This window comes from Nesoenas mayeri, assembly GCF_963082525.1.
Source record: "Nesoenas mayeri genome assembly, chromosome: 11".
Classification (NCBI taxonomy): domain Eukaryota; kingdom Metazoa; phylum Chordata; class Aves; order Columbiformes; family Columbidae; genus Nesoenas; species Nesoenas mayeri.
In genome coordinates, this window is record NC_137563.1 from 12884043 (window position 1) to 13024912 (window position 140870).

The window sequence follows — 140870 nt, forward strand, 5'->3', positions numbered from 1 at the left end:
TCTTCACAAGTATGTTCCTGGATTAGTTTCTTTTTCAGGCTGGATTAAATTGCAGGAGCCCTCCAGTACGGGTTCCAGTGGCTCGGATCTTGCTGTTTGTGCTGAAAATGAGCTCCCAGGTGTCAGTGCCCGGTGATCTGCTGGGGGAAGCACTGCTGACAGTTTCCTCACCACTGCAAGGTTTTCATTCTGACCATTCCAATGTGTTGACTTTCAGTGTCTGTGTGCCAAGTTTCACCTTGGGACCTGTAATTTGGGCAAAACATTCAAATTACTGGTAGCAGTTCTGAGATATACTGATTAATCTTTCAGTATACTTTAGATTTATGCGTGATTTCAAAGCAAAGGTCAATTGTTCCATGGTGCTTTGTAGGAGTGCTTTTTTTGATGTGCAAAAAGATTTATTTTTAGAATTAGTCAACTCATTGCTCATCAGTTTTCTATGGAGAAGAAAGAAGACCATTCCCCCTTGCACCAAGTCCTATCCTGTTGCATTAAACCAAGATCCAGCATCTATTAAAACAAGATTGGAAAATGCTTTGACTTTTAGTTGTTTGGGTTTTTTTGCAAGTTGACTTGCTTTTGACATACTTTAATATTTTTCAGAAGTTAACACTATTGAAGTTTGCTTTTATAAATATTTACCCCAAAGACAGTGGAGGAATAGGACAGAATAGGCACAGGCTCCTGAGATGCCCACAAAGTGGTATGGAGTGTGTCATACTGCAAAATGTTATGATTTCTCAGTGGGGACTTTTACATACAATTCATTATATCTGTGGCGTAGTCATGTTCATCTAACAAGCTAATCATGACCTTCACATTCCACCCACGGGATAGCTAAAGCTTTGTAGTTACAAAGATTTACGAGGATACCCAGCCATGACCCACAGGGGCTGCTGGAATTGGTTTTTTTTGCCTTCTTGGCCATTTTGTCCTGGTTCTAGGGTGACAGGAGGCACTTGGAGAGGGCTCTGTCCATCCAGCACATTCCCCCTGAAGAGGATCAATGTGCAAAGATGCTGGACGTGTCCCTTGGCTCCAGCCGGGAGGTCAGAGCATCAAATACCACCTGAGCCGTGGCTCCGAGCCACTGTCCATGTTTCCTTCAGCAGCACTGAATCGTGTCCCTCTGTCTAGACTGTTTCATGTCCTTTCAGTGTCTTTTTTATGCCTGGAAGTTTTTGGCAGCAGCCAGGGAGCATAACACCCTTTCCATGGGGAGACAGCCTTGAGACAAAGAGATATGTGAGCATTATTTACACCTGTGTTCAGTGTTACACCCAGACAGAGCAACTCTTGCCCTTCTGCAAGGCTGTATTGTCTCATACATGGTTTATGTAAATATTCTGAAAGCAGTTTTGTATCTGGCTGCTAGGGAACCTACTGGAGGTAGATCCACTCACTTGCCTTCTACATCCCATGGAACACAGAAGAGTTAAGTTCTTTGTCTGGTAGAGGACATGCTAGAAACTGCTGGTTCAAAAAGATTAGGCACAGTAATTAAAACATAATTGCTATTAATAGTTGTCTTCCTAATCAGACTTTTCTCTCTATTGCTCCTTACCTCAGAGGATTTTTTTCTTCTTTGTGTTTTTCTGGAAATGTATTTGTTACGGATAAAACTGAAGCCAAACCATGCTCATAAACATGTTTGGTAAATGTTCTTAATTAAATGGGTCCAGCACACACTGAAGTGGGCTCTGCGGGGACGGATCTGTTTTCCTCTCCTGTCTGTACTGTTGGGCAGCACCTCCCAGTAACGGTGCCATTAGGATGATACACTGAAAGCAGGGTGGTAGTTCTTTATAAATAAAGATGTAAGCTGCTCTGATCATGAGTGTACTCACAAGCAGATGCCTCTGCTCTCTCTGCCGCGGTGTTTGACCTGTACAAGCCACTGCAGCACCGACCTAAAGCGACACGAGATACCACAAACCATTGGCCTGCAGCTCTTCAGCTTTTGCTCCTGTCCCACCTCCTCACTTGCCGCTTGCCTGTGTGGGGCTTCCTCTTGAGTTTGCAAGATATGTATCTCCTGACAATAATATTTATACTGCTTATATATTCTGTTACACACATGAGGTATCATACTGCATCTGGAGGTGGTTGTGATTGTGGTGTCTCCCATCAAACAGACAGGGTTGAAGTCCCCAGGGGCTCCCACAAATCAAACTGGAAGGCAGCTTGTGATCTGCAAATTCCAGCCCTCGACACAGCATTTGTGGAGACTTTAAACTTACAGTCCAGTACAATTCAATCTCATGCCAACCACACTTCTCTCTGAACATCTGTGTTAGTGCAATGCCAGATGTGCTCCCTTCATTCCTGACTTTCTCTGTGTTTCTTTAAGCAAAGAGAACAGATTTTTCTTGTGTCCTGGTTTGATCTTTCCTGCAGACTCTCTCCATCACGCTCCTCTGTTCTTCCTCATTTTCTGCTGTTCCCCTGTTTCTACTGTCTTCCTCTTCCTTTTTTTGTCTTTTCCGATATTCACATTGCTCCCAAGTGCAGCTGTGCAACTACAGTAGAAATCCCTAATCAATCTGGCAGCCCTTTGAAGAATGGTTGTATTCTTCCATGTCGGCTTAATTACTGCATCCCGGTGAGGATGCGAATGCCTTTTGGGAGGGGAGAGAAGCAGCAGCTCTGAATGCAGCACCTGGGGATCGCAGTTCTCTGTTTGTGTGTCCCTGACATCTGATCTCTTGACACCCCGTATGTGCCTTCAGCATCTTATTGTGCTGCATTTATTAGGGGTTGGATTCTCGCAGCCCTGTCCTTCAGGTGCTGAGCTCTTCGCTGTGCTCTAGAAAAGTGCTTAATGGTGCGCTCAGAATCAAGCACCTGATTTAGTAGTTGGCTGAATTGGGTCAGAATTTGCCATGTGTTGCAGGAACAAGCCTGCACTGCACAAACCACACAGGCTAAATCAAATCTAACAGTGTAATTAGGAACAATTCCTACCTGGTTTATCTCCCATGGGATTGACCTGTTGGCTTCTCTACATACATTTGTAGATTCTGGCTTTCCCACACTCCGAGTCTCTTGCACTTACCTGCCCATTGCCAATATTGATGAACAGAACTTCTCAGCACATGAGCTTTGCAGGAAAATCTATGTTACTTTGCATGTCTGAACACCTGTATTGTCTGTAAACTTTTCCTTGAAACAGCAAAAAGTTGTGATTAATGGGTCTGATGCTGTGAGGAGCTGAGCTCGCTTCATGCCGAATAGCTTCCTTGGCAAATGAATATATTCCATAGCCTGCTGACATGGCTGCCCTTGTTAGCAGGACTTGCTCTAGTGCTCCATGAGCCAGTGAGTGAACACACGGCCTTCTGGAGGGAGGCAGTGGGAGTGGTACCAGGGGTTTGGCCAAAGTTCCTTTACTTCACTGATCGGGCTAAACCAGAGTTATGATACTGCCTCCCCTGCCCCATCTGTAACCAGAGCCAGGAGCCCTTCTAGTGCCCAAATAGGAAACCGGCAGCTATGATAACATTTAATGTGAAATCTGAGTTGCTCTTTAAAGAATTTATTTCAAGATGGACTGCAGAATGCTGTATGCATCAAACCAGTGTGTTTCTCGAGTAGACAGGGTCACGTCATCTCTGTGCTTTTTACAGAAATAGCTTCCAGATGTAACCATTGTGTCACGGTACATTTATGACATTTGACAGTACTGCATGATGTGTGGGGTTTGGGTGTGCGATGGCAAAACCGTGCACCAGTCTTATCTCTGACCTGCTGACGAGGTTTGTCCCAGTCTGCTGGGCTTTGTGTACTTTCGTATTTTGGGACCACAATAAACAGCCCTGGGTGGTGGTGAGACAAAGCCAGGACTAAAACACCAGGCATGAATTTTCCTCTGATGGCATAGACAGACATGGAAATGAAGTCAAGGCATTTGAAGGCTCTCAAAGACACGAACAAGGGAATTTAGCAGCCAGCATCTCCTCAGACAGCCAGTTGGAAGTCCACGGAATGGAGGCAAAGCTTCTGTCCTGTATGGTACAGCCACCTCAGCAGCCAGTGGGCCACTCGGGTGGCTGGTCACTGCAGCTGCGTCTTCTCCAGGATTTCACCAGTGCTGAAGAATGAAAGGCAGTTGAACTCTGAAGATTAAAAATGGTCAAAAATCTAAATTTGTGCTTTGTTGTTCAGCATAAGATGATGTTGAAAACACTCAGCAGTGTGAGGTGCCATGTGGGACCCCTTTGTGTGTCCTGCAGAGCCCAGGGCCTGGGTGCTGCGTTCACACCTCACAGGGTGTGCTGAGGAACAGGGGAGGCTGCCCCGCTCAGAACCCCCGCAATGTCAGCCCCACTTCTTGTCTTGCTTTTGGAGTAACAGATGTAACCTATTTGTTGGGTGCCTGAAGGCCATTTGGAAAAGGTCAGTGGTTAGAATACAGATGACATACTTTAAAAGCGCATGAAAATAGCACAATTCATTAAACTATGAGGAGCAGAAGGTTTGGAGTTAAGGGTGGGGTTGCTTTTATAGCCCCCTTTGAGCTTCGTGGCCGAGCTTCGTGGCCAACTTTGTGTAGAGGAATTTGAGATACAGGTAGTTTTGCATGCCTTTTTTTTGCCGTGTTATAAAATATTCATATGGTCATTCGCGGGAGCTGAAGTTAGGACTTCTGGGTCCGTTTCTGCAACTGACATGACGTCCTGTGCACTGTCTGCATTCCTCTTCTTTCCAGTAAGTGGGCTCGGGGTAACCCCATTTGCAATCCCTGCCTGACCATCCCACTCGAGCTTTGCCAGCAGTGACAGGACAGCCTGATGCTGCCGGTGGGTCTCTGAACATCTACCACTGGGTGGGTGCAGCCTCAGCGCTCCCCGGGGCCAGCGCACGTGTGGGACTGTGCAATTTATAAGAGAGTGAAACCCTTCCCTGGGAGACCATATTGATGCTGAAAATGCATTAGTGGTCTGTCACAGAATTACACATAGAAATCATCACAAAACATCTCAACAGACTTATTTTCTAAGCTACCAAAAGCAAATAGACTGCACTGGAACCTGAATTCTTTCCCTTTTTTCGGTCATTTTGAATTCTACAAGTTCAAAAAAAATTAATCTGGAGATGACAAACCCATTCTCCCGGGATCTTTTTTTTTTTAAATCAGTATTTTAACAGGGCTGCTTTCAGGCCCTTGCATGTTTTCACAGACCTGTGGAGAGCCCCATCAGGAGCTGTGCACCAGAACAAGTGAAAAGTGTGGGGTACCAACCCCAGCCCTGCTTGGACCCATGGAGTCTGGAGTGTCAGCCACTCTTGGGGCAGCAGAAAAGGTGCTTGAGATGCATATGCTGGCAGCGCGGCTGGGTGGTGTCCTTACTGTCAGCACGTGGCTTTAAGCAGAAGCAATTGCTGGATCCTGTGAGTCCCCAGCAGAATGAGCCGTGCGCTCAGCGGGCTCTGTTTGTCGTTCCATCACTTGTGTATGTTATTCTGTGTGAGGGGGAAGATGAGCTGTTACAGTTATGACTTATTCTAACAGTTCCCTTTTATGTTCAGAAGAGTTTGGCCAAGAGCAAAACCCTCATGTTACAAATGAGTTGTGTTTTGTTTTCAGATGTCGCTCGGTGCTTCAGCTTGGGTGAGGGGCAGAAATAGGGCTGAAGCTGCCCAAGGAGCCTCGTCTTTGTGGTCAAAAACTTGAGCCGAGTATTGCCAGGCATGAGAGTTCAAGGACAGGTTGTATGGAGATTTTTGTAACCTTTTTTTTTTTTCTTATTTTTGCTTATTCCCTTTTGACAAGCTTTCTGTCCTGTGCAGAGACAGCACAATGTCTTTAAATCTTTTTTAGCAGCTACTGAGGTGGAAACAGCCTGAGACAGGTAGCTGGAGACAAAAGGTGGCTCCCAAGGAAAGGAATCAGTTTAATGGCGACTCAAGTTCAGAAGGCAAGGAGAGGTGGAAGAGACCTCCCCTGAGGTGGGATGTTCTCTGCAGGATGTGAACCAGCCTGAGTGCTGTGTCCCAAACCTCATTGCCATGCAGGGACACCACCCTGATCCTGAGCCCAGAGCCTCATTTGCTTGGTCCTGTTTGTATCTGCTGCAGTGAACCGACCTCTCAGCTGGAAGGACTCTGCTCATTTTCGCTGTGTTCATGTTGCTGCAGCAGCGTATTCTGGGTGTGAGACCATGTGTGAGACCATATTGTTTTTCTGAGGGCTGGCGCTGCCATTTTAAGCTTAATGCAGCTACTGATGCAGCCTCATGAATACAGACAAGCTGCCTCTTTCCTTCCCCCAGTGCCTGGGGAGGTGACACCAAGGGCTGCACTCCCACTGGCTGCAAAAGTGATCTGAAATGGGGAGAGTCAAGACGTCAGGCTGAGTTCACACCTAAATTCAGATGGAGGAACCATGAGCTGTCCTCACAGAGTCCTGTGAGGCTCCTCCAGGGTTGTCTCAGGACAGCCCAGATCAGCATTTGGCTCAGAACAAAAAGCTGTTACAACACTACTGTCCCCTACTACAGATTCCTGTGTCTTCAGTCCCCAGACAAGCAATTGTGGAGCAAGCGCTGTCAATGACAAGCAGTCTGTCAGCAGGTTTTCATCGTCCTGCCGTTGGAAAGCTGTCCTTGGTAAGAGCAGATTGTCTCCAACACGTCCCCATCCCGATGGAGGAGTGGATTCGCTTCTCTGACTCCAGATTGGAAACTCTGCCCCTGAGCCATGAAAGCAACAGCACAAAACAGCTCCCTGTATTCCTCTGGAAATAAAACAGGATTATAGCCTAAGCCAATCAAATGAAGAAGACCACTTTGTAGTTAACGAGAGTGGTCCAGTGAAGCAGGTGACCCGGGGTAGACATTGGATCAATCTCATCCAGCCTCTCCAGCGCGAGCAAAGCAAACAGCAAGTCCACATCAGCCGTTTCCTTTGGCCACCCTGAGGACGGGTGCTCCAGGCAGCTGCCTGCCCTGCCTGCACCCAGAGCAACCTGAGGAGCAGTGTGGGTAATTAGGGAGGACACACAAGAATTACAGCATGTCTAATGGTCTCCTGCCTCTGAAATGGGTGGGAGTGGGATGGAAACTACCTCACCTGGTAGTACCTGACATCAGGACTGCCGTGAATTCTTCCTGAAGGCAACAAGAAGTTGCTTCGTGGGGATGGGCTGATCAGTGGTTGCTCTGGGGAGCTGAGGAGGCCGTGATGTGGCCCTGCCTCTACCAGTGGCTGATAGTTCTGTGTGGAGCCCCATGGCCATGGCCAGCTGGATGAATGTCACCTCAAAATGCACAGGGCAAGGGGTGCCTGAGAGCGGGTGCTGCCAGCAGTGGACTTAGAGTGGGCAGGAGGGGCTTTACCCTTCCTTACCCTTCTTTATTTTGTTGAAAACCCTGAAATACTGCAGTGCAACATTGCCTGTCCTGCTCCCTTCCTTAGGGTTCTCCTGGCTGCGTGGTCCTTGGTGAGAGCAGTGAGTCAGTGTCCCTAAGGGATGCTGCCCGGTCCGTGAACCCCTGTGCCTGACTCAGCACCATGCTGGGGCAAGTGCTGCAGAGAAAACTGGTGTCCAGCCGTGTGCGCCTCAGCTGGGAAACCCTTCGTTTGGTCCCTCCTGGGGCAGAGAGTGCTGCGCTGAAGGTGCTTTTTAGGGTGGCTGTGGAGATCTTGGTCAGCACGTGTCTGCCAAGCCGTGGGGCCAATCGTGGAGTTCATCGCTGCCGGGGGGAGTAGAGATGCCTCTGCCCCCCAGAGCCATCCTGCCACACGGGGAGGTGGGCATGGTAGGCAGAGGGTGTCCCCGCCCGGCCCCAGGGCTTATTTTAGGAGTAGCTTTGCACAGCATCAATAAACCTGCTGCTGTCATTTGGCAGTCACGAAGCGAGACGGAGTGGGGAAAGCAGGCTATGGGAGGAGGGTGGGAGCGAGGCATGAGCTGCTTTAGAAAATAGGCTCTGCAGCATTCGGAGCGTATGTGCACAGAGCTGCGGTTCTCTCCTTTGAGCTGAATAATGCGCAGTTATTTTAAGTGGCCCTGTTATAATTCGAGGTGTACTGACCTGCGTGACAGCAGCCAGTTGTCAAATGCCACCCACAGGCTAGTGAGCAGGAAGAGTAATTTGCATCCACACTGTCTCTCCAGCTTCCGTACGGGTGCTGGTGGCTGGAGAGGGTTCCGGCTGTCCCCCGAGCCCCACTGCCGAGGAGGAGGAGGAGGAGGAAGGGCCCCACTCTCACCTGGTTACTGTTGCTTGGGAAACCACTCCCGCTGCATCCACTTCTTTGGTACAGTGGTTCTGCCTTCCAAAATGGCAATAGCATGATGGGGCATCTTAAAATCTGGCACAGGTGCAAGAAAAAGCACAGAAGAGGGGTGGAAGAATTTCTGAACGTTTTGTGAGAACACGTACCTAAAAATATTTGTGTTTTCACATGCAACATCAGAGAAGCAAGCTTGCAATTATGTGGATGTGTGCACCAGGCTGTAAGTCTGCTGGGTTCTGGAGATGAAATTTTGGCCGCGCAGAAATAAGTGATGAAATTCCACTGATCCCCCAGGGCCAGAATTTGCCTGGGGACCAGGAGAAGCTCAGCCCATCACCTTCCTTCTGCTCCAGCATGGGCCTCCCAGGCACATTTGCACCAGGGAGATTTTCACTGGTGTGTTGATGAGGACAGACACCTCCAGGGCCTCTGGTCAGGGTGAGAAGTCAAAGCCATGTGCTGAGGGATGTGAAAAAGCTGGGACACAGGGTGAGGAGAGCTGTTCTGCAGGGCTATGTGAGGAACACACATGCGGGGTGAGGAACACGTGCAGCCAGGTGTGGAACACACATGGAGCTGGGTGAGGAACACGTGTGCAGCCAGGTGTGGAACACACATGGAGCTGGGTGAGGAACACGTGTGCAGCCAGGTGTGGAACACACATGGAGCTGGGTGAGGAACATGTGTGCAGCCAAGTGTGGAACACACGTGGAGCTGGGTGAGGAACACGTGTGCAGCCAGGTGTGGAACACACATGGAGCTGGGTGAGGAACATGTGTGCAGCCAAGTGTGGAACACACGTGGAGCTGGGTGAGGAACACGTGCGCAGCCAGGTGTGGAACACACATGGAGCTGGGTGAGGGACGTGTGCCCCTGGGCAGCAGGATGGTGGAGCAGCATTCCCCCATGGAACTCCCAAGCAGAGCTCTCTGCTGCTGTAGCAGAGCTGGGCAGCCTATGGGACTCTGCTCTTGATTAGAGAAACCTGCTCTACCGGGAGAGAAGTTCAAGAATTTCCTTAAAACTTCATGATTTCCTCTTAATAAAAATGTAAGAAGTTTGAAGGCGCCTCTCAATGGACTTGGTGGAATGGTCTGTGCATGGTTCATCTGAGCTTCCCTCAGTAGCTCTCCTCGAGTGATGTGTTTCTTCTCGCTGCCAATATGAGAAACACAAACATTCTGAAGGAGCTCATCATGCAGTGGTTTAATGTTGGGGCTGCTGGTGGGCGCCTGGCCATCTGTATGCTGCTGGAAGCTCTGCTGAGCCCCCCAGGCCCTGCGGTTGGATCCCATGCTGGAGGGGATGCAGGGGTGCAGGAGCTGCTGCCCCCAGCTCACAGCATTTGGCCAGGAGCTCGGGGGGTCTGGGGGGGCCATGGTGTGCACAGGACCCGGTGTGGCTGGGGTACCACATGGGAGGTGTCCTGAGCCCACTGGGCTGGGCACAGGCGACCTGTACTGGGCTGCACCAGCAGCCCTGGTGCTCCAAGGGCAGAAGCTCCAGCTCGCTTGTAGGGTTTGGGTGTTTATTTTCCAGTAAACCCGTGATTTTATCCATTCTTTTATCCACATGAGCTTGAGGATGCTCTTGGCTTTCTGTCTCCAGAGAAGAGGCAGTGTCTTTGCTTTAACTGTGCTGTGAGTCCTAAAGAAAAAAATCATTCAGTTTAGTCGATTTTTCTTTGCCTTTTACCGGGAGATCCCCTTCTGGTCACCGGGGAATCAGACGCAGCTTTTCTCAGTGTTCAGATCTTCAAATGGGGAAAGTGGTTGTCCTTTGTGGGAGCCTTTGGGCCCTGCAGGTCACCCTGCCAGGTACAGCAGCACGACCGTCCCTCTGAAACTGGGCCTTGATTGCAGGAACTGGCACTTTTGCATATTCCTAAATGTTGACATTCATCATCTGCTATTTTTATTCACTCTGTCAGAAACATTTGGTAATTCTTTTTTGTTTCTCCTTCCTTCCTCAGGCTGCTTTCCAGGCACTCTCAACCCCCCCTCTTCTTGGCTGGATGTGTCCTTTCTGCCTTACTCTACTCCTTGCTGGGGTTATGGATTTGAAGCTAAAAACAAACTTCATCAACTTATTTTCTTCACTTTGCAAAAGATGTTACTGGTTTTTAAATGGTGAAGCTGTTAGGATTGCAGCACCTCTTCCAGCCCAGCAGGACCAGCTGCTTCTGGGCAGGACTGTGCCCGTTTGCTGGAGAAACGGGTGTCCAACGTCAGCATCTCCGTTGAGTCACCATCCGCTTCAAATGTCACTTTGATCTGACAGAAAGAGAAAAATCTCTCTCAGCTGAAGATCTTCCCATCTGAAACTCTAGGACACTCAATTACTGTGCAGCAAGTACATTTTATATTGCCATTACAAATAATTTAGCTACAACAATATGGCAGTTTAATTTGCCTTATTTATCTCAATCATTTTGCATGAGGAAGATAAATGCCTCAGCATAATTTCATGTAGACGCGTCTCCTTTAGTGTGGTTACAGGTGAAGACTGCATGATACATCCCTGCATAAAAATCAATCTTGCAGGCAGTTGGCCTGAATTAAAACACCCAAACCAGATACACGGGAACTTTGTTTGCATGGAGGGTGCATGCTGTACCAGTGCCCTAATGTGAATTAATTTAAAAGTATCTTACCTTCAAGCATAGAAGAGGGAAAAAGACAATATACCCACACATCCATGTCCACATAGTCCTGCTGAGAGCATACTTTGCTGCTTCTTTCCTTTTTTAGTTTAGACGTCTCAGCACTTTCTGTTCCCATGGGAACCCTGCCTTTTCCCTTGGCGCTCCCTTGCATTTCAAGGCGCTGGAGCTGGCGGGGCTGTGGTCCTGCTGGCAGCATATGGATGTGGCAGCCCTGTCCCTGCCCAGTGTCCCTGTCTTTGCCCAGTGTCTCAGTCCCTGCCCGGCGTCCCTGTCCCTGCCTGGTGTCCCACTCAGAGCGTACAAGAGAGTACAGGACCTTCCTATTGCGGAGGGAAGCATGACGGACATCAGCACTGTGGTAAAATGCGTTTCTGATGATGAAACTCACATTCATAGAGTAAAAACCTGATTTTCCTATTGTTACATGTCTCCCCCGCTTGCCTGGAACCAATTTAAGAAGATTCATCTGCTACTGAAGTCATCCATAATGTGATAATATCAGTAAGAGACTCTATGAGGTTCAGCTGGTCAGTACTTCTAGAGGTTTGTATTCTAGAATATGTTGAGTTAATACAATTCACCAAACATACACTGAGTTCACTGGGTTTATGGGTGCCAAGGTGGATTGGCAAGATTGTTATCTTCACTGCTCAGTTTTAAAATGCTGCTGCTTAAAAAAGATCCTTTCAGAGCAGTAGGATGTGTGAAACAATGCTGCAAACTGCTGACAGGTACCATGGCAATGGGCTCTGCCAGAGATGTGACGCTCTTTGGAGCTGCTTCTCCTATTGACTGAACTATTTTTCACTCCATATTCATGAGTATTTCCACTCCCGATGGATGCGGACAGCTCTTCCAAACATTGTTCATCTCTGGGGCGGGGGGTGTGCAGCCTGTCCCCCTGTTTCTGCTGGGCAGAGGGGGTCTGGCTGCAGGTCTGGCTGCTCCCAGCAGGTTGTGGACGGTGGCAGCAGGTGACACGCTGTGCTGAGGTGCCAGCCTGAGAAGTGACACTGAGCTCAGGGTCCCAGCACCGATGTGCTGTGATGGCCCCTGCATCCCACCAGTTCCAGCTGATTCCATGGCCCTCCCTGTGAGCTGCCCTGGCTCACGGCACCTGTGGGGAATGTTCACCTTTTTCTGTTTGTCTCGCTTGGTCTCTCAGCTCCCTTTGTTTTGCACAAGACATTTCTGATGGCCAAGCTGTGCCGCCTCACTCCCGCTCAGAGGTCCCGCGCCAGGCCCTGTGTCGTTACTCTCTAGTGGGGTGTATTTTTGCTAAATGCTTGGGATGTGCAAAAACACGATTGCAGCTTGTCAGAACTGCCCACGTGTCAGAGCTGGGAGCAAGAGACCGCCTCGGTCATCATTCCTGGTGCTGAAGGGCAGAGCTGGCAAGGCTGTGAGCCCCGGTGCTTGTGGCCATGCCTGCCTGTGCCAGGCTGGCTGTGCTGAGCCCGCTGTGCCAAGACCCCGTGTTACCATCCCACGCCCCTGGCTCCTTCTGACCTTGTGGCCACCGGTCTCAGCTCTCAGATCCTGCCATTGCTTGTGGATGTGGCCACTGGTGGTTTCTGCTCTGCCCCAGCATTCCCTACTGGATGCATCCTACATGTTGTACAGGGTTTCTTCAGGAGCACAGGAATGCATTCGTTGTGCAAGGGCATCACACAGCTGACTAAGAAAATGCAGCACTGCATGATGCAATCTTCTTGCTCTGGGAGATGTACACGGACATTCCATCCCTGGACATGGTGGTTCAGCCCCCTGAAGAGATGCTACAGCAGGGATGGGAGCAGGAGGCCTCACATGTGCTGTCAGGCAGGAGAAACCAGCCCTGTCTGCGCTGGGGTCCTACCCGTGAGGGGGTCCTGCCTGCAACGGGGTCCTGCCTGTCCTCAGTGCCACCGTGGCTCTGGAGGTGACATCCCTCCCTGCAGTGCCCACAGCCGCAGCAGCACTGGCACACAAGCCGAGCGGTGTGGCCGTGGTGCTCAGCCGGCACCACATGCCCCGCTCCGGTGTGATGTGGCTGAGCTCTGGGAAGCCAGAGCTTCAGAACAGGAAGGTTAATTGCTATTTGCTTTCAAAGCTTTTATCTCATTTTTTAACTCCTCTCTCTTTCATCTTCCCTGTCTGCTTTTTGAAGAACAGCACTTAGAAATCTGTTTTTCAGGGTGCAAACCAGTCGCAAGTTCAGGACCAGGGAGAACAAAGGGAGGAGACCCATCTCAGGGCTGCGGTGGTCCCACATGTGGGAACATGCATTCCAGTAAGACAGACTGTAGAAATGGGTTTTAAGGATGTGGAGAGTCATGGACCCAGCTCCTGAGAGTGGCTGTGCCTCCCTGGGAACCCTGTGTGCTTTGTCTCAGCTTCTCTGCTTTGGCTGCCAGGCGTCAGCACCATCTCTACCTTCCTGTGTTAGATAGAAGAACCTTTCACCATCATGTGTTTTCTTTGCCATAAAGATATTTATATACCTTAATAAAGTCAACTCTTGGTATTCTCTGTAAGCTACACAGATGGAGCTCGCAGGGTATTTTTGCCAGGCTCTCAGTGATTTTACCCATTCTCTTCTGTGCTCTCTGTGTATCTGTTAAGATCTTGAACACCAAACCTGAATGGGGGTTTCCAGTGTTGGTCTAAACACTAGGTAATTGAATTCCCCATGGGCAAATTTGCCGCCCTGCTCTCCCCCAGCTGTCTTTGCTTGCCAGGAGTGCTCCGGACACTCGTCTGTGTTGCTTTGCCCCCCACGCTCCCCAGCACGTCCTGGGAGTGCTCCTACCATCCTCACCATGCTTTGCTGCCTGGGATGGCCCCTGGCCCGTGCGCTCACGTGTCCAATTTTATTCTCAGCCACACTAAAACACTCTCCGTTCAGACGAGGGAGCATTTCAGAGCCCCATGTGCCTCGGCTGCTCTTCCTTGTCAGACTGTCCTGCCAGGCTGGTAATCATCCGTATGTTTTACCAGCAGTGATCTTGCATTTGCTAACAATTTGCTGATGGAAGAAAATGCCTCCCAGTGCCTGGCGCAGCCTGGGGAAGCCGTGCCGTGCTGGTGCTGTGCCGGTGCCGTGCCGCAGTTGTGCCGCAGACCAGCCATCTGGCCAGGGCCTCCTCAGCATGGGCCTCGAGAGTATGCTCATCCTTACCAGCCTCATATGATAGCACATCTGCACAGCTTCCCTTGATTGTAACCTTATCAAGGAAGGAAAACATATTTATTTCACCAAATCTACTGTCTATAAAACTGTATTGGCAATAATTATCTTTTTGTCTCTTAATTCTGACTCAATTTTTCCATTAGCTTTCCTGGCTAGAAACCTGCCATTCTGCTTGGATATCCATGCAGCATCAGCACTTTTCTTTCTTTCGGATTTTCCACGGTATTCAAAAGTGTATTTGAAATCAACAGCAATGGGTCAACTGACTCTTTTCAGATTTGGGTGTTCCTGATTGTGGGTGTTTTACATCTTCCCTGGATGCCAATAGATAGAAATGTGTTTGTTGTTGTTCTGTTGTATACAGCAGACAACACTTGCTGCCCCATCTGCTCTCTGGGCACAAACCCCAACTGTCCCACTGCTCTGGGGACGCTGTGGTCCCAAACGTTGGTATCCACTTGCTCACGATACACACACAGGTCTTCTGGTTATTTCTGATTCTTCCCATCCAATGGCTTTTTTTATCTCCATCAATTTTGTACATTTAGTGACTTTAATTGACCAGCTCGTGTCTTCCTGCTCATTTCTCATTTGCCAGGTATCAGGTTTTAATTTCTAAGTGCAGACTCACATCAAGAATTCATTTTTACTCAGAAATACTTTGGTTTTGGTGGCAGAGTGGCAGTTATAGACTGCGCAGTGAGCTCCTCTCAGAGTGTTGGCTTTCAGGCATGTTTTTCTGTCTGTTTTCTTCTCAGTCTCTTTGTTCCAAGTTCAACTCATTGGAAGTACCAAGTAATAAAATACTACTACAGTTAACGAATGTGCTCATTGGATGAAAGTGTAGTAGGTGTGTTTCATACCATATTAAATACAACTGTATGAATGTAATGCACGTCCATTTTTTGAAAGATTTGGCTCAGTACAGAATGACATTCTTGATACAGTTATTCATAAAGTAACTTCTTTAAAGCATTATGTATGTCCATCAATACATCCATATATTTGTTCTTGTGAACCCTAAAAGGGGGCCAATGTTGTGATAATAGCCCAGATTAATGTGCTTCTTGCATTTTGGAAACCAGCTGATATATATGCCAATTGCTTTCTTAAATGCACTTCCACTAGGGTATTTTTTCTTACGGGAGCTCCTTGCGGTTCCAAGGCACATTACAGACTTTTAAATTTATTTTCTGGAGCTTGGTACAATCTCTGTCTCCCCGACAGCATTCAGAAATCCGCAGGGATGGGAGAATTTCATATTGACTCTAAATAAAAGGGTAACTTTACACAAAGAAAAAAAAATCCAAACAAAGCAGAAGCAAAAACCCCAGGGTTTCCTGAAGTGGAAAGGAACGTTTAATTTCTTACCCAGCGCTGCTGCTGCAGCACCACGAGACCGCGAGAGCTTTTATCCCCCCCTCCTCTCCTCAGAGCAAAATCCTTTGAAAGGCATCTTTTTCCTTATGATTCATTAGCCTGTAAAACAGATCCGTTTTGTGGAGAAAAGGCCGTTTACTGAATTATAAGTGGACATCATCACTACATTGATTTTCCAGGGTCTTGTCAATAGAAACAGCATTAAGTAACTCGGGCAGGCTGGAGGCTGTGGACTAACACACTGGATCTACCTTGTTAGGCTCTAACAAACGCCAACTCCAAGGGCACCATGTGTTCTGAGGACAGAGTGAAAGAAACGGGGACACTGGAGGGCTGGCTGGTGCATCGCCTGCAGGCTGCGCCCTCGGGAAGGGCCAGATACCTCCATGCCATCCAACGCCAGAGCGTTCAAACATCATCTGTCGGTGCAGCAGCATTCTGGGGTGTTCGCTGCCCTTCCAGTTGGGCCCTTAGCAGCTGTCACAGCTCTCGGCATCTCTTTCCACCCCAAACATGCAGTAAATGTGAGAGGCTCAGCAATGCAACGGATGGTCCCCTCCCTGCTGACAGCCTGATGATGTGTCTGCAAGTGCACAAATTATCTTTGCGGTTCTCTTGCAGCTACATTTGCCAAAAAATCTGTATATAAAGTGAAGATAATAACAAGTAAACATTCAACCCAGGCTGTTGAATTTCTAGATGTGGAAGCACCCCGGGAGCCCATTTTCTTCAGACAACAGGGTTCTACTAGAAATATTTTTAAGAGAGTAGCTTTAAATACATTTAAGGGGAAAATAAAAGCAAGTTAGGAAAAGCAATGCCCATTGCGTGAAACACTCAAGATGCAAATGCATTTTCTTTACACAGTGCCCAGGCCTGGTGGTTTTGGGAAGGTGTCTGAGGCTGAACAGCTCCCTTCCCTTTCTTCTGTTGACAAACGTGGTTTTAAAGTCTCTCAGATCTGTACAATGTGATGTTTCAATTACAAAGCTTCACCTGTTCCTCCTTCCTTTGGAAAAACACTAACTGAGCGTTTGATTCTACTGCAGGCCAGTGGGACATCGCTGTCCCCACAGAGGGGACAGGGCTTCAGCAGAGTGGAACAGATTTAGGGTGCCCAAATCTTGTTGGATTATGTACCCAAATCCATCAAGCATCCCTGAAAAGTACATATTTACTTGCACTTAAATTCTTGCCTACACATCAGGGACAGCATTAGCAAATCCAAGAGCTCATGCCTGAAAATCGGGAGCCAGGAGTGGAAAGCCTGAGCAACAAAGAACCCCAGGGCTGCTTCTCCTGCTGTCTTATTTCTGAGCCCTGCTGAGCACCCTCTGGTACATATGCCTCACATTTTCAAGCCTTCTTTTGCAATCAGGAGGAATAAATGATCATTTTTTTGACAGAGACTGTGATTACATCTTAGTCACAGAGAGCAAGAAGAGGGACCTTTAGAAAAACACCACTAAATATCAAAAGAATCATAAAAGAAATCAGAAGCACTGGCCATGACACACAGTGGTGGGTCACGGCAAAACTTCACTGGGTGTGTTGGTGGGGACATATCACCCTGGTGATGCATTTGTACAGACCCTCACAGTCCACAGAGACACGCTTTTCTCCGCCTGTTAAAACATTTACAGAAACAGTCTGTAAACAGAATTATAGGAATGTTTTAAATGGATTTCTGGGGTGGATTCAGAACTATTCCCTATTTTTATTCTCTAAATATAAACCAGAGCGCATCTTGCTAGCAAAAAAATGCCAAGAGCGTTCCTCAGTGTTATCTCAGTGAGCACCCAGGGAGACTGAAAGTTGTATTTGCACTTTCAAGGCTGGGTGATGTGAGTGTCTGCCAAAGCAGTGACTCAGGAGGAGGAACAAGCCCTGCGTGCCCTGTCTCGCCAGGCACAAACTCAGGGCTCCAATCTCTGCCGCCAGTGCAGAGCAAAGCTTTTTCTGACATACTTATGATTAGCTCTGCAAGCAGGGAAAGAAGTCACAGCGATTGTGTGCTGTGAATTGCCCACTGGAATGTCACATTTTATGCTGTCTGTCTTGTCCACAAGCACATTCCTCCACGAGGGGAGACGTGGTGCTGCCATGGGCAGCGAGCTCCGCGCCATGAGGGGCTCGGCCATAGAGAGCTCCCTAAGGAAAAGTGAAGAAATCCAGGGATGAAGACCCTTAAAAGGATCTTTTGGACCAAAAAAAGGCTGGTGCCTTTGATCCTCTGGGGAACCTGTAGAAGATAAAGGCTCTGCCTTATGGAGGAAACAATTTCCCAAGAAGACCCGAGCCCCGCTGGATGCAGCCAGAGGTGAAGGTGAGAGAGATGTCAGGCACTGTCCACAGCTCCAGCACAGCAGAACCGCCCGGGGAGCTCAGGGGTCCCATGATGAGGTGCCAGCCACAGCAATGCCGTCTGAGGGGAACAAACGAGATGCTCGGGAGTGACCCAGTGGCATGGTCTGCATCTGCTGCTCCATCCCTGGCAGGTGTCCTCCAGCTGGCAGGAACGCCCAAGCAGAAATTCACCCGTGTCCTGTTGCCTGCTGGGGAGTGTGGCAGCAAACACCCTCTGGAGAGATGCTGCTTCTCGGGGTGACAGACTGTGCTGGAGAAGCAGCATGTTATAGGGTGTGAGATCAGATGGAGAGTTTCAAGCGCTGCTGGCATGCAGATGACATTGCTGCACACCAGGTTGCTGATGGAGGATTATTGCTGGTCCTGCTGGGCAGATCATGCTGCTCGGAACTGAGGCTGAGCAAGGGTTTCCCCAGACTGCACCCGGAGCAGTGGTCCCTGAGCACAAGACCCCTCCTCCCCTTCGTTCTTCATTGTCATTGCCGCAGGCGATGGATGCTGCAGAGGGGTCTGAGCTTCACCTCCGCATCTTGCCGGGCTCTTCCCAGCACCTTCCCCACCTGAGAGCTGCTCTGCACCCCACAGCTCCAGGAGGAGTGAGAAGGTGTATGAGGCCGACAGCACAGGCTCTGTAATTACCCCCTGAAATACCTGCCTCCAGCCAAAAATTGTGTGCTGGAGCTGAAGGAGACCTCTGCCTAATGAGCCGGTCCCTGTATGTCAGCAGTAATTAATGTGCATTGCCCTGCAGGTTCCCACCTCCTCCTAACAGGCTGAAATTTTATCCTCTGGTTATAATTGAAAACTAGGGTTAAAATTTTAAATGCCTGTGAGCTGGGAAGCTGGATGCTACAGCCTGTTCCCCATGGGTACATGTGGGGCAGTTGCTGGGGTGGTTCCAGCCGCCGCTTTCACTCCTGGCTCTTACTGTTGACTTCCATCCTCACCACCTTGTTCTCCTCCCTCATTCCCTTTGCTTCTCTTACTCTGTCATTTTGATTCTCCTCCTTTCCTCACCTTTCTTTGTTTCCTTTTCTCTTCATCTCAGCATGAAACTCCCTCCAGGAGTGTGGTGTCATCCCTAGTGGCACAAGCCACCTCTGTGCCAGCAGCCCCTTCCCATCAGATGGTGCTGATGGAAATAATACCAGGATATAGAGAAATCAAAGACATACATGGATATGCATGTGAGGCACGGCATGCTGCTTCCTGCTGTACTGGGAGAAATCATGGGAGAAACAGGATTTGGGGATTTCTTGTTGGTACAGCTTGTCTCTTCCCCAGCTAGACCTGCCACCACTGCTGCATGAGCTGTGCCAGGGACACTGTCTAAGCCTAAATAACTAGAACTTCCTGACCTCATTTTGCTGGAGGAGGTAACTCAGTTGCTGGTCCAAATGTTCCCCATGGCCATTAGTGTTCAGCTGAGGATGAAGGATGTACAAACACTCGCTGAAGGGCAGAGCACTCTCTGTCTGCATCCCCTGGAAAAATCTCCCATTGGTGCCCAGCATGCACTTCTGAAATACTGGCCTAAAGCCAGTGATGGGTCCCTCGTTGGTTGCCATAGTGTTTATAATTATTTGTTATTGTAGAAAAATACTGTCTGAAGAATATACAAGTGTTTATTCCAGTTCAGAGCATGTAAATGTAAGGGAGCTCAGACACATGGTGGGCTGGTTGCAACAGCTGGTGAGCCTTTTTCTAGAAGAGGTGAAAGTCTTTTTTCCAAAACTTTTCACTAACAAAAAAGTAATTAAGGAATAGCAGAGAATTTGGCCTTTGGTTTCTGTCTCAGTGTATAGAAAAGTGAGAGCAGGCGTGAACTGGTGAATCAATGCCTGCTTCATGCTGCAGACAGCCTGGGAGAGCAGAGCACGGCTGGGAATCCAGCTGATTTGGTAGTATAATGACAACACTGACAGTACTGGTGACCATTTAAATTATGAGCAAACCCGGTGAGCTGGGCCATGTTTTGACATCTCATGTGGATGGTGCTGGGCTTGTGTTGGAGCTCAGATGATAAGAACCATTGTTTTTCTATAATTTCAGATTCAGGTACCTGCTGAAAAGCAAAGCAAAGCTGACAGCCTCATTTGCTGGCTCTGGATGAAGAAAATGCAGAAAGTATCTAAACAGAACAGGCTGCAGTGAAACAAGAAATGCCGGTTAAAGCAGAAGTCCATGTTTTGGTCATCTTGAGCACAAGTAGTTATCACTTCCAAACATTAGCATAATTTAAAGAGGAACAGTCACCCTTTAGGGCTGTGCCAAGACAGAGGGCGGCTGCTGGTGAACCAGAGATGTCCATCTGAATACTGGGGACAGGGACATCCCCAGCAGGATGGGGACATCCCTTGGCAGGATGGAGACATCCCCTGGCAGGTTGGTCCCTTCTGTCCTCCAGGGCTTTAAGATGCAATCTCTTAGTGAAATTTAACCTACTGGAAAACAAATTCACCTAGGAATTAATTTTAAAAATACATTTGGAAAGCTGCATTTTGGATTTTTGAGCTCAAATCCGCAAGTAATGGAGAATTCAAATATGGAGTATTTGTAGGATTTGCTGTGTTAATTATTAAAAAGAAAAAAATACATTACTCATCAAAACTGCATTCTTGTCAGTCAAAGCTGGGGAATAGAGTATTTTTATAAGGGCATTTTTCAGCCTTTGATACACTCGTTGGAAACCTTTTCAGGTAGTTTGAGAGATAAGCACCGAGCTGCCCTCAGGTGTCTGGCTGCAGCCATGGCCCTGTTCTGAGGACGAGCCTGAGGCAGCAGAGGGGGATGAGCTTGGCTCCTGCATTGCCTCGGTGAGGGTCTTTAAAAAAGATACATTTTGCTGTCAAAAACTGGAACCTCAGCAAAACCGTTCCCTTGGTGGAGGAACGAAGTTAACAGGCGAGCGCAGCATGGGTGAGAGGCTCCTGACAAAACGGGGCTGCTATGGCATGAATGCTCTCTTCATTAAGCCGCTCAGCTGGCTCAGAAGCTTCTGTTCTTGATGAAAGCAGCACCTGCTAATGCTGAGGATCCCATTCTTCATTAACAGTTCAGCTGGTTCAGAAGGGGAGCTCTGAGGCAGATGAACAATTTATGCAGAGTGGGATACATGACAAAGTAGCAGATACTTTAGTGAATACAAGCATCTTTGTAAAAGTGCCCAGATGGTTCAGGAGCGAGTCCCATTCTTTGTGAAAAGCGCCGTTGTTGTTCCGGGCTCTGCATCACGCCTCCTGACAACGTGCTGGGCACAACCCATGTTCCTGGGGAGCTGCAGGATTCAGTGTCCTGACAGACACCCTACATAGACCAAGGCTCTGGGTTTGCCTTCATTTTTTTCCAGCAGAATAATGTCCTCTCCGAGATGGTGCTCTCTGTCTCACTGCTGCAGCATCACTGCCTACAACATTGCATTGCCTCTCTGTCATTTGCATTAATTGGACGTTTAGATTAATTGCCTATTGGACACTAAGATAACCAAGCCTGGTTCCCTTCTGTGGTCCCTCCATGAGCACAACCGTGGTGGGTAGAGCTGGCACAGCCAGCCTGGCTGGGGAGAGGGAGGTGGGGGCTCAGAAAGACCCATCTCTTGTCACCTCTCATGGGGACAACCCCTGAATTGTCTGGCCCCGAAGAAAAGTGCTGGGGTCCGAGTCCCATCTGACAGAGTGTGGACTGGCCACAGCAAGGATGGGGTGTTGGGGACACAAGAACCTGGAGAGCCCCCGGCACCTTGGAGTGCACATTCTCCTGGCTGTTGGGGCTGGGCAGGGGCTTGCAGTGTCTTGGTGCAGGAGGAGGTGCTGCCCAGCAGCGAGAGAGAGCTGAAGGGCTGGGATCAGGGAGCCTGTGCTGCCTGGGGAAAGGCGAGGAACATGGCTGTGTAAACCGTCTTTCTAGCTGGAAAGGCAGGGAGTGAGCAAAGTTGGAGCAGAGATAACACAGGGACCTGTTAAACAGCTGCGCATTTGGAGTCTAAGGCTGGCGCTGAGGAAGGGAGGCCGGGAGCTGCAGTGCAGCCTGTGTCTGCAGCTGGAGGGGATGCAGATGACTCCCCCGGCAAGGACGAGCTGAGTCAGGAAGGTGCAGCAGGGACAGGGCCTGTGCTGCAGGGGCATAGACCAGAGACAGCTTAGCAGGACCCTCACTGGGGTCTGTTTGCTTCAAGCATTTGTCAGCACGTGTGGAGCCAGGGTGGCGGAGGGAGCAACGCTGAACCCCTCGGGGGCCCTTGCTCTGCGCAGGTATGGCCATGGACAGTGTGACATCCACCCAGGAAATGTCCAGGGCTGGAGGCAGAGATCCTCAGTACTGCCGGCCAGGCTCCCAGCCCTGGTCACTGCTGACACTGCCACCAGGTATTTCACTTCTCCAAAGCAGCACCGACTGCATCTGAGCAGCACTGAGCACTTTTAGAGTCCATTTTGTCTAATAACCAAGGATATTAAAGTTTCCTTTCATAGTGAATGAACACTAAGAGAGAGGCTCATGCCTTGGAAACTGTTTCAGCAGTGGGGCTGGCCCAGCGTCCTGCCCCCAGGGCCGCGGGAGCCAACCCCTCCGTGCAACACCAGCCTACTGACCCCAATCTGCGAGAGCCGGGAGAGGGCTGGTGCTGCGGTAGGGACCTGCAGGCCCCAGGGTCGGGCTTGTTCACCTGCGGTCCCCAGGGACGCAACCTCCTCGTCCCCAGGACGGGAACGGCCGCTCGCACCCCAAGTGCCCGCACAGCCCGGGCTGCCCCACTCCCTGCTCCGCTGCCCCCGGGCCGGGAGTCCTTCGGTGGGCGCCAGGCTGCGGGGAGTGGGGCCAGAGTGCCCGGTGTCCCGGGGAGCCCCCCGGACCCCCCACCGGCGGGGGCAGCGCCGCGCACGCACCGCCCCCCCAACCCCTTCGCGCCCGCGGAGCCCCCTCCCGTGCGGGGCTGCCCGCGGAGGCGGCGGGGCCGCCCCCCCCTGCCGCATTGGTTTGCGGCGGAGCCCGTCACCGCCGCGGCGCCGAGATTGGCCCCCGCAGCCGGCGCCGGGCGCCCCCCCGGCCCTGCCTCCACCCGCCCGCCGAGCGCCGCGGCCCGGGCACGGGCACTGCGCTCCGCTCCGCGCCGCTCGGCCCGCAGCGGGGACAGGGCCGGGCCGGGCGAGGGGCGCGCCCGCCGCACCGCACCGCGCCGGCAGCGGGATGTGAGCGGAGGCTCCGCCAGCAGCGCCCGCCGCTCCGCGCCTCTCCGCCTCGGGAAGATGCTGAGCAGGTGGATGAGTGGCAGCAGCAGGAACCTGGACCGCGAGTACAACTGCACCGTGCGGCTGCTGGACGACAGCGAGTACACCTGCACCATCCAGGTCAGTGTCCCGCGGGGGTGGCACAGCCCCGCGCGGGGGTCGCGCTGCCCCCAGAGCCGCCGCGCTGCCGCCCGGAGCCGGCAGACAAAAGGAGCGGAGCGGCGGGGGCGTCTCGGTCCTGCACTGCCGCCGCGAACAAAGGCAGACCCCCCCGCCCCGTTCCCGCCGCCCGCGGCTTCTCGGCTCTCGGGAGGCGTCCGGAGCGTCGCCGCGGGAAACGGGCCGCGGCTGTCGGCGGTGCGGAGCCTCGGGGCAGAGCCCCCCGCCTGCGAACCCCTCCCCTGCCGCCGAGAGCCCGCAGCCCCCGGAGCGCAGCCGGAGCCGGGCAGGGACAGCCGGGCACGGCCGCCCCGGCGCCGGGGAGAGCCGCGGCCGTGCCCCGCGGAGCCAGGCGGTGCCTCCTCTTTTGGCTGCGGGGCCTCCGGGCATCGCAGGGGGGATTTGGGTACGACGTGAAGTACGGGAGGTGCTGCTGGGCAGGGTGCGCGGGAGATGCTGCCGGGTAGGACTGGGCTCTCCCCAGCCGCCGCCGCCGCATCCCGGGGTGCCCGGTCCGCCTCCCTCGTTAGCGCCCAGCTTTGCCCTAATGAGCGGTTGTTTGGGTTCGCCACAGTCCGGAGCGGCGGGACCGGGTGCGCATCTGCCACTGCCCAGCCCGGCTGCCGGCGGGACCGGGATCTGCAGCCGCCGGTTGCTGCCGGGTCTGCGCGGGGCCGCGGCTCAGCCCGCAGGGACCGCGGGATGTCGTATTGCTAAAAACTAGAAAAAGGCGTTCTCTGGCTCTGCTGCCACTAGTCAGGTACCGGGACCTTGGGACTGGAGGGCTGAGATGAGCATCCCTGGCTCCGACTGCTTTTACTCTTCGTTCGTGTCATCATCATTTCTGCAAGAGAGCTCGCCACGAACTCGTACGCGGTAGCACCGGCGACTCTTCCTGCGGGTATCGCCTGGCTTCAGCCCAGCCCGTGGGCAATGGAAAATTCAGTGCAGAGTTTGGAGTAAAGGTGACTCAACATGTAAATAGCAACAACTCCCACCCTCCAGCCTTCGCTGGGTCTCACCAGTCCTCTCCAGCTCCGAGGAGGAGGGAGCATCTTCTCCTTTACAGGGAGAAACATGCTTTAAATAGTGATGTTAAAGAATGGTTACCTAGGAATGCTGCAGGGTATGGGAGGCACCATCGGTTTTGTTTAAATCGCTTAAAATAGGTAAATACGGTGTTTTGTGCAACAAACGGCTGGAGAATGCTAATGCTGCTCATTCTTTCCTCACCTCCCCCACCTGGATTGTAAAGTGTGACCCAGTAAACAACTATACAGGCAACCTAGTTTGTTTTGCATAAGCAAAACTAATTAGTCTCTCAGAAGTTGTTTTTAATACAAATTCAATGGAAAACTGTAGTTTGGGAGAGAAAGTATGGGGAATGCAGTTTAGAAAAATCTGGATTTTCTGTCCTTAAGATAATTTAACAAGATGTTGTCATTTTGCATGTCTGCCTGTTTAAATTTTTTTTTAAGACAAAATACTACTTGATCATGTATTTCAATGGCTTATTTTATGTACAGCATAGTAACTACTGAACCCTGGTATTTAGTATGCATGACCTAGGGTATAAAGAATTAGCTCATATTACCCTCACAATCAAGGTTACCCCATCTAGATATTTGGTTTTTATTGCTTTCATGCTGCCTTATAAGCCAAGTATTTATAGTCTGTGCAGAATTAAAGCGTGCATAGTAGGAATGCATAATGTCTCGCAAGTGAGAAAAACCGTCACCACACAGGCTGGAAGCGGTGAATGAGTTTTGAAGGTCATTCCCTCACAAGTGCAGATATTTCACGACTTGCCGAGATCCATCGTGTTTACTCACCCAGGCTGTTTCTGCGCCTGTTGTTTCTAATTTATGTACTTCTATTTTTACTTAAATACGGAGAAAGTGTCCAAAGCATAAGTCATAGTTTTCATACGCAGTGCTGTTAATCACAGCGCGCATCTGGAGAGTGAAGCTGCTTGCTGGAAGTTTGTAACATGGATTTTTGCTGCTGTGCCCATGTGTTTACTGCTCCCACGCAGCGTATGGGGACGTGGTGAGTTTTGTGCCCTCCCTAAAGCATGGCCTGTCTGACAGGTCATCTGGCCTCTCCATTGCTGGGGAAAAGACAGAAGCACTTGGAGGCAGAGCTGATTTTAGGAGGTCTTATTTGTGTTTCAGATAATAGCACTGGTTAAATCTGTCAATAAAATTAACCTCTGGCTGTGCCTGATAACAGGTGTTTGAGTAGGGGTACTGCTAGAGAATAACTGAATATTTTGTTTATAAATAAAGCCCTTTTTATTTGATTATCCAAAGTTTACTTTGATAATATTCCCATGTTGAATGAACAGTTAGTTGTCTGAGCTTGGGTAAATCCTTTCTCTCTTTTGTCCTAATTGTCACTGCAAACAGCCCGTCCGAGCAGGCAGAGGAGCCTGGAGAGCTGGTCCGTGGGTTCCCCAAGGGTAGGGGACTTTGGGGACAGAGCTGCTGCAGGCAGGGGCAGCATCAGCAGTGGGTCAGGCAGCTGGGTCGGCACCTCTGTCAGGGGTTTTGGTGCTGGGTTTTTTTTCCTGTATTCCAGTAGTTTGCTGGTGTGGAGAGGACATTGGCCCAGTGTTCATCTCCGCTGGGCTCTGGGGCAGGGTCTGTGTCTGCTGGCGAGCAGAGCAGGGCAGAGCTGTCAGTCTCAGCGCTTGCCAGGGCTCAGGGACTCCCAGCAGCTGCCTCAACGTGAGGATGTTAGGCTTTCTGACTCAGAAAAGCTTGTATTTTAATCATATTACTTATCACAGAGGCACCTTTTAAAGGGGCGTAGGTGGCAGTTTGCAGTGTGGGAACCAGCAAAGGTGAGAACACAGCAATGCCTGTTCCCACTCCGGCCCTTGGCGTTGCGCTGATGCCGGCCCCGGGTCCCAGTGGTGTCCCTGCCCCTGGACGTGTCCCCAAGGAGCTGGTGGAGAGGAGCAGCCATTCCCAAAGGCTTTTTGTTCATCTCTGTGGCCAGGGGCTGGTGTAGCATTTGGTTTAATTTCTACTTCCCACCTTGCGCTCCATGTCTCGCAGAGCCGTGTGCCAGCCTGGCAGCCACGCTCAGAATAAAGCGAGCTTTGAAAACCCAAGCGATGCTCTCACGCTGCGGCTTTGCTGTGACTGAGCTGCTTGTCTGAGGAAATGTTTTAAGTTCTTCACTGTAGTGTCAGTGGTGGTATAAGAGGCTTGAAATAATTAATGATTTGCCATTGCTCGATGCATCAAGCATTTTCCTGAAGAGACAGTGGTGTTTTGTTTCAAACCTCAGTAGTACTATGAGAACGTGGAGACGTGAGAAAATAAATATAAAAATGGGGTTTCTTAGGTTCAGAATGTAAGAAGTTTCTTGTGTGAGACTGGAAATAAATAAAAATGAGATCTTGACTGTATTCTTGGACAAACCCCACGTTTTCCACGTGAAGCACAAAGTTCATTAAGAGACCCGACAGGATCATTAATAACAGGCAGTCAACACGAAGGGGAGCCTCGAGTTTTTGCAGCGCTGGCTACTGTGAAGGTTATTTGTTCGTTATCTTTTTATCTTCTGAGAGTTTCCAATTGCTCTTGCTGGGAAATAGGTTAGCAGAGCGGTGCTGGCGCAGCGGGGCTCTCGGCCGCAGTCCGGGCACAGGTGATGTGTTCTATCTGGAGGATGCTCCCACTGCCGGAGCGCCGGACCTGCCAGGCTCCGTGCTGGGGAGCGGGGGTTGGCTCTGCAGCCCATCCTGCTGCAGCCAGGACAAGCCCATCGGCAAAGCCTCTGGACTGCAGGACCACAGCCCCCCCAGCCCTGCGTTTGGCAGTGCCGAACGCAACACCCGCAGGATTCTGTGGCTGGTTTGCTGCTGACTCCATTCAAAGTAACATTTTTATTTCTAGCATTTAAACGGTATTTGCAACAGAAGCCTCTCGTTGTTGAGCTGTGTCTCAGCAGAGCCGCTCGCTGGCAGGGCAGCATCCTCCGGTCCCTGCGCCAGCATTTACATACCCCCCGGGTCATGGGCTTGGAAACAAAACTGCCCAAAACGCACAGCAAGTTTGAAGTCAAAGCTGAGAGTTTCTTGGGCTTCATCTCCCTTTCCCTTTTATGTTAATTTCCAAAGATATAATTCTAAATACAAAACATCTACTAAACATCCTCTGAAAAACTAGTGACATATTTACTCTTGTTTTAATGAGAGGCAGACACACAAGTTGTTGTGGAGACCCATTGAAAATATTTCTAGTGCTGCTGTTCTTCACCAGCTGAAATGTCAATTTTCTGTTAACTTTCCATACCTGTCTTACAATGTTACCTGCTGTGAAACTGCCAACTATCCCCCTCTTAGGAGCCAGTTTCCTGAAAGAACCGTTTTGGTTATCGCTTTCCTGTGTAAGATGTTGAAGACAAATATAGATATATATGTATACAGACACAGAGTATTACCAATGTAGAAGGATATGTACAACAGCAGCACGAAATAAGACATTTTCTGCCTCTGCCATGTAAAAAGTTAGGTAATGCACAGTAGGAGGTTTTTTTAAGGTGTCTGGAGAATACTGAAAGTGCTTTGAGCAGCCCACTTGTTTTTAATTTTTGACTGACTCTTCAGGAGCTCCAAAGGATGGTGTTTATGGGGAGGATGCCGGTGGCCACATTCAAGCAAAGCCATCTCCTTCTGTGGGAGCTCACCTGATGCTGCGCTTTGCCCTGGATGAGACCAGGAGCACCGACAGCATCTGCGATCCCTCTCGTTGGTTCACCTGTTGGGTCTGTGTTGTAGCTGAAACCTTGCAGGTTGGCTTCTCCTGGAAGCCCTGTCTGAAGATGAGCAAAGACCGTGCGGTGAGCCAGACCCTCGCTGAGTTGCAGCAGTGGGGGGGAAGGTCCTGATGGAGGTGCCACCAGCCCGTGGAAGCTCCTCCACAGCTCACGAGGGGTGGGTGTCCTCTCGGGGTGGGTGTTGCACCATGTGTGAAGGTGGGTTCCTGAGCATGGCTGGGGGCACAGAGAACGGCCACTGCCTGCAAACGTTGGGGGAATTTGGGTGTCAATGACAAGTGGAATCCTTGTTGACTTGGGCAGCAGCCCTTGGCCCCACGTGTTCGAGGATGATGTGTGCTCATCTTCATCTCGCGCTACATGAGGTGGGAGTTGCTAGTGGGAAAAACCAAACCATGTGGTTCCCTCAACACTTTGGCCCTCTGGGGGCCTTGCAGGAATGTCATGTATGCCGTGGCGAGCACAGGTTGTGCAGGAGGATGGTGATCTCACCACGCAGAGCACACCGATGCTCCCACTGCCACGGAGCCGTCCCTCTGTCCTGCACGGGATACTGTCCCTCAGGTGGGGGTGGTTTAGAGATCAAACCCTCTGAAATCACTGCACTCCTGGTTTCCAAGCAGCAGAGGACGCGTGGCACTGCTGTCACTTGTTAGAAATGACAGTGTGGTACTGGAGAAGGCTGGGAACGAGCAGGGATTTCCTATGGGAGGACAAGGGCAGTATTTTATTTGCTATCAATTTTATCAAGAATAGACAACACCCTCTTAGCACAGGGATCAGATGTTGGTGCTGCTGCAGAGAGAACTGGACAGCGCTTCTGTCATCAGCCGCTTGTTTGTGGTCAAAACCACCAAATATTGTTTGGTTACAGAAAGCTTTGGAGTTGCTTCTGCAAATAAGAAGGTTTCAGGTCAAATTCTTTTATTTGACATTTTTCCAGAGTAAATTATCACAGCGGTATGAGAGCAATTTCATATTGATGATCTGGAACTGCCTGCAAAGCTGATGAGTCCACAGCGAGTGTCTGCAGGGCCGGCGGCTCTTGCTCAGCAGGAGGGAGCCGGGAGCAGGTTCTGGTGCAGCCCCAGCACAGCTACCGTGCGCGTGGGACGGGGTTTGTCCTGCCAGCGCTGGGGCGATGATTTGGAAGGATGGAGCTAAATCCATGGCAGGATTTGTGGTTAGTTATTTTTGGTTGTTTTTCCTACCAGCCTCTTACAAGCTTCAGAATACAGGAAAATGTATCCTAATTTGTTTCTTCGTCAGCCACCTCTTGTGGGTTACCCCCCTGTGTTCACAACGGAGTTCTGGCTGCTGTGGCCGTAACAAACACACGGGGGTTTGTGTGCGCGTGAAATCGCTGCCCATAAACATCCCCAGGCAGGTGCCTACCTGACCATCTCAAATCAAAAGGTATTTTTAAGCTTCAAATTCTGCCTGTCTCCCCCTGCTGTCACCACCTGCCTCCTATTCAAACAAGCCTGTCTTTTGTTTGTTATATTCTGGGACATCGGCACAAGGAGTTCTTGCAGCTGAAAGTAGCTATTAACTATCCATGATGGTGTTTTCATCCCATGACAGATCAGTGACTGCTGCCCGTTGCATTCCGAAACAGGGGGAAGGGTGTGGGGTCTGAAGCTGCTGCAGCCCCGTCCCCCGGGCACACGGCTGGTGCTGGGGACAGGACAGTCACATCCAGTCTCTCTGTCCGCTCTCTCTGTGGCACAGATTTTGACGATCTGGTTTTCCAGGAATTTACTGGGTGAGATGTACTGGGATATGACTGTTCCTAAGGGACCTGTGGGATTTGGGGTTGAACAGGCAGTTTTCCTACGTGTGGTGCAGATGTTGTCACGTCTGTTGTGTAATTATGGCCAAGACTGAGCTTCGTATCTGCAAAAAATTCCTGGTGCTCAGAGTCTGATTCTTTTCTGCAAAGGGCCAGTGCAGAGGGAAGTTGTTTGAACCGGGCTTCCGACTGCCAGTGGGGAAGCTCTTTTTTCTAATCAAAAATAGGAATTTTGTGACTGCCAGTGGACCAAACTGGCATGGCCCTGGAGAGCAGCTGGGCGCTTTGTTCCTCCTGCATCGTCATTTTTAAAGATGCAGACTGTTCTTTGCCCTTAATTACACTTTGGCAATTACTGCCCATGTAGATTAGCTTCACTGGTCACCATTGTCTTCATTTGCAAAAGTGACTTGGCAGCTGAAATGTCACGAGGAAAGCAGTTTATTCTGCACACACACAAAATGCGAGATGCCATCGTGCCTCCTTTGGCTGCAGGGGACAGCAAGGGGAAAATACAGGAAAATCTTATTTTCCTCACTAAAGTCAGCAGCTGTCTCTCCAGATACACTTCAGGAGCTGCATTCTGAGCAAGATGGTGCCATTTTTACATAAGCAGTTTGTGGAGCAGAGTGGTGGTTTAAGCCATGGGATCTTCTAGCTGCTCCAAGGATCAACTTTGTCCTTTCATTAGTGACTGTCCCCAGTTTTCCTTGTGGAAACTGGGGGATCTGTTCTCAAATTGTTCAGTCTTTGGTCCTGATCAGGAAAGGTGACATAAAAGGAAAGGGCTCTTCTGTAGACAAGGGAACAGACTGGAGAACCTGTCCGGGTTAGTAGAACTCACCTCACATTGTGCAAATGCCAAGGCTGGGGAATCCCTCCCAAAGAGGTGTGAGTATTGCGGGGCTCAGAGCCAGGGGACAGCTGTGACCTAATAATCTTAGCATAATAATTTTAACATGTTTTCTTCAGATTTTTGAGCGGGGAGCATCGCTCCGCCCCTGGCCAGGCTGTGGTCCCACCGGAGCTGGGCGCACACTGAGACCCATTTTCTTTCCCCAGGAGAGTCAGTTTTCTGCCTTGAGCATCTCAGTGGAAATTCAAGGTTTGCACATATTTTAATCTTTCCTATCTGGCAGTAAAGAATATAAGCACTGGACTCCTGAGCATGGAGAAAAATCTTAGGCTGGTTTGGGATGCTGCGGGGAGGAGTGAAATAAGGTGGGTCACGACTTGCCAGGTACTGCCAGACAGACAAGGCATTTTTGTTAATGATAATTAACAAAAGCTTTGGGATATTGTGCTTTGTGAGGCCAGAGAGACCTCAGTGAGTTAATGCTGGATGTCAAATTTTGATCAATGCTGTAGCTGGAAATAGAATATTTTGGCTGCACAATGTCTGTTACCAAAGACTTAAATTATAGTAGCATATCTGTCGTATTGATGAGGTTTTTCTGTTTTTTAGAGGGTTTAGAGCAGGGCTGTTTCAGGTTGTATTGGCTTTTAGCTTGGCACATAAGCTGGAATCCCAAAGGAAAAATCCATTTAGCTGCCAATAGGAAATTTTTGTTTAATAAAAAAATTACAAAAATGGATTAAACCATTCTGGAGCCAGAGTCTTTAGGAATATATAGATGAGGTAGTTTATAGCCATTGTAACTATATGTTATCTATATACTGAACTTATAGAATGGACAGTATATTGGAACTGCAAAAAACCTAGCCAGAATCCAATATAGTTATGTTTGAAAAATAGATAAGAAACATGCTGAGCAGGTACTTTTCATGAATCGATTTAATTCTCATTAGCGTTGCACTATATAGCATGCTGACTAATATTTCTGGCTGGCGAACAAGAACGGTTTTCCAAAGGAAATGTGAAATGAGAACAGAATGTCTTTGGGGTCTGGGCCCCGGGAGCTCTGGGCAATTGGAGGGGGAGAAGCTGTGAGGGTGGGGGGAAGGCAGGGGAGAAGGCTGGGTTGGAGGTCATGGTGACAGGGTGTGGGCAGTGGGGCTGTGACAGATGGTGGGATGTCCCCGCCATGTGCTCCGTGTCCCCTGTGCCACTGGCTCTGCCAGTTGAGCCGACGGCTCCTGCCCTGCGCTGGCACCATCCCACATCCCTCTGGAGGGGACTCTTGGACCGCGGTCCTGCCAGAATCTCCGTGTTCCTGGGCTGCTCCTCAATATTAAGGTTCATCTCCTGATGCAGAATGGACTCTTCTGTCTTCTGGTCCAGCTCTGTGTTACTTCTGTCCATCCTTTCTTCCACTTGCATTATTACATGTGTGTTTACAGTTTTGCATCATTCTCATTTGCATGTTGATATAAAAATCCCAAACCTGCAGGGAATGATTACCCAGCCTGTCACCCCTTCTTGGGGTGGCAACTCCTTAAGCCAATGGTGGGTCTTTAACCAGTTGTGAGTTCTGCTTTCTCATGAGGGGTTTCTCCATCTGGGGCTGTGGGATACAGCGCTGGGTCGTGGAGCAGTGGCCGTGGGGCGGATGAGCGGTGCGGCAGCTGCCGTTCTGCCTTGCTCATATGGCCCCTTCGCAGGGCTCTGATTTAGTTGGGTACCGTGTCCCTCAGCTTAACATCTGGTCTAGACATAAATAAGGTGCTAATATAAAATAATTCCCAACACAGCGTGCTTTGAGCAATGATGACAGTGACTTCTCTCTGCCCTTATGGGATGCTTCCCACTGTCAGCGCTGCTACATCGGCCCCTTGGCAAAGTCCCCGAGAATTAAATGAAGATGCAGCCAACGGCTTGGAGGAAAGAAATGAGGTTGAGGCTTTTCTTAGTAACCCCTGTGCCACTGAGGGGAGAGCATGCTTGTTTCTGTAGGGCTTTTTAATTAACATGTGGCATTTTGTTACAAGGATGTCATAGAGTGTAATGGGGAATGATGTCTGAGGCATTTTAGGCTGGTTTGGTTTTTAGTTTCTGTGGGTGGTGTGTAATTCTCAGTCAGCTCTGCTGGGCTTTTCTGAAGCGACGTGGCTTTTGGACGTGGTTAATCTTCATGTCCGTGAGCCGATGATGATGATCCGTGTCATGTTCTGCCAGTGTCCTGGGGCTGCCAAAGGGAAAAATGTGCTGGGGGAGCAGCTGTGCAACCCCTGCCCCCTGGGTGCCCCATGGGTGCTGCTCTGGGACACCCACAGCTCCTCCCTGCACCATGACCTCACTTGGTTGCAAAACTGGGCTAACAGCTCATCCTTATTCCACCAGAGTTTCTGTGAGGACACGTTCGTGAGAGACGGGTACGAGGAGAGCACGAGGAGGGACATGAGGTTTGCCTGGAATGATGCTTGGGTTCCTGGACTGACCAGGGCTGGTGCCATGGGCAGCAAGGAGAATTTCACTGCTCAGGGTTGACGTTGCTTTTGCAGTGAGAATAATTTCACTGTACAGGGTTGGTACTGCTTTGCACTGAGGGTAATTTCACTGTACAGAGTTGGTACTGCTTTGCACTGAGGGTAATTTCACTACTCAGGGCTGATGTGGCTGTTACAGTGAGGATGATTTCACTGCTCAGGGCTGATGTGATGTTGCTTCGCAGTGCAGGGTTGCAAGTGAAGGAGAAGCAGAGCAGCCTGTAGCAGAGCTCTTTCTGCTTCTCGCAGCACAGAGCACATCCCAACCCTTCGTGTCTGGCACTGGGTGAGGATGCTGAAGGCGTCGGTGCCCGTCACGCCCACCCGCTGCCCCCCAGCCCTGTGCAGGGTGCAGGACCTGGGTGCAGCTCCAGCAGCCGGGACTGAGCAGCGAGTGCCAGTGCTGGGTCGCAGCTCCTCCACAACCAACCTGAGACCTGCAGCCGCCAGAAACATGGTTCTGAGCCTGAAACATAACTGCTGTGTTTGTGAGGAGGAGACGATCCATTCTTGGGTAGAAAGAAGTACAAAGCCCAGCAGCAGTGAGCAGGTCCCTGTAGAGGGTTGCTGCGAAGGGGACGGCAGTGCCAAAGCAGTGCTGGCATCCGTGACAGCGCAGGGATGAGCGGAGGGACGGCTGTGACCTGGAGCAGGGCTTGTCCCCAGGGAACCTCACCGTGAGAAGGCTCGTCACGGCTGAGCTGCAACTCAATTATGGTTCCTGTGTCGCAGGATGTGAGTTTTGCCAGGGGAGTGCATTAGTAACGGAGAGCGTGAGCAATTAAACCTCCTGCACTCAGGACAGAAATTTCCAAATCCTTCTGGCTCTCCCTTCACCCCCTGGAAGCGAGCAGGGGGAAGATGTATTCTCTGAGACTAATCGGCCGTGTTAGGGTTTCCTGAGGTGTGGGAGGGCTTGGTGCCCCACGCTTGGGGCCAGCTGCCCGCATCCTGCACCCCAGCAGACCCGGTGCCCGTCCCAGGCACAGGTGACTGGGAGAAGCAATGCTGGGAGCTGGCAGCTCCAGGATGGATGTGAATGTTGTACCCAGGTCTAGAAAATGGGCAGATCTTCCCAGTGCTTGGGTGCAGCAGGCAAAAAGCTTCCCCAAGTGTCGGGTGCTGGTGTTTGCTTCCCAGACCCAGCACCAGTGCTGGACCTTCACTGGAAAGATGGGCTGTTCTTCCAACCAACCCTCTGAACTCAAGATTCCCCATTCCCTCTATTTGTCTGTCTGCTCATCCCTCCGCCCTGGGGACAAGTGCCATCTCCAGCAGGCATGGAGCTGGGCTGCAGTCTTACACTTTTGTGCGGTTCCCATGAGACAAGGATAAGAGTAAAAAGCAGCTCGGAACGGCATCCCTGTTGGCTTCTGCATGGAACTTGGGAAACTGTAAATCAGCCTGAAAGGAGTGACTGCTCCGTGACCCCCACACACACTGCCCAATTGTTGTACTTTCCTTTGTTCCATGGGTCTCTGTGGAGAGAGAAAAAGTCAACATGGGGCTGGGAATTGCCATGGGAACATCACCTGGGAGATGCCCTTGTCCCCACTGCCCCGCTGCTGGACATCACGATGGAACTTCACGTCCAGCGCCTGGAAGTGACAATGAGGAACCGTAACCTGGTGTCAATCCAGATCCAGCCCTGTCCCAGCTGCTGGGCGGTGGGAGCCCCTCCATGGGGCTCCCCGGATCTGTGACAACGTGGCCCTCGGCATCGAGTGGATCTTCGGCACCATGGGTGGAGGGAGGAGGGCGCTGAGCTCCTCCATGGACCCCACCCAGATGGATGCCCTGGGATGCCCACATCTAATACAGGGGATTAGGACCACTGGTGGATACGTTCTCATCTCTCCTCCTTATTCCCTGTTTATTTCATGTGCAAAACCTACAGATTCACCTGAGTGAGACACTTAGTTCATGGAAACCAAAGTGTGGAGCTGCTGCCTGTGTCTGGGCAGCATCCCTGCCTGTGGCCAGGGGCTCCCAGGGGCCAAGGGCTCTGCTACTCTGGGAGTTGGGTGCTGCCTGTTGTAGGAAAGCACTGAAGTTACACACAGACTCTGATGAACCTTGTCCCATGAGCTTCTGGAAAACGTCACCTGGGTTTAAAGCACCATTTAGGCAAATAAGATGTGCTGAAATTGCATTTCTTTAATTAATGCAGTCAGAATAACCGGTGCCACAGATACACCTCTCCTGACATTAGTTGTCACTTGAAACTTCCCTGTCCTGCCATGTCTGGCTTTTTAAAATGCTGTCAGCAGTTCTGTGAGTCTGTGAACCCTGCGGTGCTGGAGGCTGCGCTGTCTGTCCCAGGGCTGGGGGCTGAAAGACTCGCAGGGGGATGGGAGAGTCACCCTGGGGGGCATCTGGCTGTGCTCAGCTTGTCCCTTGCAGGATGGGTCACAGGGAGCAGCAGGAGCACATCTGGTGTTGATGCACAGGGTGAGCATCTCAGGGCAGCACCACAGTGCCGTTGTTGAGGAGACGGATCCAGCTTGTGTTACAATAACAAATGAAGCAGGCAGAAGTAAACATAGGAGGAAGTTAATAGATAAGCCCCTTTCCACTTACTTTTGGAATCACCTAACAGCTCTAAGCTGATGACTGTCTTGGTGCTGGGGGCAGCTTCATGATGTGACGCTTTGCTCCGCCATCTCGCCAAGCTGGACTGTGCTGGTGGTGGGCACAGGGCTGATGGGCAGGGGAACACATCAGGTATCACCTGTGTACTGCACCGTGAGCCGTTCTGAAGGACCCGGGGCACCTATTTGGAATTACGGCCACCTGTCAGTTATTATTAGTTGTTTTTATGAAGTTTTTCATGCCTGCCTTGCTGAAACGGTCTCCTGCTCCATCTTGCGCGCTGCGGTTCTGCAGGCAGCAGAAGCAGCTGCCAGTGCTGCTTCTTCCTTTTCTTTATGGTTTTATAACAGTATCCACACTTGGATGTTTTGTGTGCTGCAATAATAAAATGCATATTTGAATGGTTCTCTTGGATCTGTTAAATTAGGGAGGGGGAAGGGCAGTTCATGACTGCCCTGGTGCATCCAAGGGCTGAAGGGGAGTGGCGCTGTTTGCGATGTTCCCTTGTTTTGCAGTGCTGCACGTAACGATTGCATCTTTCTTACTACCTCCCAGCTGGCTCCCCACGTGCCCAAGCAGGTACCCCTGTGCCAGCCAAGGTCATTCTTTGCTTGGAGGCACCAAGGTGCTTTTCTCTGGGTGCGCAGATCCTGGTGACGCTGCCAGATATTGTGGGGAGGCGGCTGCACATGTGTTATCCAAGGACTGATGAGTTCAATGCTGCCTGATTTCTGTTCAGAGTTTGCTGGGCACTGGCTCTGGTGGCATTCTAGGTGTTGGTGTTGTTGGCTGGTTTACATACCAGCGGCTACAATCTTTATTTTGTTTTTTAGCATTCTGGAGAGGGTCCAGTTCTCTTTGGGCAGTCTGTTATGCACACAGACCTCAGCAGGACGGGCTGTGCCAGCTGTGCTGCATGGCAAGGCTTGTTTTGCCAAAACCAGATGTCCCTCTAGTCATACCTGGGTCAAAGCTGCTGGGCAGGGGTGAGTGAACGTACGTTCCTTAACCTGGCAGCAGGGTGGGACCAAACTGCCACCTCTGCAGGACCTGAGTGAGGGGGCCACAGGGACTGAGGCTCTGTGCTTGTCGGAATATGGGATTTGCAAAGAATTTCTCTTCAACGTGATCCAGAATCAACTCAAATTGTTCCTGGTGGCCATAAGAGCTTCTCTGCAAATGGTAGGATGATTTGAGATCTGTGACAGCTTCCTGGGCAAATGTGTGCTGCCGCAGCCTGGGCTATGCTGTCAATGCTGCTGGCGGAGCTGGACACTTCCCTTTCCCAGTGTTTTCTCCATGGCCAGGCAAAGGAAATATGGTGCCATTTTGCTGTTGTATTCTTCCAAGTGAGCGAGCTGGCACGAAATAACACATACAGAGCAAGCATGAAAAGGGTGGGTGCTTATGGCTTGCCATCTTTTAGGTGTGTTTGGGAAAACAAAATAATTTGATGCACTACAGAAGCCCAAAGAGACTGTTTTGAATGCACTTGATTCTTCTGTAAGTGCTACAATTATCCTGGCTTTTATTTAAAGTGTCAGTTAGACATGGTGGTAGAACTGGGTTGAAAATACAATTCTTTTGCCTGGATGGCATTGGCTGCCGAGGGGAGGGCTGAGAGGGCCAGCGGAGCAACAGATTCTCTCAAGCCCGTAAATTATTTATGGTGGTGTAATCTGTACACATTTTAAGCATATCTGACATCATCCTACGCTTCTCTTGTATCTGTCATTGCTTATGGAGAGACTCCAGAGAGCATCACTGCACAGCTGGTAGGAGGTAGCTGCAGGTAGCCATGCACTGCATGGATATTTTTATAGCTGAGATTTAGAACGGAGCCATAAAGTCTGTTCCTAGAGAGCTCTTTATAGTGCAAGGAGGGGCTTTGCACAGCACTGGCAAAGGTGGCTGCTCGTGCAGTGGATGGGGTTGGGATGTGGGAACGTGCCAGTGCTGCTTGGTAAGGAGGGGTTTGGCTGGGGGCTCATCCCCTCCATGCACGCCCAGCTGCCCGGGGGATGTGAAGCAGCTTAGGAAGATGTGTCAGACATTTCATCAATGACTCAGAGTCACCCCGTTGTTCGCTGCATTCCCAAAGCACCATCCCCTGCGCAGGGGTGCTGGGGGACCTGTCACTGCTTAGCACGGGGGCTGGCAGCGTTTGGGGAGGCTGGGCAGCTGTTCACATGCACTGGGGCGAACAACAGGGAATTCTCACTGAGGTCTGGGGTGGTTGGCTGCTCCCAGCCAGGGACGCCACTGTTCACATGCGTGTTGACCTTTTCTTTTATCTTTTCTCCCTTGGAGGCTGAAATTTCCCAGTGTGTCACCTCCTGAGCTTTCTGTTGACCCAGCAATGTCTCAGCCCACCAGTGGTTGTCCGTGGTGAGTGGGTGCTGCTGCCTGTGGGGCTGAGGGCATAGCGAGGGGCTTCTGTGCTCCTGATGGTCTCCATAGGAATGGGGCACTGGGGTCTCTGCTTTTTTGGGGAAAACTATTCCCATGGCTCCTGCCCAGGCAACCTCATCCACCCCATTGAGGGCTGCGGTGGGGTGGCCACCATGACTTCATGTTGAGCTCCTGTGTGCATCACCGAGCTGCAGGGTGACATCTTGGCACTCATCATCAGGACGACGTCTGTAAAGGGCAATAAAGGGCATGATATTCCAAAGGGTCTCAGACACCAGGTGGCAATTCCAGACACCTGAGCAGCGTCTTTGGGATATTTGTCGTTTTGAGTGTTGAGTCAAGCATCTTCCTTTCCTTGGGACCCTGCCCCAGGGCTGCTGGTGGTGCCACCTGCTCTGGAGGGACAGGAGCTTATTTTCCAGCCAAAGGAAGAGTCTGTTTAAAGAAGCCAGTTGTCTTACTGCTTGAGGGATAATTCTTGTCAATCTGCCACTTTTTACTCTGATGTGCTAAAAATAGCGCATTATTTCCAGGCAGTAATTGCACATCCTGTAGTTGTAATGAGCTCTTAAGGTAATTACCTTTTGGTGGGGAAGAGCTGAAGAGAGGGTGTGCTTGGCTGACAAAGAGGCTTTGCGATGAGCCTGGCGGGTTCTGAGCTCATGTTCAAGGGCAGATGTCCCACTATGGGGGTGATGCATCTGCGGAGCAACAGGGACATCGGCACATCGGCCCGTCCCAAATTTCTCCATGGGTTTGGGGGAACAAGACTTCTGGCACATACCACCCACCCTGTGCCACTTTTTGGGGAGATCCTGGAATGAGCAGGAGCGTCGTTGCCATGCTTGTCATCAGGGATACAGGAAAGATGAATGTCACCTGGGGAGGTGGCAGGAATCTGCTTCCCATCTAGAAAATAATGTTTTAACGTATTTGATATCTTCAAACCAGTATTTAAATGTGCTTCTCCATAGCTAGGGGTTATCTGAACAGGAATTAGGATATAGATTGGTAAAGTGCGACATGCCAGCTGCTCTGTCAAGCTTTGCCCTACAAGAGGTCACCCTGGAGCCACCACTGCCCCATGCACCCTCTGGAGCCTATCACCCTGTCAGCTCCCATGCCAAGGGATGGACCCACCTTCCGCTGCGCTCCCTTTGCTGTCCCTGGTTCAAGAAATAATCTGTTGTAGTCCTGCTTTGCCTCCCAGCTTTGTAAATCACTTTACTGTGTTGTAGAGTATCTAGCGCTTGCATGAAATAGGTAAATTACATCTACCGCTGTTACCTCTTTATAACTAATTTGATAACAGATTACGAATATAAGCCATTTTGAACAGTTTTGCCTGAATCAATTTTCCTTTTGTAAGGCAGAGGTGCTGATCTTACAGTACAATGAGTTTCCCCATCTTGTGTAATCCTGTGGCTTTTCTTTATCGCAGTCTCCAGTGCATTTCCACAATTACAGCCAGATCTATGTATCTGCAGTTTTGTTCCCGCATGGCCATGCTGGGATAGAACCTCTCCAGGTTTCTACAGCTGCCCCATGTCTGTGAGCACCTTCCTACAAGGGGAAAAGCTCGTAAAGCCATAACTCGTGTTTTATGGAGACGGGATTCCTTTATATTTCTGTTTTTTTAAAGCGTGGCCATAGCCAGTGAAGTGCTCCCGTACACCCACCCCCTCCTGCCGGCACCACTGTGGTGGGTACCTGCGAGTTACTGATTCCTGTGGGACATCAAGAATCTGGGCAGGAGGGGATGGGGGAACATGCTCCTTTGCACGGCACCATGTGCTCTGCTTGTGGGCTCTGCCCTGGGCTGACGCGAGCGATGGGATTCTGAACTCCTGGACGGTCAGTGTTGTGCATTACTTTGCACAACCTTTTTAAAAATAAAGGCCCTTATTAGAAATCAGGCTTAATAGCCACATCACAACCGTTTTTCTTCAGGCAGAAGCTGTTGGAGAGGATGGAGCGCGGTTTGCTTGACGTGCCTTTGCAGCTCTGAGGACAAAACCAGGCTGCTGATGCAATTCCCACAGAGGGGACAAGGTTCCCAGCCCCTCCCTCACTGCGTCTGCAGCAGCTCCTGGTGCTGTGGACAGAGCGATGGATGCTGTTGGATGGACCGATGGATGCTGTTGAATGGACTGATGGCCACTGCCGGATGGACTGTGGCTGTGCTGGCAAGCAGAGCAGTGGTGCCAAGGGTGCTGTATGAGGCTCTCCGGGCGGGAGGCTGGGACGTGGCCGGACGTCTTTGCCCGGCTCTGTCTGCGGTGCCGTCCTGGCACTGCTGCGGCTGCTAATGGGAGGCGGCGTGCGGAGCAGGGGCTGCCGTGGGTGTACGAGCAGCGCCAGTGCCTTTGTGCAATTACAGCAACTCCTTTGCAATATAAATATCATTGCTTTAATAAAACCTGAGTGATCTGTGCTTGCCGATAACTACAGCATGGTATCAACATAAGCAAAGCATTAAGTTCACAATAATTGCAGTGCTCGCTGTTAGAAGGATGTGGCAGTGGTGCATACATGCTTCAGAGTGTGGGGTTACAGGCCACGCCATGAAATTTTTATCTTTTAATTGGCTAATGCCATGTTTCATCACCTTGGCTGGTGCAGGATGTTTGCTGTAATTAATACTAATGAACATGTCTACTGGAGGATGCAGTGGAAGCTCTCCATGCTGTTCCATTTTCTGCCTTTATTACCATTTTGATTTAGAACAGACCATGAAAAGCACAACCTGCCTGTTTCTGTGCTGTGGAAAGGTGACAGGCCAAGGGTGCTGGTGACACTCCAGGGCTCATTGTCCCTGTTCAGGGCTGGGGGAGCTGCTGGGAAGCTGCCTCCTGCCCCTCGGCATTTTGCTCTGTGTGCTCGATGTGCTGAGCGCTGCTGGGAGCAGAGAGGTACCCGGAGCTCTGGATGCTGCACCTCAGTCCCTGCTGTGCCCCATGTGCTCCCCAGGATCGTGTCCCTCCCTGTCTTCCCATCACCAGTGCCCCTGCTTCTGTGCCAGCCCCTCTGTGGGGGTCAGGAGGTGACACTGCTCTGGGCCGTGTCGTGTTCCCATGCTGGGCACCTTCTTCATGCTGCTGGGGCAGACACTGTGATGTTATCGGGCTCTTTGAGGGCAAAACGCTGCTGGTCGTGTGAGGTTTGGGAAGCAGAGCAGCAGAGTTGGTCAGATGATGGCAGTTCCATACTGGTGGTGATTCAAATGTGATCTATATGATGTTGCAAAACCAAGCTGAATGTTACAAAGCAGCTGAGAATGGATAAGATTATTTTTATTATCTTGTTTTTTTTTTTTTACACTTCTGCTCTAATTTTGTAGTAAAATGCTTGAGCCTTGGCCTGAGGGGAGCAAACTGTCCTGCCTAGGGATGGGAAAGTCTTTGAGCATCTGGCAGGCACATGGCAAGCTGTTTTTATGAGAGCAGCATTATACAGGATGGGCTACTATACCTCTGAGTGAGCACTTGCCATTGGCTTGAGCTGGTGTGCACGGGAGGTGAATGGTGCTGTCCAAGCACCGAGGGCTGATTTAAGGGCTCTCATTGCTGGCTGGATACCTACCATGCTGGCAGAAAGATCCTCTTTGGCAGTAACTGACCGATGAGTTTTTGCCTCAGACTGGGTTGGAAGAATGTGGTGAGAATATTTATGTTTGTAACAAAGATACTCGCTCTTCCTGCACGTCCCATGATCAGTCTCTGCAGCCCCGCTCTCTCCAGGCTGCTCCCATCCCCTGAGTGTCCCCAGCTTGTGTGGGCAATGCCTGCATCCCTCTGTCCTGCATCCCTGTGTGCCTATATCCTGTGTCCCTGCACTCCTGCCGGCATGGGCTGGCAGCTCCCAGTCTGCCCTTCATCCCAAGCTGGGAGCACTGGCAGGGACAGGTGACAGATCCTTTCCTTGGTGGGCTCCCCTGTTCTCCACCACCTTTTGTTTGCATTTACCATCTCCGTGTGCACCCACGAATGCTGCGAAAGTCGTGGTTTTGTCTGTGACTGTCTGAGCAAAGATGCCACTGGCCATGCTAAAGGAGTCTGTCTGGGCAGCCTGCTGAAACCTGGGGTGTTTCTGAAGGTACTTTAGATATGTGCATCTTCACAGGGGCCTTCAATTAAATCTCTGACAGTCCAGAGCCTTTATTTCCTTTGCTAAATTCCGGGAACTTCGAGTGATAGATAGGGAGCAGAGGATCTCAGAGATAGCGAGTGGTTTGAAAATGTGTTTCTGTATCAGGCCTGATACGAGGACTTGCTTGCAGCAAAAGGCGCTGCCTTGATTGCAAGGGGAGATCACAATTCTTATAACTGCCAGGCAAAGCTTGCCCATCTCTCTCTCTCTCCCCCCACGTATTTCTGACACACGATCAGCACTGACCGTGCAGCTGCCTTAATTTTTTAGCATCTCAGAATGACAGGATTGTACTCCTCTATCTATTTACCCGTCTATTTCTGCAGAGTAAGGACCTAATTGAGCGAATAATGTACAAGCTGACAGCTCTGAAAAGCCATTGCGCAGCACTTTATGTTTTGGGGAAAGCTTTTTATTCTGAGCCGTTTGTGGTGTGCCCACACAGGGCGTATGGTCACTGATAGGTGGCCCCAGTCCCTGCTCGGTCACACATCCTGCCAGGGACCCAATCCCTGGGGGTCTCCGGTGCCTGATGGGGGTGGTTACTGCCCCAGGTTTGTACTGAGGGGACAGGATCCTGGAGAAGGTCTGCTGTGGCCCCCGGAGTTGCAGCATCAATCCTGGGCACGTTCAGACCAAGCCCAGGACACATCCCTGCTGCAAACGCCCCTGTTGCCCTTGGAAAGAGGAGATGGGACACGGGAGCTCGGGGTGTCAGAGCGGTTCCTCCGTGGGATCTCGGTTCAGTGCTGGTGCCTTGGAGCTCAGGTGGCCTCTCAGCTCCAGGGAGATGCTGAGCAAGGCAGCACCCGCTTCCCAATGTGAGCAAAGCCCAGTCCGCAGCAAACCATTGGAAACCCACTTTTGCCAAGTGCTGAGCCCAGAGATGTGGTTCCTCTTGTCATGCGGTTTAGTTGTCGCTGTGCAAACATCAGCTCTTGCAGCTGGAAAAATGAAATCTCCAACCAGAAACCCCCTGTGTAGCTCAGTGAAATCTGATTGCTTTGTCTAACCAGGCAAGTGACTGACACAATTTGGAAAGTCCTTGAGAGTTTTTAAAGGTCAGTGATGTCCAATATATAACCAGCCCAGCCTGAGTCACGCGTGCTAAGCCAACCTTCGCTGAAGTCGCAAGATGGTCTGTTTGGGTTCTGCTTCTCCATGCAAAACAACGGCTGAGAACAGATCCGTATCCTCAAGGCATGACCGAAGCGATGTCTCTGCTCCCTGAGGCTACAGGGAAGATCTGGGCAGAGGGGACTTGTGATGAAATCCCCAGAGGACTTCGCACAGAATTCTGAGAACACACTGTGTACTGCGCAGGGGTTCTGGGCCACTTCAGTGGGCGCCGGGTGGTGGAGGGGACAGCACTTCCCGCAGAGGTCCACATCCAGGCGGGTTTGAATGTCTCCAGAGAAGGAGACTCCACACCCGCTCTGGGCAGCCTGGTCCAGGCTCTGGCACCTCACAGCAAAGAAGTTTCTCCTCATGTTCAGATGGGACCTCCTGTATTTCAGTCTGTGCCTGTTGCCCCTCACCCTGGCACTGGGCACCACTGAACAGAGTCTGGTCCATCCTTTGACACCCACCCTGAGATATTGATCCCGTTGATCAGATCCCTCTCAGCTTCTCTTCTCCAGCTCAACAGCCCCAGCTCTCTCAGTCTCTTCTTGTCAGGAAGATGCTCCAGACCCCTCAGCATCCCTGTGTCCCTCTGCTGGGCTCTGTCCAGTAATTCATTGCTGTGGGACAGAAACCGCCCAGATTTGGGACTCTCACACAAGGCGTGCACAGTACCCAAGCTGGGCCTGCTCAGCAAAGGCTGAGGACCACATACAGCATTTTTAAGGGCTGTGCTTGCTCCGATGCACAGATAATACAAAAATCACTTCCGTCTCTCCATCTACTGCCAACACGTGTTTTGTGTTTATTTGTGCTGTATTGTCACGGTTGTGTTGTGAGAAAGCACAGCTCGTCTCAGTCAGCGGAGTCGGGCTACCGGTGCTCTCTGTGCGACATCTGTTCTCCTGCTAATGAATTAGGGACCCTAGTGTCCCCATGGCTCTTAACTTTTCTCCCATCACTCCAGGGTAACTCGGTTTGACTTGGTGGAATTGCTCCACCAACAATTTGGTGAGTCCGCAGTGGGTGATTTCGGGCACGCTGCTCCTGTCTGATCCCGCAGCACTGAATGGGCCCTTTGCCTCCCTCTTTCCCAGCTATTTAAGCCAAAATTCTTCTGGAGAGTTTCAGTGTGTGGGAAGTGCATCCATGTTGCAGTGCATCTTGTTCTCTGTTGAACCACACATAGTGGCACTTTTGGTTGCATTTTTTGACTGCTGTTGTGAGCAGTAGCATCTCATTTTGAAGAACCACTGCTCCCAGGAATTTTCTAATATTGGCATTTAAAAAAAAAAAAAAAAAAGGGGTGGATGCTGAGGAGAAGCTGGTGGGACCAAAGGCTCTTTCTCCAGGTGCTGCTGCAGGACCGGGACAGCCCATGGGATGCGGGGACATCATTGGCCTCTCTCTGAAGGCAAGGATGAGGAACCTTCTCACCTTTATTTCCCTGTCCCACATGGGTGTGCATGTACCTGCACACTGGTCTGAGACCCTTCAGTGGTTCTTGTAGCAAAAATAATAAATACATCAGGGATGGAAAATGTAATCAGAATGTTTATTCTTGATCAAGTTAGTGCACCTTGCGTTGATTGTGAGCGTTCCTTAGGTGTGTTTCCATTTTTCTTCCTGCAGGTTTCACAAAACATTGCTTTCCTTTAGCAGGGACACTCTCTAATCATATGTGAAGCCTGGTCTGATGTGAGTAAGTGGAACAGACAGGCAGAACCTTTTTTACGTTAAAGTCAAGTCGCGGAGTCTTGTGCACATGCCGTGCTGGGTGGTGTTATCTGCAGACATGATACCTCGGCTTTCCACGTGCTCAGGGCACACGGCTGCAGGTCTGGAGCAGCACAGCTCAGTGGGGCTGAGCTGCTGGGAGAGCTGCCCTCATTGTGCTTTGTCTGGATCATTAAAAAAAATGCATCCCTTTGCCATGCTCTCTTCCAGTAGATAAGTAAAGGTGAAATAAAACAACATTTGATTTGGAATTTCACCTGGTATTTTTTCACCTGCAGAACTCACAGTTAGTGTCTGCCCCGGCCATCGGGGCTCCCTGCTGGGTGTCCCTCGGTCCAGGGGTGGCTGTGGCCTTGGGGGTGTTCTTTGCTGCAGGCTCAGTGGTATGTTTAAGGTTTAAAAGCTCTGGGCAAAGTGTTTGTGGGAGCTCCTAGAGGGTGAAAGGCTGTCAGCCTGGATAAATATTAGAAGAGCAAAGAGGGCACGGTACGTTAGGGATGCGGGAAGGCTCACACGCGGCAGGACTGTGTGTCTGTGCTGCCTTCTCCTGCTTTACGGGTCAGCTTTTCTCACCTACTTGGTTCCGGGTACTGAAAAAAGAGTGCCCATAATCCAGTGCCAAGACTAAGAATTTGCTTATCTTATATTTTATTGAGGAAAGCATCACATTTTCCCTGTTTTTATAATCCTTACTATAAATGTAGATCTGGTACCCTGCACCCTGCTGAAAGGTGCAGGGCTGGCTGGGCATGCTCCTGTGCCCCTGGGATGGACACGGGGTCCCCTGGCCCAGGGTCTCTCACTGCCACAGGCACCTTTGCAGCTCTTGTGTGGGGCCCAGGAGACCCGTTGCTGCAGGGAACGCTGCCTTTCTGGTTTGCTTCTGAGGGACAGCATAAAAATAGGAGTGATACACTGCAATAAGGTTTGGAGATCTTTGTCACCAGCAGCATCTCAAATCATTAAGCCTGACATAATTTTAATTGGATCCAGAATTCACAAGAGATTTTTTTTGCTGCCTTTGTGGAGCTGGACTAGTTTCTCAGGTATCACACCAACCGTGGAGTCCAGGAGAGCAGAGATCCCCGCGTGGCTTGGGAGTGACTTTGGGTCGTAAGTTACCGAGGCTACTTCCAGCTTTATCTCCTTTGGAGTGAATAAACACCCCTGGAAAAGCTCTAAATTGCTGATTTAAGTTATTGAAATGAATTCTCTAGCTTATTGACACCCTGTTCACGTGGGACAAAGACCTGTGTCTGTGGGGGAGATGTACCTGCAGCTCTGCTGGGATGGTTTGAGTAACTGCAGAAAAGATAAAATTTCAGTTAATCATTTTGCATCTCCCAATTAAAAATGAGGCATTTGTACTTGCAAATGAACTGTAGATCAGTAACCCTCACCCACACAGACAGACTTTTTCAGTTAATTTGTCTTCAGATTGCATGGACTTCTTAAAATGAATTAGACAGTAATAAAACAGAGATGATTAAGTGCAATAACTGCACAGGAAGGTGGGGTACAAAGTAAACATTAAAAGTTCTATTTAAATAGACTGGCCTGAGAACATCCACAGCCAGGCGTGTTGTAGCTCTGGCCCCCCTGTCCCCTGGCTGAGCAGAACCGGGGGCCCGGAATACCCCCGGTACCGCAGCTGCACGCAGGCTTTGCTGCGGGTTTGGCGACTCCTTGGGCCTGATCATCACAGTAAATGTCCCATTCAGTGCTTCCAGTTTAATGCCAGGACTGCATTTGCAAACGCTGGAGTGTGTCTGGACAGTGGGCGAGAGTCGGGTGCTGCCCTGGGGAGGATTTATCGCTTTGCTGAAGTGCTGGTGACAAACACTGTGATTTGAATGGAAGTCAGCTCTTGTTCAGGTGTCTGCGTCCCTGCTGATAAGCGGTGAGGGGAATTAAAAGCTGAAATTACATTGAGAGCCTCTATCTTACTTTTCCTGTCACCATGTGCATTGACAGGGTACAAACCAAGCAGAACACATCAGCGCGATTCAGCGGTGCCGGGCAGCACAGCTCTGCCGGAGCACAGGGCTCAGCACAGCATCGAGGTAGTTACTGAAACGCAGTGACAACCGCATTGATTTGGGAATGTCAGGATGATATTTCTTGCTGTGCTCAGCTGCAGTTCCTGGAGCACCTGATGGGAAACCTGTCGCGGTGAAAGCTGCTGCTCTTGGTGCAGCTTGGGAGGATGCTGCGGCTCCTTAGTGGGGTTCAAATGGACGGGGGGATTCTTGTGGTCGTGCTGGGGCTGGGAATGGTTTGCTTCCCAGCATAGGAGCAACGTTTTAAAACGTACACAGGAAAGCCCCAGAGAGCATCAGAGATTTACCTGTGTTTGGGGAGGATTCTGGTGGACAAACAGCACTTGGTATTTGTGCAGGGCTCCTCCTCCTTGTTGCAATCAGATAGGTTGAGTATTGTGACATAATGCAAACACAGGGAACAGCATTGCCAGAACCCCAGGAAGGTTAAAGCCTGGGATGCTCAGGAGCCTATGGGGTTGGGAGCTGTGCAGGGGGAGCGAGGAGCCATTGCAGGAGTGGGACGAAGTGGGGGGCTGTGGAGAGCTGGGGCTGAGGGGAGTTGGGCAGAGCGGGCTGGGAGCTGCTGGCACAGCGGCACAGGGACGCAGGGACGTGGGCCCGGGCTGCGCGGGGAGCTGGCCCCAGCCCTGCCCTTGGCCTTGCTCCCACTCCGTAGGTGTCTGGCAAGTGGCTTTCGAGGAATCAGCACCACACCTGTGCCTGCGCAACCTGCCAGCATTGCTGCCACTACAGCGAGCCATGGCAAGGGCTGCCCATTGCCAAGGAGTAAGGGGACGTGGAGGACAATGGGGAAATGTGTGGGGGATGAAACTGGTGCTGTTTGTCACCATGACAAACCCCATGGCGGGACAAGCTCGGTGTGGGGCTGATCAGCCGTGCACTCGCTGCAGCTGAATAGGAGCAGAGATCCACTCATTGCTCCAGCATCACTCTGCTCCAGGCCGTCTGCAACTTTCTGGACTATGGTAGCTTTTTTGTCCTCTTTTTGGGTTCAACTGCCAGCCCAGCTGCCGTCACAGCTGCTGCAGCAAAACAAAGCACTGACCGTGCTGGAGCTGGGAGAGCTGGTTGAAGGGACCTGAGCGTCCCCCGGGCTGGTCCCCCAGCCTTGTTCTGTCACAGTGCCTCGTTATGCAACCGAGAAACTCCAGTCCTATTTTTCTTCTTAATTACTAGTTTGATCCGGTAAGAGTCTCAGCGTGGGTTTTGAGGTAGGTTCGGTTGGCGCTCGCGTGCCCTGGGAGGATCACAGGAGTGCTGGTGCACGCACACGTCTCGTGCACACACAGCTCTGCCCTGTCCCAGCCGTGTCACTCCTGAGCCCCTCTTCAGTTCCAGGGCCACGGGGGATGGCAGAAGCTCCTTGTGAGGTGCCTCCCTGGTCTGTACCATACAGTTTTACTGAATACCGCCACTGGGAGCAGTGCTGTGGTTGCTTCAGGGCAGACCGGGGCTGTTCCTGGTGCATCAGCTGCCTCTGAAGCTGCCCTGGGGTTAATAAGCTGTTGCAGACCAGCAGTGTGTTCCTGCATCTGCAGTGAGCATGGTGGTTATGAGATGCTGCTATTGCACAGGTGCCAAAGCCTTTTAATATTATGTTTTCCATTAAAACAAGCTGCAAACCCCCAGTGATAGGGAGACGCGTTTTGGGGGTGCAACATGTGCTGGAGGTGAGGCCCCTTTGCTCTCCGTTTTCCATTCAGATCACATGCCAACCCTGCCATGTCCCCAGGAACCAGCATAGCTGACCAGCCGGATCCCTGCTGACAGCAGACCCTCCTCCTCCCCAGTTTCTGGAATTATCCCAGTGCAGGAGCAGCACTGGTTTCCATGCGGAGGCTCCCAGGCTGCGGGGAGCAGGGAGAGCCACGGCCGCACTCGTGCAGCGTTTTCAGTTTGCTTTGGCTGCAGAGCTACAGGCAATCAGCTTTGTTAGCCATGTGCCTGCAGCTGTGTGCCTCCGTCATCCTTAGCAGGGCTTGCGAACAAGTTGTATCTTTTGTTGGCTTTCTCAAATCTGCTTTCTGTTTTCCCTCGCAGGTCTAAAATTGCAGGCTAATATTTGTTGGCATTCCTCTGAGCTAAGGGATTACCTCCATATGTATCTGTATCAGATGATATAAATATGTTGGCTTCTGCATGGACCTGTCAAAGGTATTTTAGAATCTGGTTTAAGTTCAACTTTCTCCTAGTTGTTTAAGCTAAACTGAAAACAGGCTACTGCTTGGGGAAAAAAATAAAAGGCATTAAGTCTGTCAGTGTAAGGATCCTGGCAGGATGGGCCTCTCCTGGTTGCCCTCTCAGGGCTTTCAGATGCCTGGTTTATTACCCAGCTCTCAGTCTCATTGGGTTGCCGTTGCAGTGGCTTTGGGCTGTCTCCGTTGCAATACAGATATTGGTGCTGGGACGGCTGGTGCGTTCCTGACATCTCTCGTGCGCGGGGCTGTGCCTGCGTATTCGGGATGAAGGGAGCAGGTTTGTGGAGGGAAGGAATGGAGCGTTCCCTGGGTTGCGTTCTGGCTGGTTTCCCATCGCCCCAGGACACTGGCTGTGAGCAGCCTGCCAAGCGCTGCCAGCCCCGGGCCACAGCACTGCTGCAAGTCCAAACCACGCTGGCACAGCTCTTCAGCTGCTTGATTTTTCTGGAATTAGAAATCCAAATCTTTTTTAGTAAATACCAACACTTAAAAAATAATAATTCCCAAGGCTGGGCTCCTCCATTGCAAGTTCCATTGAGTGCCAATGCTCTCAGCAGCTCCTACAAAGCCATCATCTCCAGTATAAATTGTTACACAATCCTAATTCTCATGCTGTAAATGGCTTCATAATGAACACGTAACATCAAAGTAGACCCAGAAACAATCAAGTTTCTGTTCAAAATCCAGGATGTTTGGGGAGAATCAAGAGTTCAGCTTTATAAACTGCTCCAGCGAGCAGGTTGGGTTGGATGTGGGGAGGATGAAAAGTGTGTGTCCCTCCCCCAGCATGACAAAAAGTTGTCGTTTCTCCTGAATTTGTAAGAGGATATAAATGTGTAAATCCTTCATGACCCAGTAGGCACACTGAATTAACTGGAAGTGAATGTGAATAATGTGTGAAATAAACGAACAAGGAACCCCCGTATGTGCTGCCTGGACAGCGGGAAGTAACTGGTCTGGCAGAGCAGGATGCTGGAGCAGGATCCCCCTGCATCCCTCCCTTTAGCTGACCAGAGGATGCTTCCAAGCCGAGAGATTTGTACAGTTTTTGAGATGTCAAACTCTGCAGGCTCCTACTGTGCTGATGTGAGGGGGATGAGGATTTTGCTGGGCTGCTCCAGGTCTCTCCCTGCTTTGGCTCTGGACGTCTCTTGGTGCCCCAGGGCCATGTGGGGGACGTGGGGCGAAGGACGATGCCCAGCTCTTGTCATGCATCAGTCCTGCTCTAATGAAGTTCTTTGCCAGTCTACAGCACGGACTAATTTGGTTTCTATATCAAAGTGAATTAAGTTGTGGCTCATGACCCTGATGGTCTGTTTAGCTGACGGGGAAGTCGCTGTGTCTCTGCAGAGGTAACTGCGTTATTTGTGCAGCTCCCATTTATCTCTAACAGGGAGTACAGGCAGTGCAGCTTCCCATTAGAGCTAATGGGCATCACAGAGCGACGTGCCTAGTGCAGTGAAGCCATGCCGTGCTGTGCCGTGCCATGCCATGCCGTGCCACGCTACACTGTGCCATGCAGCAGGAGCAGGGGCAGAGTGACAGGAACCTGCTGTGGGCAGCAGGGGCTGATCCCCCGACAAGAGGAGGATGAAGAAGAGACACAGTCTCCCTGCTGTGAGGGAATGGGGATGAAGGTCCTAAAGCTCCTTTTCAGACTGGAGAGTGGGGCTGAACCAGATACTGCAGAAATGGGTCAGGGCCATCAAATGCACGCAGCGAGATCCAGGGTTTATTAAGGCACAATAATTCCGGGATTTTCTAAGCAACTTTTAATTTTGGTGGATCCGTGAAAGAAGAGCAAAGACCACAGATCCTGCCAGGTGTTTAATCATGACAACAGCCAGCGGTGCATCAGCTGCTGAATTAACCTCTGTTCCCTGGTTTTCCCTGAGCAGGCCATTCCCTTCCCAACGCTGTGGAGCTCCTGGTCCCACTGGCTGTGAGCTGGTCATGGCTCCGCCATGGGGCTGATGTTCCATCGGGGCCATCAGGGAGGGCCCCAAGCGTTCACCTTTCGGTGGAGTTGTGTTCAGGTAGAGATGCATCACAAGCAGAAACATACAACTCCCTGCTCTCTTTTCTTCCAAATTTCAGGATTTCTGATTAAGCAGGAGCCCAATCTGGGTCAGCCTTTGCTGGTTATCTAAACCATTTCCCTCTGCCAGATGTGGAAGAGGCTGAGATTTTTGGAGCACACAGTGGATCCAGCACAAGTGCTAGTGGCTCGATGTGCCTTATTAGTAAATCTTCACCATTTCTCTCTTCAACATAGTGAAGGGGAAAGGGGAATTAGTCAGGGAGCTGAGCCTAATTGTAAAATGTTGGGAAAGAGCAGCAAATGGCCCAAGCAGAGGCAGCTCTGACGTGACTGATGACTCAGGCTCCCTGGGCAGCCGAGTGGGTGCGAGGGTGAGCAGCAGTGAACAATGGCCACAATGTGCACGGCACAAAGAGGCTTTTCTTCCCCCAGAGCATGCACAGCCCCTTGCCCCAGCCCCACTCTCCCCACAAACAATGGCAGGAAAACCTTCATTTGTGCTGGAGTTCCCCTCGGTCACTCTCACTGTCTCCCAGGCCAGGGACTGCATGGTCTTGGCTCAGCTCAGACCTGTGGGGTTTATACCCTTATTTAAAAAACACCCCATGCCAGGGGACAGCTGGTGGCAGCTGGTGATGTTCCACACAAGTCGGTCAGTTTGTCCCTTGGATGCCCAGGTTGTGCCGTTCCCCATGGGTGAACCAGGGCAGAGCGAGTCCTCGTCCTGCGAATCACCAGTCCCGGAGACCCCAGGGCTGGTGGTACCATCAGCTCCTGCTCATTTCTGTCCTTGCAAACACAAATAAACCCCTGGTTTTGCCCCATTCCATGTGCTGTGCCTGGAACTGGTACTGGGGCTCTGGTGTCGCTGCCCAACAGGCTGGTGCTGCTGCTTCTCCTGCTTGGTCATTCTGCTCAGGAGCTCAGCTAGTGCAGTCGCTTTGACAGTCTCTGTCTTTACAGTTTATTTCATCTTTTTGAAAGATTTATTTGAATAAATTGCCAGATGAAATACTGCTTTCAACTTGTTGACCTGCTGGGGTATTGTAGCCTTCCAGCGGTGCCATCAGGGAAAATTCAAGCCTTAGAAGTTTGCCTGGTATAAACAAATTGCCTTGTAGATGTTTTGATGCAAAACTGCATCAAGCAGAAAAGGGGGTTTAGTGGCTCTATGTCTTGGTTAAAAAAGAAAACTTTTTCCATACGTTTGAACAGCTGAGTTGTTTGCCATGGTCAGCTTGGGATAACAGTTCATGGCAAATGCTGAATGCAAAACCAAACCTGGCTCCCAGTTCCTGCAGCTGGTGAGAGTCGTGTAGAAACGTGGTGATTGCTGGGATGAAATGCTGCTCACAATATGAGTGCGGATGTGCCATGAAATACATCTTGAAGACATTTTTAGGTGCTATTTCTCCAGAGTCTTCCTGAGGGTGATGGTTTCAGACTCCACACCAGGTACTTCTTACCAGAGCAGGGTGAGGTGAGCAAGTTTAAGCTGAGCCTGCCCTGTGAGCTACACCTTGGTAAGCCTGCAGCTCTGCTTGGCCAGAGAGCAGCTGGCAGCAATGGCCCGTGGTACTGGCTGGAGGGCACCAGGATTTAAAACAGGGCTGCTAAGCTGGAGCTGCTTTCACCCCATTTTACCCTCCCTCTCACCCAAGCCCTCACCCTGGGAACGTGCCAGGAATGGTGGATCCAGGGGGAAAACTGATAACCCCAGACTAAAAAGCTCGAATATTGGAAAGCCGGTGATCTTGTAATGTTCATCCAACAAAATTACTGCTAGGAACAGTGTGCTCACTCAAATAAATCACATTCAACAGTAGCACGAATATTTCTTTCTTGCAGAGATGGCCAGTGCTCCTCAGTGCCAGCGAGGATGTGCCTTTGCCCTGGGGTTGTGTCTGGGCTCGCAGGAGATGGTCACGCTGGAGGGCCCTGGTTCAAGGCAGATTTCAATGAGGGTGGTGGGGGTGTCACTGCAGGGGTGTAGAGGGGGCAGGGGGCTGCATTCACTGGAGACAAACCTTACCAGAGCCAGCCAAGATTTCCTTCTGCACAGGAAATAATTTCAGAGTGCAGCAATAGTTGTTGCTGTATTTGTACAGAAGAAAGTAATTCCAGGCTTTGCTCACGTGTTATGGCATCATCCTTGAGGGTAACGTGGTGTGCACAGCCAAACGCCATTGTTCATCATCATTGTCATCATCCACCTCAGCTGATCCTTGCCCAAATTGCTGGAGTGTGCAGCTCCTGGGCAGTGGCAGCTCCGGCACAGCTCCGTCAGCCAACACTGGAGGAGGCTCTGGGAACCAGCTGGAGCTTTGCTGGGTAGTGCAGCGGCTGCAGAGTTGGCAAACCTTGTGCTGTGGCCAAGCAGGCGGGCATGGCCAGTCACAGCTGAATGTGGGGAGAACACCCTGCGCTGCCGGCAGCTCCTGCAAACTGCTTGGAACAAAGTGGCACAAAATGGGACATAATACGTTGTTTGTAACTGTCCTGTTATTAATTGTTAATCAGTCAACTCTGTATTTCAAAGTGTGTGGGCATGGGAGGGAATTGCCAGCGAAGCAAACTGCTTGACTTGGAGATGCGTTTCTGGTGTTTGGCCTCTGAGGAAACACTCTCCAAGTTTTCCTGGAGAGCTCATTACAAAGACAATAAAGGCCCGAGATAAAGAGGATGCAACTGTTATTAACACGCGGTCCCTAGAAACTGGTCTAAAAATCTCAGCTCTTGGACAATGAAATTGTGTCCCTGATTTGTGTGGTAGCGTGTTCCCTCCCGTTGCCATGGCTACAGCATCCTCCGGCGATGCTCCTGGCACCTGCCTCCCAGCCTGCTCACATTAATGCCTGCTCAGATCTGTATCTTGTCAGGCTGGTGTGTTTGCATTTTAAACCATCAGGAATGCCTTCATGTGAACCGCCGGATTCGCGTCCATTTTACAAAGTATTCGCGTTTATTCCTGTGTCCTTTTCCCAATGCTGTGGTTGATGTGAGCGGATACCCTTCCTCAAGACAAAACTGCACCAGGGCTGCGTGCCAGCGCTCCGCTGGGTGAGGAGAGCTGGCTCCAAAGGGAAAATCTCCAGCAAATTGGATTGTTTACCTTTGTCTAAAAATCCATGTCTGTGGAAGCTGATGGTGAAGAGCAGGTTGGGTACCAGGAGGCCACCTCTTCCCGAGCCCCTGCAGCAGAGGCGCGGGTGGCTCTGGCACTGGTCGGGTGATCGGGGTGGGTGTCCCCGTCCCACCAGCCCCCTCCCTCACCCCTGTGCGAGGCTCCCACACCTGCAGCCACATGCTCAGCCCCTAACCCACCAGTTCCTCCCTCCACACCCATCCCATGTTCCCTGTACCCAGAAGCTGTGTGTGCCCTGTGGTGGTCACGCTGAATCCTTGTGCAGAGGCTCGGTGCAAATCAGAATATTAAAACTGCGGGTGACCTGCTGGAGGTGTCCAGCACGTGTACGTACACCGGGGCGGTGGAACGTCCCCACGATGTGCATCCCCACCACCTCCCCTGGAAGACCGGATGCCCAGACCCGTCCCACCCCTGCGGCTGTGGGTACAAGGGGCAGCGCGAGGCAGGGCAGCCTGGGCCACTTTCTGGAGCCTGCATTGGGGCAGTGACAGTTTAGATTTGGGGGCACCACGAGCTGCGGGATCCACCACCTCCCGGGGCAGTTTATTCCTCTACTTAATCGCCCTTGTTTTTCAAACCCACATCTTGTTTCTAAGTCAAATTTGTCTGCTTCCAGCTCCTGGAGGCTGGTTCTTGGGCTGCTTTTCTTCGCTTGATTGAAGAGCCCTTTAGTAGCTGGTATTTTCTCTCTGTGAAGGCACTTACCGATGATAATCATGTCACTTCTCACTCTTCTTTTTGATATATTAGAGAGGCTGAGCTCTTCAGCACTCCCACTGCAAGGTGCCTTCTCCAGCTTCCAAACAATTCCTGTCTCTTTTTACAACCTCCCTGGTATTTTCAACGCCCCCTTTGCGATGAAGGTGCCGAGGCCAAGCGCAGCCCCCAGCATCCCACCCTCCCAGTATTTCCCCCTCCCAGCATCCCACCCACCCAGTATCTCCCCCTCCCAGCATCCCACCCTCCCAGTATCTCCCCCTCCCAGCATCCCACCCTCCCAGTATCTCCCCCTCCCAGCATCCCACCCTCCCAGTATCTCCCCCTCCCAGCATCCCACCCTCCCAGTATTTCCCCCTCCCAGCATCCCACCCTCCCAGTATCTCCCCCTCCCAGCATCCCACCCTCCCAGTATCCCAGCAGGAGGGCTGTGCTGTAGCAAAAGACTCTTCCAGAGCTGACCCTGAGCCCCTGTTCACACCCCCAGCTGTGGTTTGATGCCTGTGCCAGGGCTGCCCGGGTTCCTGCTCTGTTCCTGCTTCTGCAAACACAGCTGGGTCACCAACTTGTTGCATCCTTTATGTAATTATCCATTCTTTTATAGAAACTGCTGATGCAGGCAGGCAGCACAGCAGGTCCTGTCTGCTCTGTGTCCGTCCCCAGCAGGCTCTGCCAGGCACAGGGCAGGGACTGGGGCACCTCTGGCCCAGCTGCTGGGACCGTGCTTGTGGCATCTCTGTGTGGCACTTGTGGGTCCTTCCAGTCCTTCTCCTCAACAGCAAATTCACAAAAAGCAGACTTATATTTCACAAACAGCCCTTAACAATGATGGCTTCCTCACAGGTGTGTGCTTGGGACCCCAGAGAAGGGCCATGTTTGACAAACGGCACGGATTTGTCCTGTTGTCTCTGCACATACCATTGCCAGAGGCAGCCAATGTTACCCCAATAATGGGTAAATAATAAAAATCTACCGCACTTTGGAAAAAAGATCTCTCTCAAAGGGAAGATTGTAGTCAGAAGAACATATTTAAGTACATGCCATGCACAGGGGTTTGATAGGGTTTCTTCTGGGCATATGTTTCTCCAGTTACCACTTTTGATGGAATCTTTCTATGGATCTGCAGCCATTTTGCATTAATCCCCGTTTATACAAATTCCTGAGTGAATCCCGTTGTTGGTGCCCGTGTCCGCTGCAGTCTGGGGAGCCAGCCGTGATCCTCGTGTGCACCCGCTCCATTCGCCTGAACGGAAGAGCTCAGCATAAAATAAAACCTGGTGGCAATATTTCTCCTGTACTGGACAACAGACTCATATAAGCGGCTCCTTCAGCAAAGTACACCTATAATTTACTTTCATACTGTGAAATACAGACGGGATAAATCAAATAGATGAGAAGTGAAACCAGCAAAGGTCAGAAGCATCTTTATTACTGTGGGAGTTTTCACAGTAGAGGGGATGGGGCAGGGAGGGCTCCTGGCAGGCAGAGGTCACTGTCCCCGGGGACTGTCCAGATCACGGCCTCGGTGCCGGGAAGATCCCGTGGAAAGGACCACAGCTCCTCAGCAAAGCTCTCCAGGCCTGTTTGCACAAATCACATTATTTTTCAGACTCCAGAGTGTGCCCAGAACACATTGTAGACCATCAAACCAAACAGAAACCTTCACATAAGAAACCAAATCATTTCTGGTGTTTGCATCCAGACCTGCCCGTAGGAGGGAGATGCCCTGGACACTGGGACGGATCCTCCTCCCGTCTGGAATCTGCTGTCAAATCCGAGAGCAGCACTTTGGCCGTGGCTGCTCCACCAGCCCTGGGCACGGCGGTCACATCCCCATGGCCCTGTGCAGATCAGCTCCTTTCTCATCCCGTGTTTTTTTGCTCGGGAAAGCAGTGATGGCGAAAATTTAAATGCAAACATGAAGAGAGGCTTTAGAGCGAACAAATTGGAAAACAAACTCAGTGGAACAAGGAGAAAAGGCCCGTGACATACAAGAAATTGTGTGGTTAGAAATAGAGCTCAGCCAAAAATGAGCTAATTGCATTTTTTTCCCGCAAGACAATTAATGGATGGTTAGTTCTTGTATTCCTGCGGGGATTCCTGGGTTACTCTGCCCATGTTGCTCCCTCTGATTCTGGTTTTGAGGTCTGGATTTAAATGAGGGGCAGTGGCCCAGGCAGAGGATCACAGAGATTTTTGGAGAAACAGCTGCCCTCCAAGTCCCCTCGGCCCGGGGGCTCTGTGCAGCTTGTCGATGCTGTTCCCTTCTGGTGGGGCTGCAGCAGCAGATTGCTGCTCCCCTTGGCAGGCGCCCGGGCGCCTTCCTGGACGCCCGTGTGACATAAAACAATGTGACACTTTTGCGCATGATGTCACACTCATATAAAAATACTCATGGCTGTCCACCGAGATCTTCGTACAGCCGCAGCCGGCAACAGCCGAATCTGGGGCATCTGTGGCCGTGGTGCCCACGGCAGTGAATTTCCATATTGTCGTGTGCGGTTAATAATTTGATTCATCCCAAGTCTGTCTCCCCCAGGAGCGTGAGGCAGACAAAGAGGTTCTAACACGGCAAGATCCGATTTTTGCCAGTCGTTAGCAGGGAGGCAATGGGCAGCTGCAGCTATGGCTTGGTTGTGATGGGCAGAACGTCCAATGGTTTGGGGGACAAAATGATTGTCACTTGTTTGCATTGTGCACTGGGGTGAAGGTACCAATGATAGTTATGCTCTAGCAGAAAACTGACAAGGTGGGTGAGCTGCAAATGCCCTTTTTGACTCTTTTCTTCTGTCCCCATTATTTGCATTTGCAAGCAAGCCCTTCAGGGCTGGCCCATGGCCGAGCAGAGCTGTGTGCGAGTCCCAGGAAGAAGTGGCCTTGTGCTCTGCAGGGATGGAGAAGGAGGAGAGGGAATGAAATGCTGTTTGCAGCATCCTCTGGCCTGCACACGTGTGCTCCTTCGCCGTGGGGAAGCGGAGCTGTGATGTGGCCACGTGTTGCGGGACGGCCAAGGTCTCTCTTAGCAGAGATGCCTCTTCCAAATCCTGGTTTTCTTCTAAAATCTTGTCCCTGGGCTTTCCTGTGACACCCTGGCCTCCCAGCCCCTCCAGCTGCGCACCCCTGGGACCGTGCTGCCTGTGCCTGCCTGGGGCTGGATGCATGTCTATATAGATGCACATATATACTAAAAAAAGACAATATATAGAGTCTTTACAAATCCTTTGCAAGGTCACCTTATGTGACAGAGGACATCAGCACTTCAACATAAGGCGCTGAAACGATCTTGAAGGCTCATCCAGACGCCAGGCTGTTAGGAGGGTCACTGCGAGCGCAGCAGCATGGGGACATTTTGTGCCAAGATGTGTTGCTGGTGCACAAGGCAGAGCCCGGGCTGCCCTGGTGTGAGGAGGAAGAGGAGGCAGCACAGGGTGAAGGGCTGGGGCTGCAGCAAGGCTCAGCACTGCCGGGCACCGAGGGACGCAATGGGACCATTTATAGTTCATGCTTGGCAGAAAGGCTAGAGAGACAGGGATTAATTGTGCACAGGGAGTGGTACTGGCAGGAAGAGCAGATGGCAATATTTAGATTTACAGGAAAATATTTTAAATAAGTTTGCTGCTGAAGTATAGGCTTTTCTGACTGACAGGGGCAATACGTGCAGAACGAAGCTGCTGCTGCTGTTCCCAGATGACAGACTGGCAATAAATGAGGTTTCAGGGCGATACCTGAAGGTGGTGTTTAGGAACATTGCTCTGCCCTCCCTGTATCCCCCTGCTGAGGCAGCAGTTGTGGGTTCAGCATCTGCATGGGGCAGGACACCCAAACGTGCCTCTGTTTGCCTGAGTCCCATCCCCAAATGTCTTAATTTCTCTTTATTCTCATCTTATTCATCTTATGCACACACCCCCTCTGCCAAAGCCAAACCAAACTAAGTTTTATCATGACAGTGGCAGCGAGGTGTTTGAAGATGCTTCTGTTCAGAGCTGCTCAGTACGCGGCAGGTCGGCCGGGGATGGCAGCAGCCGTCCCCGCGGGAGCCTCTGAGTCACCGTGTTTGCACAGCGAGAGAAATAAACCCTCGGAAAACAAACTGCCTCCTTCAAACACAGCATGGAGCCTGACGGTGGGGCAGCCGCCAGCCCTGCAGCCCCCCCGTCACCCCTCCTGCTCAGTGCCTGCACGGGGCTGCTCCTGGAGTTCCTGAGGGACTTCGCTACATCAGCTCTTTTGGACATTCTGACAAAATGCACTTTTTTGGTGCCGGAGGTTTGGAGTTTAAATCATGCCCTTCACAAATGGCCCCACTGCAGGGTGTCTGAGGACGAGGCAGGCTTCGTTCACTCCATATAGATATGAAATGCTGACTTTTACACTTTAAAAGCTGCTTGTTAGTTGGCAAATCAGAATCTCTTTGTTGAAAGTCAGAGGAGTGAAGGGGGCAGAAGCAATGTGTCCCCACGTCCATCACCACCAGCTCTGTTCTGGGCAGACCTGAGGCTGAAGCAACCGTAATTTACTGTCCCCAGAGCCGGGCAGGAGCCCGGGGGCTTTTCTGCTGATGTTTTGGTGGATAATATTTGGGTTATAGCAGCAAGAGCAGACACCTTGGAGTCAAATCCCTCCACTGGGTTTCCTGCTCCCCTAGCCCCTCCAGCTGCCCCAGATGTCTTCCGCCAAATTTTTGGGGAATTTTGGGCATTTTAAGATGGGTGTGGTAAAAACTGTCATTAATAAGTGCCGCGAGGGTTGATTTAATTATTGCAGGCACAACTGGAGTCTGAAGGGGCACTATTTCCTGTCACAAGCGTCTCTGCTTCAGTATTGCAAAATTTGAATAATTCTCTTTGACAGCTTTTTTCTTTTTATAGCAGTAATTAGTCAAAAAGCGTTGCTGTGATGAGCATTAGGCAGAGCTGCCCTGGGATTGCTGCTCGATGGCTGCGAGTCGCGCTGCTGGGCTGGGGAAGGACTCCTGTCTGCAGGCTGTAGAGGTGCAATAACGACAGCAGGTGAGGGTGTTGGACTCAAATGCTGAAATGATTCCTCCCGAGGGGAAAAACCTGGCCTGTCTGTTCTACTTCAAAGTCACACGTGCATTTTAAGGCAGCTGGTGGGATGCTGTGACACCTGTTGGAGCCAGGCTGGTCAGTCGGGCCCAGCAGTGATTACTACACAAAACTGCAAAAAATAATTAAAAAAATAATAGAAACTGTAATTTTAAAAGTTCAGTCTAGGTGGAGGGAGATAGAGGGGTTTAGGGAAGAAACCAGATATTAAATGTGTTTTTAATCCCCATTAGTACCCAAAATACTGCAGCATCTAGTCACCAGGGGCTGAAATTAGTGCAACGTTGGCAGGATTGTGTGTTACTTTAACAGAAAGTGCACTTAAGTGTGGAAAGAATTTACCAAGGGAAACAACAGAGATTTTGTCTCTTTGTCTAATGGAAGCTATCTAAAAGCCATGAGCCTAGTTTTATCATACGCTGTTGTTAATGCACACATGTCATTTTGTGGGGTTTTTTTTGGCTTAGTTTATTAAAAAGATAAAATTAGAAGGTTAGAATTATCTGGTGACTTCAAAATAGGTGAGTCAGAGTGGAACTGGAGTTGTCTGATTTTTTTGAGGAAGCCAAGGTGGAATTGATCCAGCTTCCCACAGTCAGTTTACTGCTCTCTGCATGGCACAGAGCTCAGACTGTTTCTGTGTTTGGGCATTTGGAGCTCAGACTGTTTCTGTGTTTGGGCGTTTGGTGCTGACGCTCCACAGCAGCAGCTTCAGGCTGCACTGCACCGCACCCTCCTCTTCATCACCTGCTGAAAAGAGGCATTTTCCTTCCTTTCCCTAGGGCTGCAGAGGGACAGGTGATGTTGCCTTCAGAGAGAAGGATCTTTTATTGTTATTAAAACACAGCTGCAGATCTGTGGGGGCTCTGTTTGTAGCGGGGCTGTGAGATGGGCTCTGCAAATCTAAGAGTGCATCCCTTAGCCCTTGCAAATGGTAACATTTCCGCATAAAAACCCCATTTTGCGCTTTATTTTCATCTATGAATGGGGGGCAAGTCCTGCCTTGGCATTACTTCATATTCCCACACAAGTGAGGGTAAGGAACAGAATCTGTATGTGGCTGTTCCTGCAAACGTACTTTGGTGATGTGACCTCCTGGTGCCCAGACACCTCCTCTGCCAGGACAAACCCGCCTTGCTCGTGCGTTGAACAGGGCTATGGGAGCTGAGACCCACACATGTTTTTTTATCTGTGCATGTATGAGATACAACTAGACACAGCTGCTGTATTTTGCAGAAATGTTGAGTATCAGTAATACTATAATAATGATATCATCAGTAAATATCAAATAGGTTCATCATAGAACAGTATTTTTCAGCATTCCCATATGAAAAGGGGATTAATAACAATGAATGCTGCTGATGGATGGCGCAGGTTTCCTAAGGATGGACTAGAACTGTTTTAACGTTCCGCTTGATATGCAATTATTGCTCATGGCCATATGTGGCTCTGTGTATAAATATTGTCGCCTCAGCTGCTGGAGTGCAGCAATTTGGCAGCTCTGGCGTCGTCCCCATCCCTGGCAGGCACACGGACACGAGGGCTCTGAAGTGGGGGCTGGCAGCAGATACCTCCAGCCCAGGGAGCTTTAGTTTCACGGTGAACTGCTCTGGAGGGGTTTGGAGTGGCACACATTGCCTCCTGGCCATAACCTGCTTGGGGTTTCTCTCTCCCTGGGTCCCCTAAGTTATCTTCATCTCCACTGGTGTTACTAAGGTATGAGGTTTTATTCAGTTGAGTTTCAGACAATGAAAGTGTCACGTTCATCTTTGGGACAATGTTGACACCGAAGGTCAGACCTGGAAAGGGACCACACAAAGCCCAAGGTGGCAGTTGCAGTGGACATGCAGGGGGACTTTGATGGCACTGTGGGGACAAAGAAGACAGAGATGTACAACTGAGAAATCACTTCTTTACTCTCCTAGCATTAACAGTGTTGAAGAATTCTCTTTTACACCTGAAATCAAGGAGGAAGATTTGAGCCTGTAAGACCTCAGGAACAGTTCTGAGTACCCTGAAAAAGGGACATCTGTAACCCCATTCCTGGCCCAGCAAAGGCTGGGTGGGGGCTCCTCCATTACCACCTCCCTGGTGTTAATGGGTCCCAAGTGCACCCACCTGTGCAGCCCCTGCTCCACCCTGTCCAGGTGGGACCAGATGTTATATCTATGGGGAGCAGCTGTGGGCCCAGGAGTTCTGGGGGACTGTTGGTGGCTGTGAGCTGTTTGGGCACTGCTGTGGTGAGTACATGGGTTTTGACCCCTGGGGTGGGATGAAGGTTGGGACCTGCTCTGGGAGATGCTCTCAGCTCAGGGTGAGGCTGAGGCTGCTGCTGAGTCAAAGCTTTTGCAGAAGAGCTGAGATTTCAGAGGCTGAAGTGGCAGGATAAAGAAGCAGCGCTGGCTGCTGCAGGTGCAGGGGGGTGTTCAGAGCCCTCAGCCTCGTCTCGCTTATCTGGGAGTTCAAGTGCTTTGCTTCAATGCTATGTGTAGGTCCTAAGAAGTCCCTGGGGCTGCAGGTGCCAGGTTATGTGTTTCTGAAAGGTGCCACAAAATCAACACTTTCTCCCAAGAAGCCTGGAGCAGACAGTGGGAGAAACAGCCCTGGGTGTGAACCGGGACCAATGGGCTGGGGAAAAGGCACCAAACCAGAACCCTAGGCTGGTCCATTTATGGGACCTTATAGGCAAAGAATAAAAAGCCAGAAAAAGGTGGTTGCTGCAAATCACAATACTTTTCCATCTTGTACCCCAGAGGAGCGTTTTTCCTCACTCCAGTTAAAAACAACCAGTGGCCCTGGGTCGGGAGATGGTGGTGGCTGGTCTGGAGTGAGAGCTGGGCTGGCATCGGGTCCAGCATTGCCGGCTGCAGCCCTTGTCACTGCTGCTGCCCTTCTGGGTTTCTTGTGATGAAGATAAAGTAGAAGACTTACTAGTAGCTACTCAAAAATCTTGTAGCAAGTGGTTTTCTGTCTGCAGGACCAGTATGATGCTGAGGGATGTCTGTGTTTCTTTGAGGTGACCGAGAGCTCTCGCTCTCAAGGAGCAGGTTCCAAAGCAGCTGTTTCCCGCAGGTTGTGTGTCTGTGTTGTGGCTGGGGGGTAACCCCAAAGCGTGGGCTGCTACGAGCAGGGTGCAGCCCTGAGGAAAGGATTTACTGTATTTGCTCTTCCTTGTGTTCTCCCGTCAAGCGGTCGGTGCTGGGGCAGGCTGTGCTGATGCTCTGCTCTGGCCCAGGGGGGATATTTTTATGTTGTTCTGGTCTGGGGTGGGTTTTTTCGTGTTCTTTGGGCACAGGGTCTGGTGCTCCCACAAGAACCAGGCACGTGGTGACATCCCTGCCTTGGTGTCCAGGTCCCGCTGGCACCCGCGGCTCCCCTGGTCCCTTCATCCATCATCCCACCACCCCATGGTGTTTGGTGTTACCTTAATGAAGGAGATTCCCATGTATGTGCTTCCCGTTCCCAGGCATGTGAGCTTCCCTTGGCAGAGAGAAAATGTGGATTTTTAACTTGTGTTTAGTTTACCAGGTGATCTAAACTGCTCTGTACCAGTGGCCTGACATCTCCTTGTTTGTTGCTCCCTGTTGTGTGCCAACTTCACAGCAATGCTTTGTCTTCTTGTAGGCTTTTGGTTAAAATCTTGTGAATTTGACCTATTTTCTTGATGTTCCTTGTTAAACACTTACCCAGTGGTTTCAGCATCCTAATTGCATTGCAGGCAGCTTTTAATCTGTTTAGTGCGTGTCATGTTGATGTTGTATCATTCTCATTTTTAATCAAAATGTCATGCAGTACCAGGTTAAGTGTCTTACGGAAGTCTAAATATATTAAATTAACACTGTTGCCTTTATTAACCATTTTTTTAAACTAATCAAAAAGTCAAATAGATTTGGCAGGGTTCATTTCTCACAAGCTGCGCTTGGCATCTGCTCCCCAGCATCAGCGGTTCTGTTATTTTGTCCCGATCAGGGTTGGGCTGGAGGGACAGTGTTTGCCTGCGCCGGCACCAATTATTTATCGGCAGAACCTTCTTCTTCAGACTTTTGGAGCTTTCTTGTAGAAATATAAAATGAGATGAATTTCTGATTGTAAGGGAAACTGCATAACCTGAAGTGACTGACGGTCCCTGTCCCAAAGAAATTGCAATTTAAATGCTAAATCTGGACTCTGCCAGGAGTTTTCTCTTTCTGAATGCAAATGTTTGAATTCTATCATCAAATGCCAACTGTGAGCTGGGTCCTTGCCCTGCAGGCTCGGCAGGACAGGGGAAAGGTAATTAGTCACTGACTATTTCAGGTTTGGTCACCTTGAAATCTATGGCAGAGAACAGGAATATGGGGTAAAAAAGGGTTTACAGCCGCGGCTCCTGGAAGGACACACAGACCTCTGGATGGTCCTGTTGCAGGAGCAGCTCTGGGGCTGCAGGCAGGGACCTGGATTTTCCTGGGAAAACCACAAAAACACACTTTCCCTCCTGCCCGAGGGGGTTCCAGCCTACCCAAGCTTAATTTATGGTAATTATTTTTAATATCACTTTTATGTGGCAATACATTGTTTTAATTTCATAACAATGCAACATCTGATATTAAGTGTTTCCAGCTCGGCTCCAAGCTCCCTGAGGCGATATTTATTAAAATATTTTTTTTTTTCTTCCATATTTCACGTTTATTGCTGCCATCTTTAATTAAGGGAGGTAAATACTGCTGATGTGGGTTGAGGGGCCTTTTTCACATGAATAATTAGGAAAGGACTCAGTAACAGGAGATGCAGCAGGATGGAGAAGGGAGCTCCCGGGCGTTCTTGCTGCCTTGTCCTGCACCGGGGCGGGTGGCGTGGCAGGGACACGGGTCTGTGCACCCAGGATCTGGTGATGGTTGAAAATTAGCAATAAGGTCCCACTGAGGGTGGTTTTTGGAGCTGGAGGAGCTGTTTTGCCGGGATGTGGAGCTGCAGCATGGTGGGTTTGCTGGAGCTGGACCCTGTTTGTGGGATGGGCAGAGCCGTGGGGCCGGAGGATTTGCAGCCTGAGCTGCACTTTGCTCCTGCCTCCAAACCTGCTCAGAACCCAATATTTTAGTGAACTCCTCAATATAGTTTTCTTGTAATTTCTGGAGTTTTATTTATTGTGGTTCTGTGTTCCATGTCCACACCTGTTCTGGGAGGAAAGGCAAAACCAGACCTAAATCCAGTGGAGTGTGTTGATAAGTCATTTTTCCTCCTATATCTCCTAAAATCCATCTTTTTGTCAGATAATGGTTCTGCGGGTGGCACAGGATGCTCAGGGCAGGGGTGATGCGGTCCTGGGTAGGGATTCACCACCTTGGTGACCCCGGTATTTCCCCCCCGCCCCCCGGTATTTCCTACCCCCGCCACCTGCCAGCTGGGCTGCCCCGTCTGTCACTGGGCGCTCTGCTGCCTGGGCCTGTCCTTTGCAAACCATTGCAGGTGAGGAGCAGGCACTGCAAAGGGACATGGAAACCGAGGTTGTTCAGGAGTTACAAGGACTAGGCTTAAACAAGATCAGCTCTACCTCACATGGATCCAATAATATCTACTGTGAAAAATGGTTGCATCACATTTTCTTCTTCCCTTTTGTATCCGAAATGGCAGTTGGTCTCTGAATCCAGACACTGCATTTCACACCTCTCCACAGCCCATTTAATTAAGAGACCTCTGCTCAAATGAAGGGGTTTGACTTCACACTTTGCATGCAAGCAGCAGTATGTAATTGCAGGTTTGCTCATAATTGCATGGCTTCTGGAATACATTTTGGTGTTCATTCTTTGTGCAGTTGTTTGTTGTAGAGAAAATAAGATTAATTTATATTCCAGTAATATGTCAAGTACATATTTTTACACAACTGTGTAAAGGTGGAGCCCGTAGGGAACTCTCAAATATTGCGACGTTTGCCTTTAGATCCAAGGTCTCGGTTCTCGCTGCTGTAGTAAAGAGGATCCCAGGCTATCCACAAGGAACCACAGAGAAGGCAGAGCAACCTCAGTTCCAGTGCAATCTCACTGGCTGGGCAGGCTCTCACGGTGCTGATTTTTGCCCTAATAAACCAGCTGCAAAAGCTGGGTTCCCAAGCAATAACAGCGTACTCAAACTGGGAGCCTTCCTGGTGCAGGGACGCTGCTGCTCCTCGCAGGAGCACGGCTCTCCTGCAGGTCTGGCTCGGCTCCCACCACTCCAGCACCACAGCAATTCATGGTTCTTGTCCCCGGCCCCCAGGAACAGTGATCTCGGTGCCGCTCTCCTGGCATCATGGTGTCTCATGGCTGCAATGCCTCGGTCTGCACTGATACAGATCCAGGATGTGGCTTGTGGGTGGATGTCTCTCCTGTCTGCCCGTTGCAGAGGCTTTCTGCCACTGAACCATTAATTACCAGAGGGCTGAAATAAACTCCAGCCCTTTTCAAGGGCATCCCACCCTGTGTTCAGAGACAGGTGTGGGACCTGGTGGTGGTGCAGCCCGTGAGGTGACAGAGCCTGTGTCCTCCTCTCTGCCCATCACTGGGACGTGTTTGACACAAATTCCCTGTTTCTGCAGCACCTGGGAAATTAAGATGCCTGGGACACTCAGAATGAAGTTCTTACACTGTGGTCGTTACTTTGAGGATGTTTCTCAGGGCTGTGGTGTCTGACATTGTATAAATGTCAAATAGAGGAAGGAGACAAGCATGTGGCTGTGGGTTTGGAGTGACCTGGTGGGGGCCCAGGCCCTTGTCCCTGCTGGAAGGAGCTGTGGGACAGTGCTCTGGGGTCTGGCAGAGCACTAGGCTACCCCCAGATCCTGCTCTGGCTGCTGGAAATTCATTATCAACTGTCAGCAGGCACATCTGTTGCTCTCTGCTCTGTAGATCCCAGCCAGGAGAGGGTTTAATTCGGAAAAATGTCCTTTGGGGACAGATCAGATATGTCATTTGTGGAGGCATCTAGAATCCAGCCATGCTGAAGCTTGAGATGCTTGTGCTTGCCTGTGCATAAAGGAGAGAGTTTTTCTCTTGTCTTTTTCTCTTTGTTAGGTCTCCTGTGTTCTCTTCTCTTGCATCTCTTAAATAGTCACTGTGGATCTCCTTTGTCAGAGCTGAGTCACCATTTAGTGATTTCTCTCCTTCACATCTCCCCTCGCTCTGGAGAAATGCAGCGACAACTATGAACTTCCCCACGAGTCGTTCTGTCTGATGGAATATGTTCAGGTGGTTGAAGGCTGCGATGGAAGGATTTTTCTTCTTCAGTGCGGAGACACAGCCTTGCTGGGGTTTGCTGTGATTTCTTGCTGTCCCTCATTACGGGCAGAGCTGGTGAAGGGGAAACGTGCCTGGCTGGGGGAGCTGATGGAGGAGAGGTGCTGCCACAGGAGACCTGCGGCTAAATGAGCCCTGGTGCAGCCCACAAAGCCCTGTTCAGAGATAATGCCAGAGGCTCTTTGAACTTGCTGACAGCTGAGATAAAGTATCAGCAGTTGCAGAGAAGCTGGAAAAAGCACATTTCTGCAGCCTGCGGGGCAGCAGCCCCAGGCTGGGGCAGGCCGATGCCTCTGCTGTGGTCCAGCGTCCACCGCAGGGATGCACTTCATCCCCAGCTCGCCACAGAGCAAGGAAAATAGTGTTTGAGATGAAAGCTCTGGGAGGTGCAGGGAGCCGTGGCGATGCTGGCACTGTCCTGGCAGTGCTCCTGCTTCAGCTGTGCAAAGGGACACTCTTCCTCCGGGCCTCAGCGTTTGTCAGCCGTGAGATAATTGGATGTGATAGTGCAGGCACAATGACTTCATTTCTGTAATTATTTTTATTTCTTCTGTAGGCCTGTGTTTTAAAATAAACTTCGGAGCTAATGCATTGGGTTACATCTTTATCTCCCTTATTTCATTTCTCTTAAAGGACTGGATGCTCAGTTGTCCCCCAGTGCCAGGTTTACCCAGCTTTGCTTGCTCTTCTGCCCACTCCAGATTATTGATGTGGACTCAGATATTTGCCGCACAAGACTATACCAAGGATTTTAAACTTAGGCTTTGGTGTGAGGGATGGAAAATGTTCCTGCAGAAGTTGGGACCCTATTGTGACATTGGGGGAATGGACGGTGCTCATAAGCAGGACTTCTTAAGCTTGTGATCTAATTCTGGTTTCACTTGATGAGATTAAACCTGCTGGCAAGCCTGGGCTGCCCTGCACAGCCTCTCCTGCTGTCCCATTTCCCCATGGGCTCCCCTGCCACGAGGCTCCGCTGCCCTCGCCAGGTGCCCATGGCACACCGGAGCTTTCTGAAGGACACTCTGCTTCATGGGCATCTGAACCGGTTCTGTGAAATGTGTGCCCTGGTGGATACGGAGGGAAAGGGGCTCTGTGGGGCAAAGAACAGGGAAAAAAAAAAAAAAAAAAGGTATTTGGCGTTGAGCTGTCGCTAGCAGAGTAATCTCGTGTTTCGTGTCTGGATATTCAGCTCGCATCAGCTTCAATCAAGCGCTCCATCGGAAGTCTCCTTCCATTAAGTCGTGCGATTCTCATCCGCTGATCTGGGCTGCAGTAAAGCTTACACAGCCATCTGGGCTTAAAACAATGACTTTCTACATCAACATGAGTAATCCTCCTGCCTGACATCATTTAATCAGTAATTTGTCTGAACATGTTGTAAATGCACCAGGCTGGGGGTGGAGTTTGGGTCCCAAAGCTGCTTCTGCTGCGAAGGGCAAACCCCCCATCCCCAAGGTCTGGTGCAAGGGACAGTGGTGACAGCCTGTGTGCTGGTCCCAGGCAGCCACGTGCAGGGGATGCTGAGGTCCCCGTGACATGTTGGTGCTCGGGGTGAGTGTCCCCAGGGTCCCTGTGCCCAAGGGGCTGCGGCACGACCAGCCCCTCCTGCGAACTGCTGCTGTCAGGGGAGATCTGTCCTGAAATTCAGGCTATGTTCAACCTCAGCTGCTTCTGAGCCCGTGGGACAGCTGCAGGCCCTGCTTCTGTGGATTATTTTTATCTCTAAATAAGAAATTCTCTCTAAGCAGCATTTAAAACTAATGTCATTGTCCTGGCAGTGGTGGCTGCCCAGGACACTGATGTGAACATGGAAAACGTGGCTTCTGGCAGGACAATTCAGACAGTTTCTTTTAATGTCTATGATTCTTAGTATTGCCAGGAGTTGATTTTTAAAAGTGATAATTTGTTTGAACTTGCTGGAGTCTGTTTAATGAACTGGCCAGGCTCAAAGGGGTTGGCTACATGCTGCTTGTCTGCAATTCCCATGTTCTTTCAGTGAGCAAATATCCCCTGACTGCTCCAGAGCAGTTCTGCAACGTGCAGCTCTGCACCATGCGTCCTGCCCCGAGCCCTGTGCTGCCTGTGCAAGCTCCAGGGGCTTCAGTGCTGGGGGAGGAATCTCTGTGGGACTGTGTTCAGCCCATTTCTAAACCCCCCTGGGCAGGAAATCATCGGCAGGTGTCTCGCGGATGGGGTCTGCGTGGGAGGATGGTGGGTCTTGTACAGGGAGCAGGGATGTCCCCAGCTGAGCTGTGTCTCTGCGGCACAGACTGCACGTGTACAGGACCCGCTGGGCTCGTCTTGGTGTTACATTCAATTGGTGGTTTTGAAAATCCGCTTCTTTATCTAAAATAGAAGTGCATGGTTGTGGGAGTGGCACTGCCCTGAGCCCTGGCTGCCCACAGGGGTGATGCTCTGCCAGGTTCATGCTGCCCTTCCTCATGCTGCCAGGACCCGATTTCCCACTTATGTCCCCCAGAATCGGGGTGCGTGGTCCCTGTCAGGCAGCAGACGGGCTCCACAGTGCAGCCCTGTGGTTCATGTCAGGAGAATCGCCCAATGTATGCAGGGAAGGTTCAAATGACATCTCTGTCATCTGCTGTCATGTTTGTAGCCAGGCAATAGAGCATTGCGGTAATTAAAAGCACAACCACACCCCACTTAGTGTGATGAGATGCAGGGCTCTGCCAGGTTCCCCTGGCGCTCAGCTCCCCTCCCCGGAGAGCTCCCGGCATCGCCAGTGATTTGGGGAGTGGGAACTGCTTTGGATTTCAATTGAAAATGAAAATATCAGTGACTGATACACCACTTCAGTTCACTCCTGTGCCCCTCCACTTCCCCGGCCCTCCCTACAGCCCCCACCTGCTGGAAGGGCAGCTTTTGGAGGACGAGCTGTGTCTGGCAGTGGTTGATTTGGATGTGTTTGTATGGGGACTGGTACCCGAAAACACCGGTACCTGTGGGATGTGCCCAGCCTGCAGGCTTGGTGTTGCAAAGATAGCATCTTTCATTTGCATATAAACTGATAGGCAGCCAAGTGCACTGTGCAGAACAGTCATTACCAGAGCAGGCAGGGAGCCCTGTGCTGCTGGGATGTCTGCGGGAAGGGGGTGCACCCCCAGGGGGCTCAGCTTTTGGGTGCACATGTGGTGGGACGGGGCTCCTGTGGGGCTTCTGGGACAGGATTTTGCAGATTGCTCGTAGGTACAGTATTAAATGAGGGAATTAAATCATAAGAGCTTATGCAATTTCAGTTACTAAAGGTGATGCAGAAATGCCAGAGCATCAGCTGGCAGGTCCCAGCTCCCTGTGTGCCATTTAATGCTGCGGGCAGGAGCTGTGGACCCAGCATGTCGGAGGCTGTGCCTGTTTGCGACCTTGGCAAAGTCATTTCAGGTTGCAGTTCCCCAGTCCCCTGCCATGTTCAAGTGCCAGGTTTTGAGGTGTGATGGGAGAGATGCTGGAGCCAAGGTCTCTGCAGGACTGAGAGGTTCTCGGGGGGGGACCCAGCCCTGTGGAATGGCTCAGCACATGAGCAGCCGTGGGGTTTGGAGACTTTGTGACTTGTTTCCTGCTTTTACGGAAACCTGATTTTTCCCCCGTATTGGGAAGCTGAATTACAGAGCGCAGACCGTCCCGCTGCCCTGGGAGATGCTCACCCACTGCCCGTTCTTCACGTGGAGGGGTTGAAATGGACTTTGCGGGGCTCCGGGGCACCTGGTGCTTGTGACCTTACCCTTGTCAGGCTGTGGGTTTGGCACACGGTCACTGGGGGCCTGGTGGGTCCCCCCTCCCTCGGGGATGCTCCCATTTCTTCTCTGTTGTGCAAATGCAGCAACAACGCTTTGGTAAAGCCTCAGCCTGCCCGTCTTGCTGCTTCTGATCTCTAGACATGATGCTTTGTCAAACATTTTTTTTTGTTCAGTGGAACTAAGAATTCTCTATTCTGTCTTTTTTTTTTGATATGGAAAGTAAACAAGTTAATGTGAAGGCATCTTTCTAACTGTGTTTGTGGTTCAGTATGCAGCGAGGCTCTGAAACCGTGAAAGTGTCGGTGCTCAGGGTGCTCTGTGCGTGATGTTGTACACGGGGAATTAGACTGTGCTGGAGAGCGATGAAAGCAATGAACTGTCTGCAGTGTTGTTAGAATGGATTAGATCACTTACTTTACAGAATAAAATATATTAAATGCTTTTGCTTTTAGAAATCAGGGCTGGTTTATGTCCTTTTCTTGTGCCTGACCTCAGGTCCCCACTCTCCCCGTTTACCCACCAGTGAGGGAATGGGGGGTTTGCAAAGAGGCTTCTGGTTTCTTACCAGACTGTGTCCTGCCAGGAAGAGTGGTGGGGCCAAGGGGGTAAAATACCCCAGTGATCAGGACAGAACAGAGAAATAAGGCACTTGCTTCTGTTCAAAAGAAAAAAAAAAAGTAACTCTGTTTGTGGCTCACTGTGGATAGTTGGATCCTGACGGAGAACTTGAGAAATGCATGGAACAACAGTTTTCTTTCCGCTTCCCCAAGAGTTTCCCATGAAGAATGGCACATCCTTCCTGCAGATGTTAACTGCAGATCCTGCCTAAGTCCATAGCTTTAAATATCAAACAAACTCCTTCTCTGTGCATGCAGTCTGCGGAGGAGCAGAAGATTTTCCCCAGCTGGGTTTAAGCTGGGCTGCGCTCTGCTCCCTGCAGCTACGGGCTCCGGCTCCCCATGCAGCCCTGGCTCTGAGCTTGGAAGGACCTGAATTCCCTGACATGTTTTCTGCAAAATACCAACACGCCGTGTCCTGTGGCTGTTTTCAGGGAGAGATGTCAACCCATATAACCATTCCCCAAATCACGTTACCAAGAGAATGTTTTTTGCCCTCTTGGGTTGATCTGAAAAGGTCGTGTGTGACACTAGCATGTGACTGCAAGGACAGAGAATTTTTGGGGGCTTTTCTTTAAAAATAGCAACAGCTGAGTGAAGCCCTGTTCCCTTGCAGCTGGAATTGTCCCCTCGGTGCCACCAGAGCATTGTGGGGTCTGTGGGGAACAAGTCCCTTCAGCAGGACGGTGTCTTGTGGCCCCCTCATGCCCACAGCTCATCCCGGGCACAGGAGCAGAGGTTGGTGACGGGGCTGTGTGGTCTCTACAGATGACCCCCGGGGCTCTGCTATAGCTGCCGGGTGACCCGAGTGACACAGTGAGGCTGCCTGGGTGTCCCCCAGCACCTGGGGAGGGGACACAGTATCCTCTGAATTGCCGCTGGGAGGTGCCATGGTGTTGATGCTCGGTAGCTCTGCAGGGTTTGTGCCCTGGACCTGGTAAGAGCCTGTTGGCTTGTGTACCCCAGGGCATCACAGCAGTGCCATGGACCAGCCCTGAGCAGCCTCTCCCCTGCCTTTAGCCTGCAGAGGTCTGTTATCTGGGGATGCTGCCTTGCTCTGGGCTGGGGCAGGAGTAGAGGGGGCCACAGTTAATGGCTGTAGCTCACCAAGGAGTGGTGCTGCTTTCTTCTCAGCAAAGTTGGTGAGTCCAGGTCATCTTCAAAGGCTTTGATTTACAGAAGCAAGCTGGGAGAAATGGCAAGTCAAAGTGAAAGGTCAACATTCATTTCGGCAAAGGCTTTTGTTGGGTCCCAGGTGAAACCAGAAATTTGCATTTAAATGAATATGTATTTTGAGACATTAAACCCACAGGCAAAATAAAAGGCCTTGCTGAGATGACAAATACATCGCTTCTTGTGCTTGTTCCTGATATTAGGCCAGACAGCATTTAGAAATAAAACCACATCAGATAAAGCAATTTTTCTTCCTTTTCCTTTCTGAAAACAACAGTCTACTGTAAATACTTGGTGTGGACCTGGGCTACTGAAGCTTTAAATGATAAAAGAATTGGTGGATTTGCAGGGTCTGTGTATGATGCACAGGAGAATGATCTCAGAGCTGTTCTGCAGTTCCAGTTCAGCTTCTCTTTCATCCTGAAATCCTAATAAAGAGAGAAAAGTCTGCTTAGAGGCGGGGGGGAAACAAGTCAACTCGGGGTGACCTGGGGTGCAAAGTGGGACCTGCTGGCCAGGGTTGGTGAGGGGAGGCAGCAGTCCTGTGCAAACCAGAGCGGCTCTTTGGAGGAAAAGGCACCATAAAATAAACGGTTGTGGGGCTCCGCCGCAGTGGCAGGTTCTCAACCAAACGTGTTTTTATCTCAGACGTCTGATGAATAAAACACAGACTCTTTGCTGCGCTCTGAAGTCGACATCCAGCTGCTCAACAAGCTTGTAAAGCGTTTAGCGGAGGAGCGGAGCTGCGATCAAATGCACCGCTGGCTCTGTTTGTACGCTCCAGGCCGGGGGCTGACAGCAGCACCGCTCGGCTCCCTGCCTGCAGAGGTGATGCTGCCCTGCCCCTGTCCCTGCCTGCAGAGGTGATGCTGCCCTGCCCGTGTCCCTGCCTGCAGAGGTGATGCTGCCCTGCCCCTGTCCCTGCCTGCAGAGGTGATGCTGCCCTGCCCCTGTCCCTGCCTGCAGAGGTGATGCTGCCCTGCCTGTGCCCCTGCCTGCTCCACAGCCCCAGCCCTCTCCTCTCTGCCACAGTGCTCACAGAAAAGGGACTGGTGCCCCTTCCCTTGGAGAGGTCCTGCTTTGTACATGGTGCTGGATGGTACTGGCCACCCTTGCCACATGCCACCAAGGTGGCCTTTGGTCCCTCAGGGGTGATGCAGGGGATGGATTCCCCCTCCAAAGGTCTCTCCACTTTGTGGTTTTTATATCCTGATGTTGTCCAGCAATGCCAGTGTGAGGTTCCCTGGCTGCCCTTAGCCAAGCAATCCTTAGAACCGTAGAATCATTTTAGTTGGAAAAGCCCCTCAAGATTACAGACTCTAACTATTCCCCCACCCCTGGCACTGCCCCGTGTCCCTGAGAACCTCATCTCTGTGTCTGTTCAACCCCTTCAGAGATGGTGACTCCACCACTGCCCTGGGCAGCCTATTCCAATGCCCCACAGCCCTTTGGGGAAGAAGTTGTGCCCAAGATCCAACTTAACCTCTCCTGGTGCAACTTAAGGCCATTTCCTCTGGTCCTGTCGCTTGTTCCTTGGGAGCAGAGCCCGACCCCCTCTGGCTCCAACCTCCTTTCAGGCAGTTGCAGAGAGGGAGAAGGTTGTTGTTGGTGATGGGGACACTAGCAGTGGGTGCAGACTGAAAGTCTTAGCTTCTGCCCATCATTATCCCCTGAATTTGTCTCGCTAAGCAGAACGTCCCTCGCTTGGGGAAGGGGAGCAGCAGTAACATGGCTCTGGTGCAGGACAGTGGCTCTTGGTGCAGCTTCCCCAGTGCCCCCAGCATCCCCACCCAATGCAGAGCAGCTGATGCTGGTGCAGCCTTCCTGGGCCCCTTTGTGGGAACAGGGCTCACAGCAGCACTTTCCCCCAGTTTGTGCTTTCCCAGCCCCATGAGAAGCAGCTTTCACCAAGGCTGGACCTTAATGTTGCAGGCAGTTTTCACACAGCACCCAGTGTGTTATCCAAGGTTTATTCCACAGTGTTATTGGTAAAATAACGTTGTCATAATGGAGATTTACATCGCATGGTGCTTGTGTCTATATCTCATTTTCTGCTGAAGGCGGTATCAGATTTATTGGAAGGTTTCTGCTGTCTGCACCTCTATTAGTGTTGCTCGTTTATAGCGTAAAATGGCTCTCCTCCCTCTCCCTAGGAAATCACCTTCTGGGAGGGCTAACAATCTTGCAGTCAAGTGATATTCCTGGTTATATAAAAAAAGAGTCATCTTTGTTAATATTCTGTGAGCAATGCGATGTCTCTGAGGACAAAGTTCTTTCCATTGCTGGGTAAATCAGAGTTCATTATCATGTTAATCTGACTGATTACAGTCTCCCAAAAGGATTCCACATATGGTCATTTCTGTAGCACAAATAAGGTCTGTTTTGCCTTAATCATAAGGCTTGTGCTTCTCCTGGTGATCTTTATTCTTGAGGTGCATGCAGAGAGATTTAAATACTAATTGGTTTTGAACCTGCTCTTAGTTTTGATTCTGAAGAGTTTTGGACCTCTATCTTGTGTTTGGATGTGGGTTTTGCCCATATATTTTATTGGTTTGGTTCTGGTTTTAAGTCTGTAGGAGCATGAGCTGTACCCCATCATCCATCCAGGAGACTGTGCAGATGAACATCCTTCCTAGGAGAAGGTTTTGGGGGAAGTTGTGAAGCTCAGTTTTGGTCTTGGTACAGGACGGGCTATGGGAGGGCTCACGACTGGTCCTGCTGTTCTCTGCTTACTCAGAGGTCTGACGGATGCTGCGGACCCAGGACATTGACCAGACTTCTCACAACAAATTATTCCAGTGGTTTACACATGTGAGAGCAAGCATGTGGGGACACTTGACGTTTGTGAGCACAAGCAAATGAAACGTCTTGTTCCAGTTCCTGGGCAGACTGGGATGCTCAGGCTGGCCCACAGCCCCATCCCAGCCGCGGTGCCGGGGCGGTGGGTCTGGCCCCACCCCAGCCGCGGTGCCGGGGCGGTGGGTCTGGCCCCATCCCAGCCGCGGTGCTGGGGCGGTGGGTCTGGCCCTGGCCCCACCACAGCCGCGGTGCCGGGGCGGTGGGTCTGGCCCCACCACAGCCGCGGTGCCGGGGCGGTGGGTCTGGCCCCACCACAGCCGCAGTGCCGGGGTGGTGAGTCCAGCGCAGCTGCAGGGACCCACAGGGCTGCTTGTGCTCCGGGGCTGCGCCTGCATCCCAGTGCTGCCGGGGGCGAAGGAAGAGCTGGACTGTGGCTTCACCTGGCGTTATTGCAGCTCTCACCCCTGTGTTTCTGCCAGCGCCTCGCTTCACTTTCATGAAAAGTAAATTTTTTATGAACCATTTATACTTTTCTTTCTTTTCTCCCATGAGCGTTTTGCTGCATTCAGCTGCTGGAAGCAAAGTGAGCTTTTCAGCAGGAATGTTGCCAAAAAAAACGAAGGTGCCTGTTTTTGTGAGTGGCACAGACAGATTTTCATTGTTGTTGTTTGTTTTATTTCATTTTTCATCAGCTGTGTGTGCAATAGCATTGACCATGACACGCAGAGCTCGTTCCCACAGGGTCTGAAGGGGATGCTGCTCGGAAAGGGGGATTCCCCGTGGGACCCCAAGCCCCATGCCCGGCGGATTCCTGGATCTGCAGGCAGCTCCGCACTGGGTCGTGAAGCCCCCACAAGTGAAGCTGTTGCTAAAGCGTTTTTAGTTCCCATGTGCTGCAAGCAGCATGACTTGCATTAAAAATATCTCTTTCTTGCATGCAGCAAGTAGGGCTTACCTTCTGACAAGGAAATATTTCTCATCAGCTGATTGCTATGAACATGTTTATCAGCCTCTAAATCATATATAGCAGAACTAGTTGCACCAAGACTCTTTTGTGTGCTAATGGAAGAAGAGTGCCAGTTTAAACAAGAGCACATATGGAGCTGCTCCAGGCTTGCATGAATGAGAAAAGTGAGTTTGACTTATTGGAAAAACCAATTTGGTTTTATGGTGAGAGGTTTTCAGTGCCTCTAAATTATAGACTTATAAATTCTAAATTTGATTTCTAAAAGTTGCACACAGTAGCACTAAGTAGCAAAATGTAAGGTGTCGTATCACTGGGAGTTAGTGTGCGGGTGGCTGGGGAGCTGTGTTCCAGCTGTGGGACAATCCCAGCATCTCCCAGGGGCTCCGTGGCAGGACCCGTTCAGATCATGATTAGCACATGGGGACGTCCAGCAGCACAAGCCCTTGTTGTGTGGTCACTGGGAGAGGCTGACGGGGTTGTCTCGCTGGGGGGTCCCTCTGCTGTTCCACCAGCCAGTCCTTTCCCCGCAGCCCAAATTTCCTGCCCCTCCTCCCATCTTTGATTTTTAAAAATCCCCTCTACTTAATCCATGATAAATAGTTGAATGGTGTTAAATTCACCCTTCTGACAGAAACTCTTGTCATTCTTGTTCTTAACTGTGACTCACTGAAGAATATTTTGCTGTGGGAAGAGCAAACAGATGGCCCTGTCACCAGCACCGAGGCAGCAGGACTGGAGCCTGAACAGGCTGCTGGAGCTGCTGAGGTTTGCTTGGTTTTGTGTAAAACACAGTGGCTGGTGGTCACTACCAGCCCCATCTCGGGGGCTTGTGTGTGCTGGCTCCAGCTGTGCAGTGCATATCCAGCTGTGCAGCATCGGTCCTATTGGGTCTACCTCCACCTCCACGGTGCAGAGGATGTGGGGATGAGCTGCCCTGGCTTGGGATGCAGGATGGGGGATCAGTGTTGCTTTGCTGTTCTGTTTCCAGCAAGATCCTGTTCCTTGCTGAGGCAATGCCATGACAGTGGGATGGTGCCTGGAGAGCGGTGGTGCAGGTGTCAGTGCTGGGGAAAATACGGAGCAAATTTTCCAAAGCCCTTGGGAGTGCAGAGCTGTCAGGAAAACTTCCTCTTCAAATGAGGAGATAAATCCTCCCCAGCTGCAGCAGTGAAGTGTGGACAGAGCTACAGCCACGTTGGTTTGCAGGGGGCTGGTATGTTCTAAGTAGGTGATAAATCCCTGACTATGGTTTGGGATTTAAAAATGTGCTAAACTGCTGTCCCAAGGTGGATTCTTTCCTAAATGGAGACATAAGCGGAAGCATCAGCTGCTCAAATTCAGAGGTGGAGAGCTGTGAAGGGTGTTTTGCATATGCCACCATGTCAAAGGGTTTTAAAAACCTGCTTGTGGATTAAAACAAGGAGTTGATAATCTGAAGTTTAAGGTTCCAAGAGTCACTTCATTAGGAACTTTCCTTCTCAAAATCTTAATAAAGTTCTGTAGCAAACTCCCTGGATAAGTCTTGAAGACCGAAATTACTGTGTCAGCGAGGAAGAAGGATTACAGATAACAGGGAATTAATACTGAAATGCATATGCTATATTTATAACAGGATTACATTTGAGTGTTATGTAAAACCCGTTTTTCTTACTCCTAGTCTCCTCTGGTGGGCTGGAGCTGGCGGAGCTGAGGCTATCGCAGAACTGTTCTGCATTTCCCACTTCGCTTCTTGCCGGCAGCTGCCGTTTGTTCATCAGGCGCCTCTGCTTCTGTCACCGCCTTTGCTAAAGGGTTCATTTGGCACACACCAAAAGGCCCGGTGGCCCAGGGCAGGGTGGACTGTGTGGTCTGGGCAGTAACGTGACCCCAGCACCATGTCCTTGGGGGACCGGTGCTCCCCGGGCTCCGTGTGTCCCCGCTCCGAGTCCTCCCCCGCCACCTGGTTCTCTGTGGCCTTTTATCCCCTTTCACCCGCACCCAGGACTGCCTTTGGAAGCCGTCTGCAATGTCCCCCAACAAAAATCCTTTGTGCTCATGCTTGGGGCTCATCCCCAACTGGATCTTCTCAGAAACCATGGGAACATTCCTGGGAACAGTCCCTCGACACTCTCCTCAAGTCCTGGCCTCACCAATGGCTCTGGGAGCATCTTCCCAGGGGATTTTTGTGACACTGGGGCTCCTTGGTGCTGCTCAGCCGTTTCTGGAAGCAGGGCTGAGCCTGCAGCACACCGGAGCACAGCAGCCCTTAGCTGAGCCCTTGCTGCTGCTGGTTCTCAGGGTGCTTGGGTCACGGTGTCGTGGGCAGGGGGTGACCCGCTCCCCTCCTCGCTGCAGCGGGCACCCAGTGCCCTGCTCACCTGGAGGGAGAGCATCAGCCAGTGCAACAGCAGCAAAGGAGCCAACAAGAATACAGCAAAATAGCCAACAATAATAAATCAAAGTAGTGAAGAAGTGTAATGCTTCTTTCTGCAGCAGTGGAGCAGGGGTCAGGGAGGGGGCCGTGGGGACAGGGCAGGACTGCAGGAGTTGCAGGGGAAGTTCTCAGCACCAGCACAGGAGCAGCAGAGGGTGCGAGAGCTGCACAGTTCACTGCCCTCCTGCCCCACTGGCGATGGTGCCATCCCCCTTGGGGACACCTGTGACATCGTTGGGGAGCCCTCAGGGCTAATGCTGAGGCTGCTCCTGTCCCCCTGCAGCCCCAGCCTGGGGGGTGTAGGGAGTGAGGAGTCCCTGCAGGTAACGCACCCCGTTACAGCCCTGCGGGCTCTGCTCCCAGTGCAGTCACATTTCTGAGCCGCTTGTTCCCTGTCTGGAAATTAATGTTCTCAGGCATATTTTTATCCATTTCTGCCTCATTCTGCAGCTCAGATGAACTGCCTGCTTCCTTTGAGGGCCGAGAGCCACCGATTTGGACTGTGCCCTGCCTGCAAAGTGCGCGTTAACTTTGTCCGAGGGATATTAAATCCCAGCCTCACACAGTACAATGCCGAATTTTGAAAATGCAGCATTTAAACCACAATATCGCAATCAAATTGCTAGTGAAAATCTCTTCATGTTGGCAATGGAGCTGGTGGGTCTTTGATGTCTTCCAGCTCAGATGTTGCTGCCAAAGAGACTTAAGCTTAAACGTCACTTTGTAAAGTGCACTTTTTTTGAAGTTTTCTTTAAAAAATAATCTTCTAAGCTCAGGAAGCAGAGAGGAATGGCCAGTTCCACAATGAGATTTCCAAACCAAATAGCACAGAAAGGAGCCACTTTCAACTGCTGCTATTTCTTCTGTAAATCCTGCACTTAATCCACAGAGCGGCTGTGGGTGAATCACTGTTTTGGCTCCAGCAGTGCAGATGCTGCGGTGGGGCTGGGTCTGGCCATGCCTGGCAGCAGAGCTGGGATGTGGGTCACACTGCGAACAGCAGAACCCGAGCTGCTGTGGGGCTCAACCCCGTGTCCTCTCCTGCTGGTGTTTCTCACCAAGCCCTGGCTGTGTGGTGAGCCCCGTCAGGGGGGATCAGCTGCTCCCTGCAGCCCCCGTGTTTGCTGGGCTCCCCCCATCATCCCCTCTGCCGGCTTGGGGCTCCCGTTGGGACAGAACCTTCGAGAGGAGCCCTCAAAGCATGAGCCAGTCTGGTTTGGCTGGAGGTCAGAACCTGTTTCTTAGAGCGGGGTTTTGCAGTGGGAGCTCACTGCAGGAGCCGGAGGAACCTGCTTGCAGGGGATTTCTGACACATCCCATACTATGACACTGCAGGGTGTAACGATGCTCAAGTGAGAATGTGGTGCCCAACCCTCGCCTTCCCATCGCCAGTACCACATTTAGGGTTGGCTGATATCGCTGTGCCATCCCCGTGGCAGTCGGCAGGACCTGGTGGGTGTCACAGGCTGCGGGAAGGGGCTGGTTCTGCGCTGCTGAAGGAGCTGGTTGTGCTCAGCCTCAGCGTGCAAACTGGCCTTGCTGCTCTGGCCTTGTCCTGGAGGCGGCAGGTTGGGTGGCAGTGGGGCTCAGGGTGATGTAGGAAGCTCACACTTTTATATGGTGTTGGGCTTGGTGCCGCATGGTACCTGATTAGGAAGCTGGAGTGAAACAAACCCATCGTGGCGCATGATAAATGGTCTAAAAATGGCTGTGCTACCAGTGTCTCTAAGCAAGACTTTAGGACAGAGCTGGGTCTCACCCTGCAAGGCAAAGCCATCCCTCACCGCTGGAGTGGCAGCCGTGCTGCCCAAGAGCTGCTGTGCCTGAGGATGGGGCTGCTCCTGCCTGAGCTGAGGCACACCGTTTCATTTTCAGATGAGCTGCTATTTCTAAATCTCCTTTTTTAAAAATATTTTTAGCTCTGGATGACCCTAATTTTGGCTGAGGAGCTTAAAAAAGCTAAGAATGCAAGGTTAGTTTAATCTTCTTAAGGTTTAAAAATCATCTGGGATCCTTTGTTTGATAGTGCTGGAAGCGTTTATCTCCCCGTAGAAGCCTTGTTTCTGTTTTGCAGTACATGGTGCAAAACTCTTTTGCAGTAAAGGCTGCCAATTTCAGCATTCTGCACTTTTTGTCTGCAGGAACTGTAGTGATGCTGATGCTCAGCAGGGCGAGGTGCTCAGGGGCTCCTCAGACCCACGACCCTGGGCTGGAGGGCTGGGGCCAGATGGGCCCTGACCTAAGGTTGTTGAGTTCTGTTGAGCAGCAGAACCCACAGTGGAGTTTCCCGTCACCAAGCTGTGGGTCCATTTGCCACTGGAAAATCCCATTGGGATCTACCTGCCATCGGCACAGCGCTGTCTTCCTGTCCCTCTGTAAAAATGGATCATAGAACTCCCTGGAAGATCACGCATGAGGGAGGATGTGGAGCTGAGCTGGGGGGGAAGTCGGGTCCCCAACAGCATCTCCCCACGCTGCCCGGCAGTGCTGAAACCATCTGGGTGTTGCTCGTGGGATGCGCGGCTGCAGGGACAGCACACGGAAATCCGGGTCTGCAGGTGTCCTGCCTGCCTGTGCCATAACACAGCTGTCTGTGAGCAGGGGCACATCTTCAGCTTGTTCAGCACGAGACTGGACAAAATTAGGGCTATTATGAATGGGAACAACGCGATGTGGTGCATCAGGAGTGACAGGCAGCCTGTGTCCCCTGCGCAGCGCTGGGAGCAGAAGCGCGGCCCCAGCATCACTCCCTGTAGTCCTGCTCAGTTGCACAATTGCAGTCAGTCCTGGTAACGCACTACCCTGCAGCGGCTGCGGGGTCCGGGACACAGTGCTACGCTTACTGGCTGTTCCACAAGTTTTTATATAGAACAGAAGTTTAAGACAGAAAACAATCATTAGCAGGTGTTAATATTCAGCAGGAAATACCTGTGCATGGTGGGGTCAGCTCAGCACACAGCGTTCCTGGTACGTGCGACCAGTGATTGCTAGCAGTGCGATCATCTCTCCATCAGACTGCTGTACTGCAAGGCTGACCTCAAAAGCTGGCAGACCTTGAGACAGATGTAAGTCTTACTTTATAAGAACATATAAAGATCAAAACATAGAATATTTAAGCTGATATTATGCAATAGACAGCTCTTTTAAGTTGTGATTTGTAAAGACAGTTCAGATAATTTCCTGAAAGACGTACTCATAATAATTAATTTAGAATATGTTTAATTCAAGTTAGAGAGATCAAAGAGAAGGAATTTTCCCCTGTAATGCTGTTTGCGTTTTCACACTTTCACCATATTCCATTGGACTGGATAGGGGAGGCATGTCTGATTTGTCCTTCATTGCAGTTTCTCTGTGTTAAGATTGCAGAGGCAGCATGCAGATGTTCGTGCACATTTGGGGCATGGGAAGGGAACGGGGGGAGAGCCTGGAGCAAACCCCTCAAAACGGGCTCTGGGGTGCGGAGCAGCGCAGCGTGTGAAGGGTGAAATCCCCTCTCTGCTAGAGAGGTTCGCGCTTTTGCCGCCTCCTCCGGTGTTTTCCATGCCCGTTGTCTGTACGAGGTTTCCCGGGTGTGCGGGTTCCCTGAGCAGCGCTGGGGGGGCTGCCGGCAGGCAGGGCCGACATCACTGCCAGATGTGCCGTGCGTCGCTGGCTGCAGATGGCACGTGCTGCAGCAGCTGCTTCACGTCCAACAGCCCTTCAGGTCTGATCGGGAGTGATTTACAAGTATGTCTTTATTTGTGCAACTACAATTGGTGTTGTATAGCCAGTTGTTTTAACCTCTGGCTGTGTCAAAAGTGCCTTTAGGTCAGGCTGCAAAGTAATCTTCTCTAGGGGAAGAAGATAAAATCAGTATTTATTACTATTTTGTATATAATGTAGGAGGAGGTTTGGTCTTCCTAACACACACAATGGCTGATCTGGGAGGGTTATTCCGTGCCTGACAGGAGAGCAGGGCTTGGGTGGTTGTTCTCTGCTCACGAGATGCTGCTGCAGTTTCTCTCTCCTCAAGCGCTGTGTTGCTGCTTCAGTCCTCATTGCAAAAAGGAATATTATTTAAGGAAAGAACAATAACTTGCTCTAAGCCAGGACAAGGGATTTGGATTCTGGCAGGTTTCGTTGTTCCTTTCCGCTCTGTGCCCTTGTACCTGAGCCGGGTGCACAGCCTGTGCTGGGCGCTGCTCGTGTTTGACAGTGATGAATGATACAGGCAGAGACTCAATTAGCCTATTAATAAAGCACAATCTAGGCCATGGTTTTCCAAGTTCGTCACCTAAATCCGTATTCAGGCTCCTAAATGAGTGGCCTCATTTCCCAAGCAGCAGCAACAGCTCCCCAGGGGCAGCGGGGCGAGGGGTGCAGGTCTCAAATGGGAATCTTTCATTTTTCCCAGTGCTGGTGCATTTGCATATTGTCACAAGAGCAAGTGGGGGCCTGTGGTCTGGGGAGAAGGAGGGATGCAGGGCGGGAGAACAGAGAGAGCCAATCTCTGCCATTTTCGCACGGTGCTCTCAGAGCTGTTCCCACGGCTGGCGGGACTGGCTGCCTGCAGGGAGTTGTGTGTGTTTTGGTCTCAGCATCTCGCAGGGACTGGGCTGGGCTTTGGCAGGCCCTGCTCAGCCCCAACCCATCTCTGCATGCTGTGCCTGCAGGACACTTCAGCAGCCTCGGTGCAAACTCTTAGGGCACCACTCCCAATGCTCTCCTGCTGCTTCAGCTTCTGCCCAGAACAGCTCTCCCAAGTTTCCATCTCCACAACAATGAGAGCTGCTGAAAAACTCGGTACTAAATTGGGGAAGAGCGTGATTCAGCGGAGCCGGGTGCGATGCGCTGCGGTGCCCAGCAGCTGCCAGCTCTGCCAGCCGGGTTTGGGCTGCGCCACTGCCTTTTAACAGCAGGTCCAGGAGCCCAGCACCACTTCACCGCAGAGCCCACAGGCTGCTTGCACAGGCGGGTTTGCACCCTGGGACCGGGCTGGCCATGACTCTCTGAAGGAAGCACTATTTATTTAAAATGCAGCGAGATTTACCATACCGCACCAAGGCCCAGGAACAAGTTAATGCCAGACCCACAGGGTTCCTTGATTGCGTGGTCTGTGTCTGCTGAGCTATTATTTGATCAGATAATGCACATGTTAAATGTGTTTGTCAGGAAACGGAAACCTGTGTTATCTGAAAGAGACAGCGTCGGCTGTCAGGAGCAGCCTTTGATCTGCAGAGCTGTGGCGCTGTAAAGCGGGTTCCCCACGGACTGGTAGGTAAAGCAGGATCCCCATGCACTGGGAGAGAAAGCAGGATCCCCATTATCTGCAGGGTCCTTCTACAAAGCCCGGTGCATGGCCAAGGGCAGGCAGCTTTTCAGAAATAAATAAAATACTGGTTTTGATCCCGAACTTGACACAGACTGAGGGGACCCCCTTCTGGGGGTGACACTCTGCTCACCTTGGAGCCCTGGGATGGACCCTGCGGGCAGCTCTGCTGAGCTGGGGGTCATGAATTACCTGGGTGCATCTGGGTTCTCGTCCATGAGCAAAACGTTACAGTGGTTTATTAGAAACTGGACGGAAAATTTCGGAGTAGTTAAATTGCTGTTGTATAAAGGGCTTATATGGAGCGTTGCACAGCTGCACTCTTGGTCTGGGTCAGTCCCTTTGCTGATAAATCAGGTCTGGTGTGGGGGCTCTCCAGCCCTTGGCTTACTGACTTCAAACCTTTAGCATATAGGAAAACGATTTCTGGGAAAAATAGTGATCTTCTTTTTGACAGAGAGGATGCACAGCCCATCTCCAGCTGTGACCCCCGGCTGGACGAGCTATGAGTGAGTCCTGGGGGCTGTGAGTGGGTGTCACTGTAGGGCTCTCAGCTCTCTCTGGTGCTGCGTTTCCATAGCAAATGCAGGACGGGCCATGGCCTCCTGGGCCAGCGCTGCTGTGGAGCAGCTCACAGCACTCAAATTCAGTGTGTGCTTCAGCCTCTGCAGCGCTGGAAATGAAATTTTTAATAATTTTGAGATGTATCAGATTTTATAGCTATAATACTTTAAGATTCCCCATTAATGTTCAGTCTACTGCTGGCTGTAAGTTGTACTGGCACACCAGACCTTATAAATCTGTAGTTCTCATGGCCCTGAGAACTCACTCTCCAGAGTGGGGATCTGGTTCTGGAGAAACAGAAAGCTGTGAAGTCCCCCTGCCCTGCGGTGCATGGCCCTGGGGACCATGGAGGCAAAGGTTTTTTCCTAAAAATTCCATCGCAGAAAAGGCACAGAAGAAATATGCTAAAAATAGGCAGGTCGGCACTGGCTTCATGCCATAGTGCCAGAGAAGGGAAAGGCTGTTGAAGAGAGGCAGAAGAGAGCAGAAGCAATGAGGTGACGGTGACCTGTGCCACATCTGTGACGAGGGACTCCAGCGGGGTCAGAGCAGCAGTGAAGCTGCCACCTCACTGATCTGCCTGGAAACACGGGCCAGAGCCTGGAATTCACAGCTTCCCTCGAACGGCTCGAGCTGCTGGCTGATTCCCAGACAGGCTCTGACCTTGCTCACAGTTTTATTTATGCTCGTAAAACACCCCGCATGTTTTGTTTGGTGGCGTTCAGGCTGTGTTTGCAGCGACTGCAGTTCTCCTGCCCCACTCTCACCACATGCTCTGTCCAGGCAGCTTCACCTACAAAGTGCTGCCAGAGGTTTGTTGTCCAAGCAAATGTGTTTTTTGGCCGATGTTGCCACCTCCTGCCGAGCCCTGGGCAGCCCCAGCATTCTGCCCGCACACGAGCCACAGGTCTCTGGACACGGATGGGGCTGGTGTGTTCTGGGGTCCTGCTCCTGGCTGCCTCTTGGGTGGGATGTAAGATGGTTTCTGAGCTGAAAATATTGCTGATGAAGCACCAGGGCAGTTGGTGGATTTGCAGCAACCTTGGTGTCACCATAAGTGTCGGACCCTTCATCTGCCTGGCATGCCCCAGCTCCTCCCTCTGCTGCCATCATCCTACACTTTGCCAATGAGCTTCTTTGTCTTGCAGAGAGATGCTAAGGGCCAGTACCTGTTTGACCTTCTCTGCCACCACCTGAACCTGCTGGAGAAGGACTACTTCGGCATCCGCTTCGTGGACCCCGACAAGCAAAGGGTGAGAGCCCTTCGTGTCCGGGCTGGGCGAGGGGGTTTTGTGCAGCTGGGTGCTATCAGACGTGTCCTCACTGCTGCGGCTGAGCACTAGGGCAAACAGAATTGGGTTGGGCAGTGATGGGGGCTCTTCCCCAGCGATTCTCCCAGCCCCTGCTGCGGGAAGGACAAGCCACTTTCTGCCCTCTCCGTTTTGAGCTGGGAGCTGCTCCCTTGCTGCCGCCCAGGGCGGGAAGGGGCTGTGCTAAGCCCCTCGCTGCCCCTTCTCCCTTCCAGGGCACCCACTGACACTCATCTGGGTTTTCTCACCCAGAGCAGTAGCCTCCTCTTCCTCGTCCTCCCCACCTTGCAGAGTTGGAGCCATTGGGAGTGTGTGATGCTGCTGCCTATTGCGAGGTCTCTGGACCGTCACCCCCCATGTCACCTGTGCCCTCCAACTTGTGTTTTTTGGTCTTTCTTCCTCCCAACTCTCCAGCCTTCTCCCGTTTCTCCAGATTTGCCTCCTGCCCTTTGTTGTCATGCTGTGCAGGACCCGATGGCCGGATTTGCAGCGGGCTGTGGAGTGGCAGCTCTTCAGTGTGGGCGAGCAGCATTTTCCTTGCATGATGCTGAGGGATCGTTAACTGCCGCTCCACTTGTCAGCTCTTTGTTTCCCTGCTTTTGGTGAATCGCCTCTTTAAACACATGTAGAAATAAACCCCTGTGCATAAAGGATGGTTGTGAATCGTCTCTGTGTGCACGGTTGGAGAGAGCATGGCTGAGCTCTGCACTCACCAGCGTGTCCGCACGATGCTCTGGGGAGCCCCCAGCACAGTCACTGTGTGAGGAGGAATGTTGGGGTTTTTACTCAGACCATCTTCTCTTCTGGCAAATGAGCGTTATTAATTGAAAGAATTTGTTACTGAGTTGCTTTAATTACCTTCTTTTTCCTTTCAGCATTGGCTGGAATTTACCAAGTCAGTTGTGAAACAGATGAGGGGTGAGTACCACCACAAGCAATTGTCCTGGACAGGTGATGTGTGCTCCCTACATTCTAGATATATTGCCATTTTATCCAGTCCTTCCCCTCTGGGGTCAATTCCCAGTGCATCTCCCAGAAAAAGGGCCTTTTTAGTTATCCACAAAGCTATTCTGCTGGGCTGAAAGTGGGGTTATTCTCCACCGGTCCCACTGCAGTTGCAACTGGCTGTGCCCCCCAGCACACGGGCACCAGGGCACCGGCCCTGCGGGGACCAGGACAGGGGTGATGGGGATGAGCAAAGTGAGATTCACCAATGCCGGGTAGTGAGGTGTGCGGCCGGTGCCACAGGGGCTTCACCATAGCTTTGCTGGGGACATCTGCTCCCCGACGGCACCACAGCAGGGACCAACCCTGGACCCATCTCCTCCCTCCTGACCTGGGGCAGCTGGTGTGTTTGGAGTAACGGGGAGGGTGGGTGAGCCCCCCAGCAGTATCTGACCATCTCTGGGAGCGGGGTTGTTTGGGAGGACAATGGGGACAAACCCTGCATGTGGTGACGGTGGCATTGCTGTTCTCTGCAGCCCAGCCTCCCTTCACCATGTGCTTCCGCGTGAAGTTCTACCCCACGGACCCGGCGGCTCTGAAGGAGGAGATCACCAGGTGAGGATGGGGATCAGCCAGCAAGGGCTCAGCCAGGGCAGGAACACTCCGCCCATCTTCCCTCTATAGTCAAGAGAGAGCAGCAGCCATTGGAATTTCCTGAACGCTTCTGCATTGTCCCAGCTGTGGGGAAACTCTGGAAATCTCCAGCTGGGTTTGTCAGCATGTGGGGCCACTGTGTCCAGTGCTGCCTGTGGGTTTAAACTCACCGACTTCATCTTTGGCTGCAGCCGGTTACACAAACCACAATTCCAGGGCAAAGTGCTCTGGGCCCAGCCCTGTTCACTGTAACATCCATCGTGGCTTCGGTGCCATCCTGCCAGTGCAGAACAGCTCCTGGGCAGCACCAGGCCTGTGCCTTTCCCTGCAGCTCTCCAAAATCTCTCCTTCCAGCTGGAACCCCCTGTCCTGGACGGTGCTGGACAGTGGATTCAAGCAGGAACAGCAGTTCACCCTCAGAGTCTGATTTCTGCTTCTGCAAATACTCTCACTGTTTCTAAATCAGATGTTACAGCCAGCGCCAGAGCACATCTCCAGCTCAGGGTGTCCTTGCGTGTGCTCAGTCTGTCGGGAAGGGCTGAAGTGTCCCCAGTTCCCTTGCTGTCCCCTGGAAGTAATTAAGCCACAACCCTTTTACATAAGGGGCATGGATGTTCTGGGAGAAATGAGTGATAAACTGCGATGCAGAAACTTGACAGCGCTGCTCTCCAGTTGCTATCTTTAGGGGCTCTTCACGCTGCTCTTCCTGCCAGAAGGATGGACGTGATGAGCACTCGCAGAGAAACCACAGCAGCTTTGGCAAACAAGCCGTGACTGCAGATCTGTGGGGCTGACAGCGCAGACCCCCCTGCGGAGGGTCTGGTGCTGCCTGAAACTGAAGGTTCCTGCATTTGTCCCCTGGAGCCTTTTGCCATTATTGCTGCTAATAATTCCTAGTTTTCTTTACAAGCCTGGGGTTTGTTAGGGAGAAAGTAATAAAAATGGTACTTTTTCTAAAAGACAATACCCTGGATCTGGGTTTGGGGTGTGAAAGGTGCAAAACCTATAGGGTCCCAGCTGCCAAAATGCAGGTGGAGGCTCCAGCCAAAGCCAGTGAGCTGCATCTGGGAGCAAAGGGTGGGGGGAAAAAACATCACCCTGTGCTTCCTGCCTCTGCTTTTGCCTGGGATGTACCTGACCAAGGCAGGACATCATCGCTCCTGGATAAGAAAACCTCCCTCTTACCTGTAAAAAACAGGGACAAAAGTAGCACAAATGTCTCTTGATGGCTGCCAAGCAGGCTGGAAATGCTGTCCTGCTCTGGGGGCAGCCAGCTGCTGCAAACTGCAGGACCCCTGATGTCTTGGCCCCAAATGCCCTCAGATGGTGGCAAATAGTCCCTGTTATGCACTTGGTGCAGCTCCACCTCAGCAGCCTGGAGCCGAACATCCCTGCATCCCTCTGTGCATCCCTCTGCCCATCCCGTCCCACGCTGGGCTGCTCTTGCTCCATTTGCTCCGGCTGCCATTAGATATTCCTGCTGAATAGCTGGAGTCTGTGCTGAGTGTGCTGAGAATTAAGTAGGCTTACTGATAGAGCTAAATATATTCCAGGATTTAAATCTTAGGATTTTCAGTCTATTTCTGCAGGCAGCAAATGAGAGAGGATGTCAGGGCTTTTGCAGCCGGTTTTGCAGAGTGTTTGAAATATACCTGGGCTCAGCTTTTTGCTTCAATTTTGCATTCATCAACTCTCTGTATTTGTGGTGAACAGCGCAGTTAGGAGAAGCAGAGGATGGTTATGTGTTTCAAAAACTCTTCCGGGGTTTGATTTCTTAATGCTGAAGTACAAAAGTAAGGAAAGCTTTGCTTGTGTTTCACAGAAGGACAAAAAAAAAAAAACAAAAACAACCCACAAAAGTAAAAAAAGCCCCTAAGGTGTTGTTTGGAAGAGAGAAAAAGTTTCAGTTCTTGGGGAGCTGTGGAGGGGGCGAATCCTTTGAGAAGAGTCCCCACTGCGTTTGCTGGGCCGATTGAAATGCGCCCCTGTGCAGAATGCCAGAGCTGCTGCTGCCATGGGCTGCCTGGGACAGGACTGACCTGGGGTTTGAACAGGAGCATTTCAGGGGACACACACAAGTGGCCAGTAGTTTCACACGGATACATCTCCTTGTTTTGCTTAGGAGACATTTATTTAGTTTGCAGATTTTACATTTACTCCCAGAAACTGTAGCCATCAGACCTTCATTTAAATGTGAAACAGCCAAAACCCTCGTCTTTAATGACAGCTATTATGTGGGCATTAAGCTGCACACACAATATGTTAATTGTATTTCTTTAATCAGAGATTAGCAAATGTCTGCAGCTGTCAGGCAGGGAGAACTGAAATGGGGTCAGGATTGACCCTTGGGTGTTGGGAGCTGCACCCCCAGGGCAGTGGGGTGGAGCTGCATGGCAGCTCATGGCTTCCAGTTTGGAAATATTAAATATTTCCCATCTTTAATCTCCTTTTCTGAGGCAGCTGCATCCCAGTGCTGCTCTGGAGAATTCCCCTTTCCAGGGGCTATTTCCAAGGAACAAATAAGGCTTTGGAAAACCTGCTCAGATTTGGCACTGCAGCTCAGATTTACAGACTTTCCCTTCCTGACCAGGGTTCCATGGTGGGTGCGGGACGGGGACCCAGACAGGTTAAATCCATGCAGTGGGCTGCCCTGCTCGCTGCACTGGAACTGTGCCTGCAGCTCAAACCTGGGCTTAAAATCCACTTTCCCCTGGAACAAGTACACTTCAATATCTGGTTTTCTTTTTGAGATATTTTATCTGTGAAAATTAGTGGCTTATCTCATCATAAATACGAATTTGAAAAATGAGGCATGACTGAGATATTGCAGAGTGCGAGTCTGATCATTTAAACACATTTCCGAGCAGTCCAATTTCCATTTTGCCCCTCCACTCTGTGACTTATGTTTTACCATCAAAAGGTTTTTCCAAATGTATTGCTGTGTGACTCAGCCCAAGCTGTTACTGAGGTTTGAATTTATTCAAATAAGTAGTTTTCCACCCTAGTTTACCTTATCACTGGATGTTGGTGCATGGAGATTGGTGTTGGTCATTGGGGAGCACAGAGTGGGGAACTGGGTGAGACCTGAGAGGATACAGAAAGTTGGGCAAGGAGGAAATCAGGCCATGGGGGAGCTGAGCAGCCAGGTAGGGATGCAGGATGGGGAAGCACAGCATTGCTGGGGGTCTCAGGACCACAAGACCCTTCAGAGCATCATCCCCGAGCACCTCATGCTGGACTGGGGTGGTCATGAAGTGTCACCAGGACTACAGGGACCCGCACTGCCTCGTCTGACTTTCCTCTTGTGTGTGTTTTCCTGCCGGGATGCTCATCCCAGTGTCTCTATGCCCAGGGAGCTATGTGTCTCTGCTGTGCTGTGTGTGACTGCACAGGTGGGAGCTGGATCGGGGGAGATGCCATGTCCCTGCCGGGCTGGGACTGTCAGTCTGAGCTGCCGCACCAGCCCTGACAGGGAACTCCTCCGTAATTAGCACGTGTTGGCTTCCAGCAAGTGTAATGTCTTGTAAATGGGATGCTCAGAAAGAAATGTTAGTGCATGTCGTGGTAGATATTCCACATCTAATTTGCCTGTTTAGGTAATTTAAACTTTGCTTAATAAACGGACTATCTCTTCTGTCCTCAGGTACTTAGTCTTCCTACAGATCAAAAGGGATCTCTACCATGGCCGTCTCCTCTGCAAGACTTCGGATGCTGCTTTGTTGGCCGCCTATATCCTTCAAGGTAATGCCTTTTGACAAGATAAATTTACTTTTCATGCTAAGTACTGATTACATTCTTTCACTTACAACAGATCACTGCACCTAGAATACAAATGCCTGCTGGTGTGGGTCCCATGCTGCCGGACTGCGGTTGTGCTGTGGTTGTGTGGCGCAGGGCTGGGCTGGAGGGGGGTGAGGAGGTGAGGATCAGTAGCCCTGGGGCTGAGCCAGCCCGGGCCATGGCTCTGTGCTTGTCCGGGCGCGGGAGCAGCCCTGGGACAGGCAGTTGTGTGTCCAAGGCTGTGCGCAGCCTGCGGTAACTCCGACCAGAGCTGCTCTCCATGTCACTTTATGGATTTCCAATTAATTTTATTTTTTAAGTCACATTTGCACCCCACGGGGTGAGCAGGATTCTCTCACTGTTCCCGGCCAGCTGGGATGGGGCTGGGGACTGGGACACCCCAAGGCTGCTGTAACACAGAACCACAAGGCTCCTAGGAGGCTCTGGGCAAATAACTTGAGGAGTTAATAGATTTAGGAGAGTGACCGTCTGCTGATGGGTGATTCCAAGCAAATGGTGAAATTAATTGCCGGCAGTAAATGGCTTACAAATGATCATTCTGATGGGAAGCACGGGCGGGTGGGAGCAGCATTCCTGGGATGCTCTGAGCTCTGCATCTGGGTACTGCCAGGATGGGAATGGACCCTGGGCTGTGATCTCCAGAGGTGCCTTCCAACCCCAACCATTCTGTGGTTCTGTGACCGTTTCCATCTGCCTCCAGCTGAGATTGGGGACTATGACCCAGGAAAGCACCCGGAAGGTTACAGTTCCAAGTTCCAGTTCTTCCCCAAACACTCGGAGAAGCTGGAGAGGAAAATCGCAGAGATCCACAAGTTGGAGCTCAGGTACGGCCGGGGCTTCGCTGGGCAGCAGCAGGGATTCCAGATGCTCAGCTAGTTTTTGTCCCTATTTGGGATTTTCGGTTGTGCTGTGGGATGAGCACTCGCTGCTCTCGTGTGTCAGATCCAGCTGGGAGCCAGCGGGGCTCTTGGCACTGCTGGTAACAGCAAACTGCAGAGCAGAGAGCTTTGGGAAAGCGGGATGTTTGATGGCACAGAAGCATCACAGCGAATCACCCTGTGAGAGAAGCTGCTGCATTTCCCAAACCTCTGCTCACTGCGAGTGTGATCCAGCAGACAGAACAAGCTGCAGAAAGTGCAGAGAAATAACAAAAACAGGTGGGCAATGGAGCAGACTTGGTCCTGGGGCAAAACCAGCCCCGTCCCTCCTGCCCGGGGAGGGCTGGGGGGTTTCTGCAGCTCTTGGCTCAGCTTGGGCATCCCTGGGCTTCCCTGGCAGGATGGGGACAGTGACCAACCACTCCCAGACCCCTTCTGCCTTCACCCCGCTCTGGGGACGTGCTCCGTCACAGTGTGTGCACAGACCATCAGCAAAGCGCAATGTCCTCTCGCGGTGCTGGTGGTACCTCCAGGGCTGTGTCCCATGGGACAGCTGGTCATGTGGCAGGGACAGTGGGGGTGTCACCTCCCAGGACCCCAGCGGAGCCATGCCCGAACATCATGGGGGCTGCTGGCCTCTGCCCAGCAAACTCCCCATCCTCCCCCTGAAGAAATGCCTGTGCTGCCTATAGGAAAGTCAACCCCTCATTTGGCAGCAGCAACTCAGTTTTGGTGGGTTGTGGTGCTGTGAGATGCGCTGGCTGGAGCTGTGGGGGGGCTCCACACTGCTCTCCTGCTGCAGACAGGCTGTGCTGACAGGGGTAGTGGGAACGTGCTGTGGCTGATGCCTCTTGTCACTGATGGCAACCCTGTCACCAAGGGCTGACGTTCCTGTTCATGTCTTCCATGCAATAGTCTTGTTTTCTCTGTTTCTCCCCCCTGCAGTGGGCAGACACCAGCTACTTCAGAGCTGAATTTCCTTAGGAAAGCCCAGACTCTGGAGACCTATGGGGTTGACCCACACCCTTGCAAGGTAAAACACTTTTCTGAGCACTGTTCCTTGCATTGGATTCTTGCTCCAGCCAGTAACAAGCCGCAGATGTGGCTGGTTTGTCACCTGCCATGGGGCTGCGGTGCTGGCGGAGCTGTGGGACACGGGCTGTGCTGGAGCCAACTGCAATCTCCAGCCCCAAAAACCAGCCGCAGCGAGCACAGGGGAGGGGGAGCGCTCCAAAACCCTTCCAGAGAGCACACACGGAAACTGTAAGGAATCATTTCTCATGCAGACAACTGTAAAAGTCAGTGGCCCATCATCTTCTGTGAAAACCTGTAATTTGGAGGCAGTAACAAGGTCAGTAATGTGTCTGAGAGACCAACAAGCATTAATCTCCCAGAGACAGACTATCGCTCTGCTCTTCCCTGGCCAGTAATCCAGTTTTCTGTTTGAAATGCTTTTTATTGAGTGTAGATGTCATTGCGTCTCTCTCTGGTCTCTTATAATCCCATCGTGTGCAGATAGATGTGGGATGCAAAGCAGATGGAGAATTTTACTCTAAGGGTGGTACCTGCTCCGTGGTCCCTGGGAATTTTACCTGGATTATGCCACATAAATATGCCATTGTGGTGAATCCATCTGGCAGGGTGTGCTGTGGCTGCTGGAGGCACTGCCAGGCGGGAGGAGCTGCATTTGCACCGGTTTCGTGGTGCTGCTGGCAGTGATGCTCAGCACCCGGGCTCAGTGCCGGTGTGGGGAGGTCTGTGCTTTGCTCCTGTTTCCCTGCAGGGTCCTGTGCCCCATTTAGCACCCCTGCTCGCTCCAGCATCCCCCGCTCCCCAGGGGACCCTGCTGCTCCCCTCCCCTCTCCATCCCACACTCCAGCAGTACATCCCTCTGCTCAGGTGCTGCTTCTCCCTTTCCCAAAGGTTTTCCCAGGCTGAGGAAAGAGCCACAGCACTTTGGGCAGCCCATGAGCTGCAGGAGCTGCTGCCGGGCTGCTGCCTTATCCACAGGCTGGTTTCGGTACAGATGCACAGAAATATTCCTGCCACCACTGGACAGAGCTGCTGTGTCTCAGACACGAGGGGTTTGGGGATTTGTGTCCTGCCTTGTGCAGGGTGTTGGGTTGATGTTCAGGGGTCTCTGCTTTTGGCCATTCACCCTTGACAGATTAAGGTGGATTTTTGATCTAATCTGGATTTAAAACTAATTTGTTCTCTGCTCAAATTCGGAATATCTCATCACAACACTGGCTCTCTGCCATCCCTGCACCGTGAGGTAACTGAGATCCAGCATCCCAGGCTGGAAGGCAAAGAGCAGAGAAAATGTGTCACCTGTTGATTAAGCCAGGGAAGGGCATAACTGGAAGCAGAGGGGGAGAATTGTACTCCTGAACTGGGGAGATACTGGGAACGGGACAGCTCTGCTTGTTGCTGAGGTGCTCCGTGCCACGTTTTCCCCCAATAAAACATTGTAGGAGAAGGACCACAGGCACTGAACATGCATCCCTCTTCTGCAAACCACCCCTGTAGAATTCCTTGCCTGCTTTTCCTGCCCAGCGCAGCAGAGATCCCGAGCCTGGCACGTGACTTCCCTGCGGCTCGGCGTCCCTCCAAAGCCACCTGAACCTCTGCCAGCCAAATAAAAGGCAGGGCAAATCTAACAATTACTGAGTGGCCACAACTGTTTCATGATATTCTTAAAACTGAGTGTGTAACTGTTTTTTCCACACACACCAGCTCAGTTAATGATCGCTTCCCCGGAGTCTAGACGTTGTGATTAAGTTAAAGTGCTGCCTTGCTCTGTGTGTGACACTAATTACTGGTTTGGCGCTGTCTGGATGCCGCCCAGCCACACTGGCTGCGCGGGGCTCCGGGGGAGTCAGGTCTAATGGCTTTTACCATTTTGTGGTTTAATTACTAGTGAAGGGGTTGGTGGGGCCTTGGTGGTTTATTGCTCCCCAGTAAGCGATGGGATCCCTGGGGCTGGGACCTGTCTTGCAGTTTCTCCTCGTTTGTGCTGCCCCGTTATTCACTGGCAGGTTTTGGGGGGTGTGTGGGGTGTTGGGCCGAGTGAACCTGCAGGGAGCAGCCACTGGCAGGGTCGGTGCAGGGGATTCAGCATCGCCACCACCTTGGGGCTGAGGGTCAAAATGGTGTGTGAGCTTTGCCGACTCAGTGACGTTTTCAGAGAATCATACAATCATTATGGTTGGAAGATCATCAAGTCCAAACATAAACCCAAGTCCACCACTAAACCGTGTCCCTAAGTGCCACATCTACATGTAATAGAACCACAGGATGGTTTGGGTTGGAGGGACCTTCCCAGCTGCCCCAGTGCCACCTCTGCCATGAGCAGGGACATCTTCACCAGCTCAGGTTGCTCAGAGCCCCGTCCAGCCTGACCTGGGATGTCTTCATGGATGTGGGGCATCCACCACCTCTCTGGGCAACCTGGGCCAGGCTCTCACCACCCTCACAGCTAAAGAAAAGGAGTTGCAATTCCCAGAGATCCTCCAGGGAAAGCAGGGAAGGAAAGCCGCCTGCTTTCCTTCACTCAAGTTCAACCTGGCCCTTAGTAAATAATAGTGTGTTGTACATCAATTTGTGTTGCTTTCCACGTCTGTCTTTCATAAAGTTCAAAAGCTCATCACGGATGTGTTAGGCTGCCTGTCAGGAGCAAATGGTAAGTTAGGCAGTTTTAATGTCTCTGAGCATTTTAATTCCACCAGATGTAAGGAAATTAAGTCCTTATCTCATACTGACTTACTTTCTTTACTCTGACATTGTTTTTCTTTATGAAAAAGAACAGCTATAGCACTTAAACCTTTTTGACAGATGTTTAAGCTCTGGGTTGTTAATAGAAGCAGGAGCAGATTTCCTTTGCAGTGACATTTACCCTGACCGAGGGGTCGCTCCTTCCTGAGGAGTGAGAGGTACTTCACTTTAACGCCAGTCCAGACCTGAGAGGATCCCAATTATGCCAAGTGTGCAAAACCAGATGGGTAGTGGTTTTGTAATGTGGACTACTTTACAGTAGGGACAAAACTAAAACCATTTATCTCAATTAGCTTGGGATCTAGTGATTAATTTAAACCTTTGCCTTGGAAGTGAAAAAACACCACTGCAACCAACAATTCACCTGTAGCTCTTATTTACAATGATTATTAAACCTCTCTCATGTTGAATATTATATCTTGCAGGCTACATTTTTACCCCCAAAAGTTCTATATCATGTATTAAAAGAAGGGTTAGTCCCATTTTATCAGTGGCTAAGTTTCAACAGTCCTATGTATGGTTTGAAAAGGTGGCCAGTTGCCCTAAAATAACAAAACCTAATCAATAGGAGGCATGATGATGATTGACATTCCTCAAATTAAGAGATCACTTCTAGCTTACAAATCACACAATAAATGATCTCAGATTTCTACTTGCTGAGAAACTGCTGTTTTCTTCCAGGATGTGTCGGGGAACGCAGCGTTTTTGGCCTTCACCCCCTTCGGCTTTGTCGTTCTGCAGGGAAACAAGAGAGTTCACTTCATCAAGTGGTGAGTGCTGAGTTCCCCGGCTCTGCCGGGAGCGCTGCGGTGCCTGCACTGCCAGGCTCAGCGCTCCCGAGAGGGGGCGACGGCCCTCGGGGTGTCACTTGGTGGGATTTCGCTTTGTGCACTGGCTTCGCTGCTGGGCTCGGGGCTTCCGAGATGGGACGGTGGCCCTCAGGGTGTCATTTTGTGCTCTGTCCCACCCGTGGTGGGGCCCAGGAGCCCGGCTGGCTCTGTGCTGCCACTATTTTCTGGCCCCAATTCTGCCTTAGCCCCTCAGCCGCAGGGCTCCGGACTAAGCTAAAAATGCTCTTTTTTGTTGCTTTATTGCCCCGGACTTCTTCAAAAGCCCCCCAGCCCCTCTGAACTCCGTTGCCTTGTTCCTCAGTCTTTACTGCATCTCAGATTTGGGCTGGTGTGTCCCTCATGGCTGATATTGTCACCTGGCCGGTGCTTGTATGACGAGGTCCTGGTTACTCTGGGACACCTCATTGACCATTGGCTTCACTCCAGTGTGTCCCCCTTTCTAGCTGCTGGTTTCTGAGCCAGGGCTCTTCTTACCACCCTGTGTCACCTCCCAGGCACTGAAAACAGGGTCCTGAGGCTGCCCCGCTGCTGTCCCCAAACCCCAGCATGTGACCTGCAGTTCTCAGTGAGTGCCCAGGGCCACCGGCTGCTGTGGGCCCTGCACAGCCTCTCACCTGCCTGTCCTTGTCCTTGCAGGAACGAGGTGACCAAGATGAAATTCGAAGGGAAAACTTTTTATTTGTACGTAAGTCAGAAGGAGGTGAGTGCTTCCCCATCCCATGGGACATCCCAGGCGTGGCCATGGCAGGTTCTTTGGGCACTTGGCAGGTGTCACCCTGTGCTAGGGGTGCAGGGACACAGTGGCAGTGCTGGGGTCACGTCACCCCTGCTCCCAGTGGTGCCACCTCTGGGCGCTTGGAGCCGCAGATGCCAGGTCAGCTCCAGCTGTGCGATGGTGGGGGCTCTGCCTCTGGCATTTGGGATTGTTGTGGTTATTTGTTACCACCACTCGGTTAGCCCTGCTTAGTGACATCAGCCTGAAAACCTCTGGGTGAAAACAACTCCTGCACAAGCCATCAGCGTGGTTTTCTTAAAAATGCATTTCTGGCCGTTCAAAAAGGCGGGTGAGCGGGAGGGATGGTGGCAGGTCAGAGCGAGGGGCTGTGCCGGGGTGTCAGATGATGCTCCAGCATCTCCCTGCATGGCGCCAGAGCAGGATCTGCCCCGTCTCAGGCGCTCTTCGGCTGCTCTGGCTCCAGCCATGTTCCTGACGTGCTGCCTCTGGGCACTGCTCACTGTTTCCCTACCCACTCCTTCTCTTTCTCCTTTAGGAAAAGAAAATTGTTCTGACCTATTTTGCCCCAACACCAGAAGCCTGCAAACACCTCTGGAAGTGTGGGATAGAGAACCAGGCGTTTTACAAGTGAGTGTTGGACCCCAGCTGTGTGGGGGGTTCCGCGTCCCCCAGGGTCGGCACAGCCCGGTGCAGCTCCTGTCCAAGGGCTCTGACAGGCACCGGCAGCGTGACAGCCCTGTCCTGGTGGCCTCAGCATGGTCACCAGCCCTGGGGAGTCCTTCCCACTCCCCCACTGTGCTCATCCCTCCAAAACAAGCCTTTATTCAGGAGACTGATCATTTGGAGATGAAACCTTTAACGCTGAGCAACCAGCGGAAGTGTTGGACCGCTTTCCCTGCCGATGGTGACTGGTTCGCAGCCACTGCGGATGCTCCGGTACTGCCAGCACAGTGTGCAGCCGGTGTGGGAAGTGGCAGGGACGGACACTGCCAAAACTCAGGAGGTGCTTTCTGACCCAATATTCCAGGGTGGATTTTCAAAATGGCTTCACATAGGGTCTGTTTGTGCTGAATCCAGCACTAAAATCTCCACTGAAGCTGAGCCAATGCCCCGGGTGCTCTAGCAAAGCCTACTTTTTAATGGGGAAGGCCCAAAAACTTTCAGAAAAATGTGCTTCTAAGCTCTTTGGGAACAAATTAATTGCTCATGGAAAATACTCAAGGGAGTGAGCTGCAGCCGCTTGCCTGGTGGTTGGGGACGGTGGCTTGAGGGACTGTCCCTGGCTGCCCCCTCCAGGGACCTGTGGCGGGGGGAGCTCCTGTCGGGGAGGCCAGGGATCGTTTTCCCTTCCCCAGGAGGTCAGGACTCCCTGGTTCGTGGCCACCTAAGCAGCTTTTCTGCCCCCAGTTTGGTGAACTAGGCTGTCAGACAGGGGTGGTCACGGGCTGGTCTGGGCCCAAAACCCAGGGAGGTGCCAGTTGGAGCAGTTTGGTTTTACCATCCTGCTCATGTTGTACTTAAAAATAGCCTGCTTTGTGCTTTGTAATGAGTTTTATTTTAATCAGCAAGATGCGAGATAAAGCCTGTGATGTATTCTCTCTGGGAATACTGCAATCAGTAGGTTTCGTTTCTCATTATATTAACACGGAATGAAATTGCAATATTGCTTTACAAATCTTTTTATGATTACTCATGTCAGTAAATTACCGCTGCAATGTGCACCCACTGGAGTGGGCTGTGGGCTCGGCCGAGTTGCTGCTGGGCTCAGTCTGGGGCGAGGGACCAGCTCCCAGGGACGAGGAGGGGACAGGACCGTCCTTACCAGGAGTTTTGGCCAGACAGACCCCAGCGGGTGCTGCCTGCCCGGGACAGGCCGATTCCTGCCCTGCAGAGCCCTGGCAAGGGGTTCAGCTTCTCGGGGAGGTCCAGCCCGGGGCCGCTCTGGTGTGCGGGTGCTTGGTGGGGCACCCAGGTATGGGGAGATGCTGTGATGCTTCAGGTGCCACCATGCTGCTGCCAGCAGCTTGTTTGGTTCCTGGTAGCGTTTCACATCTCCAGGGCTTTGCTCCTGTAATCTGGCCGTGCTACTGTGTGCTGGATGCGGTGCCAGCATCAGCAGAGCAGTTGGTCCTCACCCCTCGTGGGTTGTGTAGGGAAAAAAACTGAGTGCTCAATGAATGGGATGCTCAGGCCGCTCTTGGTGCCATTGCAGGCTGGAGAAGTCGAGCCAGGTCCGGACTGTGTCCAGCAGCAACTTGTTCTTCAAGGGAAGCCGGTTCCGATACAGGTAAATGATGACAGTAAGTAGCAGTATGGGTGAATTTTTGGATGCTCCCTTGGATGTGCTCTGAGGAGCAGGTCAGGGCTACGGTGGCCTGAGGACGTGCTGAGGTTCCTGCCATCCCCAGGGGTCCTGCCATGGCAGCACCGCCCCCTCACCGAGGCCATCGCCGCTTCTTCCTCTGCTCCACGGCCGACACCCCCAGACCCAGCCCCACAACAGCAGAGTTTTGGAGGGATGGGTGTGGAGAGGAGAGGATGGGGGGTATTTGAGGTTTTTCTTTTGTGAACAAAAACGAGTGAAACAAACCACTGCAGTTCCTAAATTCCAGGGGGGGGTTGCTCCTCCGTGGCCCTGGACCTGCCACCTGGTATCTCTGCGGGACGAGAGGCCCCGGGTGCATCCCCAGCTGTAGGGTGTGCAGGAGGGCCCGGGTTCCCATGGTGTGTCCCCCAACAAAGGGAGGTGACTCCACGGTGTCCAGCACCTCACACCAGGAGAAGCAGCAAAACATGGTAGCCGAGATGTCAGCCCAGCTGTCCCTGCTCTTCCCATCACCTGTATTTCCAGCAAATCTTCCCGCTTGCCCTGGAGCTGTGGGTAGAACCCCCAGCCCATGTGCATGGAGTCGCCTTGGGCTGTGCTGGGGTGCAGGTGCCGCGGGGGCAGCTTGCCGGTGCGGTGCTCACAGCTGCTCTTCTCAACCCCCCGCAGTGGCCGCGTTGCGAAGGAGGTGATGGAGTCCAGTGCCAAGATCAAGCGGGAGCCGCCTGAGATCCACCGGTAAGAGCCCAGTGATGGGGCTGGGATCTCCCCGGGGTGGCAGGGGGAGCCAACGGGCTCGGGCACCGTACATGGCTCTGACACCATTCCCGTTGTCGTCCCCAGGGCAGGGCTGGTGCCAAGCCGGAGCTGCCCCTCCATCACGCATGGCCCCCGCCTGAGCAGCGTGCCGCGCACCCGGAGGAGAGCTGTGCACATCTCCATCATGGAAGGTAGGGCAGGGGGCCAGCCCCGCGCTCCCAGGACACGCACACACATGTGTAAACATGTGTGCGCACACACACATACAAAGCTGATTTTTGTACCCCCTGATGCTGCTGTTGGGATGCCAGGGCAGGGGTTGTCCCCAGCATGTCCCCAGGGCTCAGAGCAAGGTTTGGCAGCACCAGATGTTGCTCTTGCAGCTTGGGGCTGGTTTGAGATCAATAGCTGAGCCCACACAAAGTGAAGAGCTGGTTGTGGAAAAGAAGTTTCCAGTGCAGAGGCAAAACAGAGGAGAATTTCTCTGCAATGTTAATTTAGATTAAATTGGAAATAAAACAAAAAAACTTCCAGGTTGTCCTGATAGCTCTGAGGGAGCCTGGGGCCAATGTCTGGGCTGACCTTTGGGGTGACAGCGTGCCTGGAGCTGTGACAGCCCTACAGATGGGGTCACCTCTGCCACCCCATAAACGCGAGCCCCTTCTCCCCACCTCCCACATGTGCCATTGCGAAGTGGCCAGAGTGTTAAACAGCCTCTCACCGTAAATCACCCTCAGCTGGCACCGCCCCTGCCCCAGCAGCTGCTTTTCTTCACTCTCACTTCAGCTCGTTCCTGTGGAAATGCAGGAGCCCAAAATAGCCCTGACCCCAGGCCAGTGGCACCAGTGCCACTGCGTCAGCCATACCAGCGGGTGAGCGGCTGTCCCAGCACTGTCGCAGTCCCTGTGGGTGCCCGGTGGCGCGGGCCGGGCCAGCCGCTGCTGTGCACCATGGTGAAGTGCCTGATAAAGATTAAAACCAAAGTCAGCGTCCACCTGCGGCTCATCAACCACTGCTGCCGGGAGGTGCGGGTCCGGGTGCTGGTGCTGGGGCCGCGGCTGCTGGCGCGAGCACTGGGGGCTCTGCCGCTGGTGCCGGTGCTGCCCAGGCTCAGCCGCGACGCTCCGCGTGTCCGCATGCTAGGTAATGCTGCGCTGTCTGGGCGGGTCGGGGCTCTTGGGCAGTGGTTTTCCTGGGGGTCCCTGGGGGTCCCCCTGACCGCAGCCCCGGGGGGACGTGGGATATGTGAATGTTGGATGAGGACGGTGCGGGGTAAGTGGGCTGGGATCTGCCTTGCCAGCTGGACCCTGTGTTGTTGGTACCACAAAGCTGCTCTGCTTTCGGGGCTGGACCCAGCTTTCCCCAGATTCTGTGGCTTTTTGTGCCAGTTCCGTGGAAGGAGCCAGTGGCAGGAAGGTTTGGGTTTTGGGGGGCTCAGCACCACTGCCATTGCAGTGAGGAACAGGGGAAACCCCTCTCCTGGTGGAACCAAGCTGCTGCCTGCCCCGGGGGTGCCCACCCCATCCGGGACACAAGGGGTGTGTGAGGGGACGTTCCCAGGAGCGTTGCGACACAGCGGCAGACATTGCTGTCAGGGTGAGAACATGTTTATGCCTCCCCTGTGCTTATCGCCTGAGCTGTTGCTGGCGCTCGGCGCTGCAGTGACACGGGTGCGAAGCTGAGCTGAGCCGGGGGCAGCCAGCAGGTATTTACCAGCAAGAGGCTGCAAAGCCCGGGGAATGCAGGACGAGCTCTTTTCTTCGCCCTGTGGCAGCACACAAGACCAGGTCAGACAGTGCCACTGTGCCCTGGTGTTTTGGAGCACTGAGCCATCCCCATCGGGGAGAATGTTGAGCCCTGTCCCCTTACAGCCGGTGACACTGAGGACCCACTGGTCCCGGCCACCACCACCTCCAGACACCCCTGACACACAGGGTGCTGGAACTGCCTCCCCCCCATAACCTGCCCCTCTTGCTGTGAAAACTGCAAGAAACAAGTCCCACATTTGTGGGATTTCTTGGAATTTGGGTTTTTTGGGGGGGCGTTAGTGGGGAGAGGAGTTCCCTGGGTCCTGCCCGCCATGCTCAGCCTTGGCACGAAGTGCAGCCGGGCTGTGCCGGCCGGACAGGTTGGCACACAGCTCTGCTGTGGCTTTTGTTCCTCTGTGTGCCTGAGCAGGTGTAAGCATTCTTTTTGTAGTGAATAAGTAGAAATCAGAGCTATTCGTGCCTCTGGTCTGACTTGCGGTTCCTGAGCAGCCCGCTCTGCAGGGAAATGGGGCTGTGCGGTGTGTCCCTGTGTCCTCAGCTCAGCTTTGAATCCCTCCCCTCACACCCAGGGCAGCGCCTGTCTCGGGACTCCCACAGTGGGTCAGCCGTGCTGCCCGCACGGGCTCTGGTGTCGCTGGGACCGCCTCCCGGGTTGTTGCCCCTCTGTGGGGTGCAGGGCTGTGGCAGGGGGTGTTTGTGGTTGAGTGACAGCCAGCCCAGGCCCCTGCCTGTGGTCCAGAGTGACAGCCAGTGGCCATTGGTGACAGTGACAGGTGGGTGTTTGAGTGTCACCGCTGCAGTCAGGAGCTGCAGCAAAGCAGCTGCTGGGGGCTCCGGCTGGGCCAACCACAGCCAAAGGCAGCTGGTGGCAGCCGTGCTCTGTCCCCTGTGGGATACCAGGCAGGGACAGTGCTGGGTGAGGGTGACAAGGACCCCGCACTGTGCAACACTGAACCTCTCTCTCCCCTGCTGTCCCCAGGCCTGGAGTCCCTGCGCGACAGCGCCCACTCCACCCCGGTGCGCTCGGCCTCCCACGGCGACGCCTTTGCGGGCCCTGGCCGGAGCGGCCGCGCCGAGAGCAGCGAGCGGGTGGCCGTCATCGCCGATGAGAACTACAGCCCGGCGGACAGCGTGCTGCCCACGCCGGTGGCCGAGCACAGCCTGGAGCTGATGCTGCTCTCACGGCAGGCGAATGGGGCCCCGTGCAGCATCGAGGAGGAGAAGGAGTCGGAGGCTGGCACGCCTGCGGCCGAGGCGGAGGAGGCGGGCGAGCTGCGGGCACTGTGCGCCGGCGGCCTGGGGGCGGCACAGGCCGAACAGGTGAATAAGTTTGTTTTAAGTGTCCTCCGTTTGCTCCTTGTGACAGTTGGACTCCTCTTTGTTTTGCTCCTCCTCCTGATCGTCCTTACCGAGTCCGACCTTGACACTGCCTTTTTCCGTGATATCCGCCAGACCCCCGAGTTCGAGCAGTTCCATTACCAATACTTTTGTCCCCTCAGGCGATGGTTTGCCTGCAAAGTCCGCGCCGTGGTAAGCCTGCTCATTGACACCTGAAGGCAGGAGCCGCCATGTAACTAAGCTGGGGGCCCGGGGAGAGACCTGCCATCGTCCCCCGGGCGCGGGACCCGCCGGGGAACCCGCGTTAATCCTCCTTTCCCGACCCAGGAGGCGGCTGTCCGGGAGGAAGAGGAGGGTGTGCGCAGCCCCCGGGGCCTCCTCCTCCCCCCTGCTCCCACCCCCGGAGCACAACACCCGACCGTTTCCATCCTCCAGCCACGCATGTGGCTTCGGAAGCACCGAGCAAAGAGAGGGGTTTCTTTTACTGTTCCCACCCATCGTTGTACGAGCATCGGCTGGGAGGCTCGTGATGCTGTTTTATGCAGGAGCTTTAGCAATGGTGCTACTGAGTATTGATTTAAACACTCGTGTACTCTTCTGTTACCAACTCCACCACTGTGCACACCACCACCTTCCAGTACCGCTTTGCAGAATCCCCTCCCTGCCGACTGGAGTCTCCTCCGTGCGGTGTGACGCTAACGGGACCCCGGGTCACCCCGCTCCTGGGAGGACGAGCCGGCTCCCCGGGCACTGAGCCCTCAACCCGCGCTGCAGACCCGGCCTCTTGCCACTTTTTTTAAGCCTTGAAGCCGAGGCGCTGCCAAAGGCAGGGAGACGGCTCGCCCGGCACGCCCGGCACAGCCTGGGCACGCAGCCGGCAGTGACCGCGTTGGGTTTATCAGCCAGACCTTTACCCTCCGAAAGTTGTACCTGTTTTGTAAAAAAAAAAGAAAAAGAAAAAAAAAGAGAGAGAGACTGTTTCAACGTCTATTTTAACAACAAAATGCTATTTTGTTATTGAATCTAATCAAGTCTTTTTTTACATTATGGATTGGGTGACCGTGGTGCGCTGTACCGAGCAGTTCACATTGAGCAAACGGTTTAAGTGTAAACGCTTTTGTAGCCTGGAAGCCTAACACCAGATTAACGCATTGCTAGTTTTGAAACGGAGAAAGAAGCTATAATTTTGTGACTTTTCTGAAGATAAAAAGGACAGAACTACAGGAGTGGAGGTGACACCAAACAAGCCAATGGACAACCATTAGATCCATCTGTTCTGAAGCAAAAATCAATAAAACCAACTCATCGTACTTGTGACATGATCACGGGACCTTCAGTTACCTGGGAAGCAGCAGTTTATTCACACAGGGAGCAATAAAAGCCAGTTCTGTTAAATTTTGATTGAGAAGTTGGACATATCAAAAAAGGTAAAAAAAGGTGAGCAAATTTTATTTCAATCTCAGGGAGAGATTTTCTGTAAGCTGGGGCCATAACTGCAGTTCTAAAAAAGCCGGATTTCCATGTTCTTGTCTCTGAGCATCCCCCGTCCATCGTGCACGCGCGGGCCCTGAGCCCAGTGCCGTTGGTCCGTCCAGCACACAAGCCGCCCAGACTCGGCTGGGTTGTCACTGCAATAATGAGGCCCCGTGTCACCGCAGTGTGTGGGGGACACGGCCCGAAGCTGCCGCGGTGCTGGTTCCAGGGGCTCGGCAGGAGCCGCGGCTGCCAGGAGCGAGGAAGGGACTTGTATCCGCTCTCCTGTTTTATGCAACTTGGCAAAATTCTCTCTTAGCGTAGTGTTCCTACCTCAGCCCGCAGCTCCGGTGCCCACACCGCTATGTCCTGTCGTGACCCCGCGCCAGCGTCCCGCCCAACGCAGCCCCAACACCCCTTAGTCCAGACTAGCGCTAATGCCAGCCCTAGTTTACCGCTGCAGTTTGTCACCCAGCGTTTTACTGCAAAACCACGAGAACTGGTGATTTTTTTCATTGTGTTTTTCCTGTATGTTCCATATTATGTCTTGTGTTTTGCTACCTGTTAGTTTGACCCGTCTTATATTAAAATGTTGTTTCCTTAGGTTCTTATATCAGAAAAAAAAAAGAACTCATAATAGCATACTGCATCTTGAAGCAGTAGATGGTAAAGTACCTGAAAATGTGAATTTCTTAGTTTTCATTAAAAAAAAAAAAAATCTAGAAATTAACCTTTCATGTGCCAAATACTGTAAGTTACATTTTTTCCTTCAAAATGTACCTTTTTTCTACATATTCAATATCTTAGTTAGCATAAAATCATTGGTGCCATGAAAAATATTTTTAAATTTAAATAAATATTTAAATATCATGAAAGCCAGAGTTGGTGTGAGATTTGTTGTCTGTGGTGTCAGTACCAATTTTTCACATGCATTAGACACTGGATTTCAGGGATGTTTTGCTGGGGCAGTGGGTGCTGAGCTCCCACTCAGCTTGGGGAGAAGGGACAGGAACCCCCCATGCCAGGAAAGATGAGGGCTCCACCTTCCCTCGTGAAAATCACCAAGAAGCACCTCAGACATGAGGCAAGTATCCTGCTGACCCAGCTTTTTTTTTTTTTTACATTACTTTGGGATTGGGAAAAATCTCTATTTGGGTACAAACTGACATCGTATCAGAATTAATAGTTCATTTTAATTGAAGAAGAGAAAGCTGAAGGTAGTTTAGAAGATTTATTTTAAAGCTTTCAAAATACATTTTCATCCTGAGAAAACATGCTCAGCTCAGGAACAGCTCAATATGGACTAAACAAATTTCATACAAAAAAACCCCAACAACAACAACAACAAAAAAAACAAAAACCAAACAAAAAAAACTAAAAAAAAAAAATCCAAGCCCCTTTTTTTATTCTTTGAAGACATGAAGGCGGCCGCTGGAGTTGCCGCCCACGAGGATGTTCCTGGTGGGATGCAGGACGTTGATGGAGCAGACAGAGCCCAGGCAGTCGGGGTTGCAGAAGGTGTGCAGCAGCACCCCGGTGTCGCGGAAGAGCTGGACCTGCCGCGGCCGCGCCATGCTGCCCACCGCGAAGCACCGCTCCTGCTTGGGGTCCCACACCGCGCGGAACCGTGTCAGCCAGCGGCCCGTGTTGCAGTTGTGGCTGCAGAGAACAAATGGCAAGAGACAAAGAGAGAAATATTTATCTTACCAAGTCCAGTATGTTTTAAGTATCGTTATTTATGGCATATTCGCCTAAACCCTCTTCCTCGCCTTCTAAACCATCAGCACATGCAGACACGGGACAGAGTGTATTGTGACGTGATTATTTGTCAGAGCAGTAATGCTTCATCATTCCATGTTTTAGTAAAAATAGAGCAAACGTGCATCAAGTCTTTCGCTAAATTGCAAACTACAGATTTTCAAGCCAGTCACTCCTCATGTCGCTCTAGCATCTTCACAAACCACCCCTAACCAGGTTTTGCCCTTCTGGAGCAGAAATGTGTTTTACAAGACTCTGCCCAAAAAAATCTGCTTTACTCTTAAGAAGTAACCTCTGATAGTTAAAACTGCACAAAGAAAAAAATATTCTGAAACAAAACACACTTCAAAAGTCACAAGAGAGGGAAGACACTACAGCTTCTCCCCAGGAAGGGGAGTCACCATCCCTGGAGGGGTTGAACAGACACGGAGATGAGGTTCTCAGGGACATGGGGCAGTGCCAGGGTGGGGGAATGGTTGGACTCAATGATCTTAAAGATCTTTTCCAACCACAACAACTCTGTGACTCTATTCAACGATAAAGACGGCCATGCCCAGCACTGCTGTATGAACCGAGGCCACCGCGGGGACCCATGGGGACGAGGGCAAGTCCTAGGCTCAGGGGACACTCGGCAGCTCTGATCCTGCAGCAGGACCAGAGCACGTGTCCCCACGCTGTGTCCACTCACCTGACTGTGCTGAGAGCTGCGAGTGTCGAGGACAGAGAGCTGGTGTCATAGACCCTGCAACACAGAGCGAGGTGTCAATAAGCCGCACACGTTGAACACGGCAGCGCCGTCCTCACAAAGCGCAGCCCAGCACCCCCAGAGCACACGCGGCTCTGGGTGGGAACGAACAGCACAGCGACAGCCGGCTCAAACACAAGCACTGACCCTCCAACTGCAATTACCACATTTGCTGCTTTAACTGGATTTGCTTCCAGCTAGGACTGAAGATCATCCTTCCCAAAAGCTGCTCTAGGAAGAGCACAGGAATGGCTGAATATCACACTGTTAAGCACCCGCAGCTACAAAGACATTCAGTTTCTAAGCATTTTGTATCTGTATTCATGAGTCAGGCTTTTGGTTGTTTTTTTTGTTTTTGTTTTGTTTCTTTATTTTTAAAGACTAACAGCACCTATATATTTTACTGCTCACTGTTAAATATTCTTCAGGAAAATGAGAATTAGGAAAAAAAAAAATCTTGCAATATTAAAAATGCACATTTGAGAAGTAAAAAACTATCACTTCTTAAAAAAGTGATAAAGACAGAAAGCTCTCAATAATGGGCAATGCAGATAGGAAATAATAATAAAATACTGATTGACATTTTCTATACAGATTATTCCTTCCCACATGTCTTACCTGAGCTTATCATCTGCACACACGGTCACGACTCTGCTCCCAGTCACAGGTGAGAAATAGGCGGAAGCGACACTTTTGGTGTGTCCTTTCAGAGAGCTCACTGGCTTGTTCCCCTTGGACTTCAGGTACCGGACGTCATAAATACAAACATCCCTGCAACACACCCACAGAACACTCTACAGTGCAACAGTTCAGTAACTATTGTTATTCTCCATTTACCACAAAACGCTCGAGACACGACAGGTTCTATGTGAGCTGCATTTGGAACTTCCCGTCTGCAGCGCATGTTCACTCAAACGGCCAGTGGCTCGAAGGATTTTGAGCACCAAACCTGCCCCAAACGGACAGCTTGGTAAAATCCCTCTACACTGTCATCTGCCAAAAGCCAGGGCCTGATAACACCATTTGTACTGTTACCAAAAGGTGAAGGAAAGTGCAAAGTGTACAGCGTTTAAATCCTGCTAAGAACTAACAACTTGTTTTCTATAAAAATGAAGCAAGCTTTGACTGCACACGGAGGTGGATGAACCCTCTGCCTCCTCGCCAGCCGCTCCTGCCCCCCAAACCTGCCCTTAGAGCCGACTGAAAATCCACAGATTAACAGGTACATACACTGAGCCAGCAGCCATAAAATACTGTTTGTTCACTGGGTGAACATGGACCGTCCTCGTTCTTTTGAAGCCGATGTCTGCAGAAAGCTGTGGAGACATTCCTGGGGTCCGTATGTCCACAACAGCCACATCGCCAGCCCAGTGTCCTACGACTGCCGTGGACCCATTATCGTCCAAGAAGTCGAAGGAGGAGAAATTATCATCCTCACTTCTGCAGATCTGAGCACAGAAAGGGTCAAATGTAACCAAAATCATTTGACAAAATACACAGACTTGTTTGTAATACCCCGAACACTCTACGGGCTGTAGACTTCATGCTTTCCCTTTTTAATATACTAAAAATCCTCAGGACTACCTGATAAAAACTACCTAATTCAATAACAATGCATCTGTCAAAACCACGCAAACACAGCAAGTGTCTTGGAGCTAACCAGGAGACATCCCCGCACTCTGCTCACTTGAAGCCTGAGAAAAGCAAAGCCAGCCTGCGCTTTATGTCTGTTTACAATGTTTATTTAGGTGGGCTTTTTGGTAAAATTTAGTTTTTAAATAGCTCTCATTTGTCACAGTTAATAGCTAATGCCTCTGAGAAGAGGCACATATTGCTTCAGTATGGAGATATGAAATTAATAAATAATTCCAACTGCCTCTGCATGAAGGAAATTGGGAGTATCCAAGCTGTTCTGTTTTGCCGAATAGGAAGGATCTCCATATTTTTAGGATGTTAATTAAAGATTCACGCATATGTCCCTGTAGAAATGGAAACTTGAACTTCCTTGTTAACAGCACAGCCAGTAAATAAGGAGCCCAAGGGCTCCCAGAGCACTCACCTCATCAAAGACGGCCCTGGTGACGTCCCCGCAGCGCAGGCTGTCATAGCTCAGGGACAGCAGGTGCGCGGGGTGCCAGGGGGAGAAGTGCATGCAGCTCACCATGGAGCTGTGCGGGACGAACACGCACGCGCCCGCGGACTCGCCGTCCTGAAAAACAAGAGTCAGTGTACACCAGTGCTAATCACCGCCGTTATTTCTATTAATTACTGCAGCTTTCAAAGTCTGGTCTCAGAAGAGCACTACAGGTTTACTCTCTGTTTCAGAATTCTGTTTCCTAATTAGCTGCAAGTTCCCGCTGCGATTTCTGTGCAGTCATTACAGTCACCAACACCGCGTCTGGACATCGATCTCTGGCTCCTTGTTCCTGGTCTCTCAGCTGCCACAGCTGACACTTTGCTGCAGACCGAATGCACACGTATGCCTTTTGCATCAAAATATGTACATACTGCTTTACATAGAACTTGAGCTAAATGTAAAGCACAATCTCCTATATCCTCTAATTCTGGCATCATTGGAGCTCTGATATTTAAAAAGAACCTGAATGGATCATTTTGGAACAAGCCCCAGTTCATTCCACAAAGGCTACTACTCAGCTCCCAAACTTGCTCAAGTCCAACATGCTTCAGGAAAATAAAAAAGGGAGAGCAAAAGAGAAAAGAGCAGCTTTAACAGTTCTGAGCTGCAGCTGAAATGTCTTTGCCAGGTCACACAGAGCCTGTGGCACTGAGACCGTGGCTCCTCGTCACCAGGTCACACTCTTTGCAGGCAGAGCAGTTTAAACTTCTTTATAATTGAATAAGAGTCTCAGAGCTGAATTTAGTTGATCACTTTGCGGAAGCTGTCAAAGCAGAAATGAGTCGAGAGAAGCTCAAGAGGTTAATGGCACTGCGAAAAATGAGAAGAAAACCTGCATGTGCATGAACTTCAAGCAGCTGGTTTGGGTGACGCGGGTAAAGCGGAGGACGGTGACAAAGGTGCAAGTCAAGGGCATGAAGGATTCTTGCTGTAGGAGTAATTAAGGCGTTTCAGAAACGATGTTGAGACTGTCTGCAGAGCTCTCCAAGGTTTTCAAAGCACCACATGCTGAGCTATTTTTCACAGACAATGTAGGTAAGTGCGTGCCAGCGGATATTGGCATCACAATTTTATTTCTACCGTCTGGAAAACCAGTGACTCACTGCAGCTACCCCACATTTATACAAACAAAAAGCCAAATCCTTGAGCATCCATTTCCCCTCAGTCTCCAAAGCTGCGTTGTGGTGTTCCTGCAAGGCCACTGGAATTAGATCCTGAACCTCTCAACAGTTAATTGCAAGTTTAACTCTCACTGAGAGCCATATTTCAGCTACTGATCCATCTTCTTCTGCTCTTCCCCAAAAATCACCAGTGCAACCTTTCCTCTCATTAATCCTGGGCTTGCCAAGAACCAGCCAGACCTTATGAGCACCTCTGGTTTCACAGACACCCTGGTGTTATCCCTAAAAACTGGCAAAGTACAAAATACCACCATGAACGTCAAAAAGGGACGCTGTGCCCATCCTGCCCCGACAGCCCCGCTGGGTGACTGTGCCTGACGACTCACCACGTTCCAGAGGCCGACCTGCCCCGACTTGTCGCCAGCTGCCACAAGGACGATGCTCTGGGAAGGATGGATGGCCATGGAGCACACTCGGTACTTCACCACCTTCCTGATGTTCTCCTCGCTCAGGACCATGCTGCTCAGGCTGTCCTGGTACCTGCACAACGCCGTGAACACGTCAGCCATTCCAGGAGAACCAGACAACACCTGGTTTTCAGCTGCTGCCTTTAGATTACCTTTTCATGTCACACGTGAGCTTTTCCGTACCATTAGCTTTCATCTAAGGATAGAAATGGAACATTTATCAGAATTAGATTACTTATAACTCATATTATCCAAAAAATCATTAATTGTGGCTAGTAGTACCTCGCTTATCCTCATCCATGTGGCCAATAGCTCCTGTGTCAGTTTGCTGCTCTCCTGATCCTCTGGCACCATTGGCACAGGGCCGGCTGGAACGCGCGGCTGCAACGACATGAGCAATTTTTGTAACTCAAATCAAACAAAACTACAAACAGTTGCTTTCCACACACCATATATTCTGAGAACATATCTATGGTAAGAAATAAACATAACAAGAGTTTGCACCAAATCTTAATAAAAAGATAAACAGAACTTTACTAAGCACAATCACGAAGACAAACAGCTACCCCGTGTTTATCCTCTCCTTTCTGACACTCCTGCAAGGTTGATCTTCCAGAACTGTATTACAGAGATTTAGCTTTATTCTACAGAACCAATGAAGATTTAAATTCTCATCTCTCACTGCAACAGAATTTTTACTTGTTACTACATAATGACTTCAAAAAGGTAGCAAATATTTCAAAGGAAAATATACTAGATCAAAAGTTGCACTGAAATAACATTAAAGCAAAGTAAAGTAATAAAACTTCAAATGTAAAGCTGCTGAAATCCCTGGGCTGTTGAAAAATGCGTAACATTTTACCTCAGGACCCTTCTGACCATTCGAACTGGCATTATTTCATCAACCCAAGTCGCAGGATATTGGCAAACCTTCATGGAGGACATGGGAAGACGCTCGGGGTGAAGGAATCTCCCTTCGATCTTTGCCACTGGGCAAGGCACCTTCCGCTGCCTCTCCAGGTTTTTACAATAAGCTCAGCACTGACAACCATTATCAGTGAACGTCACCAGTGCCGTTTTTCCGCAGCTGCTGTTCACACCCCATCTCATCACCCCCAGCCCTGTCCCTCTTACCAATTCCTCTTCCTCGGGCTCCGGCACCGGGATTCCCGACGGCTCCACTCTCTGCAGCCGCATGGATCTCCGCCGCACCGGCTCGTCTTCTGCCTTCTTAGGCTTTGCTCTGGAACAGAACATTCCAAATCTGCAGGGACAGCTCGATCACACAGTCCCCTGTGACAAGCACAGACCACAGAGCAGGGTCAGACGTCTTTGACCCCCTGGCCCAACTCCCAGCCTGACCAGTTCCCATTCATGTCAGGAGGGCTGTGACTACTTTTTCCTTATAAACACGCAACAAAAGCACACTTTGCAATGCATCTATATGTACTGCATTTTTGTTTTGCTTGTAATTCATCCCACCACTGTGGCCTCTCTGCCCAGCCCTCCTTACCCATGATCCATCTCCACTCACTGATCTAGCCACCTTCTTCCCTCATGTACCTTATTCTTTACTTGCACTCAAGCTCATTTTCCTGCTGTGCCTGGCATGGCTTTGGCACTGCCGAATGTGTTTTCTCCCACACTAACTAGTTACCCCACCCCTTGCACCCAGTTCGGCCTCTCTTCTTTCCCATGCCTTTTCCCATAATTTGTTTTCATCATTCAACATTTCTTTCTTTAGCCATCACACAAAAATATGACCAGAAAAAAAGAAACACGCTTGCTATATTTTAATTAAAATATCGCAAAAAGAGCAAATTCTGTCTTTTGACACAACGAATATTCATACTGTCACTGGCAGAACAGAGGCACCAGCTAGAGGAGCTGCCTGTCTGTGAATTCATACAGCTGGAAATACTCAGTTACTCACATTTAGCTTTACAGGGAAACTCCTCACTACCTGTCCCTGTTCGCAGTGTCAGGTGTGTGCAGATGAGAGTGCTGACACACCTAATGCGCCACGGAAGAACAGAGACACAAGTCTCATACGTAGTTATTTTACCTTTTGGTGACATGAGGTTGTTTTCTAGATGCAATCTGGTAAAGTCTTGCAGCTGACTTAAAGAGAAAAAAAAAAGATTAAAAATACATAACAAGCAAAAATATTAACGTGTGTAAAATACAACTATCTAAAGGCTACAAGGAACTATATTGCAATTATTTATAATGATAATAAAAAGGGATTTTTAAGCGTTGAGCTGTGCTGTGTCTGCTCTGCGTCCCTGTACCAGCAGGAATCCCGCAATTACCGCCCTGAGGGAAGCTGGCAGGAGCTGTTTTCCCTCGGCTGCGGTGAGGAGCCGAGCTGCACAGGTCCTGCAGGTCAGGATATAGCATGGATTGAAAAACCATGACATGCAAGAGTGAAGCAGTGCAGAAAGAAGGGCAAAGATCTGGATCTACTCGTGCGATTCCCACTCTCTCGACTCTCTAGACCACATCTCCAACATAAGAAGACGATGACGTTCTTCTGTCCCCAGACCTGGCACGGCACATCGTACAAGTGGACGCTGCAACAGCTTCCCTTCTTTGCCAAAAGCTCCCTGGCAGCACAAAACCCCCATTTTTATCCAGTCAGGGCAGTCCTGGCATCCCAGGACACTCTCGTGGCTTTCCTCAAACACCTGCCACCGTTAGGGAAGGGTTTCACAGCCACGGATGACAGAACAATTATCACAACACTTGGAGAAAGCACATTTGGGGCTACTCAGAATCTATACAAACCTCGTGCAGCTTTAAAGCTGCAAAAAATTTTGCGTTTTCTGTAATGTTCTTTAGTCTCTTCCTTTCATAAGCCGATAACTGTGAGTATCCATCCTACAGAAAGAAAAGCCAATTACTCTTCACTGTACAGTTAGATGGCAGACGAGACATGTCCCCAGCTTCTGGGAAGTCTCTCAATTGACTGTCTAAATTACTTAAAAGTGGTTCAATATATTTGTAAAGAAACAGGCCCCATACAAACCGGGGTGATCCCCATCAGTACCAAAACTTGTCCATACAGGTACCAGCCTAGACAAGGTTACCTGCCTTACTCCTAGCATTAACCCTACAAAATGGGTCTGTTCATCAAAATCTTGCTAGATCAAAACCAAAACTGAGGTGAATCAATAAACAACTTAAAACTTCAACAATACAGTAAATACTGCACATAAACGGAATACAGTTTTAGAGCATTTTTGTCTTTTACAGAGAAGGTGGACTTGACAAGTTGAAATGATGACTTAAATATAAATGGACATTGACAAAACTTTCACATCTTATGGCTGTGCCCATCTGTCAAAACGCCTGGAAGCTGGTTATTGACAGCATGAGAACACTGCCGTGTTTGCTACGGGGTTTTATGTGCTCTGATAGAAAGAGTGTTTCTTTCATCCCTTAGACATTCTGAAAGGGTAAAACAAGGCTTTAAACGGATAGTCAGATTAAAAAGAAAAACAACATAAGAAGAAGTACTTTCAAACCTTACAAATATAATAAATGTGTGTCCTGAGAACCGCAGACCCACCGTCCTCCCCGTCCCGCAGCCAGGAGCCAACAGTTCCCGCGGCCACTCACCCGCGCAGCGTCCCCCGCGTCGCTCCCGTCGCTGTCCCCATCCCCGTCGCCGTCCGAGCCGCTGTCCGCCGGGGACCCCGGGCCGCTTTCCGGGGGTCGCTCCAGGCGGAGCCGCTTCCCGCCCGTTCCGCCCCCGCTCAGCAGCCGCTTCTGCGGGAGCCGCCGGCCCGCGCGCAGCGGCGTCAGCAGCACGCGCAGCTCCGGCTCCGCGCGGCGCCCGGCCCGGCCCGGGCTGCGGGGGAGCGCGGCGGCGCCGGGCGGGGTGGACTCCTGGGGGGAACGGCATCGGTGAGACCCCGGCGCGGGACGGGCCCGCGGGCCCCGCACCTCGCCGGGCACCCGCCTTCCCGCTCCAGTCCCGGCCGCCCCGTCCTTGCCCGCGCAGCCCCAGCTCCCCGGCCCCTCATCCCCGCGCAGCCCCAGCCGCCCCCCGCACGGAGTCGCTCCCGGCCCCGGCCCCTTCGCCCGCCAGCCCTCCCCGGACCTGCAGCCGCTGCTGGCTGAGAGGTGAGGGCTGCTCGGGCAGCTCGGGCTCCGGCTCCACCGTGGCGGACTGCGGCTCCGGCAGCGCCATGGCGGGCGGGGGCGGAGCGGCCGCTTCCCGCTCCCGCGCAGGGCGGCCCCGCGGCTCCGCCCACTGCGCTTCCCGCCAGGGCCGCGCTGCTTCCCCAGACGGCTGGGGGCTCGCAGGAGCCCCGGGGCTGCTCTGTGGGGTGTCAAAGTCACGATCAAAAATGACCCGAGGATGGAGCAGCACCACTATGGGGACAAGCTCAGCTGGAGGTGTTTGGCCTGGAGAAGAGAAGCTCCAGGGAGACCTTAAAAGGGGCCAACAAGAAAGGTGGAGACAGACTTTTGAGCAGGGCCTGATAGGGAGGGTCGTTTTAAACTAAAGGAGTGAGATTCAGGCCAGACATGAGAGTGGTGAGAGCCCGGCCCAGGTTGCCCACAGAGGTGTTGGGTGCCTACCAAGGTTTGATTGCAGGGTGACAATAAACCCTGGCAGATGTACTGTTAACCCCCTCTCCTCCCCACTTTCCCCCTTTAACCACTCCCTCCCCCTTCCTACTAAGGACAGGCAATGGGGAGGGGAGGAAGGACAGAGAGAAGAGAGCTGGAAAAAATTAAAAATGTTTTACTAATGCTACTAATAAAACAGAGAAAATAATACAAAATATACAAAACCAACATTCAAAGTCCCAGCAACTGCTCCGGCAGATGAACACTCCAGGTCCCCCTACTGCTCCTCACAAGACTTGTGCTCTCATGGCAGGGGTTGGACTAGATGAGCTTTGAAGGTCCCTTCCAACCTAAACCATTCTGTGAATTTAAGACGGGTCATAAAACACCCCAAACCAGCCATCATGGCCTTGTTGCTCAAGAGTTGCTGCCGAAATCCTCTGCTCCAGTCAAGCAAGAGAACGGTTCATGCTGGCCAGGTGCTGCCATGAACATGCATGTACAAACAGGTATCTCTAAACACTCTGCCAAATACACCGGAGTTACCTTGTGCAAGGCAGGAAAGAGGAAGCCAAGCGCACCTCAAATGCCCTTCACTGCATCTGTGACAAGATCACGGTTAAAAACATTAATAACCAAAGCAAGACCTGGGGTAGAGCTTGGCACTCCCAGAGGCTCTCCAGCCCCAGTATCCAGGGAATAAAGCTTGAAGCTTAAAAGCATTAACTATATATCAGGAGAACATGGCAAAATATTCACAGACTCAGCAGTGTTGGGTTAATGGCTGGACTTGATGATCTCAAAGGTTTTTTCCAAGCAAAATGGTTCTAGGATTCTCAGACTTACCTTTCCGAAAACAGCTCAGCCATCGAGCTCTGCGAGCAGCCGGGAGAGGAGCAGGGGCAGCTCCAGTAACCGTGTCCACGGGTCCCACCTGTCCCCGATGGAGCTGTAGAGCAGGCTTAGGGATTATTGTCACTGAAGTAGCGGAGTTGCTAGAAACAGACATAATTCTATGTGTTTATAGCACAAAGGTCCAAATAAATGGTTTTTAAACTCATAAGTTTATTTAATTCAAGTTTTTGTACTTGGCAAATGTACAAGTGTCATAAGGTTTAGCAAAAGAAATAATAAAAAAAATAATAAACAATTACATCTTCAAGTCTTGCTCTATACAGTATTCACATGTTGCTAGTTACAGTATTGAATAGGAAGGCTGAAGGAACTGTCTGGCTTTGGGTTTTGGCGGTGCCAGGACTCCCAGCCTGCCCGCAGCCCCTGGTGTGGCCGCGACGCTGTGCGGTGCTGAGCCGGAGCCAGACCCGGCTGGAGCCTTCGAGCCGAACGGCCTCCTGGTCCTTCTGTACTTGCTGTAACCCCTGCAAAATTCAGAGAGAACACACCTGGGTCAGGCATCTGCTTTACTGCCACATTCCCTGCACCCATGGTCTGCTTACATATACACCTCCGTTAGATTTTCTACAAGGCTATGCTTTCATTTTTAAAAAGTTGGGGTTTCTTAATGCACATGGCTGCAAAAATACCTTTGAAACGGAAATTGAGTGTAGCTGTTGCTCTGGCATTTGCCTAAAGGCAAGAAGCAGCTGAAACAGGGACAGAGAATGCTGAACACACCCAAATCCTATTAATCCAATTAGAGAATCAACATTAAGTGACACTTCAGGGTCAACAGCATTTAATGACTAATATTTTAGTAGATGTGAAGGTGAAAAGGGTGGGAGTAAAACCTGCTGAGCTGGGAACTGCTATTTGCTACAAAAACTGAGGAAAAACAGGGCAGAGAAGGACAGACAATGGCAGAAGCAGTGAGTTTGAATAAGGCAGGCGATGTTTTCTCTTTGCTGATTAGTGTAGCATTACAGCAGTGAAATGGGAGTGGTTAATATACCGATAAAACCTAAGAGTCTTTAAAATTCAGGCCTGACTCTTCAGGCAGGGATTTCACAGCATGTTTTGGAGAGCACATTAGTGCTGATCAGAGCTACTCTTCCAAATGGCCTGAGCTCCTCCCGGCTGAAAGATAATGCAATTTATGTGACACTTAGAGACTGAACAAAACCTTGTTCAAAGAATTATCTCAGTAATGCAACACACAGGCTGTCTGCATAGCTGCCCTTTTGTACGTCCTGTTCTCCATCTCATATTCCAACAAGGTAAATCTCTACGCTGAGGGGTTAAATAACCCAACCATACCACGGGGAACTTTAATTTACTTCCTTTTTGTGCCAGGCAAGCAACGAGCACAGCAAACCTTTAAAGGCACAACTATAAAACCCAAATCAGAACTTATTGCTCAAGTTTTCTAATGTCACCTCCCCTGTTTTTAAAGAGGGTTTGGGGAAGGCAGAATTTCTCCAACCATTTCTCTTTGTTTGTCCTCTCTCAGTGCTGATTAACCAACGTGTTTTAAAGCATAAACCTTCAGCACAAACTGCTACTACTGGAGTTACCAGACTGATAACTACAGGAGCTGCTAAAATAAGGGCATCAACTTGAAGTTCGAGGCTATTTCATCCCCCTGTGACGGTTTGGTGGTGGATCTGCACTAGAAGCTCAAGACCAACCAGACTCCTGGATCCAAACATCATGGTCTTGGTGCAGTCATTGCTTTGCATGGTACAACCAGAGGGAGAACCTGAATTAACAAGGGGCTAGAAGCTGAAGTACAAATATTCCATAAAATCTTATAAAGATGGCTTGAAACTTCTGTTTCCAAGCACAGAACCCAGTCAGCTTGCTAATAACAGTTATGGCAGGACACCAAAATTCAGTGTCACTGCTCAGCTTGTGTCAGTCAAGCATGAGAAACAAAGGACAAGTGTTAAATAACCTTCCTCACCAGGAGCATTTTAAATAGAAATTGCTAGAAAACCGAAGTTGTTAGCAGGTACTCGGATAATTTTAGTGCCATTCTTCAAGCGCACACTCACTCAGGAAAACTCAGCAGGGTAACAGCGCAGTTCTGGGATCATCGCTGTGCTGCTCTGCGCTAAGAGGAATAACCGGTGACCACAACGTACCCTTTGTAGTGAAACTGCTGGCTGCCACCGTGACTTGTCTTCTTCCTCTTCGAGTCTCTGAAGTTGGGTGGCCTTTTCCTTTTCCTTCTTTGGTTTGCGTTATTGCAAAAATAGCTCGAGGTTGTACCTACATCTTCTGCGTCCTCATCGCTCCCAGGTGTGCCGGTGCTGCCCGTCGCTGTGTCCACGCTTTGGCAGGCAGCATCTTCTACAGAGAGACAGCGAGTTAAAACAATTAAATACAGACACTGCCTGGACTGGTCAGAACTGTGGCCAGAACACACTGGCTGTCCCAGCACCACCATGTTTCGTAGGCTGCTGTACAGCCAGGACCGCAGCCAGTTTTGGTTTGTCTCACAACATAAGAATACCAGCCCATTGTATTTTCCCTAGCTTGGCTTCTTCTCTAAACTCTTTCGGTAACACTGGGCTTTCTGCCTTTACACTCTGTTCCCCATGTCAGCTGGCAAGAATTAGGGAATATAGCAGCAACACTCCAGTCAAATATGGCACTTGTTCTTAAAACCAGCATCAGGAGATGCTGAAGGGCTCAGGCAGCTGAGAGCTCCTTCTTCATCAGTTGCGATCAAGAGGGATGTGAGTCTTTGCACAGGCAGGAGAATAAAATGGTTAAAAATCAGGTTTGTAGACATGTGTTTATTCACATTGTAGCGTATAAAAGCACAGCCTCCTTAAATGTAAACATGAATCACTTTAAAATTGCAGGCCCCAATGTCTAATTTTATAGCCAAGCTGTATCAAATAGTCCAGTTACAACACAGGCCACACGCTGCACTCAGGGGATGTTACGAGATTGACTGGTTTGAGGGCTCCATTCTCCACCCAGCTGAACTCTGTATTTAAGGCTGGAGCTGCGCAAAGGCCCCGTGAAACACCGAGAGCTTGTACACCCAGCTTGGAAAGTTTTTCACGTTTGAGCGAGGGCTCATCAGCAAAGACCTGGCTTTGCTGACCTCGATTACCATGAAAAATAGCAGGTGGTAGTTATTGATCAACTGCCAGGCCACGTTACCTCCTACACAGTACATGCAGGTGTAAAAATATGCAGAGGTGCCACACCTTTAACTTTAAGGTCAGAATTCTAATTATAACTGAGCATATTACATAAATCCCAATAACTAACAGGTTTGGATAGAGCAGTCTGCTCAGTTCTCGTTTTTCAGCCTTTCAGAGAGAGGCTGAATTTAACTAATGATAAGAGAGCAAAGACCTTTGTATGTTCTGAAAACATGCAATTGCTCCCTTTTGTAATTATTGAACTGCAAAAAATTAGTTATTTGTACTTAAAACAAGGTAACTTTTGAATGAAACTTCTGATAGAGGAGCAGAAAAGGGTATTAAAGACCATATTTAGGTACAAAGTATACTGAACCTAGGAGGGTCCATTCAGAGTACTTCTCCATCACTTTAATTATTTCTGCGCCGTATTTTTCTAGTTTGTCTTCTGTGACACCATCAATCTGCAGTAAAACCTCCGCATCAGATGACAAGGTTTCTGTAATGTAACAAAGTACCGATTAGACACCTCGAACAAATACACTTTTTCTAAGAGAGATCACGGCAGAGTCTTCTGGAGGAAGTTCATTCCTTTTAGTGCCACACTACACGTTTAAGCCCTTGAGGTAACAAAAACCTGACATCACCTGCTATTTTCTTCAGAGTTGAAGTACTGAAAATATTGAAGTAATGCACATCGAAGACTTTTCCAAGCATTTTACATGTGTCTGTAAGTTCCCCGAGGCACTTTTTAACCATCTCTTCCCGCTGTGACATCTTTGCCACGGAAGCTCTTTGCTTTCTGATGGCGCTGGCGCTTTCTGTTTCATGGAACTCCACCTGTTAAGATAAGCAATCAATAATTCCTGCCCGGGGAGTCACTGCAGGGCAGCAGCAGAAGACTGATGGGTAACACAGGAAAACCGAAAGCATTCTTTGATGGACCAAAAAAGCTATCTGCCCAGTATATACATTTTAAATGATTTTTTTTTTCCCACAGGCTACTCAATTGGCCTTAAATTTCTTCTCTAAAGAACAAGAGGAGTATATGTAACAGGGAAAAACCCCGAGTGCCCAGTTCCCAGATGGCTTTGGAGGGAGGTCAGTAGGTCTAATGCTGAGGGCTCCGCTCTTCTCCACACACAGCACTAACGCAGGAGACGTTGCCTCCAGCAGCTCTGGGACTGGTTCCATGACCTCCTCGAAGTTTATTTTCCACCAGAGCTCACTGATGACTGGAAAAAAAATAGTAGAAAATGCGGGAGAAGGCGACACTGGTCCTTCCATTCTTAACCAGCTTCTCCTGTCTTGGTTATAACTTTCCCTTTTGTCAAGCTGGAATCAGATGGATGGGGGAAGAGAGAGATTTAATCCTCTCCAATCCTCTCAAACTCACCTTTTGCCTCACAACATTATTATTCCAATACTGGACTAGAAATCCTGCTGCTTGGATCCTGTTCCCTGCACCTCCTAAAGATAAGTTCCTGTATTTCAGCTGGCAGGAAACCTACATTTAAACTCTGCTAGGGGACATGCTACATGAAAACTGTAACACATTTGTGAAATCAGTATGTTGAAGAAAAAATGAATAGTGCCACACCTGTAGTGAGCCATTGAGCACAGCCGGAGCTTTCTCTCCTAGAACCACATATGCCACAGCTTGGTCATTAGCTGTGATATACAAATCTTCATCCAGAATCTTGTCCAAGACCAGTTTTCTAAACAGCCTTTCAACGTTATGCCTCGAGTAGGCAGCTCCCTTCCCAAATATCCCAGACTGAATCTTCGCACTCTTTGTACCTGTGCAACAGAAATCACAGGATTAGCTGACATGGGTATGTATTTACAGACCGGGGGGGATTCCCGAGGGTATTCCATGGTCTATGCACATAAAAAAAATTGCAGTTTTAGCAGCAGAAACTCCAACCACCACCAGAAAACTAATATAATCAAAAGAGCAACCTAAAGCGCATTAAAGCTTTAGTCTGATTTATTTTGGATCATTAACTACCCAGAGATTTCTGGGATTCACAAAATGTATCTGCTTTTAAACCACCACTGGTGTTGTGCAGACCTCCCAAAACTCAGTCAGGAGCTGGTGCACCAAGCCTGGTCTCCGAAGAACAGCACTTACCTAAGAAAATGTCCACCATCATATTCAAAGTGTATCTCCCAGAACCCGGATTTCTCTTTGCGTTTATTTGTCCCATCTGTCCACAATGCTCTTGCACAAATCTTATAATGCTCTTCACTTCATCTGTTACATTTCTTGATTTGTAATCCTATTAAAACAGACTTGATTAGGAAACAACGTTATGTGGTTCTGTGCTAATGCAAGTTGTTACTGCATGAAAACCACCTTGGTTTTCATTATTGAGCTTTTTCCAGTCATGAATGAATTTTGTTCCAAACACAGAAATAGTGATTTTCTAGTTCATACATCTACAGTGCTACAATAGTCACAGGAACTCAGGATTTGATAATACTCTGAAAAATGCAATAATGCACACCAGCTGATTGCACGCAATCTCTATTGTGTGAATTCCAGAGAGCGAGTGGCAAGATTGCTGCGTGAACACGGGCAACGAGGTCAGCCCTGGGGAAAGCATTCCCCTCGTTACTCTGCTGCCATGCACCAGAACTTACACTTCCATTTGCCTTCCTAAATGTCACGTAACCACTTTTTAATGCAACTAAAATCAGCTTAACAACACTGTAAATTAGGGGTGTGATTCTTACCTTCTTTCTACTGCAGTTATCACAAATTACTTCTGGGTGATCTTTACAGAAGTTGGGATTAAAGTTAGTCTCCCCAAAGTAGGCCAAAAGCTGAATTCTCCGGCAGTCGACTACGTTCTCACAGTAATGAACCATACTGTACAGGTTGTTAAAGTGGGTCTGTCGCGTGTGACTGTTTCCATCTTTCTCCACTGAAATGCAAGAAATTCAATTGTATTTGTTAAATCTGCACTTCTGCATTTTTATATATGATCAGATAGGCAAAACACAATATTCTTTTTTGCTTAAAAAAGGACAAGCAGGTTAGTACAGACCTAGCCTAGGACGGATTTTACCTCTAAAGTTTTAAAGACTGAAGAAGGAAAGAAGACTAGAGTGACATGAGTCAGGAGAGAGATACATATGAAGGAAAACGTTTTGACTAAAATTAATTCCAAGTGACAAAAATCTCTCACTACAACAACTCCTCCAGGTAAAGATGCAGCTTCCCTTTGCACTCCCACACCACAGGGTATTTCAAAAAGATGGACTTCAAAATTGGGTCCAACTTTTTGCAACACCCTGTACTGAATGAGAAAATAACAGAGCCCAGATGAAAAGGAGACCAGTGACCAAGTGACTCTGTCAATCTGCATCTCCTGTAGCTTCCACGTCAAACTTTATGGATTGATTACAATGAGTGCAAGCTCGTTCCTGGAAGCATCAAATCTGCATGGTTTAGATAAGAAAAGCAGGGGAGCCTAAGTCAAGTTCCAAACACAGAATTATCAGGTTAGAGCAATACTTTGGCTTTAATGCCTGTGAAACAGTTTTGAAATCTTCAGTTATTATCATGAGGAAAAACAAAAGAAAGAGGGACAGGCACTCACTGAGGATGAGCCTCCTGAGCCGGGTGACGTCGCTGTAGCTGTAGAAGAGCAGGCAGTGGGACATCTCCCCATCCCGCCCGGCCCTGCCCGACTCCTGGTAGTAACCTTCCAGGGATTTGGGAAGAGACGCGTGAATCACGTAGCGGACGTCAGGTTTATCGATTCCCATTCCAAAGGCGATGGTTGCACATATAACCTAGGAAGGAAATAACAATTTGTTACACAGAGTTACGGAAGTTATTCATGCAGCACCGTGCACTGACAACAGACAGGCAATCAAGACTACAAGACTGTGCAGAAACGAGAATTCCAAATTTAACTCCGCAAGGTGAGTACAAAACAGCAAAGCCACCTCTCCTTTCAGAAGAGCTACTCCAGACAAAGGGAAAACTCCAAATTCGAGTCTCAACGCACAATTCAGCCACAAGCCTAGAGCTGTGTCAGAGCCTGGTACTGCTCAGCTCTTTCCTCCTGGAGTGTCATCCCTCGGTGCAGCGCTGCCGAGGTGTAAAATTCCCAACAAACAGACTGCTAACGTGTTTAAGCAGATCTGTTCAGATCAATTATTTAATACTGCATCCAATTTGGCAATAACATTATACAACTTTGCTTCCGTTTACGAGGCCAAGAGGGATAAAAGTGCTTCAAGTCCTATTCACGTTTTCCCCCAGCTGCTTTCCTTCACCTGGCACCCTTCCTGATTAACCCACTTCTTCTGCACCAGGTCTCTGTTGGAGTCGGGCAGGCCAGCGTGGTAGGCGAGAGCAGCCAGACCCTCCTTCTGCAGAATGGCCGCTGTTGTGTCACATTCATGGCGGGAAAGGCAATAAATTATTCCAGAGTCATCTGCAAATATATAAAAGAAGATTTGTGTTACAATACAGCTTTATTCCCTTTCACTTGCTTAACAGTCACACATGTCAAGTTAATATATTTGTTGCAACAGGGAGAGGCTGGTAAGTGTAAAGCAATAACTACTTCACAATAAAGTAATTTTATTACTATCAGTGTTTTTGCTAGTTTTGCCTCACCCAATTTCCTGTTTTTTTGGTGAGGTGGAGTTAAGAAAAGTTTTCCTGTTCAGTACTGTGCAATCTTAGGATTTCAAATACATGAGTCAAGTAGCACACAACACAAGAGCTGGATCAATAATATAATTTTGCCTCCAACTTGTTGTTCTTGCAAATATATTAGTTGCTTACAGAAAGGCACAAGTCTGGGTTTTTTACAGCATTATAAGAGCTTTTCCTGCCTTAAAAAGTAGCTCACAAATATGCGGGCACGCACACAGTGCTGCTCAGTACTCACGGGGATGGTATTTTTTAATCCATTCCAAGCAATCTGTTGCCACCTTCTTCGGCTTCTTGGGTAATACATCGTATTTCAAGTTATGCCTGTTGAAGCTCATTGTAAACCTGAAACACAACAGTTTATGGGGCTCGTCAGCTTTGTGGTGCAGGAATCCTCAACAAATATTGACTGGAATGGCCCAGACTCGACTGACTCCTACTTGTTCTGCATCATCTGCAAAGGAATTATTGTCCCACTGTGCCCACATCACCCATACTCTGGGTCTAAAATTCCTGCATTTTTCCTGTGGCTATGAAAAAAAACAATGCTCCATGCACTATACAGAAGGAAGAAATGCCTATAACCCAAACGTGCACACGGCCACTGCCTTGTTTTCATTTTCCTTTTGAATACCTGCAGCCACATTTGACTGATCACATTTGCAAAATAGAGCGCCACCTCCCTCCTTCTATCCTAAAATACATCTCTAAAATAAGAAATTCAGCAAAACAGAATGCTTTGTTTCCTCATCACGTACAAAGAAAACACCCACACTAATGAGAACGTCTGCGTGGAATTTAACCAGATACAACTACATCAGTATTTCAGACAGACCTGCAATGGTCTGCTTACTTTACTAAGTTTTCCACTCAAAATTTTTGTGGGACAAACCAATGGTTTCATGGAACTGCTGAGCAACTTACACTTGTGGTTTCAGCATCTCGAGCTGATTCTGAATGTCCTTCTGCACGCGGGGGTTGGCGGTGGCGGTCAGAGCCATCATGGGAACAGAGCGGAACTTCTTGCGCAGCATATTCAGCCGTTTGTAGTCTTGCCGAAAATCATGACCCCACTAGTTCAGAAGCAAAATTCAGGGATCAGTGAGTAAGGTGCCCTGACGAAGCCCTTTGCTGCCCTGAACAAACGAAGGGAGGGTCTCACCTGGCTGACACAGTGGGCCTCGTCGATCACAAAGCGCGCCAGGAGCCGTCTGTCGTAGAGGTTTTCCAGGGCTGACATGAGCCGGCTGCTGGCACAGACCTGGGCACACACACATACACACACCCATGGCATTAGAAACCAAACACAGCAAAGGGTCACCCGGCCAGGAACACAAACAGCACAGTGCAGGAATGTTAACCTCGGCTGCATAGGCAGAGCTGGAAGGCTAAAGAAACGGCAATGAACTTGTTTTAATTGACAGCAAAGCAGCTGGTGTGGGGCTACTGCAGGGTTCTAGGATCTTCTCTCCATTGGTCCTACAGTCTGAGCAAATTTAAATTATTTCTGTCACAAAGGACAGGGAGAGATGATGTTGGAGAAAAAAATGTAATCCCACACTAAACCATCCCCTCGTACAAAGCTCTCATGGAATAACGATATCCCGCCTTTAACAAAGAGGTTAAATACAAGAAAATCTTTGACAATCACGTATTACCTCAACGGTTACATATTTTTTTCCCTGTATTATCCCATCCATAGTAGTCCAGATTCTAACAGCTACTTGTCAGCAATTAGTCACTAACATGTACTAAGATATATTGAATTGAACAGGTATGAGGGTTTTGTTTTAAGAATTTAGATTATATAAACACAAACAGTTCTCATTCTTGGTTAATTACTGATTGAAATCAGTTACATCTGTACAGAGTCTTACTGAGTTATCTAAAAAATGCTGAACAGTTTTTTCCCCCAGAAGCCTACTCTACGCTCAGTGGTTCATAGCGATCCTCCTCTTGTTGCCTCTGTGATTTTACAATTCAAAATAAATACAAACCTTCTCAGGGGTAACATACAGAAGCTTTATTACAGGATCTTTTTTTGACAATTGCATATATATTTTTGAAGCATCAGCATCTGTTCTGTCACCAGTCAGATATGTTGCAGCAATCTATATTAAAAAAATATATTAAGTTTTAATATGTGCAAAACAGAAGAACCTTTGAATACAGACTTACATCTAGTTATAAACACAATAAAAAAGTTTGTGCATTTACCATCCTCAGCAAATGGAACATTTTCAGTGCTGCTCTGTGTAATTAGAGGCAGCATTCGAACGCACATCATACTGTAAACACCACAAAATTTTTCTAACAATAAAAGCAAAAGACTATGAGCCAAATTCTATTCTTCTGCTCCCAACTCCAGTAGCAGACCAAGAGCTGACTGCGGGGATTTATCTGCTTTCTCTGAACTCTTTCCCATGAAGACAATAGATGTGATGTTTGCTTATTGCTCAATGTGCTGTAAGTTTGAGACTGAATTCAGGAAACAAAGTTTATAGGAGCAGGTAACACAGAACAGCATCGCATCAGAGAGACTGAACACAACTTGGAGCAGCAATTTATTATTAAATTTGAAAGTATAACTTACTATTTGTGCTGCACAGTAACAATGGAACTGGATCCTAAGGACTGCCAAGATGTTCTAGTTTATCTAATTCAGTTCTTCCCAAACAACTTTGGGTGCTTTTGACAGTTTCTGTCTCACCAATTTTTCCAGTTTATATTTGAGAGACTTCAGACTTACTGTAAAACTTCAGATTTCCAATTCACTTCTCTGCAGTTAAACTAAATAAAGTGAGCTGTGTGAACTTACATCCAAAGTCTTCAGCTTCTGAACCTGATCTATGATCAACGACCTCAGCGGAGAGATGACGATGGTGACTCCGGCAGAGACACACGCTGGTAACTGGTAGCACAAGCTCTTTCCCCCGCCTGCCAGAGGAAAGAGAACACAACAAATGTCAGAAATGGAGAGGAAACAGACCGTGCGGAGATGAAGCACAAAAGCGGAGACCTGTTTCTTACTTCCCGTTTTACAGCACTTTCAGAAACACTGAACTGTTACCTGCCTTTCATCTGATACCTGTAGGATGAGTGAAATATTATGTGAAATATTATGAAAGGCAGAAATTCAGTAACTGCAGTCAAAATACCACAGTGCACACAAAATTCCAGAAATCCTGCAGCCCTGGAACTCAAGCAGCACCAGTTATCGCCACCCCTGAAAGGCACAGAGCAAAGCTTGGCACGGGCCCTGCAAATGGAGCTTTGGGTCTGTGGAGCACGTGCCGGGCTCGGAGCGGCAGCTGCCACGGCTGGACACGTACCGGTGGGCATCAAGATGAAACAGTCCTCGCCCAGCAGCGCCGCGTTGATGGCCTCCAGCTGATTTGTCCGGAAACAGTGCAAACCAAACTTTTTGTGAAACGTATTCATCATTTCTTCAGAATGGGGAAACTTGGTTCCCCTGAACCGTTCCAGCGCAGGGTTGTTCACCGGCTGATCTGGCAGACAAAGCAAACGCACCGACAGTCGGTTACAGTGTCACGTTGCGCTGTCCCTCTGGCCACACAGAACTGCTTCAGTACAACAGGTTGCTCAGCACCACCTCAACCCTTTCAATCTTTTAAACTCAAATCGTGACTTACTAAAAAAAAAAAAAAAAAATGGCATTCATCTAGAATTTAAGACCGGCTGAAGTGTGAATTCTGATTGTATGCAAATCTCTGGGAAGAAGCTGCTTGTCTGTATAAAATGCACAGTAAGACACGGACAGACTTCATCTCTGCCACAAACAGCTATTAACAGGCTCATTAATCAGCAACAGAGACTGAATGAAATGGGTTGACACCTTCACCCTTTACCAGCCCTCCTATGGTAACCACAGGTGACCCACCCCATGCCTGGGAGATTCGCTTTGCTTCACCAACTGCCCATTGTTGAACATTTTGCATAAACAGCTAAAACTGTTGCACAGCTTTGAAGCAACAACTGCAGAGTCATTATTTAATTAAAACACAGAAATATTCTAGTTTCTAATTTCAGCAGCACCATCCCCTCAGCAGCCTGCGTGGCAAATAAATATTCAAGAAGTTTGGCATCACTTGGAGGAAAAAATGGAAGATGACTTGCAAAGAGAAACCAAAAGAAACTTCCACAGAAACAAAAGGTGTGGATGTAATCTACACTCAATTACTTGGCCTTAGGTTCAAAAGTAAATAAAAATTCTAAAAAGGGCAGACTGTAATCCTACTGAGTGTAGTTTACCTGAACTGTTCTTTGTTGCCATCACAAAGCTGGACTTCGGGGCAGCGGCGCTGGATACTGCAGCAGCTCCTTTGACTCTGGACAGGATCTTTGATGACAGCGATTTGGTGGGTGGCCCTTCCCCAATGGGCTGGTACGATGGTGCCGATGGCGTTTGAGGTGCCGAAACATTCACAGAGTTCTCCCAGTCCTCATCAAAATCATCAATATCAAAGTAATCGAGGTCAAAGTCAGTGTCGTTTGCAGCTGAGCTGCCTGTGGTGGGGGCGGCAGTGGCAGCTCTGCTCGCAGGACCAGCAGTTCCCACCCCGGGCTCCTCGCACCAGCTGCTGCCGTCTGTGCTGCTGGCCTTGGGAAAGGGCAGGGCTGTCGTGCCGGGGCAGCCAAGTTCCTCCACGCTCAGCTTTGAGGCACAAGATGTATCCAAGGTTTGATTTGTTTTGGTGGAAAAGTTGCTTGGATGAACCGTCCCGGGCTGCACAGTTGGGAGGTGTGTGGGTCTGGGTGAGTTTCTGTTGGACACGAAGCTCGAGCTGGTCCCAGCACACGGGGCAGCGCCAGGCCGGGCCGGGGGGTCCCGCTCCACACACGCCCTCCCGCTCGTAGGAAAAGTGTCGCTTGTGCCACTTTTGCTCCAAGTGATGGAACCGGACAGCAATTTTCTCCTGGAATAAACGGCAAGGGAAGGAAGAAGAAAAAAAATATTTACTCACAAGCAGTGATTTATCAAGTTCTGCAACACACATGAAACAGTTTTGTCTCCCTCCTATTCTACATATTAACATATGGTGGTTCCATTGTATTCTGTGTCACTACATTTTTAAAAACATTTCAAACAAATCTAGGGAAGAGAGATTAAAACCAGAATGCAGTTGAACAAAATAATTACAAAATGACCACATCTGCACTGCAGACAGAAAAATAAAATAATTCCTAATAGCAAAGAACTGAGCCTGACAAGATAGAGCATAAAAAAAAAACCCAAACATCACCACCACCTTAGAGGCACAAACCTGAAGTTAAAAAAGTAAAAATATGCTCGGAACAAATCATGTTTTTATGTACTTTCTAAAGACTCTGTCTGACTACAGCAATAAGAGGAAATAGAATAAATTAGTTTTACCAAGAATGTTCAGAAAAAGCACGTAGTCACAGTCCAGTAAAAAAAAAAAACCAAAATCCCAAATCTCAACACTTTGTCCACACATTGTGTCATTGGGTGATGAGGAAATTGAAGGAGCAGCTGCAGCAGCGACAAGCAGACTGACAGGTGACACGTTCCTGAGTATGATGAGGAGCCATAATCACCCATGAGTGCTAATGAGTCTCCCAGAGGGAATATTAAATTAATGCCTGCGGTGACAAGAAGTCAGGATGACACCTGGCAGGCGGTGTTGTCACCCGGCTTCCCTGGCTGTGGCTGTGCCTGTTCCCAGGAGCACAGGACAGGCTGTGCCCAGGGCTGCTGCGGACCCCATCCCAAACCCCATCCCTTCTGCTTGCTGGCAGACTGGGATCCCCACGCTGCTGGAAGGATGGGCTGTTTTTTACCTTCCTTCTGCCAGTTATTTGAAGCTTTTTTTGGTGGGATGGGGACACCTGCAGGCAGGAGCACAGGCAGAGAGCTGGGGCACAGAGTGGATGGGCAGAGGGACCCACCTGAGGTCTCTGAGCCGCAGCAGGTCCCTGGCGCAGGACAGCGCCTGCAGCTCCCGCAGCGGGACGGTGTCCAGCAGCCGGCACATCTCCTCCATCACGCCGCGCAGCCTCTCGCCTGGCAGACACAGGGTGTTTTAGCACACAGCAATGCGGATTTTTATTAGAACATGCAACAAGATGATACCAGTGTCCCAAAAGACAGTAAATTGCCATAATAAGTCTGAATAATTTACTTTCAATATATTTTTTAAAGTCCACTGGCATAAAGAAACTGTTTCTGTGTGCACGAACTCAGCTCATCTATGTATTTTTGCCCTTGCCTTTTAATTATCCACCTATATATAATTTCCAAACTTTATCATGGTTCTTTCAAACTTATTTCCAAAAAAATTCAAGTTTGCATGTTCTGTTTATCTCAAATTACCGCTCCCCAAACACCCTAATACATATTTTATCAAAAAATTACATTGCGATCCTAGTCTAGGAAATTCTGTAGAAAACCCCCCAGAGGTGAAAGTCAACATTTGTCACCCCCCTCCCAAATTCCATCCCACCACAAACCACCACAGTTTGGAAAATATACATAGATGGATAATTAAAAGGCAAGAGCAGAAATACATGGATGAGCTGAGTTCGTGCACACAGAAACGGTTCCTTTATGCCAGTGAACTTTAAAAAAATATATTTGAAAGTAAATTATTCAGACTTTTCATTCTACAAGTGAAACGCGGAAGCAGTTCAGCTCAGCAGTGCCCACAGCCATAATCCATGGGAACCAACCCAAAACCACTGTGCAGCTCCAGCCTAGAGAGATGTGTCCTTGTGCCATAGCTGATGTGGGCAATGATTTGGTCAACCTGTGGTTTTAAGTTCTGAAGAGATCTGTGCCATACCCCGGACAAACCCGGACTCAGGAAACTGACCGAGACTCAGCCCCCGCCTCCTCGTCCCCATCAGCCGCCACCAGTTAACACTCTCAGCTTACACGGGATATACAGGAGAACAAGAAGCTGCAAACTACCCCCAAAAATGTCAACTTTGAGCTGTTTCCTGTACCTGCATCCTCCGCACCAGGATCACTGTCAGCAACAGGCTGCACTGTGACAACCTTCCCAGGCTGGGACTCGGTGCTGCTGGGTGTGGATCTTCCCCCAGGGGGAGACTCTTTGAAAATATTACTAATGTTAAAAGAAAAAGTCATTAAAATACAGATCTCTGTAAATCAATGCAATTCAATAAGTTTATTTTCTAAGATAACAGCATTTAAAATGAATGTAAAAGACAAATTTCTGAGAACGTAATTAAAACACAAGTAGCTGAGCAGCTCGTCACTCATCCCATGTGCCAACATGTAGACACTCGCTTCAGTAATTCTTTTTTTCTCCCACTACAAAAGGAAAAATAACTCTGCTTTTTCTGAAGCAAAAGGCACCTTAAACACTAGCCATAAACCAAAATGTATTTCATAAAACATTAACAACGGCTGCCAACTACTGACCTGCCAAGCAACACACACTAACACTCAGTCTGTAACTTTTTAACACGTTTCATGTCTTTTTTCGGTACTTTTAAAAAATCATCCTAAAGACAGACGTTTTTATGAACGACCACTACTCTACCTGATGCTTTTCACAGAGGGTGAGCAAGAAGGCGGCTCCTCAGGGGAGGGCGGCACCACGTCCAGCTCATCGTCCTCATCCAGCTCCAGGTCAACACCGTCATCATCCCCCCACGGGGGGCGGCTGCTCCCACCACCGATCGGCTGCTGCCTCTGGCCGCTCTGATCCTCAGCACCTGAAAGAGAAGCATATTCATATTGTAGGGTAACGTTGTAAACCACTATAAACAAAAACACAACTGAATAGAGGGAAGAATGACTGGCTAGATTGCAAAACACTTGTTCAATACAGTTTTTAACTTCTAAAGGACAAAAAAAAGAAAAAAGAATACTGCTCCCTTTTCTGCCTCTATTAAAAACAAATGGACAAAACCCCCACAAACACTCTTTAAAGTGGAAAAGTTAAATAGCTTGCCTATAGTTACCTTACCCTGTCAGAAGGGAAAAACTTAGAGGTACATTTTCCTACAAGGTATTTTATAGAAAACTCCTGCTGTATTAAATACTACCTTTTAAAGAGTGAAGACTCATCAACTAGCACACCCTCTGTGCCGGAATTAGACGGTCAATTTACATGTATAGTGTATAGACTCCACCACTGCCCTGGGCAGCCTGTTCCAACGCCCCACAGCCCTTTGGGGAAGAAATTGTTCCGCAGATTCAAACTCAACCTCCCCTGGCACAACTTGAGGCCGTTTCCTCTGGTCCTGGTTCTTGTTCCTGGGGAGCAGAGCCCGACCCCCCTGGCTCCAAGCTCCTTTCAGGCAGTTCAGAGATCAGAAGGTCTCCCCTCAGCTCCTGTTCTCCAGGCTGAACCCCCAGGTCCCTCAGCTGCTCCCATCACACTTGTGCTCCAGCCCCTTCCCCAGCTCCGTTCCCTTCTCTCAACTTGCTCCAGCACCTCAAGGTGTGTCTTGGTGTGAGGGGCCAAAAACTGACCCCAGGATTTGAGGTTTGGCCTCCCCCGTGCCCAGCACAGGGACGGTCACTGCCCTGTCCTGCTGCCCACACTGTTCCTGACACACACCAGGACGCTGTTGGCACCCGTGGTACCTGCTGCCTGTCAGAAACGAGCATGCAGTTCCCTCTGATTTCTAAACAAATCAAAGCCCTTGCTGTGCAAACACAAACATGTTTTCTTGCAGCTCACTGGTGCTGTAAAAGAACAGTTACCTGGGTGCAGCTCTCCCCCATCATTGTCCAGAACCAGGCCAGCGGGTGAGCTCTCCCAGTCGCCCCCCCCCGCGGGCGGGTCACCGCTGCAGGGAGCCAGGTCATCCAGGCAGATCAGGGACTGCTGGGACAGGGGCCGGGGCTCGGGCTCCGGAGAGGCCTCCCCGCGCTCCGGGGGGCTGCGCGGCCCCGGGCCAGTGCCGGGGGAAGCGCCGGGCGGCTGCTCCGGGCGGGGGGTCGCTCCGCCGCGGGGCTGCCCAGGGTGGGACAGAGCCGGCGCCCGCCCGAACCTTTGTGTTTCCGACAGGTCGAAGTCATCGATGTCGTCCCACTCGTCTCCCGCGGGGGCGGCGGGAGCAGCCGCAGCCCCGGGCCCGGCTCCCCGGGCGGGGGCCCCGCGCAGCCCCTCGCTCCCGCCGGGGCCTCCCGGGGGGTCTCGCAGCCCGCAGCCCGGCCCGAGGCCCCGCTGGCCGCCCGCCGGGAAGAAGTGCTGGATCTGCGTCCTCCGGGCCGCGGCGGCGGGGGCGCCCGGGCCCAGGGCGGCGTTCACATCCTTGTCCCGCAGCGCCCCGGCGGCGGGAGCGCGCCCGGCCGGGGAGAGCTTCTTGAACGTGAAGCCCCTGCGGAGAGACGAGCCCCGTCAGCGCCGCGGACTCCAGCCCTGCCGCTCCTCGCCTCGCCCCAGTACTCACGTGGGCCGGGGCCGCGGCGGGGCCGCCTTCCCGAGGCCGCCGCGGGCCGAGTGGAGCCGCAGCTGCTCCCGCAGGTTGTTCTGCGGCACGGCCGCCATGGCGGGAGCGGGCGGGGCCGCCCCGCCGGCAGGGGGCGCCCTCCGTGCCGCGGAGCCGCTCTCACCGCCCGCTCACACGCCGCCGCCGCTGCCGAGCGCCCCGGCCCGCGCCCCCTTCGCATTCGGCGCCAAAACGTCGCCTGTGCTCCCCCATTGGGTGGACGCGTCCGCAGCGGAAGTGACGTATGTAGCGCGTCCGTTTCCACGGGAACGGCGGGCTTCCGCCCTTCACCACAAGATGGCGGGGCCGCTAGGAGCTGGGCACGGATCGCGGCGCTTTAAAGCTGGTTCTAAACGCAAATAGCGAGACCCCCCGGCAGGTTTATCGCTTTGCGCCGCCCGCAGGAGCTGCATGAGGGGCCGGTGTCCCCGTACGACACCCCCGGGCCGGGTCCTGCAGAGCACACGCCACACACCGCACCGGGACCAGGCTTCTTTATTCAGTCAGCGGCAGATTTTAGCGTGAAATAACACAGGTGCCCTGCCCGACACCCGGCCTTCTCCCACCAGTACGTGTTTATCGACTATTTGCAATATGCTTCTTGCTTTCTTCAGTAATTCATAAAATCATCCTTTCTCTCTTTGCATTAAAATACCCTGATTTTTAATACAAAAAAATACTAAAAACATTCAGTGAAAACAGATTAAATGTGCAAATCACAGCACTCTTCTTTCTCTAGAGAAAGAAAAAAATCACCTTCTAAGAAAATTTTTTAAAAATCTCTTGAAGTGACGTGTTGGTTGGGAAATGGGCACCTGAGGGCTGAGCTTTGTTGGGGCAGCGTCTTAAACCAGGGTAACTGCGGCATTTCCATTGGAGCAGCCCCGGCTGCCGCCGCTCCGCAGAGTGGGGGACTGGGGGAAACAGAGGCCAGTGCTGTGTGGGGAGAGCAGACACAGGTGCTGAGCTGTGCAAGCTGAGGGATCTGCCTGTGGGTGCCGACGTCCAGCACTGGTCAGAGTGGTGCTTCAGAGAATCACACATTGTTCGTGCTGTCTGGATTTTAGCATTCTGAAATCCATATGCCATCAGTCACTTCTTTTCCTACACCCGCTTCCCCAGCCTGCACTCTCCTCTCACACCTGAGGAACGGGGTAAGATGCACAAGCAGCAAGACCACACATATTTTTGCCGCGTTCAATGAGGAAGTACCTAAAGAGAGAAAGAAATGCGTATGAGCGAGTGATCCTTTCCCCGGCAGAGCCTGCAGAACAAGTACCTGCTATACCTGCTCTCACAGAAATCACTGAACCGTTTTGGTTGCAAAAGGTCTCAGAGATCATTGATCCAACTGTTAACCCAGCGCTGCCAAGTCTACCTCTAAACCACGTCTGTGAGAACCTCACCTGTGTGTCTGCTGAACCCCTGCAGGGACAGTGACTGCTGTCCCTCTGGACAAGCTCCTTTCTCATGCCAGCATGGGGATCACGTCCCTGTGACAGAGCTGTCACCAGCAGCCAGCCCAGCAACGCTCTTCCCCATCCCCTTACTGCACAAACTGGCAGAGGGAGCACCTGACTCTCAACAATTTTACTTGCAGCTGGAAGTAGTTGCAGAACCAGAAAAGTGGCTCCTGGCACAGCCCGTTCTCTGGCTGTGGGACCACGGGAAGGGACATGGGGCTTGCCTGGCACCAGAACCAGCGGAACGGGGGCTCCGTGCGCTGGGGGTGAAAATGACGGGTCTCTGGTGCCAAGGGTCAGCTCTAACCAGGCACTCCAGCACTGGTGTGTAAAGCCGAATCTCCTTCCTTGCTGAGATGGGACCATTTCCCCTCCCCAGAGTATGAAATGGCTGCCAAACTACAGCATGAGAGCATGAGGGAGAGCTGGAGGCCGAGGAGGAGGGTGGAACCACAGGTACAGGGAGCCTGGGGTGGGTGCGGTGGCACCGGGACCAACTTACCCCTCCATGCCCCACAGTGGGCCCCAGGAGTTCTTCACGATCCAGAACGGCGTCCCGTCCTCCTCACCGTACCCCACAGCCAGGACAGCGTGGTTCACCTTGTCCGGGGTGTGCTCGCACCGCGGGCTGCACGGAAAAGGGAAAAATAACACAGATTTGTTATGTGAAAAAGCAGCCTGTAACTAATCGTGGATTAGCCGGCATTCCTGATTGCGCTGCAGCTGCAAAAAGAACCATGGGATGCTCTGAACTTCAGCTGTGGAGAGCAGGGAGAGAGCCAAGACAAGGAGATGCTGCTTGGTGCTCTCGCTCAGGAATCACAGGGGACATGGGCCATTGATCTGAGCACACGCTCCAGCTTTTTGTTCAGAACTAATGTCAACACTCACACAAGAACAAGCTGCAGGGAAAAAACTGAGCAAAGGATTTTTTCCAATGAAAACCAGAAGCTCTTGGTGTATCCCAGTAATGGCTGGTTCTGCCCCAAAGCTCAGGGCACTGTTCTGCATTGAGCACAGGGAACAGTGAGTTCCTCCGTTAAATACACATTTCCCTGTATTGCCTCTGAATTTGCAGCTTTTAAATTGCACTTGATGAAAGTTGCTGCCTGTGATACAAAACAACACATGGTACAAGTACCTGGTTTTAAACATTTTCAAACTGCAGACAAGTAAAGGATCAGTAATCTCCACAACGGGTTTACTTTTCTGTTACCAGTTGCTCTAGTGAGCACAGGCTGACACCACCGGAGCAGCAATTATTCCATTCACTCCAGTTTTACATCTGCCTTAGACTGCAAACGAACAGAACCTCCCTTGGCGTGTTCCTCCAGCTGGGACCCTGTCACAGCGCCTGTCCTCGACACTGTGGGATCTCTGTTTGAATGGCAAAGCCACCGGCACTCGCCATGCTGCCTGCACTTCCCCTGGCCGTTCCCTGGGGCAGATCACTCCTGCTGAGACTCTGAGCTTCATTTTCCCTGCAGTTCTACGTGACTGAGGATTCATTACTCAAGTATGTTTCTAGTTCTCTCTAGGCAGGCACCGTCCCCTTTCTTACCCAACAGAAATCTGCCCTGCTGCACTTAGCTTCCACACTCTTTCCAAAATATAATCATCATCCTTTTAAGTAGCTTTGTGCTGACACAACACTTGAAACTTTCTCCTGCTAGGTCACTTATGTCTCAAACTCATTTTTTGTCTCTGCTACTTTTCTTGCACATGCAGCTGCAGGGAGGGATTGGCAGGAGGCGCTGGGGACCTGCCTGCGCTGCAGAGCAGCGATGGCTGAATAACCCACCTGCAACCGTACCAGCGCAGGTGTGGCCGCACCGCTCACCCCCTTCCTGAGCTCCAGCTGCCCAAGTCCCACGGAAAACTTACTGTGGTTTGGGCTTAGCCTAAGCAAACCAGACATGTTCAGCTGTAAGACCTGGGCTGGCCCTGCCATCACCCCCAGTGCAGACAGACAGACAGACGCCAGCCCCAGGCCAGCTCTTCCGAGTGCACAGACCGGCTGAGCTGCTTCCTCACGCAGCCTGGGCTGCAGGTCGGGCTGGTCCCTGTTTGCAGGCACCCTGCTCCCAGCGCCATGCTCCCAATGCTGGGAAATGGCTGTACCAAGGCTCAGGTGACTTGTATTTGCTGTTTTCTGTTTAAAAGCTAATGCAAGAATGCAGCCTCGTGTCCCTGTGTCCAGTGGTGCCAGAGACACAGTTCCAGCCCTCTCCTTCCCCTCGCCTTGCAGCTGCACAAATACTCACTTGGAGTAGACACCTTTTCTGTAGTGCATGAAGTTACTTGTCACCTCAAAGGCAAAGCTCACTGGATTGTGCTTCCCCACAGCTTCCACCATTCCGTCCTCGTCATACTGCAGGAAAAGGATCCCGGGTTCAATTATATCCCAGTTATGCTGGGACCAGTCAGGATCCCCCCCAGCACTCAGAGCACACTGGGGACAGCTGACCCAGCTTTCTGCTCACAGACAAGGAGCCAAGTGCTGCTTGCGTTGAAGGACAGGAGCCAAGAGCTCCTCACAGCCTGGAGCTGCGCCCGCTGTGGAAAGCAGAGCCCCAGTGCCTGGATTCTGGCTGCAGCACTGCATCGGTGCTGCCTCCAGAAAAGGGAGTAGGGCACAGGAGAGTATGCATGCCAGCAAAGAGCGAGCAAGCTGAAGCCCTGGACGTTGGGAAACATGAACCTCAGGGCCATACCTGTGTGATGTTGATAACGTCCCTGACAAACGCAATCGCCTTCTCTGGCTGGAACTTGCAGGTGCCGTTCTGTGGGGACAGAAAGGAGCCAGTGCTGGAGCCTGTGCTGGACCCCACTCTGCTGCTGCAGCAACGCACCGAAGCCACGCTGGAAATGTGGAAATACCTCAGCCCGGTACGGGTATGTGTCCTCCCCCATGAGACCTCTGTTATACAGTATGTACTCGAAGGCTTGGCTGGGCAGGCCCCTGCAAGACAACATGGCCAGAATGCAGACTAAATAGGATGGTAATGCTCCGGCAGAGCCATCAACCTCCCCCCACAGTCCTTCAGACCATTCCTGCAAACTAGGGGGGAAAGAGGAGGACAGTGTGTGCCCCAGACCCTCTAACGGCAGAAACTCCAGCCTGTTCCCACAGTACCTCCCTGCCTGGCACTCCTGGTCGTGTCGCTGCTGTTTGCCACAGTCAGATGTTCTCAGGGGTGCCTGGTCCCTGGGAGACACCAGCACAGGACCCCAAAGGCTCGAGGCTGCTGAGCCTGCCCTGCACCAGCTCTGTCAGCGCAGCCCCACAGCCTCCCACACGGAAAGGTGGTTTTCTGTGACCTTTGCCCAGCCAGCACTCCCTGCTACACAGCATGGGGGGCACAAGGGACCCACATCTCTAGCAAGGAGCTGCTTCCTTCCCTGGCCACCCTTGGGGAGCGTGATCAGGGCGTGCTCGCAAAGAAAGGACTAAGGAGGAGTCATGAGAAAAATAAAAAGCACCGAGAGTGGTTTTGCTGAGCTCTCTGAGCATTCCTCAGGGACTGCTGCTCTTACAGAAAGCAGAAGATTGCAGAAAGCTTTCCTTTCAGCCTCTCTAGCAATGCCGCTAGGAATTTACCAAAGGAGAAGCAGAAGTTTCTGTGGGTTCCTTCAAGCACCATGAGATGAGCATGACCCACGAGCACAGCAACAGACACAACCCCCCGTGCCTTCCCTGAGCATGTTAAAACTGGACTACACTGCACCCATGACTATGTCAGAAGACATTTTAACAAAACAGACATCAGACGAAAAACTAATAAGAGGAACAGCAGAGGTTCAGAAATGCTGGAGATTTAGTAAAACATTCTAACCGCTAGGGAGGGTGAAATTAAAATAAGCGAACCAAACCCAACCCAAAACTGGTTTCCCTGACATGTCTCAGCTACGGAAAAACCAAAAACCATTCCAAGATCTGGAAGGACCCTGGCAGTAGATCTTGAGGAAGGCTGTCAGTCATGGAACGTAACATACACTTATTTCTATTCTTTATTACTTTGTATTACTTACCCACTGCAGCCGTGGTTGTTAAAAGCCTGGGCGCAATCAACTAATTGTTGTTCCGCCTACAGAAAAGATTTTTGAGTCAGTATATGTTGAACAGCAGAACAAGTGAGACAAACGCGGCATGCCCGGCAGGCAGCGCAGGAGTGCTGGGCTCCCCCGGCAGCTGCTGTTCACCCGCTGCAAACAGGAACCACCCGCCTGAGAGGCCCCATGTCCCCAGAGGGGACAGGAAATGTGGATCCAGCAGCCAGGGTGCTCCGGCTGCCAGACCCATCCCTCCTCACAACAGCTGAGACACGTCCCACCCACAGGAGTGCTGGCTGACATCTCTGCCAAAGGTCAAGTTTGTTTTTAACACTCAGCTATTCTCAGTCAGGGAAGTGGCTACTGTCTTTCTGGTTCTCTGAGACTGTAAATCCTCGGGGAGTTTAAAAATAAACAGCCTCACAACGTGCTGCTTGCAGCAAGCTGTTCTGCAGCGAGGATTTGCTGCCAA

The 140870-nt window shown here is 50.7% G+C and overlaps 4 protein-coding genes across 5 annotated transcripts in view; 1 reads left to right on the top strand and 3 right to left on the bottom strand.

Annotated features, from left to right (window-relative positions):
• Nucleotides 1-23071: 23071 nt before the first annotated feature.
• On the top strand, nt 23072-104627 carry FRMD5 (FERM domain containing 5; the record flags this gene model as incomplete). Of its 2 annotated transcripts, XM_080351324.1 has the most annotated exons (14): nt 23072-23173; nt 86419-86523; nt 87456-87498; nt 88062-88140; nt 91823-91920; nt 92681-92804; nt 93804-93891; nt 97314-97402; nt 98120-98183; nt 98755-98846; nt 100432-100506; nt 101215-101283; nt 101389-101495; nt 104053-104627. In XM_080351324.1, the coding sequence occupies 14 exons, from the start codon at nt 23072-23074 to the stop codon at nt 104625-104627; spliced, it is 1710 nt and encodes a 569-aa protein (XP_080207450.1). The 2 variants fall into 2 exon arrangements, with proteins under 2 accessions (XP_080207450.1, XP_080207451.1); XM_080351325.1 differs by lacking the exon at nt 86419-86523.
• Nucleotides 104628-106779: 2152 nt separating this feature from the next.
• On the bottom strand, nt 106780-116307 carry WDR76 (WD repeat domain 76; the record flags this gene model as incomplete). The annotated part of the gene is made up of 13 exons (XM_080351216.1): nt 106780-107543; nt 108331-108384; nt 109006-109158; nt 109618-109835; nt 110447-110596; nt 112032-112185; nt 112265-112308; nt 112395-112493; nt 113247-113355; nt 114178-114229; nt 114896-114992; nt 115734-116003; nt 116218-116307. 13 exons carry the CDS (start codon nt 116305-116307, stop codon nt 107288-107290), a joined length of 1746 nt encoding a protein of 581 aa, XP_080207342.1. The 3' UTR covers nt 106780-107287.
• A 1356-nt stretch (nt 116308-117663) lies between these two features.
• On the bottom strand, nt 117664-134941 carry BLM (BLM RecQ like helicase; the record flags this gene model as incomplete). Its single annotated transcript, XM_080351217.1, has 21 exons — nt 117664-118072; nt 119735-119942; nt 121128-121250; nt 121399-121591; nt 122352-122551; nt 122886-123033; nt 123491-123681; nt 124360-124555; nt 125045-125205; nt 125668-125774; nt 126354-126502; nt 126592-126690; nt 127427-127540; nt 128248-128366; nt 128762-128938; nt 129702-130213; nt 131361-131475; nt 132417-132538; nt 132980-133154; nt 134152-134771; nt 134844-134941. The coding sequence occupies 21 exons, from the start codon at nt 134939-134941 to the stop codon at nt 117889-117891; spliced, it is 4011 nt and encodes a 1336-aa protein (XP_080207343.1). The 3' UTR covers nt 117664-117888.
• Nucleotides 134942-135458: 517 nt separating this feature from the next.
• Nucleotides 135459-140870, bottom strand: part of CTSH (cathepsin H) — a 7325-nt gene continuing 1913 nt past the window's right edge. Inside the window, exons 7-12 of the mRNA XM_080351529.1 lie at nt 140378-140433; nt 139226-139307; nt 139060-139128; nt 138610-138716; nt 136848-136973; nt 135459-136094 (exon numbers count right to left, since the gene is read on the bottom strand). Coding sequence (XP_080207655.1) covers nt 136019-136094; nt 136848-136973; nt 138610-138716; nt 139060-139128; nt 139226-139307; nt 140378-140433 — 516 coding nt within the window. The 3' untranslated portion in view covers nt 135459-136018. The remainder of the gene's footprint in view (nt 136095-136847; nt 136974-138609; nt 138717-139059; nt 139129-139225; nt 139308-140377; nt 140434-140870) is intronic.